Source organism: Plectropomus leopardus, chromosome 14 (genome assembly GCF_008729295.1).
Source record: "Plectropomus leopardus isolate mb chromosome 14, YSFRI_Pleo_2.0, whole genome shotgun sequence".
In the NCBI taxonomy this organism is placed as follows: Eukaryota; Metazoa; Chordata; class Actinopteri; order Perciformes; family Serranidae; genus Plectropomus; species Plectropomus leopardus.
In genome coordinates this window covers 18839650-18983828 of record NC_056476.1, presented here as the reverse complement: position 1 = coordinate 18983828, position 144179 = coordinate 18839650, and the positions used below count along the sequence as shown (strand labels likewise).

General features: G+C 41.6%; 3 protein-coding genes across 5 annotated transcripts in view; all 3 read right to left on the bottom strand.

The window, feature by feature from the left end:
- Window positions 1-12238, bottom strand: part of lin52 (lin-52 DREAM MuvB core complex component) — a 15650-nt gene extending 3412 nt beyond the window's left edge. The window contains exons 1-5 of the mRNA XM_042501106.1: window positions 12199-12238; window positions 9396-9470; window positions 9262-9299; window positions 9062-9128; window positions 8619-8702 (exon numbers count right to left, since the gene is read on the bottom strand). Coding sequence (XP_042357040.1) covers window positions 8619-8702; window positions 9062-9128; window positions 9262-9299; window positions 9396-9470; window positions 12199-12217 — 283 coding nt within the window. The 5' untranslated portion in view covers window positions 12218-12238. The remainder of the gene's footprint in view (window positions 1-8618; window positions 8703-9061; window positions 9129-9261; window positions 9300-9395; window positions 9471-12198) is intronic.
- Window positions 12239-12994: 756 nt separating this feature from the next.
- Window positions 12995-22159, bottom strand: pomt2 (protein-O-mannosyltransferase 2). 2 transcript variants are annotated; one of them, XM_042500684.1, is made up of 22 exons: window positions 21999-22159; window positions 21380-21714; window positions 20381-20465; window positions 20188-20292; window positions 19930-20038; window positions 19493-19601; window positions 19197-19356; window positions 19003-19109; window positions 18806-18888; window positions 17757-17866; window positions 17596-17662; window positions 17421-17481; window positions 17204-17282; window positions 15811-15962; window positions 15629-15720; window positions 15462-15538; window positions 15301-15372; window positions 15153-15212; window positions 14958-15063; window positions 14742-14882; window positions 14192-14303; window positions 12995-13728 (listed from the first exon to the last, which is right to left on the bottom strand). In XM_042500684.1, exons 2-22 carry the CDS (start codon window positions 21676-21678, stop codon window positions 13623-13625), a joined length of 2292 nt encoding a protein of 763 aa, XP_042356618.1. In that variant the 5' UTR covers window positions 21679-21714; window positions 21999-22159; the 3' UTR covers window positions 12995-13622. The 2 variants fall into 2 exon arrangements, with proteins under 2 accessions (XP_042356618.1, XP_042356619.1); XM_042500685.1 differs by having other exon boundaries at window positions 22099-22114.
- A 2401-nt stretch (window positions 22160-24560) lies between these two features.
- Window positions 24561-128660, bottom strand: LOC121953319 (latent-transforming growth factor beta-binding protein 2-like). 2 transcript variants are annotated; one of them, XM_042500339.1, is made up of 41 exons: window positions 127867-128660; window positions 125137-125210; window positions 111531-111792; window positions 93491-93753; window positions 92356-92544; window positions 89278-89484; window positions 85533-85816; window positions 83233-83335; window positions 70839-70913; window positions 65549-65671; window positions 64286-64450; window positions 62501-62830; window positions 60672-60691; window positions 60386-60422; window positions 57953-58027; window positions 56982-57107; window positions 55777-55905; window positions 55468-55587; window positions 55051-55170; window positions 50337-50456; window positions 50026-50148; window positions 49787-49912; window positions 49547-49672; window positions 49226-49351; window positions 48176-48301; window positions 47530-47655; window positions 46468-46593; window positions 46115-46234; window positions 45408-45533; window positions 43387-43509; window positions 41393-41521; window positions 34261-34389; window positions 32433-32567; window positions 30349-30555; window positions 30135-30227; window positions 29771-29899; window positions 29135-29275; window positions 28681-28854; window positions 28313-28585; window positions 27531-27680; window positions 24561-25698 (listed from the first exon to the last, which is right to left on the bottom strand). In XM_042500339.1, exons 1-41 carry the CDS (start codon window positions 128292-128294, stop codon window positions 25529-25531), a joined length of 6228 nt encoding a protein of 2075 aa, XP_042356273.1. In that variant the 5' UTR covers window positions 128295-128660; the 3' UTR covers window positions 24561-25528. The 2 variants fall into 2 exon arrangements, with proteins under 2 accessions (XP_042356273.1, XP_042356274.1); XM_042500340.1 differs by having other exon boundaries at window positions 30349-30552; window positions 127867-128659.
- Window positions 128661-144179: the final 15519 nt, after the last annotated feature.

The window sequence follows — 144179 nt, the reverse complement described above, 5'->3', positions numbered from 1 at the left end:
CTTATAAAAAGGAATTAGGGGAAAAGTGTTCAGCAAGTTATTACAGAATATGAAAGGTGGGGAAGAATACAACACAAGATACACCGGGATCACAATAAGAAAAGCACAGGTGTTACTTATAGCACCAACTACGGCTCTGTTCTACTCAAGTGTCTCAGTAAGCCAATTTTAGGTTTCCACCTATTCTTATCATACTTTTTTCAATTTGGACTTTAAAAAAAAAAAAGTGAAAATGGCAAAAATTCAAAAGTTAAAATGTCACAAAAAAATCTACATTTAGCTGAGATGAGAAATTTATCAATAAGAACTAGATGCAACAGAGTTAAACGGAAACAGATTTAGCATATGAATCATAACGTTCATGAACCATGTGACTGAAATCTCCACTGAAACTTTCACGTCACTGAAGACACGAAAAATGCGACATTCAAAAACATCAGATCTGTGTGGAGTGACAAGAGACTGTCACCTTTCTCAGATAAATATATGAAACAAACATCATGTTTCCCACATTCTCTGAGGTAAGAATCAGAATGTTAACTGGCCAACAACAGAAAACAAATTATATCTAAAATTCACTTAATGCATAACTAGGCTTCACTTTGCCTATTAAACCATTAAATTAATAAATTTAAATAATTTAATAATTTAAGTTACCATGAGAAAAAACAGAAAACTCTCTTTTGCTGCCATCACCACTGACAGACCAGCTCCAGAATCCAGAGACGCTTTCCTCCCAGTCAGTTTATCACCTGCCTGGTTAGCACAAGTCATCTGACACTGTGCCATTTACAAACCCAAACAAACTCACACAGACACCAAACAGCTTAACTCTGCCCAGTTAATAACCAGGTGATGTTAGCCTGGTGATGCTAACAGCCCTGTCACTCTGTGTGTGTGTGTGTGTGTGTGTGTGTGTGTGCACGCTGTGTGTGCAAACTGTCCCTGCTGTGGAGCTCACACTCCCACAGCAGTTGTCTAACAAACAAAGAGAGAGTGACAGAGGACAAGGAGGTGCTGTAGGAGGTCACATTTTAGTTAAAAAAAAAAAAAAAAAAAAAAAAAAAAAAAAAAAGTCATGTGCACATGTGGGAAGTTGGTTGGCGAAAACACTTTACATTGAACAAGTACTCCAAAAGGGTACTGGAGTACTCATACTTATCCCCAGATAGTACCATGAATTCATTCTACCTTGCTGATCCTCTGGATTATTGTTACTGATTATTCATTATAATTTGTGCTTGATTTGAATGGAAACTTGACAAATGTGACAGTGAGTCAGCATGCACCATCAGTACCCTGAGACCCAAGCAGCTAAACGTAATTCAGCATGTCAGAATGTCTGTCCTGAAACAGCCCGACATTAACAGGTAGTAAAAAATGTCCAAATGGGGTTTTCTTGGAAATTTCTGTGTACAAAACATAATACAATAGTTCATCTGAATTAAAATTTCAACTTTGCTGCACTCGCATTTAAAAAAAACCCCAACTTTCTACAAGTTATTTTACTAAATTATTTATAAAGAAGTTATTTTTTTTTTACCACAGTTGACAAAATTATTTAAAAGTTGGAAAGCCAACACCAACCCACATCCTTACACAGTCACCTACACACACACACACACACACACACACACACACACACACACACACACACACACACACACACACACACACATACACACACAGGTTTTGTCATACAACAGGGTAGATCAATACTGATTAGTGGGACTTAGAGATTTGTTTAGTTGATTAGAAAGGTCAATTACTAATTTTGCACTAAGTTAATCAGCATCTTGTTACTGCTGCCATCCATACTAAATGACACCTTATGGATCCTGCAGGCCATCTCCCTGCCCTGTTGATTTGTTGCTATATAATTATCATTCAGCCCGAACAGGTCCGAGATTCCATCAGAGTCGACCATGATAGTTTAGTAAACACAACCACATTATACTGTACAGTTCACACACCTTCTAAAACATCAACTACAAGGACATTTCAAGGATTTTTAGGCCCTATCAAATTAAACGAGCCAACACAGCACAGCTTGAGATACAGATCGAGGTTATTTATTGTTACAACACTGATCATTTTCATAATTAGAACTAGCATGCTTTTGAGAAACTCACAGACAAAACTAAAAAGAGCCCATTCACTGACATTAGGTTAAAACTAGAGCCCATCTTGTGGTGGGATCCCTCCAGCCACAATAAAGCAATTCACAATTTCAAGCAAATCTTGCCCAGCGGCACAGATCCCTTCCCTAATTTCTGTCCCCCTACTTCCAGTCCTCTTACCCAAACCACGCCGCCTTGAACTTGGCCTTCACTTGAACTACCTGTAAAATTTTGTGACTATCTTGCATGGTTGTGATGTTATTGCCCCGACAAAATCTGTCAACGGACAGACTGACAGTTATATTAACACCTTTCAAAATACTAAAAACAGCTTCAGTGGTAATTTCCTCTACGATAGGTGTCACCAGGTTCACATTTCGCCATGATGACACACACATAGATTCACCAGATGAAAAAAAAAATACCAGCCCTTGCAACATTATCGTGTCTGGTAAAAATATCGAAGGAACTTCAAATTCTTATGAAACAATCAATGAAGCACTTTCAATGACCCAAGTCTATTTACGTCTGTTTTAAAAAAAAACTTACATGACCTTGATTTTTCCAAGGATTTCAGAAACTGTGGGTAGACTGTGTACAAAATATTAGACACACCCATAAATTTTAAAATTATTAAAATAATTTTAAATTTGTAGGTAATTGATAAAGTCACATTACCTACAAATTTAAAATTATTTTCATCCATAAATAGACACAATATGTAAACAAACAGAGCCAGGTTATCTTCACAATGAGGACTGAGGACATGTTGGTGGAGAGGCCTGTATGGACGCTCTTGTACCCCCCCCCCCCCCCCCCCCCCCCCCCCCCCCCCCCCCCCCACCCCCCCCCCCCCCCCAGCTACCACATCAGCCCAGTAATCCTCTGGCCTGCTTTGGGCCTGATTAAAGCTGCTAAAGCACATTGCAACAATGGAGATTAACCCATATCTGCAAACAGCTAAATATGGCCTGAGGCTATTTAAAATGTTGCCCTTTTCTCAAAATCAAACAGCAAAGTCCACACTGTAGGACGTTCTGCGGTGCAACCCAAATGTTTCTGCAATTTTCTGATCTGCACTGGCAAATCATTTCCAATGGGCGAGTCCCAGGTGGCTCAAATGTAAATGCAAAAGGAAACGCGGTGGTGTAACATCTTACTTTCCCCTCGTTTACGGTGAGTGATCTGGGTGTCATTGTCACAGCCCACTCCCAGCCCCCACCACGACTCCCCTGTGTATAAAATGAGAGTAATCATCGCTGCGCCCCCCCGTAACCCCCACCCCTGGCTGCCTCTCTCGATGGCACGCTCCCGGTGAGCCGCTGGACCCCTGTTAGCTCCAAAGACAGATGACCACCTGGGTTAACTGGAGTCCTGGACCCCGGCCCTGACTGCCCCAATTCACTTTCATTAAGAGTTAAGAGGACTTATCTGACCCTCACTGCCCATCTCCGAGTGCTGCTCAGCTATTACGGCCTGTAAGCTTTATTTAATGGATTTAACATCCTCTTTCACCACCCTCCTCCCCGGGGGACGAGGGAGACACAGAGGAGATGACACACACAAACACACGAGCAAAGAAACACTTGGAGGCGCACACATTCAACCGACACCCCCCCCCCCCCCCCCCCCCCAAGCACCCCCCCGTCTCGCAACACATACACCTGACGCTCATGTTTGTGTTCAAAATTCAATTACCCACTTATTGATACTTCACAGGGATATTTAAGATGCAGACACGAGCTGTGATTTCCCAGGGGAGCCACTGGTTCCTCTTTATGTCCCAACCGAGAGGGCCCACCCCTCCTCTCCTCCTCCTTCTCCAATGCATTTTCGCCTGGCTGACACACACACACACACACACACACTCACACACACCAAAACAAACACATCTGCACCTCCCAACCCCTGCCCCAGCCTATGCCTGTTCAAGAGGTGTCCTTATTAATAGGCAATCAGTCAAAAATCATTCATTAAAAAGCCTAAAAGGTTTTACACCCTCACTATGATTAGCTGGGAAAGAAAATCCAATGAATTCCTAATGCCTTTATGGAAATGAGGTGTCATTTCCGATCTGCTCAGGGAGGCGGCAGGCAGGCAGAACTGAGGAGCGGTGTGTGTGAGTGTGTGTGTTAAGCTCTGCCTGCCTCTGCTTTCACACAGCTCCGACACTGATCCTGCCTGAGATATGGACAGGCTCTATCAGATACAGCTGCAACCTGCTACACAGAGGAAAGAGATATTTGTGTCATCCTGTTGCAAAATGTGTGTGAAGTGCGAAAGATTTTTCAACAATGGGCCATCGCTACTAGCAGCACTACTACGAAACAGCACGCCCAATAATTAAAAAGGTATTTCTATGGGAGCCAATTTGAGAGAGGTAACTACACAAGGAACACGGTAACTGAATATGAAGACGATAAAAACAGAGTCTCGATGCCTCTTTCGCTTTCCTTACAGCGAAGGTGTCACCTTCAAAGAGACGCATCACAATGCTGCCATTCAGCGCAACTATGAGCCCACGCGCGCACACAACATAGAGGTTTAGGGACGAGCACAGCAGTGAAGTGGAGGTGAGGAGGAGGAAGAAGGGTAGTGGCGGCGGGGAGGCATCCCCTGTTCCTCATTCAGCGGCTGTCAGCTCAGGCACTTCATAACCGCCCGCCCCGCGGTCAGCCCGCCTTGATGGATTGATGGAGGCACATTAGCACCAGTGGGGCCCAGTGAATGCAATCATATTCAGCAGCGGCATGCTCCTAATAGGCCGGAGATTGATCCTGAGGGTGAGGAGGAGGAGGCGGTGGTGAATGTGGGCCCATTAGGAGCTGTCAGGGCAGGGCGACCTTCAGCCTCACCTTCACACACGCAGACGCAACAGGGGTCAGCCTGGGTCTACGCAGGGCGGCGTCACGGCAGAGAGGTGCTATATGAGACAACAGGTGGTCCTACGTCCAGAATACACTGACTGACGCTGTTTTTACCTGAATATCAAAGTTTTCGGTCGCTGCGATATGGTGATAACACCTGCGTGTTGTCTTTTCCTGGCCTGAGAAGTTAATTAACACATTTTTTGTCTCTGCCAAGGAGGTAATGCTTCCAGTTTAGTTTGTCTGTTAGTCAGCAGGATTACAGAAATATCATTGGCCTGATTTTCATAAAACTCAGTGGAAGGGTGTAGCGTGGGCCAAGGACCAAGAACCCATTAAATTTTGGAGTGGATCCGAATCACACGGCGGATAAATTAATTATTTTTCAACATTGCGAGATGGGGCATTTGGCCTTGGTGGCGGCCTGAGCTCTCTGAGTGCCCCTGTAGTTTCTACTGTGTTTGATTTTTTATATCTGAGTGAAAAAAAACTACAAAGATCTATATTTTAGTCCATGGTCCAGACAAGATTTAAAGAATTTGATTTTAGGTTTAACTATTCTGTTTTTCTCTCTAAAGTGTTTGTTTTCATTTTAAAGGGTACATTTTCAGCTTTTATTTAACCCCTGCTGTTAGTCTGTCAAAAGGCATTAGACCAATCAGTTCTGGGGACTCCCTGATAGCCCTTTTACAGCAACATGGAACCAGCACCTGCACCTTGTTCTGAACCACTGAGAGCATTTTGACCTAAAAAAAATTAAAATCATGTTGTATTTCCCTATTAGTAAAGCCTGGACTTCACTGTCATTCCATTTGTCCGTATTCTTTTTTTTCTCGTTATATCTCTTGTATTCGTTCTATGTCGCCTGTTATTTACACAGCTAACAGTTTGCTTTTTTCAATTATTTTTTCCCAGTGCTGCTTTTGCTCATGTGTTTAACCAATCGCTGTCCTCTAATGTCACTCATGAGTACCTTCTCTGAAATAAGAGTGAAAAAAGTCGCTCAAAACGGCTTTCTAAGATCTAAGATTGTTCCTAGTTCTTGCTGTGTACACAAAATAAAAAGGAGGATTTTTAGAACTTCCTCCGTCCAAAAACAGCTAAAGACACAGTTCACTTGAACTCTCATGAATCTCAGTGTCACACTTTTCTACAATTTCTACAAAGTGCCATTATGGGAGTCGGCCCATGGACTATGTGAAACTATCTCCTATAAGCAAATCACATTGTCAGAGTTGAGGTATTCACTCAAAAATGTTACTCAGCTTGTTGCTTGTCGGTCAAATTTTGAAAAGTTTCTGCAAGTGGTTCTAATTTGGTTTCGGCAAGAGGAAAATCTAAACTAAGGAGCAGAGTCTACAGTGGAAACGTGTCCAAATTAACAGCACATCCTAGATGGATAAGTGTTAAATAGTACTTAGCAGCCTTGAGCCCACAAGTGTGATAGAGCACCATCACCAACTCCAGCAGAGCAGTTTGGTGCGCAGCAGCACAGGTCCTCCAGTGCATCCCAAAGGAGCACTCAGCTTTCAATTACCTCCAATAACAGCACTTATCAGAGTCCTCAGCTTTCCCCAGAGACTTGGGGTTTGATGCTCGCGCTCAGCGGCTCACGACAGGGGCATTCATCACGGGGTGGAGTAACAGCTGCGGCCTGGGGAAGAGGCACGCGTCTACCCCTTTGGGATCAGACTGGGCCAGCGTCACGCAGCCATTGTTGGGGGTGCTGGTGGCGGATTAAGGGTGTGCTACATCCCCCCTTCACACCCATGTTAATACACATGTACAAACATGAGTTTACAACAGTGTGTGCACATGTACAAATGGCAAGAAACCAGCACTAGTCCTGCTTAGGTGTATTCTAGGCACAGGGGGGAGTGATGCTCTTGTAATAATGTTTGGTCCAGGTCTCCTCTCTCACTGCAGCGGGGAATTTTCACTGCTTGATTGTGCTCTGCCCATTAACCAGCTTCCTCTTTAATGGTCCACATGTTGAAGGGGGAGGGGCAGTAAATCCTGTCCCCCCTGCCCTCGCTCCGCCGCGCCTCTGCGGAGTCTCGTTTACGGGTACTGAAGAGTGCACAAACATGATGAAAAAGTAGCTGAGATTTACAAGGCCTCCCCTGACAGCCGGGAAAAGGAGAAAATTAAACCAGAGAGCATTAAACAGGCACCCATTACAGGGCTGCTCCGACACCAATAATAACCATCATTGTGTCCCGTCATCCCGAGGTACATGACATGATTGCAAAGTCTGCAGGCCTGCACCTGTGACAGCTAACATCTTTATACCAGCCAGATTACATGCCTCTGGAGTTTGGGGTTGTCGGGGAGATTAGACACTTTTACAACTAAATGACGTCTTGTGGTCTATGTAGATACGAGCCATGCTACACAATCTAAAGCCTGTTCATATGAAGCTGTTCTTTGTGCTCCCTGCAGTATGTCTATTTGGATATTTGTGCATTATTAAAAGTTTGTAAAAGCACGCACATCCAGAAGATAAAAAAAAGCTGGTGCTACGCAAGACGGAAAAACAGAGTCCGCACACTAAACTAGGCTCCCATAATTATCTAATTAAATGACTACAAGTTGACGTATTGAGCTTCACGCTCTTCATTAGACACAACACAATGCAGAGACACACCTTTAAACACCTACTCCACCAGGTCCAGATATTTGTGCTTTATGCCATTGCCGAAAACATCTCAGTCAGTCTGGAGTCAACTCAATGTGATGATCTCTTTAGATAATTAAAGAGTTTCACCTTTTGCATCTCTAAAATTTCATTTAAGGTTTATTCAAATTATTTTTGGCATGATTGGACTTATAAGTGGAGGCTGTCTTTATGGATTTTTAGAAAGCAGTGCTCTCATCGCAAGCCATTACATGAACGCTGCAGTGACAGAACTGTCAACATCACATCACTTTGGCCCTACGTACATCACGCATGTTGGCTGAATGTAACCAACTTGGAAAAAACAAACAAAAAACAACAATGTACATTTATTTAGATTTTCCATCCCATTAAAAGGGGAGGGGGCTATAACACTCTTCACTGCTTGTGTGCTTTTTCACTAGAAAAATAAATACCCATTTTTCTCCTGCAGCACTTAGCTACATCTCTCTAATCCACACGGATTATAACAATGGAGGCAGCAGTGAATGGATTAAAAACTAGATTTTGCATCAATCAAATGCTTGAGCACTTGTTGTATGGGCTCTTGTGGGCATGCCCTCGTTTCTTACCTTTTCCAATTTAACAAGATTGACCTGAATCCAATACTTTAAGACCTCAAAGTCACTTTATGTCCGCTGTTTGACACGAAGGGAGAGTTGATTCTAAACGGTGAAGTCCTAATTTCAGCATTATCCATTCTGTATTTGGATAAAAATCACACCAGTCGATGGGAACTCAACCTGTTTGGGGTTTGAAAGTGAAAGTACAAAAGGATGCTGTGCACTGGTTAAGATACTGAAAGGCTATGAGCGCCATCTGGTGGTAACATGTGAGTAGCCTGAAGCTGTTATCTGTGCATTTGCATACTTGTCACTTTGTTTTTTAATCATAAAAGGTATCAAATAAATAATAAAGGCAATTTTTAAATGTTTGTGTTGTTCATGTACTTACACTCCTCTAATCCCAGCTGGTAAGCGAGGTTCTGAAGTCCTTTGACCTTCTCCATCAGGTTGGCTGTGGTCAGACTTCCCAGTTCTACAGAAGGACCCATAATGAAGGTGTTACTATATTTCGACAAAATTTTATCCCATTAGTTGTCGTGGTAACTTATTTTGGTCCTTGTTAACAATTTTCTGAAAGGCATTCACTTAATGAAGAATAAATAATGCCAAGGCATGAAATTAAAAGGAAAAACAAAAATATAGTATAAAAAGGTGTAGGCTGAAATTCAAGTTTATTATAGCTTCCCTTTTACTTCACATATTCTCATGAGTAACTCATTTACTACTAAACTTAAGTTATGCAATGGAAAAAATGACGAGAGTATGCGTTAAAACTACTTATACCCACGAAATGTTACAAAACAATGACATTTCTACAGTTTTGCACATTACCTTTCAACATTTCAATGTCCTCACTCTCTAGTTCAGCCATCCATTTGGGGGGCGAATTAGTGATGGGCTGTGATATAAGACACAACAAAGGTCTCAGCCAACGACAAGATTTACACATAAGGCCTATATATCATAATATGTCAGGCCTATTTAATTATCTAGTTTGTAAATCAAAGCGAGCCACTGTGAATCTAACTCACATTTTTACAAGATGCAGCAAATTCTGCAACTCCGGGTACTGTGTGAGAGATTACAGGATAATCAAGATTATAGCAACATAAAACATAATTCCATAGTGACCCATTACACCAGATCAGGGAAAATGTAAACTTACACTGCTCTGGCCACAGGTCCGGTGACGCTCTGTCCAACTTCTCCAAACTCAGCAAAGAGCTCTCAAAATCGTCACCTGTCACAATAAAAAATGTACTTACTTAAAAACATACAAATAAACAAAAAAAAAATCCATGGAAAATACATACAATGCATATGTGGAAATAATAAAAAGGCAGAGTTTCAGGAAGTTCCTAAAGTGTCTTGTAGTAGTGTGGTAGTATGCACATTTGTTGCACATAAGCATTTTAACAAAACTTGAAGAATTGAGATAAAATGTAAATTAATGTCATTAGGGTTAAGCCAATATTGCAAATAGGACCATCTTTGTCATTACAATGTTTGTGTGAAATAAATTTCATGAATACTGCATACAAAATGAAATTCTAAACATACTTTGTTGTGGATTTTTGTATGCTTAAATGTTTTTAATGTAGTCTCGAAGATAAGCTATAAGAGATCCAAACAAAACTTACATCAATTCGATACATAATACATGTTTTGCATTACTGTAAGTTACAAAACAAAACATAAAAGTAAATATTGGCCCATTTCAGGTTCACATATTTCTGGATTATAATTAACAGTTCATTAATGTGTTCACCATTTTTAATGTTGTAGCTGGCAAAGGTGAGGATGACTATAATTTCTATACTGCTGGGTCTCTTAATCTATAACAATGCAATATAAAATATTAGTGAATTAATTTTTTTTTATCAAAGTCTGCAGAGTAACAAGTAACTAAAGCTATCAAATAAATGTAAATTAGTTGAGTAAAATGTATAATTACTGCTTCCAAAATGTCATAATTCAGAGTAGCAAGCAGCATTAAATGGACATACTCAAGTAAAGTGAAGGTACCTCAATTTTGTACTACAGAATCAGAAGCTGAAATACTTTGTTCATCTCCAAGGGGAAATTTTGGTTTGTTACTGTTGCTCTAATGTAAAGTGTAGAAAATTATAAAAGTATGAATAAGAAGTAAGTAAAAATAAGTCGTGCAATATGCCACAATGTTAACACAAGCATGTTAAATGTTTAACAGCATAAATATGTATAATGTGCTGAGTATAGAAAGTGTGTAAAAATGCAAAAATAAGCACCTTATACTACAATGCAATATATAAACTAGCATGTTAAGTTAGAAATATGAAAATATGTGTATAATGCTACAATGTACAACACAATATATATATAAGTAGTAGGAGTGGGGGAAAATACTAATACCTTATGGTATCAGGTTATTTTGCGTAGCAATATTGTATCAATACTTGGATGCCAAGTATTGTTGTTTTTAAAATATGAATTATTTATACTGCACAAAAATCAAACTTTTGGTAGACTACAAGTAATATAATCAGTTGCTTTTTCTGTCCACTAGATACATTTTGCTGAAATAAAATAATTGAAATGAATGAACTAAATAATGTTATCTAGTAGATAAAACTGATGTTAAAAGACGTTCTCCTTTGTGGACACAATTTGCAGTGGGAAAAGGTAATGTATCACAATATATCTACATTTTTTTGCAATACTAACCACACTGCAAAGTGTTTAGTATGCAAAAATACTGCATCCAGACGGAAGTATCATGATAATATCATATCGTGGGACCTCTCGTGATAAGTAGACATAAGAATTGGAAATATAAGGAACATATGTTAAACAGACATTCAAGAGCAGGAGGAATATGAGTCATTGCACCAATAAGTTTACAGTTAAGACAGGGTTATAAAGAATTATTGTACCTTTAAGTCACAATTACCCTATTAATATATAATAAATGGAATAAGTGTACTTAATTATTTTGCACTACAAGATTAGGGTTTGACACATTATCAGCCTCGCAAATTACTGGCAAAGATATTCGGCATTTTGCTGATTACCTGTATCAGCCTTTCATTATAATGACCGATAAAATGTACTAATTAAAAAGTGCAAAGAGAAAGATTCAGCATGGGAGGAACCTTTACTGTGTAAAACCTCAGAGAGCTGTTTTTATTTATTCATTTTTTAAATTTAAATTTCCACTTGACTTTACAAAAGTTGTTGCTGGGAGCTCGCTGAATATGACGTTGAATGTTTCGGTTTTGATTAAACAAAGCAATTAAACTAAGTTTTGTGTTGTAGTTTGTTATATTCTACATATTGACAGAAGGACTTTTTATGTAAATGCATATCGGTTCCAAACATCAGTTATCGGTAATCACAAATAATCGGTATCAGCCCTGAAAAACTACTATCCCTCGACCCCTACTACTAACGACACATACACAATGAGTGCACTGTAAACTATAAGAGTGTTTTTCCGTAGAAACGTACAAAAAGATGTAGCAGGGATGTAACGTAAAGTGTGCTGTAACAACAACAACGTTAAGAGCAAGAGAAAACGTAAAAAATCGAAACGTTATCGCGAGTAAAACCCACAAGTCACGATAGTGTTAAACAACAAAACAATGTTTTACCCACGGAGGTGATTTAGCCCGATTGTGTCAAAGCAGCAAACTTCTGAGGCTAGCTATGTTTACAGCTAACAGCAGCCACAGTTTAATGTCTGTGGGTCAAACTGGCCGTTGGGCTGAAGCTGACTGTGTGCTGGTCAGACACAACACAGGGCTAGTGAAGGCTTTAGCCAGCCGAAGAAAACACCCACAAACAGTACAAATACAGCGCTAACATGTGTGCTCTGTCGTCTCCGGGTGTTCGTGTAAGACGGCATAGGAGTCGCTAACGATTTAATGTCCGTAAACGCGTCAAATTTACATTTTATACACAGCATAGCAGGGTAAGGAATTAGAATTTACCTCCATTTGGAGACGCCATCTTCAGAATAAACACGTGATCAACGACAGCCAATCACAGCAGCCGTTTACAGAGTTGACGCGTACCGGTGAACTTCACCAACACGCCACCAGGCGGCACACTGTTTTATTACCACAGTGCACAATCCAGCATCAACGTGAAGAAAAAGCTATGAAAAGAATTTGTATTTTAGTGAGTTTTTTCTTTTTTTTTTTTTTTTTATAGCTGGGATCAGTTCCAACAACATTCACAGCATTACTGCCTCTTGAATATATGTATAAGTTAATACGACTGCACGTGTTTTTATTTATTAGTAGTAGTATATTTGCAGTCTATGTGGCTGCATGTCATGCTATCTATTGCAATTTAATTTCTCTACTTTCCTGTTTAAAACTATAAAATTAATTGTTTTCTATGGTGAATACATAAATTCACTATTTAAAAAAATGAAAATAGAGTTAGAGTTTTAGAAATATTTAGCAGGAAATTCACACTTCTTGTCGGTTTTATTGAAAATGACATAAAGTAGGCTAGTGTGTTCACACAATTGTTGCCTAACTCTATCATATCTGTTCTACAGCTACTTTCTAACTTTTTTCTGTATATTTTTCTTGTGTTAAATAAAATTAAAAAAACCCCCAAACAATTAAATGATAATGTGTTCATCTTTTGTGTCTCTGTGCCTCCAGCTTTAGTAGAGAACAGTACCATAAATAACAAATAATTCACATGCAAATAAACAATAATTAAATAAATAAAGATGAAATATTGACAATGTGAACATAAATAAGCACAGACTACAAGAATATTACCATTTATTGATCATGCTGATATGTACGTATGACACAGAGAGTCAGTAGTAGTTGTACACAGTACTTAACAGCATTAATGGCTAAATATAATACAAAAATACTGGGCACTAAGATCAAGACAACTGCAAACAAAAATACAGTCTCTGATAGCCTAAAACTATGTAACAAAAAGTGTTACCTTTAAAACTGAGATGCAGCATTTGAATTTTACTTTCACATGCTCCTTTCAGGCACTTCAGCTTACAGTACGCAAGTATCCATGTGTAAGTCCAGGATGTAAGATGTGTTGTGAGTTAAGGCAGCTTGGTGACGATTATTGTGTTTATCTTTATTCTTAAATACTCCACAACAGTCTGGCATTCATATTACACAGATTTAAGTCTGCCTCACAGAGCATTCTTCAGACATTAAAGACTACAATACTTGGAAATGTTGAGACACATAAATACATTGACGGGTAGAGATTCTTTAGAAGTGTGTACAGTCAGTACCTTATGAGAATTATCCTTTTATGTAAACAAAAACCATACGTCTGTGAGACACATGACTGATTTAAGTCCTTCGCATTCAGATCAGTTATACATCATGATATTGTCTTATTCGGGCAAAGTTGACTAGAACTCCCAGGAGTCCATCCACTTGAGACCAGCCATGGCGCTGCCCGGCTCGTGTGCCAGAGGACCCGTCATGCCGTAGGAGAGAGGATGGAACAGGTAGAAACTGACAGACAGAGACTGAGTTAGTGTGATTTATACAAAAAAAAACATGCTTTTTAACTTAAAAATGTGTTTTGAAGTGATCTAAAACCAGGCTTGCTGTTTCACCCTGCTTTAAGTCTTTGTGCTAAGCTAAGCTAAATGTCTGCTGACAACAGCTTCAACTTTTACAGACAAATACAAGAGAGGTATCGCTGCTCTCATCTGTCTCTTTGCTAAGAAAGCAAATAATTGTATTTCCAAAAATGTCAACCTATTACTTTGACATCACTAAAATTCTGTCAAAATGTTTTTGGAGCATTTGAGAGGTATTTTGTAAGTCGAGTGGAGAAAGTCATGTAAAAAAACAAACAACAACAAAAAAAAAATTGATCTATAATTACAAGAAACCTCATTAAATGCAGCAGATTTCACAGACTGATGATATAAACTCGCCTTCACAGTAGATGCTCTGCTAGTTATCTCACCTGTAAAGGACACTAAACAGGAGTACCGTCTGCCCGAGTCTCTGCAGCCATTCACAATAAGGTGGGCGGAGTAGCAAGTCAGTGTTTTTCAACAAAACGTCCAACGTAATTCCTGTAAAAAACAAAACAGAATTCTTTCATTAGAACTTTGTCTGGATCATTTTTCAGTGTCACACTGTGAGCAACAATCAACAACTGCGCCCCCGAACACCCAACTACTCTAATACCCACTCCCAAAAAATTGTGCAAGTTGAAAAAAGTTAATATTAATTGATTTTGTCATTCTAATTATTATTCTTTGCCTTGCTCTGATTTAAAAAAAAGTTTAAAAATCGCAATCCAAGATTTGATACATTATACAGGAACTATAATGTTGCCACTGAGTCACTGAACTGTGAGCTATGACTTGTTTCTTTTTTGACTGTACATTTGTTTACATTTTTGGCAAATTGGTGCCATTAAAAGTATGCTGAATTGACTATTAGCAGGTCATGATATAGACCTCTGGTCTATATCATGAAATTAGCAAAAATGCATTGGGACTCGGTACCTGTTAGCATGCTGCTGAACAGCATTGCAGGGAAGTAGTGGTGGTAGTAGAGCACGCGGCCCATTGTATAGAAAGGTGCATAGTGCAGCAGCCAGCCGAGGAGGAGCAGTCCTCCTTCTCTCTGAAGCACCAGAGAATGTTCTGAAACAGCAGAGAGCAGAACATTTATTTCATGTTCATGTCATTAGTTTACTGCTGCTGCGATGATGATCATACCTATTCTTTTTTGACTCAGTGAGAAACCTCTGTGGAGGGCTACAGATGCCGCGGCCACCATGATAGGATACAATCCTAAACTGGCCAAGTTAATCCACCAGACCACCTGCAAATGAGTATTATATCATGAGTAACCTGCTCAAGTCAGACAAGTGCAACAAAAGGAAGAATTAAGCAAGCTGAAGACAGACTCACAGGGTTCCCAAGCAGGTAAACACGATACTCTGTGTCATTCACTCCAGAAAACCTCAATCCCTTTACAGAAAAAATATGCAGTTACACGTGGTTATGCATTTACTTTGAATTCTACAATAAGCTTTATACTGTATATCATGTAATGCACCTGATAGTTGATGGGCCAGTGCCAGGGTTTTGAGTTCATTTCATTGTCTTTGGGTTTCAAGCCACTGTTACCCTAAAAAGGCACATTTTATGTCAATAAATGATTTCTGATAAAACCACATTCTTAAAGCACGCATGGATTTTTAAAACAATGTTTCTTACTCTTATCATAACGATGTGAGACTCCAGTAAGATCTCCAGAAAATGGGGCTTCAGCACAGACAGACTAATGTTGGGCACTGCCAGAACATGCAGGAGATAAAGGAACATGTTGGTAAGTGTTTGACATGAACAGTAGACAAAAAAACGTAGGAATGTGTTTATCTTACATTTGGGGTTGATATGATCTTCAATGTTCCACTGAGAGCTTGGAGTTTCCTTCAAATAGGGACTACAGGTGACCTCCACCTGTTCCCAGCCCCTGAACAGACACACAACATGCACTTCGGTTTTCTGCACACATAATGAAGCTTGAACAGGTGAAAGTCAGAGCAGAGGAGACTCGTTTTACCACTTTGGGAGTGTCTTGCCAGACGAGTAAAGCACACAACCGCTAGCTCGGTGTAGAAAGCGGACTTTGCTACGCAGCACCTTCACCAGGTCACCCTTCCGGCCTCCACACACCTCCACCTGCCACAGGTCGTTGGTGTCACCTGTGCCATTCTAAAAATAGGCCAAATGTGAAGATGTGTTTCAACTTGGGGGCAGACAAATGCTATGTTCAGACTGCAGGCAAATCAGATCTGTTTCTTAAATCAGATCTTTTAGACAGACTGTCTGCATCACCAGCCTATCTGCATGGACGGCTGTGCAACAACACAGACTTCAGCAGCTGTGTAGCTGGTGATGTGGCTTTCCAAAGCGGAAGCATAAGATTTTGGGTCCATCATTTCCCCTGCAAACAATTGCGCTGTCAAAACACGGTGCAGAACTGCTTCAGACACACTCAGCGACAGAGATGTGGTGACTTGAGAGCTATGCAAAGTGGCCAGAGCGTCCGGGCTGAGCTGCTGTAGAAATCCAACTGGAAGAGCTTTTCACACCGCCTCTAAATGTGCAACTGATTTGCAAAAATCACATTTTATGAAATTCACGTGGTCATTTGCTGTCCAGACTTTCTCATATCAATCTGGATATGCCAAAAAATGGATTAGGGCTAGCAATCTGATCAATGCCATAATGACATGCAATCAGAATCTAAGGCTTTCTTCGGACTGCCAATTTTGTAAACTGGATCCAAACGACATTTGGAATGTGGTTTAAAATGCAATGCCAATCAGATTTCTTCAGTCCGGCAGCTCAAATCAGATTTAAAAGTGTCTTTTGCATGACTTTCAACATATCACATCTCTTGTTGCACTGGGAAGCCGGTCGTGACTGTAGCACGAAGCATCACAATGTATACCAGCCTCCTCTGTCGCAGAGTTTGTCTTGGTGCGACGGAGGAGTTCTGCACCACGACTTGACAGCTCGATTGTTCGGAGGGGCTTATGATGGACCTCCATTCTCAAACTTCTGCACTGGAAAGCAGAATCACGGGTATAGCTACCGATGCTGACGTCATTACTTCAGTAACCCGTGCAGATAGGCTGATGATATCTGGACACACAAAGCCGATCTGATCACTTGCAAGTAACAGTGCAGACAGTCTACCTTAAAGATCTGATTGGAGAGATCCGATATGCCTGCAGTCTGAGTGCAGCCTAATGTATTTTTTCATGCTGAATAAGGCAATTGATGATGTGGCATGTCAAAAATGCAGTAAAAAGTTACTTAGGTAGAAAACAAACTTCACCCAGAAGTCTTGTAACATGTCATCACTCAATAGAAAAGAGCAGTGAAGTAAAAAAAAAAAAAAAAAAAAAACCTTTACAAGCGCAGCTTTGTATTACGGGTCTACTCACAATGCCATAGCCTGTAACCTGGAAGTGTTTCTTGGTCAGAGGGGCTTCATGGAGGTGAGCGTGAAGGTTACGAGTTGTTCTAAAAGGACAAGGAAATATTACACCATTGCAAAAACATGCACATAATTTGAATTGGAGAGAAACTGAATCGTTTAATATCTGCGGATATTAAATAATGTGTTTGTCATTTCACTGCTGCGTCTGTCATGATACGTACTCTTTGTGCTCCAGTCGAATGATGTCACCATGTCGAACCAGATCAGGTGTCCCAGGTTGGGCTTAACAGAAATAAACAATAGCGATTAACAATAGGAAGCTCACACATTATTTCCTCATGACTTCAATTGATGCTATTAGTGTCTTTGAACAGAAAATCAACCCCATCTGCTCACATCCATTATCATCCTGTCTGTGAACGAGCCACAAGTTGTTGTAGTCCTTATGGAGATACGCTGTCACCTGTAAGGAAACGGCAGAGAAAACTGTTTATTTTGAATAAATTATCAAAGATAATAGCATATTTAATTATGTATGTGTCACATTGTGGCCTGACCTGCTGCTGCTTTGCTCCCACTCCTTCTGGGTATAAGTGCCAATGAGAGTGCAAATAGCCTCCAGCAATACGGAGGTTTTTCACTGTGATGGTGGATCCATACGCCAGGTCTGTGTGACAAGACGAAAATGTTGCATCACATCATTTCAAGACACAAGGAACAGTTGCATTTAATGGAAAACTACTTTTTAAATGTCATATAGAGCAGCAAGGAGCCACTGTGGTAGGCAATGTGAGGTCTTTCAAAATAATCTTTACAAAATCATGCATAGATTACAGTTTATCCTGAAAGATCTAACAAGGGCATAAGGATAAGACCAAAGAACTCTAGTCTTTCGAAATATTTGTATTATTCATTAAAAACTGAAGGCAACTCTTTCCTTTCAAAATAATACAGCACTGTTCTGAGTGTTCTAAATAACCTGATCAATCAAGCTAAATAAAAGTGTCGTGCCCCATTTAAGCATAATATTCAGTACTCTCACACACACAGTTTGTCAGGCAAGGACTTCTTTACAACCAGAAAAAGAAAGTGAGTTCAGTGATTTGAGGGAAACTACGATGATTGGTCAAATTTGTGCAAAAGTTGCTGTGAATGTACAAAATTGCAAGGTCACCCAGAATTCACTGACACTGGTTACAGACACATGTTTTACATTGCAACATCCTGAAGGGTCTTTTAAGTTAACAAACTGTATTTGTATGTGTGCACGTATGTGTTTTTATTTGTATGTATACATAAATGTATGTTTGTTAGCTAATTTTGTTTTTATGTGAAGCATTCTGAACTTTTTTTTAAAGATATGGCGCTATACAAATGAATTGAAATTAAATTATGGAACTAAAACAAAAGAACAGTTAGCCTTCATAGAAAAACCCTGATATGTTACTTTGAGAGGGCAGTAAAATGGAATCAAACGCTTCAGCTGGTCTGGCTGTAATTAACACTACATTTCTTTTTGCCCTCCTCCTCTATTTTCTTATTAGTGTTTTAGTAAACACAGCTGCAGCATCATGTGGTTTTATTCACACATGTGTTTGGGACTCACACTCAGGCATGGATGCATTGTGAAGATTGTTGCCGATTAGACGGGACTGAAAGGCTGAGCTGAAGAAACCATCTCCCGGTCCACTGGTGAGAGAAAACAATCCTGATGACCAAGACAGTGTAGATATCCACACAATATCGAGGGGGAAATGAGGAGTAATAATCATACTGTATCTATGATACAACAATGGCACGCACCTTTTGTTCAACACCACAAAGTGTACTGCAAATATTGTAACATAGAGGAAGAGCGGAAGCAGGATGAGTCCAACAACCCGAGCCAGGAAGTGCTTTGCAATTTCCACCTGGAGCCAGAAAATAAGGTGAGAGGAGCAGAACAGTCAAACTTCACTGTCTGGTACCAGTACCATTCAAAATATGCTGCTGTTTACCAGTGAAAGGCTCAGGTCTCCCAAGAGTCTCCACAGGTCCCAGACTGTGTTCAGTCCCACCAGCAGGATGACAAACAGACCCACAAACTTCACCCCCAGTGCCCCTGCCAGGTTTACACCAGTCAGTACCAGCCAGAGCCACCAGGAGGCAGTAAAAGGCCTGAAAACAACAGCAACTGACTGTGAACTTACGGTTACTGTTCCCAAATGATTCACTCATCCACTAATAACTTCAGCACTACACTGCATGGGATTAGACAGACAGAAACGAAACAGAAGACATAGTGGTGTCCTACCTGTATCTCTGCTGGTTGAACTTGACCATGCTCAGCACTGCGGCCATGATGAAGAACATTAGTATGGGGTCCAACAGGATGTACTGGGAAATGGTGATACAGCCAGTGTCTGTCAGGAGGAGGACATTTAACTGTAAGCACAAATTCATGATGATTTGACATTTAAATAGTCTCAAAGTAGAAGATTCGCTTCATATTTTTCAAATTTGCTGTTACTGAGATCAGCAAAAGAGATGTAAATTGAGGTGAAAACAATGGCAAATATGGGAAATGACTTGAAAGTCACTACTGTTTCTAAAACGTGTGTGTGTGTGTGTGTGCGCACAATCAATCCAAAAATTACATAATGTTATGTTTTTTGATTTTTTTCAAGAAAATAAAACAAGCATATGGAAGGCTCAGTGGTTGGTGTATTGCAACTTCAACATGTTACTCACCAAATATGAGCAGGGTGGCAGTGATGAGAGCAGCAGTGTGAGACTGAGACAACTCCAGCACAATGAGGTAGGCAAAGACTGGGAGACAGGAGCCCAACACAGCACAAAACTGTCGAGCAAGAAGAAGGACAGACACATCAGCAGCCTTGATGTTTCATCCATTGTATAGTTATGACAAGAACATATATACATATATATATGAATTGCATTTTTTATCAAGTTGTAAATAGCATGTTTTCTTGTGTGGAAGCAGCTTACCCCTCTCATCCCCCAGTAGTTGTGGTGTTCATATTTATCTCCTGGCTTTATGAATGGAAAGGTGCCATCATAACCGCTCATGTAGCCTGCCAGACCTATCAGCATCTGCAACGGATTAATGGAGCTCAGTAATCATGCTGGAGATGTTTCCCTGACAACACCAAAACAAAAAGGATGATCTGTGATCTCTCACTTTTCCAAGAGGAGGGTGGACATCGAAAAAGAAGGTCCTGTTAATGTAGTAGCTTCCCATTTTTCCAAAGTGCGTCTCATCCCAGCTGAAACACCAAAACGAGACATCATGTAAACCACTGATTTTAAAAGGTAAACAAATATACAGCAGCCCTATATCTCTCAGCATTTAATTGATTTCTGAGAGAAACACTACATGAAAATGTTATATTATGCAAAATATAATTGTGAAATAAATCTCACAAGATATATTCAGTCCCTGCTAAACAGCCTTGTTCTGCATTATAAAAATACACAGTTAAAAAACAAAGAGCTAACTGAACAATGGCCGAGAGTCAAGGGGAAGAAAACTGATTTTTTTCAGAAAAGGAGGAAAATGTGAATCACTGTTAAAAAACAACAACAACAACAACAACAAAGATTTGTTTTAAAAATGACAAAAAATAACAGGAAAAGTGACTTCTTCTCATTCCTTTTTGAATATGTAAAGTAATCATGTGTTTGACCATTTCTTTTGCTTTATGTTTTTCGTTGTCTGTAAATAGTACTTGTCTGTCTGCTTTTGTATAATAATCAATAACCATAAAATCATTAGAAAAGTAGTGCTGGCATTGTTATTTCATAGCATATGAAAGCAAGTGGATTTTGTGCACCTCCGTCCTGTCTTGGAAACTCATCTTTTACTAGAAAAATATAACTTTGTATACTTTCTATATAACAATTCTTTCTTGAAAGCAATATTGCTTGTTGTTGCATGTTTTGTGTCTAAAAGACGTACAAATATTAATGTTAACGTTAGAAGATTCAGGACAGTGTTGTCCTCCCTACACTAAAAAGTTATTATTATTATCATTATTTATTCAAGTTAAGGTCACCGAATTTGTGATTGAAGTCTGGCACACCTCTGGTAATAATAGAAAAGTTGACTGATGTTAAAAAAAAAAAGCAAGAATAAGGTGCATAAAATGGACATATGTAGATTCAGAGGTCTTCTACTCACCACACATGAGGGGGCTCTGTTATTTTGTAGAGGCGTGTAGAGAAAGACAGCCCCAACACCAACATCAGCAGCACTCTGCTTGGAGGCTCCTTACTGATGTTTTCTCTGACTGAAAACTGAGCAGATGTCCCATTTGAAGACTGGGTGTCATCTTCTGACAAGTGTCCAGCAGTTGGACTGCTTTTGTCCTTTGATAAAGGGGTCTGGAGGGTCTTTACTGAAGTGGAATGGACTTTTCTGTTTCGTAGTGTTGAAGTGTCCCCCGTTTTGTTCCATTCCTTGCATTCTTCCTTTGCCATTAGGGAATAAAACCTATAATAAACTGACCAGGACCCCTTCCAAAGCAGGTAGTATTTTAGAAAAATACAAAACAAACAAAAAAGCTGGTTAATGGGTGATATCTAGATAATGTGTGACGGTGCAGTCTGGGAGAAATAACCACATTTAGCATAGATATTAGCAAGCTTTAACACGGTCTGGAGCACCAGGTACCAGTTCTCAACATCGTCTGTGGAGGCAGGAGACACTGACAGTGGACCTTTCCCGGTCAACAAATGATCACACACAATATTAGTTACATTGCCGCCGAGCTATTTAGACATTTTCGTCGACAACATACTTATCCTATCTCGCGTACAGAGTGTCCACTCGTCAAACGTCGGCATTACTCTCAATACTGACTGACAAACTGCTAACGGTCACTAACGTCACCAACTAACCGTTTTATTATTCCAACATTTACATTAGCATCAGGAGAGAGCACGAGAGGGTTCAGTTCGAGTCAACGAAACACGTTTGACGCGAGGTGGTTTCTGGGAGGTGTATTTCACTTTAATGCTTATGTGGGCATGGTGGTGACAGGTAAACACACAATTTCCCAGAATCCTTCTGGAATATCAGGTTAACCAATGGGAAAAGCTTATGGAAAAGATATAAAAGTAGTGATGTTACAGTACTATCTTGCCACTAGAGGGCGATATATTATCAGAAATTATTTTTGTACTAATTTATTCTTTTGCCTTTTTTTATTAAAAAAAAAAATAAAAAAAAATAAATAAATAAATAAATAAATAAATAAATAAATAAATAAATAAATAATTGAAGTCTAAATTGTCTTAATTTTAAATACCCTCAGAAATCCAAAATATACAAGTGGGTTTGACAAGTATGTTCCACATTCTGTTCAAGCACACTGACAGCGTGATGATGCAGTTTTAAAGAAATTAGCTGTTTGTTTTGTTAATAACTAACACTACTAATGTGTTTGCTTATTGGCTCCATACACAGCAGTGAATATACAAAAATATGGTCATTTATGTAGGAGGGAGGATCATGCATTCCCCCCTTTATTATCATTGATAGTTGTAGTTTACTACATACTACAACTATCACACTTGCTTTATTACAGATAACCTTCCAACGGCAGCAAATAACAATGTGTATCTACATACACACAGTAAAAGAGGTGTTATGGGTGGCATTTTTCAAAATAAATTTTCAAAGAGACTGATATTTTTTATGTTTTTATTTTGATGACTGATAGTGATTACAGTCAAGAGGTAAACAAAATGAATGATATATCCAATGACCACAGCTTCACAACAAGACATTTATCTCAAGTTATTTGTGGTATTGAAAGACTTTAATATTCCAACTTTGACTTAAATGTTGGACCTCTGGTCTGGTTCAGCTGATGATTTGAACCATCGCGGTTAAGTGAAGTGGACATCAGGCGGAAACATTTGTACAACTGTAAGTTTATAGGTTATGGATGCATGTTAAGGGCAAAAGCTATCAATGTTAGAATTAGACTTTATTGTTTCTGCGCTGCTGGATTTCATGAGAGAAGTTCAGTCCATTAGACAAATAATGCCATTATTCTCTAAAACCTGAATATAATAGTCAAAAAAGTATAAGTGGGAGTTTAGAAACCAGATGAGTAGGCTGATACTGTTTATGATACATTCATGATCCGACAGAGACTAAAAGAAATAATGTTCACAATTACTAATATTTAGCCGCAAAGTTGTGACGCACAGAAGTTGGTGCTTGCATTTCATTGTCTTTGTAATGAACTCAAAGAGACAAAAAGTCTGCGATTAGAACAGTGCTGCCACTTCCAAAAAATATATTTCATTGTCTGCTCCACAGGGCAGGGTATACACACAGTTCCTCTGGTACAGTGTCAGCCACTCTCCTCATACATAAAAAGATATGCTTTAAAAAACATTTTTACAGACATGTATAAATCTACAAAGCTATAATGCCAGATTTTTCTTACATTTTTATGTTTTATGTCAAACAAAATATTGGTTGTGCTATAATGCATTAAGAGAATATGTAACAAAAATAATACATAGTACTAGATCTGTACAAAATATACCAAACCTCTCCAACGAAGCCTGTGTCTTTACATGCATTCAGAGATGCACACGTGAATGTTCTGATGTGACGTCTGGGATCCTGTTGCCTGTGTGGCGCTGGAATATAACACCGATCTTTATATTTGAGATGTGATATTTGTGGATGATTCGACTAACTTACCTTCCCGTGGCTGCAGAAGTTAGGCTAGAATGTGGCCTAGAATCAAATGAGTTGTGGTGTATGTGGTTTTTACAGAGAACACATTAATACTGTTAAAAAGAAAAATTGGGAGAAGTTACTGAATCTATGCTTTCCTACATCATTGCTGTTTAACCCTTAAAAACCTGGAGCCACATCAGTTTTCTTGTGCTGCTTTCAGATGCTTTTCACAAGTATTTAAAACTGAATATTTAGCTGTGATTTCTTTAAAAAAAACATTGAGAAAAAGGCAATGAGCAACTTGGCAATAAATATTCCACACACTGCAAGAAATAACTAGATTCAGAGAATAATTATTTAGAAGCTATAGAAAAATGTCAAGGGAAAAATATCTCGGGAAACAAGAATAAAAAGCAACTAAAAAAATGATATTTATAATTAGCAAAATAACATCTAAAATGCTATTACACAATTCATATAATTTTTAAAGAACTTTTTAAAAGTCTTGTTCACCTTGTCTTGTTTTTTTAAACTTACTGTTTTTTAAACTTTTAAACTTTTTTCTGTTTTTGTCTTTGCTAATTTTGGGTAATTTTTTGATTTTTTTTTTTTAAATCAATTTCTTGAAATTGTTTGGGTCACTTCTTCTTTTGTTGCTCATTACCTTCTTCCTATGCTTTTGAAATAAATGAAGAAAATTTGCTCAGGTTTCAAAGGGTTAAACTGTAAAAATGGTGTCAAACAGAGGCAGGCAGGTCATAACTATTGCATCTTTTTTCCAAAGCATTACAAAGATGATCATATACATCTACAGTCTTTCCACGTCCACGAAATGCTCAAGCTTTTATTGGCTATGTTGACTCCTCGGTTCTTTGTTTCCTCAACTTCAGCTCGCAGTTAATCTTGCAAAATGAAAAAAGCAGTTGTGGGGAAAGTTCTTTCTTTCTTTGAATTTCGGATGTTTATCAAATCCGGCATCCATTTAGTCCAAGGTCAATGCTATAATTACTATGACGGAGTGAGTAAATTGGTGAGAGGTTTGACAGTGAGGCACGAGCTGATTTATGAGTGGCTGATTTCTTATGACATTCCTTCTTTTACAAAAGGCATTTATTATCTCCCCGCGCTGTCTCTGAGGTCAATTGGCGAGACGAATAAAACAAGAGGAATCAAGTGTGCCCTCTGAAATAGGTCGCTTTCTTAGTTTGCAGAGGCCCGTCATGTAAATGAAATAAATAACACAAAAAAAAGAAGAAAAAAAAGAGAAATGACTGAGAAAATAATGTGGAAAATATATCTGCATATCAAATTGCCTGGGGTTACTGAATAAAAAAGATCAGTCCACGAAATCCCTTTAAGGCAAATGGATATCTGGTGAATACTTAATCCCATGTAATACATTCACTGCACAGTTTCCTGGTCCTCTTCAATGTGTGTGACGGGGATTTGATTGTGTTCTGTGTTGGATGCGATTGTGTGTGCTTTTTTATGTCTGTATGTGCATGTAGGGAAACGAGTTTGGACGTCTCAGCGTTACTGTTGGAGGTTTAGTGCCGGGCCCTCGGGGTGAAGGGCAGAGGGGTGTCGGGTGATCTTTGAGGAAGCAGGAAAAGCCAGCAGTCTGTCTCAGTTTCCTCTCTCCACAGACTCTGGGATCTCTGGGATGCATTTGTGTGGCTCTGAGGACGCCACAAAGCCCGGCGAACAGGTGCACTTGTACGAGCCCTCTGTGTTGGTGCACTGCCCGTTTTGACACAAGGGCACCTTGTCACTGATGTCCTCGCACTCGTTTATGTCTGTGTGAAGAAGAGACATGACGAGTTAGTCAGCTGGGAGATTTCACAGCTGAAACAGCTGCCTGCGCCACATCTGCTGCCGAGTGGCCTTATGGGTTTATGGGGATACTGGAATGATAAAATCATTCATACTTTTGAGTTCACCTTTTCTCTTCTTTATTTCTATATCGTCTTTAGTTCTTACTTTATTTCTGTCTTTCTTTCCGTCTTTCGTCCTTTCTCTCAGTCTTTTTTCTGTCATTCAGTCTTTGTTTCTTTTTTCTTTCTTTCGTCCCTTCTTTCTGACTGCCTTTTTTCATCCTTTCTGTCTGTCTGTTTTTTTCTTGCATCCTTAGTTTCTGTCTATTTTGCTATTTTGTCCTTTCTTTCATCCATCTTTCTCTCTCTTTATTTGTTTTTTCCATTCTCTGTTTTTCTTCTTTTAAAGTCAGCAAAATAAACTTTGCAACCCACATGTTACGCTAACATAACAGAAAAGTCCTTAGTTTAGAAGAAAAATGTAAATTTGAACATTATTATCCTAGAGCTGCAATGATATGAAATACGATGATTTGCTGCCTGTCTGCTTCTTACGTCACAGTAAATGGTATATTTTGGAGAACTGGACTGTTAGTTTAACAAAAAAAGATGTGATTTGATGAGACAGTTAACCTCGAAATAACCCAGCAGATTCATTGTTAATGTAAATAAATGTTAGTGCCCCCCCCTATACAATTCCATGAAAAGCAGGCAAACTCCATGTGCTGATGAAGATCATGTGATCAAAAGCTTCACAACAGCCACTAAATGGACCTGGAGCTGAGACTGAACGTTATGCAATCTTGTTGAGCAACAAACAAAACTGTTCAGATCCAACAGATCTGTCCAGATCTTAGATCTTCAAGGTTTTCATTCAACACCAATGCTATGTTGCATAATATATCAGCTTGTATATCTTTAATCAAACATGCCATCATGTTGCGTGACGGCTGGATGGGATCTGAACTTGGAATTCCCAGCAATCTCGAGCACTGAACTGTTCAGAACGATGGTAAAATTAACAACGCACTGGATTATGTTTCCCTTTGGCCTTCGAGTGATTTTTCTTTCCCCCATTTTCAGCACTGGAGGTCTGATTGTCATTTCACTGCAGGTCATCTCAAATGACCCTCCTTCTGTTTATGTCATGTTCAGCTGGGGAAATGCTAGCGGTGATATTTATAAAAGGAGGCATGGCACGAGTTGCACAGCTCCCACGTGTTTCCACAGGGTTGGAATTCGATCACTCTTCTTGGGAAAACGTCTGGCCTTGGAGCTGATAAGCTTGTACGTGGACAGAATATTGTAATCATAGCATTTCATTACAACAAGACAGTCTCACTTTCTTACAAAGCAAACAAAGTACACTTAAAAGATATAATATCTCGTGTAATACACAGAATGGCTGAGATTCAAGGCCGCCTACTCTTGGCAGTGTGTGACTGGGGAATTTCCGACCAAAGGGTAACATACGGTGGTTTTGAGAAGTACACTGCTTTCATTAGTTTCCCATAAAACATAACTTAATGCAAGGTTGTTAAATTTAAAGCTTCTCCTTGAGCTTGATGATATACCGCATGAAGGGTTACCTCACTGAAATGAGTCCAAGATCTGGCTCCAGAAGGCTTAAACCTGTAGGGAGGACTCGCTGCGGTTTGATTTGGAGATTCAACACCACATTTTGAAACGAGATTAAAAGTGATTGATTCCCTATTGATTCTAGGACGTCCCTGAACATTTTCACTTGGCACACAGAGTGTTATTGTGGGTGGTCTGTTGAGAGAGACATCAAAGACGCTGAGGAAAGAACCCACCTATACAGGCCATCTTGCTTAGGTCAAGTTCGTAACCGTCGAAGCAGTCGCAGGTGTAACCCTCTCGCACACGAACGCAGCGGCCGTTTTCACACCCGTTTAGGATTCCACACTCCTCCGCTCTGAGACCCTCAAAGCCATCGTAGCGCTCTAAATAGACACAGAAATATGGAAGAAAACATGTAAAATGCTACAATATGTTCCCTAGCTAAGAGCTAACTTTGTCTGCTGTTTGCTGCTAGTAGATAGCAGGTAGTGTATAGTGAGATTTTAGAGCTTTTTCAGTAAAAAACAGCTTCTGCTGAAAATTAACCAAAACATTAAAGTTGCGGGCCGGACAACTAAACGTTAACTAAATCAAAGCTCAGTAAAGCAGATATGGGAGATACATCTCTGAAAGTTCAATTGCTATAGAGGATGAAAAAATAACTGTGTAAATAAATACAGGAATAAATAAATAAATGTATAAATCAGTACAGGAAAAAATAAATCAATATGTAATTGATATTTCATCCTCTATACATCTCCTCAAATGACCCCTTTAACATTGTTCTCACATTATCATTTCATATGTTGTTATTATAAAAATACTTAAGTGTAGCCACTTAAAGTTCGACATAAAATACATAGTCTTGCTTAAATAAACATTTGAATGCAACATTGTACTTTAAATTTTGGAATTTTTACCATTGCATTCCAGCATATAGAATACTGTATATTACACACAATGCTCCAACCTACAAACAAACTGAGGGTTTAAACCTCAGCATGCATATACACACCAGCATAGGGATCCACTGGTCGTGGCTGCTGTTCCTGTGGTCGTGAAATGGGAACACGGGAAGGTGGCTGTGGAATGCTGTAATCACTGAAGAGAGGGATGCTTTCAGGAATGTCAAAGGCTCCTGCAGGGTTGCCATAATTGTCCCAGTACGGGGGAACAAAAGGCTCCACGGTATCCTCTGGCCCCTCAAGACCGTACTCATATCCCGGCCGCTCTCGCAGACTGTCTGTTCCTCCTCTCCGAGGCAGGTTGCACATCAATGCGTAGTCATCTGAAGAGTTATATATCGGGTGATAATATGAGTGATGTGTTGATATAAAGACATTATGTATTAAACAGTGTAAATATGTGCATCCTGTTTCTCACTAGAGTCTCTCCGGGGGCAGAGGGCACACTGTCCACTCCAGGCCATGCCGTACAGGCAGCAGCATTCAGTGTATGTGGTTCTGCGTCCCTGCAGGGGTTCTGAACACATGTTGTCCCCCTCCAGACGCTGCCAGCAAATATCCATGTGCATATCGTGCTCAGTCTCTAGAGTTTCTGGGACAAAGAATGAGGAAGGAGAACAAATATCAAAATACAGCTTTTAATATCACCTAAATTGCATAATGGGGAAGTGAAAAGATATGGTGTAATAGGGTGACCATCCACAGTGAAACACTTGAACAGGCTGACAGATACAAATAAGTTATTATAGACAATAAACTCAGCTTTGCATTGATCACTTGATTGATCAACCTTTTAGCCATAATGGATTTTTAAGTTCTGCTCTTTGCTAGGCACTACCTGATGACATTTAAGCTGAAAAATGTTGTCACACCTTCTGTGGTGTTGACGCCAATGCAGCGCCGCCGGGAGCTGTCCAGGACTAATGGAGGACTGCAGAAACAGTTGAAAGACCCGGCCGTGTTCACACACACTCCGTTCTCACAGGCGGTTCCAAATCCACATTCATCATAATCTAAAAACACATAAACAAATAGATAGAAAGTAAAACATAAAGAATGTATCACTCAAAAAGTGGTTGAATTTATTAAGGTGCAACAGACAGCATTTTTATCATTGATGAAAATTCATAAAATTGTAATACATTTGCTATTAATATGGTTGTTATTATTCTGCAGCCTTTGAAGATCTTTACAATATATTTTTGATAATATTCCACTGGATAAGATTTCCTTTATACAATGGTGAATTGCTGGAGTTGTACACTGTTGAAGGATGCTGTATGGATGGAGTGCAAAATCAGAATATTGGCTGAAAATAAAGAGGCTAATGGGAAATGTGCTTTTTTATTAGAGCAGTCAAACCACTGGTATAAGATGTAGATGACTAACTACCTTGGATATGGTTTCATTGTATAAAATACCTATGACATCCTCATTTATCTGTTCTCATTATATGGATGTTTTCAAATGTTAAAAAAAAAAAGAAAATAAAAGATGCCATTTCTTACCCACACACTCAAGCCGGATGTTGTCATAGTAGAAGCCAGATCGACAATAGCAGGTATAGGTAGAGAAGAGATTTGAACACTGTCCGTTTTTACAAATGTCTGATCCAAACATCTCGCACTCATTTGCATCTGAGGGGAGAGAGATATTCACACCTTGGTGTTACATAAGAGAGGAAAGTAACCACAGCCTCGTAAATGTGGCAAGGGATTATGTCTGTCCCTCTGCCTTTAAAAGTTTATGCAGGTGAAAGTATAATGGGCTACGGGTATTGCACCTCTCTGCACCAGCGTTTTGTGTGAAGGGGAGCTATAAAAGCTCAGGGATATCAATAAAATAATTTAGTGTTTATGTGAGAGAGAGTACCTATGTATGGACGCTGTTCTCCCAGATTTTGTGAAGAGGAAACAGCCAGAGGTAATAATCCACTGCCATGAGGACACAACTGGTTATAGTCATCTGGAAGATACAAATTGGATTCATTAGTGAAAGAGAAGATGACAAACATAACATGCACTGAATAATCTAACTCCACTTTCTTCTAATAGTGTCAAAGCAGATTATTCGCCTGTTGTTGTACCTCTTCCGGGGACGGGACAGGCGTGGATCTCGCAGTTGTCCCCCCAGCCGGCCCCCACCGTGCAGCAGCACTCCTGCTTGGTGGTGTTACGAGACAGGACGTTGTCGCAGAAGTTGGCGTCGTTCAGGTTATAGTAACACTCCTTCCTCTCAACAGCGGAGGGAGTGGATGGAGGGACTCGAGGAGCAGGTGTGGGGTTAATATCTGCTGGAGATGAAGAAAGGAAGCATTTAATTAGGACAGGGAGGTTAGAGGTCATAGTTTGCTACATCAAAGCACCTGTAAGGGTGGCGGAGAGTTTTGTAAATAAGAAGAGCAAACTGATACAAAAGCTTGAACAAAAATCTCCTTATTGAGGTTGAATCTCCCAGTGCATAAAGGCCCTATCTACACCTGGTATTAAAATGCATCCTCAGTAATCAGATCGCAAGTGAACACCTCTAAGTACAGGTATTAATGCATCAATCGCCTCCTCAACAGGTCTTGAGATCCAGTAACTGAGACCACATTTGGAGATGGTTTGGGTCACATATGGCCACATTCTTTCAGCAGTGTGTATGCTCATGTGTCCTTGGCCACACTAAGGACCACCTACTCAGCTGATGTCCTTAATTTTCTGACGCCTCACCAGATAAGATGTGAATGGAAAGACTTAGAAACTTCCACTTGTAACCAGATAAAATTTGCTAGCATTTCAACACCTTTGGTTCCCTCGTCTCAGTGTCGATGAGTTTTTTGAATGAGCTTTTGGTTAGAAGCCTGAAATAATGTCTATGTTTAACACAAGCTTTAGAGACTTTCACATTTTGTTCTACAACATAAAATATGTCAGGAAATACCCCACTTGAAAACTTAAAAGCTTTTATGTGTCTTAAAAAAGGTGGTTGCTAACAAGAGACTAAATGAGACTACAGAACGTCATCATGCTGAACCGCGCTCACGTTAGCTTTTTTTTGGCATTGCATTTTGTCTTAAAAAATCCTTAAAGTGGTGTATATTTTTGAGGATTATCTTGCTGAACAAAACGTGTTAGTATCATAAACGTTTGTTTACCACAGAGTTTATTTTCTGCAATGATCCAAAATCCAATGGAATAATCCCATAGGCTTTTTGACAAGAGAACCAGGGCAATGTTAGCTTCAATTGGCCTACAGAAAAACATCATCCCTGGAGCACAGGTGTAAAAGGGTCAAATCTACAGTAGACTGTAATTTCAGAGGTACATCATCACACAGTAACAGTGTCAAGTGGCCTCCGCTCCCCATCCGTCAGAGTGTGTCCATATGCCTCCAGCAGGTAGTGCATTACCCTCGCCTGCCACTGCTGAGCCTGCTCATTTGTCCAAAGGCATGGGCTCAGGCATCTCACCCTTAAGCTGCAGGCTTAGCCAAATGGAAACACTGGCATGTGAGTCAACACACCATTCACTCTCACATGATTGATTAACACACGTCAAAAGCAAACAGCGGAATGTGGCAAAAAGGTACACAAAGGCATAGCTGGGGTTTAGTGCCCAGGCAGAAGAAAAAACATCCCCGCTCAGGGCGCGCCGCTTAATAATGTAAATACGCCCAATTTGTGTACACATACGCCTATCAAGCAGGAGATGTGATGGTGTTTCCATGACTCAAAAGCCTTTTTCTGTTATCCTAAAATGGCATTAAGTTGCATATCTGTAACCTCTGCACCTCAGATTATTTTAGCACGGAAGAGAGCAATATGTCTTTAGCACTAATTGCCAACAGCTACACCTTATCCCTGTTTGTCTTGGTGAGGAAATGGGTTTACAGTGCCTAGGCCCTTAGGGTATTTACTTGGCTCTACTGAAGGAGTTACTTCATCATTCGTTCGAGGGATTAGGCTAAAACAAATTTTCGAAGGCAATCCACCCAACCATAACCCTAGCCTGTAAAACAAATGGAAACAGCCAGGTCAAGAGATGCTGAGTAAGTCATGTCCACCTCGTCACCCTTGTTTGGATAATGAGAGACGGCTCATTAAATCAGGGAAAACTCCGTCTCCCAATGATGGGATGGAGAATTAAGTCCCGTGGGTCAGTGTGAGTGCTAGTCCTGCTCCATTACCCAGGGAGCGGCACTGGCTGGTGATGGGATCAAATTCCTCATTGTCGTTGGGGCAGATGCACAGGAAGCTGCCATCGAAGTTCTCACACAGGACCTCCCCGCACAGCGCCAAGCTCATCTCGCACTCGTTCACGTCTGAGAAAGACAGGAGAGGAGGGCGTGAGGTCAGTAAAGGATCGGGCACGTACGCACAGGCATATGGTCAACAAGGTTGTGGCGAGGTCACATGAAAAAATCTTTATCATTTTGTTATTGGGAGAGTAATTCATATCAGACAGCAAATAATTCACTGAGCTGCATTACAGATACAAACATTTCCGTAGTGATTGATTCTTGAGCTTCTTCTTTTGACACTCTATATTTGTGCACTGAATCATACTCCACGAAAAGGACACATTGTTTAGTTCATCGAAAATCAGTTCATGTCTCTATAGAGACAGAGTGCTATTCTTTGTACTCTGAAAACCATGCCCACCAGAAGGGAAAACATTTGGAGCCAAAATATGTAAACAAGAGCTGAAATGCTAAAAGAATGTCTGTAACTATCCTAAAATATTAGATTTCAGCATGTCAAAGGATTATCTTAGCATCCTTTTTCTACCAGATAGAGAAAGTTACATATGCTGAGTCTATCACAGTGTCCCCGCTTCTAACCTCGCGTATCTTGGCAAAATGGTCCAGCTGAACGGGCAGAAGTAAAATACTTTACAACTGCTATCACATCACCAAGTAAAATCATGATTTAATCTAACAAAGATCAAAACCAGACCTTGCATAGTTTAATTAACTTCAAACTCTACAGTTTTAATGGACAAATAAACCAAATGCCTACTGCATGTTGTCAGAATCCCACAGTTTTCTTATTCTTCCTCCCGATGCCTCGCTTCTGTATCCACTATTTTCCTCTTAAAAGCTCAGTTTTCTGGCTTGCACCTTATAAACCTTAGTTCTTAGCTCTTTACCCTGTTCGTAGTGCATCCCATCACACAGCTGCTTTAAGGCATTTTTTTCTGTTGTTTGCTAGCAGATGGAAATGATAAGGAGGCACCTTAAATACAAAGTTAGGAAAGGAATGAATTGTTTTCCCCTCTGGTGTGGGTGGGACTTAATTGTGCTCTGTGTCTTTATACCAAATGCTGAAAGTCGTTTAATAAAAGTGAACAAACAGTATTTGCAGTCGCACACAATAATTAAAAGATAAGCCTGGTGTTATTTTCTGCACCTTCAATAAATCCCACGAGAAGACCAAAACAAACAATGTGTTAGTCCACTTCTCAGTCCTTTTCCAACCCCCCTAATCTACCAGCTGCTCTCAGCCATAAGCCTTTTGGTTCCATATAAAGATGTAAAAATTTTAAAATGACATACATGACAAGAAAAGTAATGCCTGCACACTTACTCCATGCCACACAAGTTTAAGTGTGAGTAAGTGTGCAGGTGGTACTTTTCTCCTCATGTACTCTGTTTTTTGATAGCACCCACGTGATGTGTGAAAACTACCCTCTATCTATTTTTAAAAATGGGTAAAAATATATACTTTCATTTTTAAACATTTTAATTTCCTCAAACAGCTGTAGTTTTTAGTAAGTGCTGGGTACTATTTTCAGTCGTGTGTTTAGACACATTTGGTGCTCAAGTGCAATGCAGCTCTATGGCACAGAGGAAAGAGTTACATCAGGTTTTGGCCACACAGGCAATACTTCTTCATATGATTAATTCATTGTTGATTTTGGTATTTTCATAGGATTGTTAAAAAGATAAAGTATCCCAACACTTATCATTTCAGCAGTAACATATGATTAATATTTGTTAAGGAGAAGTTACAGACCGACACATTTGCTCATGTCTCCTGGCGGGTTGGTGTAGCCTTGGTCACACTGGCAGCGGAAGGAGCCGTCTGTGTTCTCGCAGTAGCCGTGGTTCCCACAGATGGTTTCATTGACACACTCATCAATATCTGCAAGGCCAGCGAGCATGGAAGAGGTGAGCACAACATTAATATTTACAACGTCACTCCTCGCAATAGACTGTCAAACTGCCTCTGTAAACACTGCGCCGCTTTTCCAAAACAAACATCACTACCATTGTTGTGACCTTACAATAACAACAGAAATCCCTGCCATAATAACATGCCAGAAACGCTGCACAGATTAGACAATTCATTAAAAGGGCTTTCAAACTTTGATGTTTGTAAATCAGTTTAGGTAGACTCCCTCTCTGCACCAACACAGTGAAATTGAGTGGATCTGGAAAACTGCAAGCGAATGTGCTCTGGTTGTTAATAGAGTGAGAAGTGACACTTAGGCCACTGGGATGTTGGCAAAGTGTAACAGACGGAGGAGTTTACAGCATAAAACTCTGCACTCCCTTTCTGATTTACAGCCTTCAGGTTAATTTTGTAGCTAAATATAATTTGTAGCTTCTTTAAAAAAGAGTGAGGATAGTGAGATACTGGCTACAGTTGCATCTCTGGTAAGCTGGTGACAAAACAGTGAAAAATACGACTGAGCTTCCAATGGACAATATTCAACATAAAAATCAATGCTGCAGGAAGCGAACGTGCCGTCGACTTGACCAGCTGATTTTGCTACAAGGCGACTGACTGTTAAAACAGGTGACCTGCCTTAAGTTCTAAAACCAGCTGCTGGTGATTTAACAAGCTGAGTTGCAGATGACACCATCAGCCGGCCTGAGTCAAGCTCGGACCGTACAGTTCACACTGCTGCAACCTTTCTCTGCAATGTTTTAAAGCGGTTTAGTCTCGTCCCAAATCTTTGGTCTGAACTGGGCTTGTTTTATTAAGAACCCTGTATGGATCAAACATTTATTTTTAAGAGCGCAGGACTGGATTTAATGCCAAACATGTAAGTTAGGAATTGAATATGACAGATGGACGGTAGTTTGTTGTTGCATGGCAGTTAATAATACAACAAGTTGAGTAAATGCGGTTGGAGAGACTACATGCTATGTGTCAGTGTGTGAGAGACAGAGACGTGGACATTGAAGCTGTTAACACTGGACAGTGTTACAGCGTTGATGATTCCCTACGACTCGCTGTGCAAAAGCAACATTTGTTAGCAATTTCTTATTTCTTGGCGTCTTGGGTATAGCAGAGAGGCCAAAGACTGATACTGCCGGAGGGCAAGTCTGATTGTAATTGTTTAAGAAAACAATCAGAGAGTTAAATGATCACACTTTCGCTTGTTCTCTGGTCAGTACGGTTTGCCACTGGTCAATGTTAACCTCATAAATCTGTTTCGGGGTCACATAACCACCATTTATCAGTTTTTCTGACATAATGAACTGTTGGTTTGAATGAGTGTTTACTTGTTCGGAGCACAAATGCCAAAACAAAATGTCCTATTCATCTGTTTCAGTCTTTGGTCTGTAATAGCATCTTTTGACCATAAATTTGTTATCAATTAGTTACACAACTCATGTTAGAACCAACATCTTGTTCTTTTCAGCCAAGAAATAAAAAACAAAGGCGAAACTATTCAGTCAGAGACGAAATTGAGTCACTGCTTGTATAGTTTCTGAAAGTCGTTAAATCGGGAACATTACATTTGACAGTTGATATGAACTGCACTAATGAAATTAGAGGACACACCACTGCGTTTTATCATGAGCATGATTGAATTTTTTTGTAGTCTTAACAATAACAACCCTCCATGACCATTCCATTCAGAGTTTCCATGACTAATAGTAACTCCTCTGGAGCGATCACAAGTTTTAGAAAAACAGGGGGGAAAAATGCAGACAATAAAATCACAACAAATTGAATACTCGTATTACATTTTGATCAGTTCCACTAAACAGTCTCATACTTGTAAAGCTCATTTTGGATAAGGCTGTTCCAAATATCAGTTCGGACAAAAAGTCAAGTCCAGTGGCAGCGTTTAAAACGAGCTGCTTTATGGAGTGCAAAGCGCAGCCATTCACATATTGTCTAAACCCGTTTTATTTAGCCTCCGAACACTCGTAAAGGCTGTATCAACTGAGCAAAGGAAGAAAGTAGGCCAGAAAAACCACAAGCTATTTGATTTGAACAGCGGCTTGGCCAGAGTGCTCTTCCCCTCCAACACAGACAACTACTCTGTCGGGCTTGCTGGGGGACAAGTCCTCTGTCAGTGTTCCTGTCCTGACTTGGCAACTTCTCTAACATGCCTCCAGGGTCAGAGACAGGGGCTCCCACAAGCTAATAAAACTGCAGAGACAAAATTGCCTTTGTCGTTCTGTAAAACCTTCAACAGGAAATGCTGAAAAGGATTGCTAGAATAGACTTGTGGGCTTAAATGGCTGCGAGACGATAGAGGGAGAATGCATGGACACATACTGAAAACCGCCAACCCACTGGATTTGCATTTTTGCAGCTGAGGAGTGAGATGCCAAACTGGTGTAGATGTGGCGAAGCTTTCTGGACACTACAACATATTACAAGTAATTGAAAAATACATTTTGGGGAAGAATGTTCCCACAGTTTAATCAAGAGTATTCTCAGCATAAGGTGAAAAGTATTATATATCAGAGTTTGAGGAACATTTCCTCAAGTGTGAAGAGCTTAAGTGGAGTTTGGAATGTTGGAATGACAGCGGCGGCCAGCTGGGAGGTCTGGGAGGAGGGCGATGAAAGCTCTCCGCTAATATATAAAATAATCAGTGTCTGCAGGCAGATTTTCATTCATGTGTAACATGGAACAAAATCTGTTGCAAACCACATGTTGCGATGATGAGATGCAATCAAAGAATCGTCCGGGGGAGTAATGAGAGCATCGAGACCAAAACAATTTTAATGGCCTTTGTTTTTCTGTGTATCTGACTTGAGCGGCATTACTTGACCAGTAACGTAGATCCAAGCAGAGAGTCTGCTTGCTGATCACTAATGGTTTGTGGGAACAAATGAATAATGCAAAATGAGATAACTCCACCAAGAGCTAGTCTCACACCAGCAGGACGTGGGGTTGCCTTTCTTAGTCTTTCCATGTAATAATCGGTTACGTCAGGACACATGCAGAGCTGTAAATTGCCTGGTGGGAAGATCTGTAGCAGGGGCGAGGGTGAGGAGTTCAGCTGAGGTGGGTGGAGCTGAGGTTAAGAGCGACCCAGCCCAATAGGCACCTATCTTAATGGTCTGACCCCACAGGACCTGCTTCCTGGATCCGGTTGATGCTGCGGTTGGGGGTTAATGGTATGGGTCTCTGTGCCATGTGTTAATCTGGAGCACATGGGGGCAGGCAACAAGAATATAGAAATCAGTGACTGTTGGCTCACCCTCTGCAGCCCACACTTCTCCCATATTCTCTGGGCAACCCCTTGTCTGATTGGACCCACATGCAGAGGTTATTTCACACGCGACTGGGCAAGGATGAGGTGAGGTATTTGTTTTCGGGGAAGCGTGTTTGTGTGCTTTATCTGACGTAACATCTACAACCTGTCTTGGGTTAACTACAGTGACGGTCAAACTGTTGTATCATGTGTGTTCTTCTGAGAAAAAACATCATAGCCCAGCAGCATGATCACACACACATGGTAAAGTCTTTAGATTTCTATAGGTTTAAAGAGGTGGGAGTGTGACCACAGACAATTTCCGCCCATGGGAAAGCCTTATTAAAGACATAAAGGGCATAGCTTGGGGGAATTTATGAGCATGATGGTGAATTAAAGCCTAAAAAACAATGACCTGCGACTCCACACTGCCTTTTTCACATGCCCAAAGGAGCCCTGTGTACTGTGCAGCATCGCGGTAAAACGACAGCCCTCACAGTTACAGCTGACGCTCCGCTGTGGAAAAACCCCTGTTTTCCCCTTTTGTATTATGGCCTCTAAATCTAAATGAGTGCTGCGAGCAGAGCCAAAGACAACCGCTGCCCCTTCGAAGGCCGGTGAGTAAAAATAAAACAACGCCCCTCTCAGAAACGGCAAATTACAGTGTCTGGCCTCTTCTTAAATATTTGATGATTTTTACAAGCAGACAAAAATGCCCCGGAGTAATTGAGCTCCCTCCCTGGACTTTTATTGGGGTGACGGCTGCATCTCCCACAACTTGCAACTGTAAGGTGAAACAAGCCACTATTGTGTGCAGCGCCGGGCTTCTGAGGGCGAGAGGGCTTGGTTCTCAAAGTGGAGCTGTGAGTCAATGCTGAGCTGTGCGAGTGTTTGTTGCGGAGTCGAGTGAAAACACGAAACAGCTCGCGTCACAACATAGCAACGAGGGGAAAGATGGTCGGACTCTGTCACAATTGAGCAACAGTGTTTGGGAAGGTTACTTCCAAACGTAATAGGTTACAGATTACTCGTCACCCAGTAAAAATGTAAAAGGTAATTTAATAACTTCATCAAACTAATGCAACCTATCACTTTTTATTACTTTTCTAGCAGATGTTTTAAAGAGGGCAATAAACTTTAAAAGTCCTAACGACATCCATGATGTCGATGTTGACAGCATTTGCACTATTGGTAAACAAGTTTTTTTTTAACTGATGTGTCACATTCTGTGTCACAGACAGGTGCTTCCCCCCTGCCTAAACCTGAGCTAAACACGTAGCCCTTACCCTACCCACAAGCAGCAGGCAGCGGTGCTCGCATTTACAAGGAGGGAAACATAATTTGACAGAAGAACGCATTTGGATAAAACACTGGAAAACAGGTCAGCAAACAGGGGAAAGCTGATGGAGGCCATTGAAAATGTTACAGTGGTTACTTCTTTTTTTCAGTGCTGACTCATCTGGAATGACGTTCAAGTGCTGTTTAGATGGAAGCGGACGGTATTTAGTGGTGACCCGTTAATGCATTGTGCCAGCAAAGGGGCTGAAATTAGCGCATTCACGTGACTGCTGTAGTTCGATCACTGCAGATAATAGCCGATTGGCGCTATAAAGCGGATAAATACCTGTGACTACAGCAGAGGCATATGATGCGGGTGTAAATGCAGATAATAACTTTTCCCATTAAATGAAAAATCCGGATCTTAGCAGGTGTTAGTGCGGGGGGTTGTGCACTGGGGACTTTAGAGCCCTTTTCTGATTTAAGAAGGATAATATGTTTTAAACTTCTAGCACTGATAGCACTGAAGCATTCATGTCTGACAACATTGCACGGCACACTCATAGTGCAGAGCGCACTGATTTGTTTGGCAGATGAGAGGTGGGGCAAATTCAATGTTTAAAATTTGTCTGTACACTGCAAAATGAATGTAGCCTATCTGGACATAGACACAAAAACATTCTTGCAAGGTGAACAGAATTAATGTTTTATTCTACATATTAGCTTTTACCTAAACAAATATATTTAGATGTACCACCCTTGTAATCACCAGCATTTTGATAGGTAACTTCAAGTTAATTACATATATTTTTTTTTTCCCCAGTGACTGTAACTGATTACAATTACATTTTGTAATTTAATTACACTCCCCTCTTAGCAGCCATACAGAAGAAGTGAACTGGTATTTTTCTGGCACCACAGGGGACAATGTGAAGCTTTTTCAATCGGGGCCCATCTAAAGATTCCACAATGTCTGCAGGACATGTCAGGTAAGAAAATGTGTAACTCATAGCACATAACATGGCACTGATTCAAACCCATATGAGCTGCTTAGCAGCGTTTCACTCTGACACTGAAGCAGTGGAGGTCAGCAGCTGGTTTCAATCTGCCCTTATCACACTGCAGGCCCCAGCACTCTTCAGTTGGTGCCAGACAGGCAACACCATAAAGTGCAGCAAGGAGGCAGCCACACGTAGCCAGGATCAGGGTGATGGAGGGGGCGGAGGTCTGATCTGTCACTGATCAGCATATTCTCCCCTGATCTCCATCTGTTGATAGCCCAATAAAAACTCAGGGTCATGAGAATATTTGACGCTGCACTGTACTCGGAGTGCATCTCCACAACGGATTCTGGTTCTCCTTCTCTAACACAAACACACAAGCTGGGATGCAGAAACCCACAGCTAACCACATGCACACACACACTCGCACTCACATACGCACACAATCACCCGCAAACACCCACAGCTTCCATCTGCAGTCCAACACATCATTCCATTCAGATGCTCTCAGACTGCTTTCCCCTCCTCGCCTGTCACTCTCTCCGGTGACTGTTTGGATTCTGTCTTAATATGAGGAAAATATTTGGCCTTTTGTTTTGGTCTCTTGTATTCCTCATACACCAGACTTGTTGTTTTTTGGTGCTATGAGAGCAACAAAGACAAGCAACGTTGCAAAATAAAGAGAGATAGACTCAAATCGTTGTGCAACAAACCACATTAATATCTCAAGCCCAAGGTGTCTAATCTTGCCAGTAAACACAGAAAGCTTCATGTATTCTGGTGGTCATGGAAATGTCTCTGTTGTTGTTGTTGGACAGCTGTGGGCCCAGATGTAGCGTAAGTGCAAATTTTCTCAGTCAACCCAGGTGACTGGGCTCCTCCATAGGGGAGGAAAAGAGGTAAGGCCCAGATAATCGTGTCCCCTCTAAAAAGAAGAGCAACAGTGATCAGGTTCCACTAGTGTCTTTGCCAGAGCCACTCCATTAGCTCTGTTGTCCGGAGGATGAGACCATTATCAGCTGGCCTCACACACCGCCTCCAATAACAGTGCACTCCTCTTTCTAAAGTGCCCCAATTTCAGGGGCCACTTCTCCCCCATGGCCTCCTGTGCAGGGAGACCTCGAGTACCTGATAGCTTTTTGATTCACATCAGCCTCTTTGTGTCTGGATGCCAAACAGATATCATTATCTACACACAGAGGGAGAGTCCTGAAGAGTATGCAGAGTTGATCTGAGGCTACACTCCCATCTATCTTTAACTACAGCCCAAATTATGAATGGTACAAAAATAGGTTGCTGCATACAATGCATACATTTTTTGTTTCACTCTAAAGTCAGTTAGCCTCAAAATGGGCCTGTTTTTCTTAACATAATTGTGTGTGCTAGTCTCTTAACTACACGCGGTTTAACCACTCACCACAGTCTGTGGCGTCCTCTCCCTCGAGGCCGGGCTGGCAGCCCATGAAACAGCGGTAGGAGCCGATGGTGTTTTCGCAGCGCCAGGTACCACACACTGAGCTTCCAAACTCTTTGCACTCATTCTGGTCTGCACAGTGAGAGAAAAAGAGACAGATGTTGGTTAGTAACTGACAAACAGAGGCACAAATGCAAACACATGTGCAATCAGACACTAACACGGACGCATGCAACCCCCGCACACACTCGTGCTCCCTCCACTGCTCTTCTGCTTCCAGTGTAATGGCTGTACAGCAGGAGTCGGCCAGGAGGCCTGCGGTGTGGCTGTCCTCAGTAAACGCAGCAGGCAACAGGAATGGCCAAGAACAATATTATCACAGCAACCGAAGAACTTGTGAAGGAGCTAAAGGGAGACGTTCCAGAGGGAGAAACACCTCCTGCTCACAATGGGGTCATTCATACTTCCCTCAGGGGAGAGGGAGCTCAGGGCTCCAGCCATGTAATCCAGGCACCCCTCGCTCCTGAGGCCGAGGAGGAAAGCTTCTAAGCCAGGCTTGGACACTTTCACTGGAGCCCCGTCCCCACTGCCTATAGATAATCAATCATAGCCAACTGTTCTATACCGGGTATGCTCAAGTCTAAATGTAGCGTGACGATCAAACGGTTAATGCTGACATGTTGGTTTACTCAGAGAGTAGAAACCTCAGGGCAGAATAAGAGGTCAACAATCACTATGAAATACATAAGGGAGTTTTCGGACCTGTCCGCATGTTTACAGATTGTTTTGAAAATTGATATTTTCCTCTATGTTTGGGCCTCTATGAGGTCACTAAAATGCCTTCCAAGGCGCAGATTTTTCAAAACTCCAGTTGCTCTGTATCTGTGCAGACATGTTGCACGGAGTGTTTGGGAAACAATCGATTTCATCTCCTTGATTTGCCCGTGCCAATTGTTGCAAACCAGCAGACCACCCGTCTGATTACGTTTTGTAATCACTGCTTGATCTATCTACTGCTTTTACGTGAACTTCGTATTGCTGCACCACTTTACAGGGGAAGTGATGCTCCCAGTGTTGTTTGGTTCTCCTTAGCGTCCGTGGTTTATTGTTCGCAAGAAGCTACAGTTCTGGACCGTAGCCTGGTCGAACCAGCAGATGGTGGGACTCTTTCCTGGGGGGGGATTATTGTTGATGAGGATCAGAGGGAAAATTTTCTTATGTCCAGAGCACTCTTATCTTTGAGAACTTCCTTATCCTTATATTGAAGAGGAATCAATGGTTATGAGATCTCCAGTAGGTGTTTTTAAAAAGGTAACGCTACTTTTGTGAGGAGACTATAGAAGACAGTTCACACAGGCGAGAGTTTGCAGTAGTTTTTGCATGTGAGCGTGGACGGAGATTGTGTGGACAGGTTTTCCATTTAAAGGAACAGTGTTTAAGATTCAGGGGGATTTAGTGGCATCTAGCAGTAAGACATGCCAGTTAGAATGCCTACAGTATTTATTGTTTAAGAGGTTTTTAATAGGAGCAGAATTATGTGCACAGATCTCTTACTCTCCAAAACAAACAGACCAGGGGATTTAAGCCGGTAAAAACACCGAACAAAGAAGATTTACATTAAAAAATCTCTGCGTTTCCAATGCTTTGGGGCTGCTAACTACAGTGGCTGACACAAAAAGACAAATTGCCGTATTTAAAGCCAGTGTTTGGTTTGTCCATTCTGGGTTACTGTAGAAACACAGCGGTGCAGCATGGTGATCTCAGTTGTCAAGGACCCAATCCATTTAGATATAAATGGCACATTCTAAGGTGACAAAAATACAACCATTTCTATTTTCAGGTGAATATACACAAATGAAAACATACTTAATATATTCAATTTATTGTTGACAATATATCCCCCTAAATCCTAAACACTGCACCTTTAAAATTGAGGAGGAAATTATTTATTGAAAAAATATCTGTCTGCGTGTAGACAGGGCCTTATCCCCTCTTACCTTCACAGTCAGCTGTGTCATCGCTGAATTTGAAGCCAGCTTCACATAAGCACATGAACGAGCCGTCAGTGTTGAGACACTTGCCGCGGATGCAAACATTGTCTTTACTGCATTCATCCACATCTGAGGCAGAGAGAGGGAGGGAGGAGAAAGGCAGACAAATTAAGAGATAATTGGAGAAAGGGTGGGTCAAGATTTGATACATATTGATTATCCCTAAATATCCCTATATATCCTCTGTCTTTATTAAGTCCACAGGGAACACCACTCCTTTTCATAAGAATGTGTAATCAAGCACTTGTCTGAGCACCAGATTCATTGGCCATTTGGAGCATTTAACAGTACGCTGGCAAACAGGAAACAAAGGAGGAAAAAAAAGTCTACCTCAGCTTTTCAGGCTGAGAACATTTCCCCCCAACTCATAAAAATTAATAACGAACGCGACATGCTTGATTAGCTGTAGATTTGTGGATAATTGCGGCATTACAGCATGACTGTAAGGCACTTGGAGCTGCGGTAAAAGATGGGGAAAGCAGGGGAAAATTCATCGCTGGGGAAAAGCCTGTCCTCCTTTCCCAACCTTTGATAATCAGATGAATCTTTCAGAGACGACAAGGCAAACACCAGTTTGCAAAGATAGGGAGAAAAAAAACAATAGCCCAGACTATAAGTAAACACATAAATATGCTGACTGGATAGTTTTGGAGTTAATTCAACAACTTCAAAGCTTTTATTGAAAGGCACAGCAAGGCCATGGCACAACCTGTTGATTTGTATTAAATTTAGATGTGTTTCAGTCTGCTGTCATTCCTTTATTACGTATGGTCTGTTTTCGCTGAAAGACCAGCCTGGTCACGGCCAAGCATCATTTTGGCCTCACCTGACTAAACCCATCTTTCATCCCTATAAACTCACATACCCTCATCCTCCCTACTCCTTCCTCTGCAGGCTCATGTCAGAGGGGTCTGGCTTTCATTGTGTCAGCACTGTACACACAATGGCAGGCTGCAAGAAAATATACGACAACTGCTGATTTATAGGATAATTAGAGCCCTGTATTTGTTGTGGCGGGCAGCCAAAGTACCTGATGCGGGCTGAGCAGTTTGCTCAGAGTCTGTGTACGATGTCTAAGGCGCACCGAGGCCAAAGCCTCAGCAGAGGAATGTCCCTGTTCAAGGACTGAACCGAGTCCTCTACTGTAAGTCAACCTTGCCCTTTCAAGGACCGTGCCAGCGGCTTGCAAAGACCTAGACCCATTGATTCAAACCTACCTGCTTCACATCACGACGGCATGTATCACTGCCAGACGTCCTGCCGTTTACTTGATTTCACCTCTAACTGCACTTGCAAGACACACCAGAACAAACACTGATCCAATTCTGACATCCTGGCCAGAGTTATTTCATGTATTTTGACAGCAAATGCTCCAGTTTGTTGAAAAGAAAAGCCTTCCTTAGTTGATGATCAGGCTACATTTTTTTTTCCCCATCACTGTGACCAGTGGGTCACTGGGTGCGGCTGGAATAACATCAAACTGATGTCCAAACGGAGAGCGAGCTGAGACAGTTGATGAGGCCACGGCCCATTACACAGAGAGACTGGCCTGAGCACAGATGCCAAGGGTCCTAAGCTGGGCGTCTGCACCCAGGACAGTGAGGTGAGGAACTCTTATCTGAGCTGTTTATTTTATCAGTATCTTCCTTGATTTTTAGTTCTTGCCCTTTTTTTCATTTCATCATTTTATTCTCCTTGTGTTTTAAATGTGTTTGGTTTTATTGTAAGGCACTGTGTTTTTAAAAGTGCAATATAAATAAAGTATATTGTTATGATTATTGCCTGTCAGCCAGCCTGCACTGAATGAAAACCTTGACTTGAGCAATATGGGCTGAAATCATTAGAACATTATTACCAACTTTCTCTAATTACGACTTTGCCTCACCCAATTACACCAAGCCCATAAAATCATCTGAGAAATAATTTCCTATTGCTATTGCTGCTCTTGTGCCAGTGCGTTACTGTACCTTGGCAACCGGTCCTTCCATCGACGGTGGTATATCCATCAGGGCAGATGCACATGAAGGAGCCCTCAGTGTTCACACAGCTTCCTTCCCCGCAGATCCCCACGTCAGTTAAACACTCATTGATATCTGTCACAAGTATACACACACAGCTGTGTCAAGATGCCAACATGAGGTAAGGCACAAGAAGCAGTTAACCACTAATGGTGTGTTTTATCTTTCAGATGACCCAGAGTTTAGTAGCGTTCCAGCGTCACAACACTGGAATTTAAAACTCTGATTCAATACCTTAATGAAATATAGAAATGAAATATATAGGGAAAAAAAAAATTGACATTGAGTGCATAAAATTATAATTTTTATTTGAAGATGACTCTATTAAAACGCTGTAACATGATAACTTCAGCTTCACTTTTCTTGGTTAGTAGCAGAAAACAGCAGAATGACTGTTAGCATTAACAATAAGAGCAGGCTGTTCTCATGCACTGTTTGTATATTTTCCTACACAAAGTATGGCGCCAAAATCGGGAAATATTCAAGTAATCATCAGCCAGTAATTTGTGTTTAACCGACATATTTGGGAGGGCTATTGTATTTCTCCAATTGTATCTGTGATTTATTGTCTTTATATGACTTTAAATACTGATAAAAAGACCTTGAGAAAAAAAAATCATTTTTCTGACAACACTAGTGTGTGTGTGTGTATTTACCTCTGCAGAACGTCCTATCCACCAGCTCCATACCATCGGGGCAGGAGCAGCTGTCGGAACCGATGGTGTTGGTGCACCGGCCTGCCTCACGCAGGCTGGTGTCCTCACAGTCATTCCCATCTACATTGACAAACACACACACAGACAGACGTCATAAGTATGACACACTCACACCAGCTGTAAATGTTACTTCCAGACCACACTGAGTATGTCAGAAAAGTCATGCATCATCTACATTGGCAAGTAATGACTTATTCTTACTACACTAGGTCATACTGTGCTGGAACAGATGGCAAATGAAAATGATTGCACAGAAATATATTGACCACAGTGAGCCACCCACTGTGTCGTACCTTCACATGAGAGCCCGTTGGGTGCCACCGTGAGGCCGCGTTCATAGGCCATGCAGGAGAAGGAGCCCTCTGTGTTGGTGCAAACACCCGTGGGGCACACACCTGGGATCTGGCACTCGTCAATGTCTAAGATACAGAAGAAGAAGGAAAGGTTAGCCTAGTTTATCGTCTTAAGCAAAGGGAACCTCTAAAGAGTCCACTTTTTGATCGTTCACTGTCTTATCTATTATAAATGATGTGTGTGCGTGCCGAACATACAGTAAGCAAAGCCCCCTTTATTAGATCGCACTGACAGTGTTTTATTAAAAAGGGTGGAAAGATAAGTATGCAGGAGGGTCATCGAATCCAAAACAGCAAGCTATTACAGGTGGCACATAATTACTGTATCTACAAACAGTCACTGGCTCGCTGTTATGTGATCATTGGAAATTCCTCGAGCCGGTGCAGATTGTATTTCTTACGGAGAAAAATAGTGCAGGCCATTGTTAAGTGATTGAGATGGCTCAGTTTTGCCTTTGGGTGAACAGTTCAACGGGGCGAACTCGCTGCAATACGTGGAAGGCAGGGGAGTGGCTGACTTCATTTTAAATTAAGCCCTTAATATTTTCCATGGCATCAGAGGCATCCATTAAAATCCTATCAGAGGCCGACTTGGACTTGGGCTTGTTTTGTAAAACCTTTTCCCAGCACAAAGACACATATCGGCGGGGGATCTTCCTCCTGGGCTACATCCACGCTCCCATTCAAAAACACACCACAGTATATATGACTAACTGAGGCCATGTTTGAATCCATTTAAACAGCCATTCCTTTTCTGCTTCCCATGAAGTCATGACAGATCTAACCTCCCCGGATTCGTCAAAGCAGCCGTTTCACTGCATTGATCTCATAAATCATGTCATGACAAATTACTGAGCACTGTAAAGACTTTCTATAATCATGTTCTGGGTCTAATCCTTTTTTTTTTTTTTTACTGTGGTCTACTGTAACTTTGGTACAATGTTTACGATAGTGACAGCTCAAAGTTTTCTGAGAAGGTAGGTAATAGAAAGGTAGTTTTACCCTCACAGCCATAACCATCCTCAGACAGTTGCAGGCCGGCTTCGCAGCTCCTGCAGGTGTACGATCCTGGAGTGTTCAAGCACAGCTGGCGTGGGCACACGTTAGCCACCAAGCACTCGTTCACATCTGGACACAAATACATAGACACATCATAGCACAGATTACCATCTCTGGCTTCAAATAAATAAAGCCCGCCAGTTGTAATCAGTTAGATCGCCAGTCATTGGAACTAGAAATTACAAATGTCGACACTTCTATCTTTTTAGCTGACCTATCTGCAGAACATTAGCCTGACATCATCTTGTTCTATTTGAGGGCTGGTGTATCATTGTGTTGAGCAAGGATCAGATGAGCGGTGCCAGAGGCGGATGGGTCCAGGATCCAGCTATGATGTGATGTCTAGAAGGAGTATTTTGGGATTTTGGGCTCAGATGATGAGGCTTTGAGGTCCAAGCTGTCACACCTGATGCTGTTTATACACAGCCTGAACCAGCTAGGAAACATGTTCATCAGAGCTGGCACTTTCACCTTAACCGTAGCTTTGTTGGGTATTAGGGCAAGGTCTGGCATGTTTGAATAGACGCTACACACACACCTGTGCTCAAGTGTATAAGCATTCCTGCACAAGTACAGCCAAAAGCCTCACCATCACATTGTTGTCCATCCTCAGAGACTCTGAAACCAGGCTGACACGCGATACATGTGAAGGAACCTTCTGTGTTTGTACATGTTCCCAGGGGGCATGTAGTGGGCAGCGCACACTCATCGATATCTGAAAACAAAACAGACTGTTAGACATTCGCTGCAGGAAACAGGCATCTTTACAGCCAAGAAAAAAAGAACTAGAATTATCACCTAGTGGCTATACGTCACACTTATGGCTTACATTCATATTTGTGAAAACATTACTGCTTCACACATTTTCCCCTGACAGCACAGAGGATTGATACACGCACTACAGTTTTTAAAAAGGCCACCAATTCAGTATCTAACCGATGCTCTCTCCTTCTGTTACTGAATTATGGCATTAAATAATGGCAAGATGAGTGTTTCTGCAGAATCTTGATGCCATAATGAAGTTCACTTTGACCCTTTGGATAAACAATATCATCAAATTATATTGTTATCATTTATGTGGAATTTTAGTCATAATAAGCATATGAATTCTACCCAGCTCATTGCTGAGTCCAAGTTAATGTTTTCTCTTCACATTCATGTCTCATTCACAAGAATGTGACAGATGCAAGATCACAGTGACCTTGACCTTTGACCACCAAAATCCAATCAGTTCATTGTTGAGTCCAAGTGGACGTTTGTGCAAAATTTAAGAAATTCTGTAATGGTGCTCTTGACATTACATGTTCAAAAGAATGAGACAGAATAGGTCACAGTGACTATGACTTTTACCTATGACCACCAAATTCTTATTATATCATAGTTGAGTCTAAGTAGATGTTTGTGCCAAATTTGAAGAAATTCCCTCATTGTGTCTCTGAGATATCACATTCACAAGAATGGGATGGACCACCTGAATATATAATGCCTGCGGCTATGGCTGTCGACAGCGCAGAGGCATAAAAACAAATTTCTGATGAAAGGTAAGAACCACTAACCCCGCCAGTGTTAGTTCTGTCAGGCTGAATAATATACATACGGCATTATGCAGAAATTAATGTAACAGTGGTGTTAAACCAACCTTCGCAGAGCTCCCCGTCATATGATATTCTGTACCCTGTTGGGCAGTTCTCACAGGTGTAAGAGCCTTCCGAGTTAAGACAGATCCCGTTGGCACAGGTAGACAGGGACTGGCACTCATCAACATCTGGGTGAGACACGTGCACCAGCACAGACATGCATGGACACTGATCACTATAAAGACTGAATAATTTCACAGGGAACTCAGTTGCACGGGAGTTTGAATGGTGAGCTGACAAGCCACTGAGATGTGTTGAGTAAGTCTTCAACAGCTGTAACAGCACAAAAGGTTTTGACTGAATAAGCTGGAGATTGAGTTTACCTTCACACCTCTGTCGGTCTTGAGACACTTTATAGCCAGCCTTACATCTGGTGCAGGTGTAGGATCCCTCCGTGTTGGCGCACACGCCACCGAGACACAAGTCACCCTGGGCACACTCGTTCACGTCTGGAAACACAAATATCAAATTCTCCACAAGTGGGCAGACAAATCATCACCATCTACCAGCGATTCTCAGAAAACTGCAGCTCAGTGTAAATCATTAAACAGCCGATTTCATACCTTCACATCTCAGTCCATCAGCAGATGGTCCAAACCCGGGCCTGCAGTTCTGGCAAGTGTAGGAACCTGCAGTGTTGATGCAAATTCCCGCTGGGCACACATTACCAGTTGAGCACTCGTTGACATCTAACAAAAAGAAACAATTTGCAGACATTATACTGCTGTCGAGAGAGCTCCACAAGCTGAGAGGTATGCAGTGACGAGTTACGCCCAACAGCTCCAGATAATCCTTTGCAGACCTTCACAAGCTTTGCTGTCTGAGGTGACTTGGTAACCATGGTTACAGGTGCATTTGTGAGTGCCGTCCAGATTGACACAGCGGCCGTTGAGGCAGACTCCAGGGAGCACACATTCATCCACATCTGGAGTGAAGATACAGATGGGAAAAAAGGGGGGCCTCAGAAAATAAAGACAAACTCTTTTCTTTTTTTATAGAGCTTCAATGGTGCCGCGAGGCTTCTGTAGTAGCACTGTGGAGAACACTTCACAGAGCTGTTACTTCAATACGGGACGTTAATATTGTCTGACTGACCTTCTGACTGACAGTTACCTTGGCAAACATTATCTGGTGAGAGTCTGTATCCCTGGAAACAGTTGCACCTATAGGAGCCCTCAGTGTTGACACACCGACCATGGCCGCACACTGTTTGGTTCAAGCACTCATTTACATCTGAGGACAGAAGACATCAGGACAGGATGCAACATATATCAGAGCAAGTACACTGTGTGATTAAAGGATCAGTTTAACCAAATTTAAATTCTCACATACTCTACCTGTAATCGATCTAGACATGCTGATTTCTTTAAGGGGAATTACGTCCATTTTTTAAATTCATATGTTATTCCTATGTTCTAAGTCGACAGTCAAAAAATATTAGTAAATACTAACGACTTTCTCCCACATCTAAAAGTTCAAAGATAGAGAACCAAGATTAATATTTGTTATGTCATAGGATATAAAGTTTTGAGCTGTTTCATTGATAATGAAATGGAAGATATGTTATAGATCGGTGATTCCCAACTAGTCCAATCACAGGCTACTGATATCTCCTTCCTTAGTCATAAGTTTAAGGACCTCAAATTAGATAAATTCCCATATTTTCAGTTTAATTTCAAATATAAACAATACATTGGCTTAGAACTCGAAATAAACTATATTGCAAAAAAGAAAAAGAAAACACACTTAAAAATAAAAGTTCTGTGCTGAAAAAAATCACTGTACTTCAAAATAAAGTGTGGTTTCTTACAAAATTGACAAATTCATGAGTCACTTGCGGCCCATTCAGAATGGATCCACGACCCACTTTTGGACTGGGACCCACTAGCTGGGAATGACTAATCTAGATGAAACTGAGGGCACTCAGGAGAATGATACGAATATTTGGTTACATTTTCCTTTTCTGAGGCGTGAACACTTTAATAAAGTAAAGCTCATTTGGGTATAAAAAAGAAACAAATATTCTGTGGGTCCACAAAATCCGGCTCCCATTCATGGTCTATAGAGCAGCTCCAGACTTTATGCTTGAGGACATCGGAAATTTGAGACTTACTGCTCTGGATTCTGGCTTTGAGTAGCTCATACTCACAAATATTAATTGAACTTTTCCAAAGCCATGAAAATAACATATTGGAATTATTAATTTAGGTGGTGTTCAACCGTAAGGTTTTGAGATATCCACCTCTAGGATTTCTGCCTCCTCCCCATTACAATGAAGGTAAACAGAACTTCAGTTGTCGTGCCCACAGCATTTAAAAATGACATTAAAAGCCCACAGAGAAATCCCTGTCAGCTGTCTTCTTGGGGATTATTCTGTGGTTGAAAGTTTGAATGTACTGTTCATATGTGCACCTAAGAAAAATAATGCACTAAAATTTCAAACATGAGTTCACGTAAGGCGGCTGGATGGGGTTGTGGAAGGTTTCACAACACAGGAGTGCGGTTTTGGTAACCATGTGAGATCATGTCACCATGTTTCTTTTACATAAACCTTACATAAGTAACTACATTAAGCATGTAACTCTAACATGAGTATGTAACTTCACATTAAGTATGTAACTTTAAATTTAGTATATGCCATTGTTTTTGGGGTGCTTATTCATTACATATAATATGACCCATCTTATGAGGATATGTTGACCAATTAACTCTTCACAGCAAAAGAAACATTGTTGCTGAACTTTCTAAGTGTGATTTTTTTTAAAGATTATTTTTTGGTTTTTACCTTTAATTGATAAGACAGCTTTTAGAATGACATGGGGAGAGAGGATGACGTGCAGCAAAAGGCCACAGGCTGGAATTGAACTCGCTGAAAGCCGCTGCAGCAAAGACTAAGGCCTTACTACATGGGGTGCCTGCTCTACCAGGTGAGCCACTCAGCACCTCCTAATTGTAATTTTTAATTTCATAAAAGCCACAAAAAATTCCATTTGTTTATGCAGAAAGGCAGACAAGCTAAAAAAGATCCAAAACCTAGGCACATATAACCCAAATATCTGCATGCAAGGTACCATTAAACGACAGTAGGAAAATGTCTTACTTTTGTAATTTGGGTGTCCCAAGCCTTTAACATAAGATGAAATACGAGATGCAAAGGAAAAGTAGGCCATTGCAGCAAGAAACAACAAGATACGGAAAATAAAAACAAGGACGTGAATACAAAATAAGGGTTGTTTCAGTAAAGGGGAAACAATTACAGCATAATTAGTCCACAAAATGACTGTAAAACAGCAGTCATTAACCTACGTCAGTGCCCAAACCTCATTCATGAAGGCCTTTTTACTATTTGCAGCAGTAGTTGTCTTTTCCATTTTGTGAGTCAGAACAGTTGACCCAGAAATTATGTTTATGTAAAACCTCACACTGAAATAATGTTTTATAGTGGAATTTATCAAGTGTTTACAAGGGCAATTTTCAACTTAGGTAAAAGGTGTGGGAAGAGACAGTCTGATAATTTGAGCGTAAGAAACAGAGGAAGAGACAATAAAAGAGGGAGAGAAAGAGGGGGAGAGGAAGGAAAAGTATTTGTCTGCAAAGGAGGTGCAGAGAGGACGGGATAGAGATGCTGAAACAGAGAGCTCACACAGTGCAAACACTGCGAGAGAGTCACAGACTGGGTTTTGTTTGCCTAGCAGTGGGCACTGCCAGACGTCTGTCAGTGTGGCCCAGTGCTTTGTTTCTGCAATCATCCGGCATCTCACAGGCCTCCGCGATAAGCCCTGACAGGGGAATGGAGCTGTTTTTCCTATCACACCAGCAATTAGGCTTATCCACGATTCGGCCAATTGGGCCCAAACCACTGTGCTACCGTCAATTGACTAGAGCGAATACTGGAAACCCGGTGCTCATGTTGCCTGTTTTATGTGACTCTCACAGCGCCATACTGTAGGGCCTGTTAGCGCTGCCTGGGTGGATGTTCGGAGTAAAAATATTTACCTCCAATGTTATCCCTCGTTTACAGGGTTCCTCTCAGTTGCTATTTATACACCACGGATTTACACAGAAGGAATAACATTAGTGAGTTCACAAACAGAAGGTAGCTGAAGTGGTGTTTTCTTTGGAGGCAAGAGTATCATGAAACTTTAACGCTTTGAAACCTGGAGCAATGTCACTTTTTTGTGCTGCTTTCAGATGCCTTTCACAGCTATTTAAAACTTAGAACCTTAAGTAAATTGTCTTGAATAAAGAAAAAAGGCAAAAAGCAATGGCAAGAAATTGCAGGAAAATAGATTTTAAAAAGTATTCTAAAAAAAAGCTGGAGGAAAATGTCTAAGGAAAAAGAAAAGAAACTAGAGACAATCTACATTAATAATTATCAGAATTACAATTAGTTTTATAATTAAACTTAAACTTTGTCCATGTCATTACTACATGGTTACTTGGGTGTTTTTTTGTACTTTTTTTTTTCTTATCTTTAGCGTCTTCCCCTTTTACATTTATTAGTTTTTTGCCAATTTTCTAGTACTGTTTTTTTTTTTACAAATTTCTTGGTAATTTTTGAGTCATTTCTTCTTTCATTGCTCGTTGACTTCTTCAAATGTTTTTGAAAGAAATCAAGCCAATTTTCTCAGCTTTCAAAAGGGTTAAACAAGGACATCAGTCATCAGACTCACTGAGAAATCGATTAAAAAGAACCTCATTACAACTAAAGTTAATTTCCACATTTTCCATCCTGGTTTTGTCTTTCAGCTTTTCACATTTCTGGAATACTCACTCCAGGAGCTCAGGTTTCCAAACAAATTAGACGGGGTTCAAGGTCATGGTGAGGAGATGTGGTAAGTAACACCAGTCACGCTCTTACGTAACAGGGCCACTTTCAGGTTGGGAGCTGCCAGTGTGTTAGCTTAAACACACCAAATGTAGTTTACTGGCCGTTTGTGTATGAAAGTCTAATAATCCGCAGTATGAGTTTTACAGCAGACCACAGACAACACTATGGGTGACTGAGAGGATGTGTTTGCGTGTCAGGACCTCTTCACAGTGGGAATTGACCGTTTGACCTTCTCATACATCTCCTGTGACTTCCCGGTGCTATCACCCAGCCCAGCAGTGGTAATAATAAAGCCTCCGCTGGGCCTAACAGTACAGTGGCCAGAGTGCTCCAACAATAATACGCTGTTTGTTCAAGGCTGTGGCCAAGAGAAAATATTTGGACTCTCCCAAATTGAAGTATTATAAACAATCTTTTTACGGGGGCCAGTGATATCAAAAGATCAGCAATAACACGGTGAATGTGTTTAAATAATATTGGGGATATGCAGAGGCTGCTGGGTGGAGGAGTTGATATATCATACGTGGAAACACTGAATGGAGAGAGAGAGAGAGAGAGGGTGGAGGGCTGTGTTCGGCAATATAGCCATCATCATTGTGGTTTTGGGCTGTCGTGCGGGCTAAGTAGTGGTCCACACTTAACATAAAAACCCCAATAATTTTTTTTTTCAATCATCTTCGTGCACATCAGAGTGTCCCTTTGAGCAAAAAGCCGCAATTCAGCGAAAGTAATTCAGCTGGTGCTATTTGGTCAAATGTTCTGCATCATAAGCTGTCAGCAAGTAATTTACGGCATGACCCGTTGCCATGACGCCTTGGTTATTTTTGGTGATGCCAACTGGGAGCAGCAGCTTTCGTCTACGTAAATGTTACCTAATACAGGAAGCTTATACAGTGTAAGAGGGAAATCCAGCTTCTTTCCATGCAGCGGTCGGAAACACCCTTAGGAGATTGGGTGTGGGTGGAGCTGCTATGATGGGGCGTGGGTTTGACTTACCCACACATCTTTCTTCGATAGGCCTGAACCCAGGGCCACAGGCCTGGCACTGGAAGGAGCCGGGAGTGTTGACGCAGACACCGTTGGGACAGGAGCTGGGATCCCTGCACTCATCTACATCTGCTCGGGGAGAAGGTGGGACACGAAAATAATCATTTGAATTAGTTGTTATTGAAACAATGTGCACAAGCATGGAAGAAAAGGGGGTGTAAGGTCACAAATGCTAATATATACAAACACACAATCCCTCCATCACGAACAGTGCATAGTTTTCTTCCTGGCTTCCATTAGAGGAAAATGCATGTGTTTTGTTACCGGGCTACACATTAACTCATGGCAGCAAACAAATATGTCTGGCTACGACTGTGCTGTTATGTGAACATTTAATGTGCGTGGACGCTTGTGCATGCATGTCACCTTCGCATTGGCCTCTCCGAGACTTGGCGTAGCCGCTGTTGCATTCACAGGTGTAAGACCCTTCTGTGTTGACGCATTTGCCGTTCTGGCACTTGTTGGGCATGCTGCACTCATTAATGTCTGCCAGTTTGAATGAAAACCAAGGAGAATGGAAAAGAAAGTGACTATTGTGTTCCACAGCATTAATTAGTGCAGGATGCTCTTAAATGCACAGCGCTGACAGACAAGAACTTGCAGAAAGCAAACAGCTAATGGCTGGTATCCATTGGAAACATTATGTCTCCTGCTGTCGTTCGGCCTGCGACTCACCTTGACAGAACTTCCTGTTCTGGGTGATCACCTGGCTGTAGCCGCTGTGGCACTGACAGGTGTAGGAGCCATAGCTGTTTATGCAGCGGCCCTTCCCTTCACATGGGTCCTCATCACACTCGTTAACATCTGCAACGGGAGAAAGAAAATAAATGCAGAAGGTAAGTACAAGAGATCGAATGTGACATTACACTGCAGTTCCATTTCACCAGCAGAGACTGTACACTTTCCAAAGCCCTGACTTGGGAGCTCCTCTACTGTGCAGGCATTCCTCAGTGATGGGTCTGAGCCCAGCTGAGTAGAGCAGAGGCTGCGGCCAAGGCCTTCACCGTGAGGTAAGGGATCACAGCACCATGGCAGCTCCTTGGATGGGCTTTACGCTGTTGTCAGGCATCACGGAACAGGTCAACATAAACAAACGGCTCCTTTTCATTTTGGCTTGCCTCATTTCTCAAGGCTTCTGTGTCGTGTTGATGTCGAGGACCTGCTTGCACAGAGATGATGATGGGCGGAGCTGCTTGGCCTCTGGTGTCAGCATGTTTGCGTTTGTGTGTCCCTCCTTTTCTTTAAGTGTCCCACCGTAACTCCGTCTATCTATCTTCTCCTCTTTAGCCCCTTTTACACTGCCTGTTCAAGGCAGGAATATTGCATGCTGTTATGCTGCTTTGTCACTCTGAATAAATGGTATGATCTTGGAATGGGGAGTTGTCTGTGGACATGGGAGGTAGTAACAGGGCCAAAATGATGTCTGTGTAAACGGAAATACGGCAGGACAGGATCACAGGGACGATGGGTGTGACGTTCTGACAGCGTGTTATCTGTATGATCCACTGTGTGAGGTTTAAAAAGCAGGTAGTTGCAGTTAGATGCTACCTCAGTGAATAACAGCGGTCATAAATGTTTGCAGACTGGGAAAACAATGAGCGCCAGGAGCCCTTTACCCTTTGATCAGAGGACGAGATCAGTTGCCATATAACTTGGACGGTATGCCTAAATGATTGTTACTGACATGTCATGCCATTGTTATTGTTTAGAAAGCCCTGTCAATGTATATGTATTATGTCTAAAATCACACACTAAGCAGCATGATGCCGCTGTTGTTTGGTTCAGTGTAAAAATGCAAAGGCGGCACAAAGAGGGGACACAGTAGTGGCCCTAAGGCATGATTTCTGGCATGAGGGCTCCTCCCTCCCATCGTTACTTACCAATGCAGTTGGTCTGCAGTGCACTGAGCTTGAATCCTGGCTCACAGTGGCAGGTGTAGCCAGTCTGCACAGGGATACATTTCCCATGGCCACAGATGCCCGGGGTGGTGGCACACTTGTCAATACCTATGAAAAGCCACAGAGATGTGCACGGTCAGAAAGCAGGCAAGAATATTTTTGACCTTGGGTTATGTAACATTACAGAGACTGTAAAAAAAACGACATTCCACTAGCACATGTTGTTTTCCATGGGAACTCATCTTGCTGTTTTATAGGTGAGGTCTTGGATGAGAGGACAGGTTTTACAGCGCTGTAGTGTTCTAACAGGTGGAATGGAGCTCTTACAAAGGGGACGGCGAGAAGCAGGTCATGCACAGTAGAGCCTGACATTAGTGTTGTTCTTGTCTTTTTCTGCCCAAATGGACTGTGCTAAAACAGACAGTGAACTGAAGCTCTGTGTCTGGTTAAGGAGGGAAACCCTCACTACAGTATGTCTTTCTCTGTAGGATTACTGTAAATTCTCCTCCCTATCGCTCTTCCTCTCACTCTCTCTGTCACCCAAACACTTTTTGACTGTGCCGTCTGCTCGTTCTCCATTTTTCATAAATCTGGCCTCTGTCCACTTGGGATAGTTTCCCTTTCCAAGAGGCACACTCTTTCTTGGTTCCTCGCCCTCTCACCCTCTGTGCAGCACGGCATCTTCAAGCCAAATTGGCTCTGGGAAAAGGGGTCAAATAAAATCATAATACAGGCTCTCCACGGTTTAACTCTGGGTAAGCCTTGAAAAATGTCTTGTGAGATGTGCTGCTGTCTGCCAGCAGTTGACTGAGAGCATAAAATATGAAGAGTTAAGCTCCGTGCTGCTCTTGTAGCATGGTCGCCCTACAGTTCCATACCCACCTGTCATTTACTGGTGATTTTCGATCCAGTGTCCCCTGGGTTCAATACGTATATTCTAATGTATGTTGTACCTGTGGCTGTGGCTGTGTGGGTTGTGTCCTCTGAACCTGGTCTGCTGGTGTTGATGGAGGAGTCTGGAGAAGTTTCTGTGCAAATCGGGAGAGTGTGAACACAATGAACCACTAACACTGTGACACGTAGTAAATCCTCGTTCTCTACAAGCTAAACGAGACGCTGCTTGTTTTCCCAACCACTACTGCCTGAGCTGTCACTCACTGGGCAGCTATATAAAAATGATCTACTCTTTTCTTGAGCTAAAAACAGCAAAACGACCAAAATAAATCAAGCAGACTCATTGGAAGTAGTCAACCTTCAGACTTTAAAGTCAATGTTTTCGCTGGCAGAGCGGGATTGAGACTGCCACCGCTGTGCTGGAGAGAGCAATTTGTAGAAAACACATCATGTGTCTGTGCCTGATTAAATCTACCAGGGCTGAGTCAGATTACATTGAAGGGTAGTCAGTTACTGACTACAAATTACCTGGCAACTTTTGTAATTACTGATTCAATCCATTGGATTTTTAAAAAAGAGTAATCTAATCCAAGTACTTTTGGATTACATCAAAATCAAACATTAAAAATATGACACTTAATACTGTCTTGTGGCTGTATGCCTCAGCCAAACAGTCAAGCTGCAGTTGATCCATGTCTGTACGGACTCATATGAAGACATGACAGTTGACAAAGCTTACTGTGTGAATGTTGCTGTAAAAAAGATACACATTCTAAAATGTGGATGCTTCAGCACAGGAGATCAATGCCATCAGCAGCACACTTTCAAGGTGGGTACCGAAGATTAGTGTAACCAATTCAGTATCCTAAAAAAGGTCTCTCCTGTTTCTGAGATATAATGTTGAGTAATGGCCAGGAAAGTGTTTTTGCAGAACATTATGATGTCACAGTGAAGCTAACCTTTGACCTTTTGGATATAAAATCACTCACTTTGTCATTTTATTCTATTAGACATTTGTGTGACATTTTGTCATAATTAGGATATGAATTCTTGAAGTTACTGCCAAAAACATGTTTTGTGAGATCACAGGGTTGCCTGATATCAGACAACATGTCAGACAACTTGTTTCACTACGTTTCAGTTGACTCAAATTTTGTGGAATGGGCAGATTAGAAGGTCTGGACCCAGGCAAGTCACAAGGACCTTTGACCTTCCTTGATCCCAGGTGAACATTGATGATAAATTTGAGGAAATTCACTCCAATTAAGTCAGATTCAAATGTGTAACAGTTAAATGGAATTGCCTCCCCATTTTTCCAATTGATCTTACATCCAGAAAAACTGCCCAAATAAATGAATCAAATTGAGAAAAGTACTGAGAATGCTGGCTTCAATTTTACTCCAAGTGTTTCTGAGATATCCATTCACAAGAATGTGATAAACTGACATATAGTCAGAAATATGGTCAGATGTATGTATTGACGGACAACGCAAAAACATAATGCAAAATCATAATCCCTTTTCTCTTTAAACATCTTAAATACTTTACTGTAAATAAATTGTTCTTTTCATTTTTAATATTTACAGTTGGTCAGATCTAATTACTCTTGCAAATAACCGTCCCAAATTGAGCTCTTGTCTATGGGCCTGTGTCCACATTGCTTTTTTTTTTTTTTTTTTAAAGAGCGGCAGTGTCTTTTTTCAATTGTTGCGGCTGCATACGGCCACCTCGAGGAAATGTGTAGCGTCCGGCGCTCTGACTTTTTTGTGTGACTGCTCCGCTTGCTTCTAGTTGAAAATCTCTCCCTTACTTTTTATCCCAAGCTAAATGATATGACAGTTGACAGAAAAGCCATTTATGGGAGCGGATCGGCCGCACACTGAACATTGCTTGTGTGTGTGCGTTGTGCTTTTATTACGGTATGTGTTGTTAGCTGTGTAGTTAACCCTGTGTTATTTAGCATTGCATTCACTACCTAACATAAATTAAAATAAGCAAAGGAAGCACTGTTTTGATGAACAGCTGGGACGAAGCACTTTCCAGCCCCCTGCCACTGCTTTTCTGATGAAGAAAAACACTATTTGGACACACACCCTAAAAAACCCTGCATGTAAGATGCACTTTTCAGTAGTTAATAGAAAATTGGTTACCAAGAAATAAAGTTTCAGAATTTTAAAATTGCCATATTTTAAAGACGCAATCAAAAAAGTAATCTAGTAATAGTTGACAATGTAACATGTAACATGTAATGTAATTACACTTGTTTTTCAAATATAATTTAGGTTTATTATAGTTACTTGTTTTTTAAAATCTAATTACATTATACCGATGTAATGTATACACATGTAATCTGCTACCCAACCCTGGAAACTACTTTTGGGCCTTAAGCTTTGAGATGCTAAATAAAACCACAGGAAGAATTAAAGAGCAGTTGTTGAGGGTGAACAGGCAGTGTTGTGTGATCTGTATGAGTGAAGCCAAGAGGCAAATACCTGGATACTTCAGTGGTGAGTCAGTCACAACAGCTGGCTAGAAAACAAGCAAATACTTCATGTCAAAGATATTGGCTGCATTTCATCGCCACATTCATGTTCATACAGTGTGTCAGCTTTTGTCGTCGTTTTCAGAGCTAATTAGGTGTGTGCATCTACCGCAATGTGGTCTGAATAAGTTACATAATCATAACAAACCCTCCAGCTGAGATAGCTAGAGCATATCGTTCTAAGATAAACATTTCAAAAGTATGTGCCAAGAGGTTGACAGGGAGAGAGAACTCACCGGGATCAGAATTTCCACATCTGCCACAAGACATAAAGAAGAGGAAAAGTTTATCAGTAGCAAAAACTTGACATTCTGTTCGCATTAACAAGTGCCATTACTGACTGCACACAATGTACACAACAACCCATGTTCTCCTTAGGCACTTGACCCGTGGCTTTGGAGGTCTTTATTTCTAATAAAACAAAGCTTATGGCACATTTATCCTCTAAGCCAGACAGAGGAAGTTGTATCAGAAAAGTAGTGCAGTCTACCGGCCAAGCGAAAATGCAAAGAGAGACAAGGAAATAGATATCTCTGATAATGAAGACAAAAATCCCTAAATATTTACAGAATTGTCTCCTTATATAAATCAAAATGTCACAGCTTCGCCAATAAACTATCTCACGAGAATTAAATCGAGAAGATACATTTACAGTAAATCCTGAGGATTTAGATGTATGGCCGATGTGGATTACTGGTGTGCATTGCTGCGATGCTCAGAGGGGTTTCACTTTGATGGATGGGGGACATGAGTGCTGATCCAAATATGTTCAACATTGGATCATCTTAGCATTTATTTATAGTATGAAGACATCCTGTTGATGTTTGGACTCTCACAAAAAAAGCTAATCCATGTGCATCCTGTAGAAAATAAAATCCTTATTGTGTATCACTCAGCTGCGCTGCATTGTTTGTGCTGTGGGTTGTGGTAGAAGTGAATGCCGTGTTTGGATAATTCGATAGCCTGTGTGCATAACAGTGCACAACACTCAGCAGCAAATATTCATCTCTTTACTATTTAGAGTAAATATTTATCAACCTTAAATCTGGGTAAAGCAAAATCTGTGATTTTTCTTCTAAACACGTTATAAATATCAGAAAATACTTGTGGAAAAGGTGAAAAGACCTGGACCTGTGTTGTATTGTCTTGTGGATTTTGACTGTTTTTTTTACCATTTCTGTGTCCAGGATTTTTAAAAGCCATCCGTATCATAATCCCACCCCCCACTATATAAAACAAAGAACAAACTGCTGTGAAGCAACAGTAGGTGGATTTCCATTAACCCTCAAATTGCGCAAATTAAAATTGCGAATATGAAATACGCCTAATGGCAACACATAAATTTTGAAATTATCATTTTAATCATCTATCACAAAAATGTTTTTATGCTCGCATGAGGTGGTAATTTGGGTGATTTTAAAAAGCCATATTTCTCAAAGATGCAATGGAAACACTTCTTTTGCTTTTATATGTCACAAGATACTGTGGCTATATGCAGCAGGCGCTACAAGAGGTGTTAATGCATTGCTTAATTCTTGAGAGAGCCCAGTGTGATGACAGTCTCTCTTTCATTCGCTAATAGCAGCTAATGTTAGCACAAAGCACACACCTAAAGCAGCTGCTGGTGGGCCGGGTAGCCAATTCAACTGGAGGGTACGTTAGTGACCAATCTACTTGTTTTTATTTGATTTGAACAATTCATCAGACTTGCTTATCCATGTTTTTCATCATTACAAAAAGGTAAGAGGGCTTTTAGAGTGTAGTAAACTCGCTGCTCACACAGGAGGTGAATAGAACGACAGAAACCTATAGTATAACGCTACAAGCTCTAATGTAAGTAGTAACTGTAACATAGTTTGAACCCTTTAGCGGACATTACCCCCGTGTCTCAGAGCAGAGAATATTGCTAAATCACGATTTTTAAACCTAACTTTATATACTTTCCAGATTTTATTAATAGCTCAAATCTGGTGAGATGTGACTCATTGCAGGTGCATATTTTCCTTTACCCAGACTTTAAAGTCAGCTTGGCAGAGATTTAATGCACCAAAGATTTTATTTTCACCTTCTGGCTGTTTAGGCGTCTCTCTGTCTGGTTGAGAGGGATGGAGAGGCTGCTGCGGAGTCAGAGGGTACCGGGGTGCTTCAGGTGTCTCAGGGTACTCGGGATATTGGGGTACTTGTGGCGTCTGTGGGTAGCTGGGGTGATGTGGCCTGCTAGGCAGCGACAGTGCAGGATCAGAGGATGGAGGCTGAGGGTAAGTGGGGCTCTGCTCCTCCCATGACACTCCTGTGCTCTGTAGATCATCTTCCTCCAGCTGTCTGAGAGAAAACTGCACATCAGAGCGCGAGTAGGTATACCCGTGACCGGCTGGGCAGATCTCCTTGAAATGATCTGCAGGGCAGGAAACACACAGCAGCAGACAGTGAGCCAGAGTGTAATTGTGGCTCATATTTCTGTCTTGATATTCATATAGCAATAATATAAGCCATCCGTGTAATACTGTTATGTAGAGCATGCTGTGCTTTAAAGTGTGCTGTGAACGACAGGGTCAGGTTTCGACTGTTGCCTCAGAACTTGCTAGCTGGCAGGCCAGTGTCAGCTGTCACAGACGGCGACCAGTGGGGGGATTTCGGGGGATATCTGCACACTCAAACAGACACAGCCATGCCAGTGGGGGAAGTAGAGGATCATGTAATACCGTCTGACCTTTGAACTCTTTGCTGTAGAGGCGTGTGAGTGAGAGGCTAATAGAGGATTGGCTGGCTAGATAAAAGGAGGGAGACTGCACCTCTTTGTGTCGGAGCCCAACAAACCTCAGCGATGGTGAATCCATTACAAGTGAGAAGCGCCGTGTCCCCTACCTGACCTGAAACCAGCAACTCTACGCCAAAAGAGTCTGGAATAGAGATATGAGTAATGACAGATATGTGGTCGCTGTAAATGCTTGTGTAAATGCAGGAAACGTGGATATGATAGGCTACTGAATGATGAATTTAAAGTGGAGGGAAATGGGGCTGTATATGATCAGCAGCCACATCAGAGGAGCTGCAGTAAATATGGAATGATAGTCAGCGGGCTCCTGTTACCAAGTCACAAGAAATGGGCCTGGCTGCTTTGTTCAGAACATGGCTCGAACAGCTTGTCAGGCCATACAAAAGCCAGCGTCCGAAATAATCAGAGTCTGTGTGTCTGTGTACTGTGTCAGTCCTGGCTGAGCAGCACCATGGAGGTCTGTGTCTGTGATATCTGATCTATGACAATCCCCATGAATCACTGGCCCGTACAGACACTCCATAAAACCAGCCTGTTTCTCTCAGAGACTTTGAAGATTAGATCGGTATGGGAAAAAAAATAAAAAAAAGATGACAACTACTTCCCATGTTTCACTTGGCCAAGCTGTTTATTTCTGCTGTGAAGCTTTGCCGGTCTATTAGTGGGGTTTCTCTCTGAGGGTTGGAGTGATAACACAAGACTGACTCCCACTATTATGCAGCCTCCAAAATATGAAAACTGTTATGTTTTTGGTCCTTTTCCACTCCAAACACATTTGGTTATTTTGAAGTGCTCTACGAGCCTGGCAAAGAGCAGAATGGTGACTGAGTGGTAAATATCCTTTGCATGTGCTTTCAATACCATTGCTAGCTGTTGCATAAGATTACATGTGACATTTTATATCTGCAAAAGCATTTAACACAGCAAAGAGGTTTCCAGCAAGTACAGTAAAACCTGGAATGAAAGGATAAGCTTGCAGATGGATGAGGAGATAAGTCTTGAATTTTGAACAGTGTATGAGTAGTAGAGAAGTTGGGAGACATGTGACAGCAGGGTAACTTTCAGTGGCTGTACCTGATCCTGGCAAAGGACAGCGGTCACACCCCGGGCCCCAGGCCTTCCCCACGCGGCTGCAGCAGCAGATCTGCTTTGTAATGTGTTGAGCAAGTGGCAAGGAGCAAGTGCCTGCTGACACCGATCTGTAGCAGAGTGCCCTCTGGTCAGACACGGCCTTATCCGCTGGGGAGAGAAGTTGATAGGGCTATGTTATTATAGTGCAAATAGGGCTGGACAAGATATCAATATTACACTGATACTGTGATATGAGACTAGATTTTGGATATCATAATGACCTTATTGTTGTCTTTTCATTGTTTTTTTAAAGGCTACATTACAGTAGAGCGATATATTTTTCCAAAATTATCAGACTTTTCTAGCTGTTCTTTTATTTGCTTTTACCTACTTTTTCATTATATCCACATTACCAATGTTTATCAAAATTCTCATTGTCTAAATATTTTGCAAAATCACCAATAATCAAGCCTAAATATTGTCACATTGTCACAATATCGATACTGAGATATTATCCCCCAAATGCGATACAAAGAATGGCCATTTGTGAACTGTCACATATTTCAAAGGAAATTGAATATTTGACAAATTTTAAATTAAATCCTTTGCATTCATCGGACCTCTATAAAGTGGTTGGGTGGAGCTACAGCCAACTACTGGCTTAGAGCAAGCAAGTTGCCGTCAAGAGCAAACTTTAGTTTTTCTTCCTTTTAAATGTGTGTTCCCCTTTGTATTGTTATGTGTCCCCTCTCGAAATTGTGACTTCTTTGCAGGTCTGCGAACGTAGCACAGGCAGAGATCTTCATGAGTTCTTTTTTTTTCCTCAGCAGCAGTTTGTAACATGTGGGGGTGGGTAATTGATCTGCCGTACCATTTAGATCTAATCAGATCAGACTGATGATGGATGAGAGGAGCAGCTGCTGCGAGTGGAATGCAAATTTTTAGATCCAACAGAATGAAAAGTTAAGTCTCATTTTCAATGTACCTGATGCTCTCTGCTCCATCTGAGCCCAGAATGCACTCTGCGCTCCAAAAATGTGTTGCAATGAATAACCGAATGGTATATATTTCAATAGCTCTCCTAATGAACAGTCCAGCTAGAAAAATAAAAAAAAAATCGATCTGTGCCGCCAGATGTTTTAATCATGATGGCACAAATAAATCAATGTGCATAAGCAATGTGATCTAAAAGAGTCAAAGGGCATTTTCATATCATGTCGACTTAAAAACATATGTTATGATTCAAGAAAAAGTGGTGATACTTACAAACACAGTGGCTCCTGTCAGCATCCAACATGTAGCCGGGTTTACACGTGCACCTGTAGCTTCCTTTGGTGTTGAGACATTCAGCGTTTTTACAGAGCCCGGGCAACAGGCACTCATTGATGTCTGTGAAATATGCAGTACGTCAGTTATGGAGAATCTACTGCATTCTTATTATGAAAATGCCATGAAGTCATGTTTTTCCTTTTTTTTTGTGAACTCGCAATGAACCCTTCAACCAAACGTGGTACAATATCAGATGTGGCGTCCTGTATTTCATATTGAGTGCACTTCATGCTTGCAGAACAGCAGAGATGATGTAAGACTTTCGAAATCGCTTACACCTTCAAAGGTGACAAAATACTGCAATAGATCACGATGTCAAAACCAGCAGCTGCTGGGACGTGATGATATATGGAAACTAAAGGTTTCACAATTGTCTGACAGCCAGGAGGAGTGATGACATGAGGGAAACATATATAATACATTTGACCACTGTAAAGCAGGATACACTCATGCACCCTGCTGACTGCAAGAAATTGTAAACTCTCAGGGCTGTGGTAACGTTTCCTTTGAAATCTTTACAGTAGCAAAGAGCAAACAAAAGAATGTTTTACATCACTATCTTCCTGAGCATCTTTCCTTTACAGTGTCCAATAAGGTCACGGCGTCCTTGGCTTACGTCAATGAGTGAACATTTAAGAGGTTTTTCTCTCCGTCTGGCCTGCACCATGTGCTGGAGTGAGACAGTGGCCAGTGGAGTTTGCTTATTGCTCCAGCAGCTCCTGAGTCACTAAGCCAAATGGAGGCAAGCAAGCCGGTTAATGTGCCAGCCAGGAGCATAGGGGGACATATTTCAGGCGCTTAGTCATGCGATCACACTGGGACCAGGCAAAGTTTGTTGTTCTACCGTGTTAAACAAAGAGTACATCATTAGGTCTTTTCCCATTGCTTTGACGACTGCAACCCGACAGCCTGCCACCACAGATTTTCCCAATTCTAATTAATCTGCTCTTGTTTTGTTGTTTTGCTTCCTGCTGGAAAAAGTGAGTTTATAAGGGATTGAGGCTGATAAATTCTGTGGTCCGAAGCAAATCCAGCAAATGTCTCACTGTTCTTTTTCTATTTCTTCTTTTCTATCTCTATTGCCTTTGTGTTCCTCTTTCTCTTTTAATGTTTCTCTCTCAGAAGGTAAAGCTGACCTTATAATGCCAAAGCCTCCAGCCTCTATGTTATGACAATGTAAACAAGTCTCTTTTAGCAGGAGCAACCTGTTTGGATGAGCGAGGATGAGGGACATACTGTGGAGACAATAAAGCAGACCACAGATGTCATAGCATCCTGTGCTGATTAAAAGAGCAAAGAACAACAATATGCTGTACACAGGTACTGTGGGGGTACTGTTTGGTTTAGTTTAAGCAGCATGCTAACTGGTCAGAGTTCAGGTCAGCGTTGGGCTCAGCCTTCATCACATGGGGTCTTTAATCCATGGTTCGGTTGAGTCCCAGATTAGTGCTATTGTTACAGTCTGCTGGTGGGTTGATTGGGATTGAAACTGACTTCCATGACAACCTGTCATGAACAGCACTAATCTATTTTGAATCTAACAAACAGTCCTTGTGTGTGTCCATCGTCAGTTTCTATCGTGGTTGTTTTTGTTGTCTAATGCAGAGTTAGGCCACCTGCAGCTCCAGTGGCTCCCTGTGGCTTTAAAAAAAATACATAAATTATATGGAGATGAATAACAGTTATTTTTTAACACTTTAATTTTTATTTATCATTGTCGTGGGCCTACAGAAAAATGTCATCCCTGTGGCACTCTGTAGTGGCGACCAGTCTTGAATCTCTGTTGTTAGGCTGGCTATGGTTTTCAAATCCCAAAATGGAAAAGTTACAGAGGAAATTTGAGAATTAAATGGTGTGTGGACAGATTTGTTTGTTTATCACCAATGCTATACTTGAAGTGCCAAAAGAAATTATAAAGCAGGTAGTGGGGTAGCTGCCTTGTGGTAAAACATATTCATGATTGCTCATTTAGGTCTTTTAATGTTGATAGGCTTAAAACTAGAGTTGCTACAGTTGTTAACTTTTATAAAAAATATCTTTCTCTCATAATTGCTTATACTATCACTGTGTTCACACAGCACTAATGGGACATATTTTAGTGTACTGTTTAGCTGTAAAATGATTAAAGAGGTCTGGCTGTTGGGCGGTGCTTGTTACCCTAGCTTCATTGTATTCAACACAGCGGCCAGGGCTCAAACTTTTTCATTTTACAGCTAAACAGTTGACTGAAATAATAGGATTAATTTTGAAATTGTCAGTGCAGTTACAGAATCTGGAGTCATATTTGTTGAGCACTGCGTAGTTTGACAGTTTGACAGTTTGACCGCAGTTCAAGAGCAGTGACTGACATGATTAATAGCTGGGTTGGAGACTCCTTTGCTCTGATTAATTGTTTTCACTGCACTGCAGTAGATTATAGCAAATGCCATTAGAGGCAGGAGGAGGAAGAGAAAAGAGTTTGTTTTTGTTTTTTTTACAGCTAATCTGTCTCATGTCTTTTGAAATATAGTGACAGTTTAAGCAAAGTTATTTTTTTAAGTTACCAACTGTAGCTTTAAAAGTCTGTATTAACTTCATTATGAGGCTAAAACATGTTTTTGTATATACTGATGACTGAAATATATCCACATTCTGCATAAAGTGTACGGCAGTCTACAGTGACCTTACTTGACCTAGGCCATTCTTCACTTCTGGAAAACCCAATACTCACAGAAATATCAGCAGACTTATTTATGGGCACTGTAAGGGAAATTGGCAGCTTGATTCTCTCAATATGTATTGGCTGTTATTGTGAAAGGGAGTACCTTATGACTACTGTGGACATAAGTTATGGGGCCAGAAATGCATCCATTACGAAACTGTGAATGGAGGGAATGCACATTCACAAAATGCAGCCAAAGCAGCAATTATTGGGAAAAGTACATTTTCCCAGGCAAATTCCTGCTATACAACCCAATATATCCAGATGTTAACCTGTTGACCGAGGCAGTATTCAATATGATGAATGTCGAATGTCTGAGTTTTCAGATTGTTAGTAGCTTTTATTAAGTTGATCCAAAATGTCAAAAGAGTTATGTAAGACTTCCATCATTGCTTCTTTGAAGTGGTATATGAGTAATATGACCTGCTCCCGGCACTGGTTTACCACCCACAACAGACTCACTGCACACGCATCTATGTGTGTCTTTCATCTAACAAGCACAGTTGCAAACAGCCAATTCAGCTGACCTTGATTCTGAGGAGCTGCTTCTGAAGATAAGAGATCATCTCAGAAGTCAGACAGCAGCATGTGGCTCTGATGGGGCATCTTATCACATCGTTGATGTCACTGAAGGGTCACGGGACGGCAAGCAGTAAATCATGCCTATTACCGAATATGAGACAAGCTCTGCTCTGTTCCAATAAAATAGACGGCAAAAAACTCAGACTATGAGCCCCACTTTGACAAGCTGGCCACCATCTTGATAGTAATGACAAAATCCCAGAAAAAGCAGGTTTTTGCCTCTTTGGCAGTTGCAGCGAGACCTGAAATTAGAAATAATTTTTGGGAATGGAGCAGCAGCTGAATGGGACAGAGACTATGAAGCGCTCCAGTAAATATTGTGGGTAACTGTCAGCTTTGCTCTTTTGGAACTTAAGAAATGAGAAACTGAAAGGGAGGAACATCTTGAAACAATCACAAAAAGAAAAGCATGAATAATAGAAAGATAAATTTCCACATGTGTTGGCTAGTTGACACACTATTGGAAAATAAGTGTCCTTGTCCACAGGTCTTTGTTTTTATTGAAATATGTTTCCCAGCTCAATCATTACCTGAAAACATCAATGGGCCAATAGTACAGCGCTGTGCGGAACAGAAAACATGTTGAACCTGCTGAACCAGTGGATGAGGCCTTACACAGATGTAGTCAAAGCTGTTCATTGGACCGTTATGTTGTTGCACTCCATAGGCTTCAGTAAGCATTGCCCTTTGGATTATGACACCATTAATCAAGTCATTGACACAGCTTAAGAAGAGAGCGGCATTTTGTTATTGAAAGCGTCCTCATCAGCTGCATTGTTCACAGATTAAGCAGTGCATTTTTCTCATCTGAGGTTTATTTGTTCCTGCCGACTAATTCCGATGTTGTATACTAACATCAGCAACAAATATAAATAGTCTGAATTCTCTAGTGAAAGATTGTCCACAGAGTTGACACTGTGGGTGGTTTCAGCTTCATGAACCACCAGCCAGCTGACAACTGGACACCTCTGAGGTGCTGCAAATAGAGCAAAAAGCAGTGTATGCTCGGGAACACTTTGTTTTTATAGAAAAATGGCAGGGTGAGCTGGCAGTTTTACAGGTTTCCTTCTGCTGGCATAAATAGGGTGGCTGAGCAACAAACAGATCTGCGAGTAAAGCTCCCTTCCAAATACTCAGAGAGCCACATTTACCATAATCGCAGCTTGCCGTACCACTCTCCACTCAGAGCCCCAAAGGCCAATTAAAACAGCAGCCCCAGGTGCTTATTGGCTGCTGAACTCTGACCCTGGACCAAAGCTAATTGTAGTCTTGACCTGGTTCCCATAAGGGCCAAACGTACAGGAATACTTTTATAGCGGTCTCCAGGGGTCCATGTAAACATGGCAACATATGGGCGGTAAGTTTTTTATCACATTCATGCAATTAGATTTGATATAAGCCATGTTTTTGTAAGCTTTTTAAGTAAGCTTGTATGTTAACCCCTTGATTAAATTGGCTTAATTTTTTGTCAAAAAATGTAAAGGAGGCAATGACTAACAACTAGAAATTGCCCAAAATTAGTAAGAAACTATTAAAAAGTTACTGGAAAATTAGCAAAAGAGGAAAGAACGGAAAATGGTAAAAACAAAATAAGGAAATGACTTGGAAAATATGCTAAAAATGTAAATATAATTAACTAAAATTATTAATTTTTATCAATAATTTTCTCACTTTCTCTCTATTCTCTTTCCAGGACATTTTCTTGTATCCTTTTCTTATTTTTTGCAATTTACGGAACATTTCTTGCCAAAATGCACATTGCATTTTTAGCCATGTTTCCAGAAGAAATCATACCAATTTGCTCACGTTTCAAAGGTTTAAATTCCCGTGAAAAGCATCTGAATGTAGCAGAAGAAAACTAATGTCTGTCCAGGTTTCAAAGGGTTAATCTCATGACAATATTCAGAAAACAACACACATTCTTCAACATATTTTATATCTTACCTTGACAATGTGTGACATTCATCCTTTTAAAACCTTTAGGACATTCCACTTGTCCATTTGCAATCACTGCATATGCTGAAAGACAGAAAGAGAAATCACAGCTTTACAAGAGCAGAAATGATCTAACAGTGCCGAGCTTCTCTGTCACAAAGCATTGCATTCATCGCAGAGGAAGAAGAGGAGCTGGGCTTTAGGAGGGGACCATATAACTTACAGATGTGAGCGTCTTGGCGAGAGGAGAAATGAGGGGGACCCACAGCTGGGTCTCGTGGGACTCCAAAGTGAGTGTATGGAAATGGATCCCCATCAACTGCGTTTATAAGACAGCGCTGCCATCCAGCAGAATGTAAGGATAACACTCGACGTCATTTGTAATCATATTACCTATAACTCTCCTCAACCCCGGGGGACAGATGAAGGAAGTGCTTACATCATAAATATGTTGAGGAAGCCTACATGACAGCCCTGACCATTATCATCAACCACAGTGCGAATCTACTTAAACAAGAGACTAATACTTCAACTGTGCACGCTAGGAATGTCGATGAATGAACGGCTCACGGGAAGGTGATTGGCTAAGAACTTCTTTTTCCTTGTTTTGCCAGAGCAATAAAAATCACATGGTGTGTGTGCTTCAGGTGTGTACATTAGAAGTTCACAGCAGTGCTGCAGTAAATAACCCACTGTGGTCACGGTGACATTATGTCATTACTCATTCGGCACAAGCCCTAGCATGCTCCATTAAATGTACAGGGAGGCCAATGTGACTATCACATGGCTCTGTTTGTGTTTGAGTGTGTGTGTCTGAGTGTTTGACAGAGAGAAAGAGTCAGTGTTTATGTGGTTCTATAAGTTTCTAAACAGAGACAGCGGGATTATTGGTAGCAGATCTTTCCATGACATAAACTGAGATGAAGAATTTTGCTACATATCGTGCTGAAAGGAGATGATCCAACCTCTGGTTCTGGAGGGAAAATGTGTGTTTGGGTGAGGGAAGCTCTAAGAATAACGACGTGCTTATTAGCATGACGGAACTGTTTCTCACTGTTACAGTCTCTTTAGATTACAGTCACAAATCAGACAGTTTAAAGCAACGATGGTAGGACTTTATATTGCTTCCTAATCATGACAGCCATGATTCTGTTTTGCACTTTTAGCACATAAACACACTGGAAAAATGTTGTTTCTGCCAAGATTTCCCTAAAATATTTGGTGGCATGAGTACAAAAAAGTTTGTTATGTCTCCACTAAAGCAGGATTTTAAATTAATGAACATGAATTTGCATTTTACTTTTCCAAAATATGAAACAGTGCTTATTGTTTTAAAGGACCAGCGTGGATGATTTAGTGATCTATTGGCAGAAATACTCCAGCGGCAACACAGAGATCGGTGACTTCATACGAATGTGGGCCAGGGGTGTAAAGTAGGCCCCTAGGAAAGCCGCTCAGCCTTGCTTCCAATGTTTCCAAGTGGCCACTTACAGTATTGAAGCAACAGAATACCCTGCGGCCCAAAGAGCATTTTCCACATAGACTGCCACTGTAAAAGACACATCTGTAAAAAACAATTCAAATCTGTGATGTCATCTCAATGTAAAGTCTATAAGCCGAGAGGAAACTTGCGGGCGGGGCCAGTGGGAGAAAAACTACTGTGCATATTCAGTGGGCTGCATATTGTGGAAGTAAACCAGGAAGCTAGAAACTTTTTGGGTATATTCCAGGCAAGCAACTCAAATGAATAGCCACCATCTTGGCATCCAGTATCAAGTTGTTTTTACACATCTATGGCATCAAGTGGAGGGGCAATGGCCCCTTCCCTACTGCTTATCCTCATTTTCCCAGCCCCCTTGCACAGACCACACAAGTAAGACTAATGTGTGTTCACACTGATTGTGATTCAAGCGTTTTGCACAGTGAGTTTACATACAAAGTAAATGCAAAGATGCAAATAAATGCGAATTCATGTCAGGCGGCGTGATGGACACATTGAGTGCAATGCAAATTTATGTCTCCATATCCATTGCACAAGTTGAAATTTTTCAACTTGAGCAAGAAATTTGCCTGATGCTGACCCTATCAGTGTTGAGATCTAGTTGAGATTCTCCTGATGTTACTGAGATTCAGAAATAAAGGATAATGAAGGAGCAGGACTTCTCCCACAGCATCCACCATCTTGCACTGCCATGTTTCTACAGCAGCCAGAAACGGACAACAGTGGTTCAAGAGAGGGCCAATGTTTTTCCATCATCTGAAGGCCATCATAGGTTCTCTTTTTCCTTAGAAAGGGAGGAATTAGGAGAGGGGTATTCAGTTGGTTGCAATCTGCAATCTCACAGCTAGAAGTGTAAATCCATCACACTGCTCCTGTAAAATATATATGTATGATGTCGGGTACAACTTTGCAATGTATTTTACTTGCGTCATCATCCAATGAGGGCAAATGCAGAGAAAATCACGGTATCCAAACTTTCCCACTCACAGAAAACACGAACAAATGACAGTGATGACAATCTTTGGGTTTTCACCATGGCCAGAGAAAATAGGATTTTACCAAAGTTCAGCGCCGCTTTGAACTTGCTGCCACAGTGAAGGGTTGAGAACAGAGGTGACGCATGCAAGAAAGTACGGTCAAAGCCCTGCCAGCAAAGAAAACACATCTCTTCCCCTGGCAGAGTGCACTGGGAAAGACAGAAAAGTCGCTCTGAGTTTCTGACTAAAACTCCAGAAAACCAGAGTGTTGATATGTGGGACTGAAAGAGAGCGTCAGTGTGATGTAAATGGATATCTGGATCCCTGACTGCAGGGCAAGCAGGACCAGAAAAGATCACATCAACCATACAACACCAGACGTTAGATGCAATAGCTAACAACAAATCTTGTGTTACTGTTTTTTTTTTTACTATTTTTGTCTCCAGTGTTCTGTTTCAGACGGTCAGAATTTTTTAATTTGGTAAGTGGAGAAAAAAACAGATACTGTGTGGGTTGAGGTTCCAAACCCAGTGGCCAAAATCCTTGTTTTTTTAATTTGTTGTTTGTGAGCTTGTAGGCTAACTGGCAGTTGCTGACAGCGGTAGTGGGTGTAACTCTACCATGTTTGCTGTCAAAACTTTTAACTTTTAAAACCCGGGGGACTTTTTACCAGTGTGTCAAAGTCTGTTCCCCCGTCGATATGTGTTTCTAGCATTTTTTGGGGGGGTTATTAGTGAGTGCAGTACAAAAAACAAAGAAACAAGAAAAGATAGAATAAGTTACACTAGGGGTGGTTATTGAGGGTAATTATGTGCATAAATATAATAATAAATATGATAATAATACTACAAAAAAATACAAATAAATAAATAAAATCAAAATAAACAAGTAAACTGAAAAACAAACAAAAAGACTTTCAATCCATTCAGGATATCGACACAGCACTCTTGTAAACATCTACCATCAAAACACAACTCAGCAATCAGTCCTGAGTTTGTGTCATTTTCCCAGGGGTGACTGGGATGTTTGCCACACGGAGGCTTTGGGAACACAGTCCTGGAAGCTGAGTTATGTTTTGGTCCTGCTGTGACCCAGTGGACCAGGCAGGGTCAATGTACCTGAGGGTTGACAAAGCAGAAGTAGGTCATCAGCACGAAGAGGGCAGCAGGGAAAAGGGGGGAACTGTGTCAAAGCGACGCCCCTGTTCCCATCTGCCCACCTCCACTTCTTCCTCCGCACCCTCCTAATCCCCCTTTCAAAGTTTCTGAGTAATGAGCTGTTGTGGTAGGGCGGTGGGCATGCCCTCCTGCAGCGACGGGATCAGGGAAAGTCTGGCCTGAGTGACAGCAGGGCGCACATGCCAAGGGAAGCCCAGTGGGGGAGGTCCGGGTGTCTCAATAAAGCTTATTAGCAGGGAGGTGAGGACCTCGGCAGTTAGTTACAACTTCAACATGAATCTGAGAGACAGCTCATTTGAAAACTGTCTTAAAATGTTTTAGAGAAAAGATTGAGATGTTGTAAAACTCTTCAGCAGCTTTAAGACCTTATTGTGTAAAAAGCATTGCACAGATATTAAAAAGTGATGTTAAGTTGGCATATATCCACATATACCAGGAACATTTACAGTATAAGTTCATAAAACTTTATTTGCACATAGAAATCCTTTTTGGCAGATTGTACTCAACATTTCCTCTTTTGCATCCTGGACCTGAAAATGCTTGTGATGAGACTTCATGATCTTTATGTTCAACTGTGTCGGTTTGTTTGTGTTAAGGTTTAAAAACCAGCTGCTGAAACTCAGCACACTGTGGTCTTGTTAGACAGCTGGCAATTGATTTCTATTGTGGAGATATGTAATCGGCAAACTTGTTTATTCCTGTTGTCATTTCTAGCCATAACTATAACGCATAAAATCAAAAACTGTGGACTGATCTATCTGATGTTTCTGCTGTGCTTATTTTATGTACTGTGTTGCTTTGCTAGCCTCCTTCATTAACCAAAACTACCTTCTCGGAAACTAAGCAATGTACTGCTAAGGACAGGGGGCCCTACAATACATATTTGTAAAAAATATTTTTAAAAAGAAGTCCCATCTAAAAAATGTATATCAGTGAAATTGTACACTATATTTTTAATATTTTCACAGCTTTTCCTTAAATGTTCACCATTCAAGGCAGCAGTTGATCAGTAGCTCCCATGTTCTGCAAAGTATAATGACTGTTTTTGTCAAAAGGCATCTGTGGCTTAGGAGATAAAGCAGGTCATCCACTAACTGGAAGATCAGTGGTTTGAACCCCTGCTTTAATGTCAAAGTATCCCTGGTTGAGATAGTGAATCCCAAATTGTTTGTGAATGTCTGAAAACAGAAAAACTTAAACTGAGTAGCCTCAGCTGCCAGCGTGGGAATGGCTGAATGTGGCTTGTGATGTAAAAGCGATTTGAAAGGTCAGAAGGTGCTACACAAGTTAATTTACCAAAGGGTTGTGGTGGGTTTGAGAGAATGGCTTTAGTTTCCTGTCAAAATAGACCATCTGACAGCAAAGTAAAGCGTTAGGTGACCACAATACGACAGCAAGGTAAAGAGTCAAAAATATTCTAAATATAGGGAACACTTTTAAATGAAATTGATTGTTTTATTTGGGTCTCTTTAGGTGGCTGAAAATGAACCAGTTGAGGCAGCACTTGTTTAGCACCGTTTGATTTAATGCACCTGAAGTGGATGAATTTTACCTGGAAGTTATTGCAAACAAACATTGTGATTCTGTCAATTTTGGTTGCCTTTTGAAGAATGCATTTATTATAAGCAAGAAAGAGTCTTGGCTGTTTATTTATTTAATTAGCTTTGACAAATACGTTTTGTCTGAATTCTACTGTACCAGGAAATCAGAACCACGTCCTCTGAATATTCACCTCAAGATAGGTGATAAACATGACACTAAAAGTCAGTGACAACTTTGCCATGTCATCTTCATTACGGTATCCTCAGAGGACTTAATGATGTGTCCATTCTCATGCTTGTTTCTACACTCATTTGTATAGAAAATATGGAGTTACACAGGCAGTGGTTTGCAAGAGCGAGCTCAAGCTGCGCATCATTAGTGTCACCCTTTGGTACAAAGACTGTGGACCCGGACTGGTCTGTGTCCACTGAGAGCACAGACAGAAGCTTCCAATTGTTGTGTATCCATTAAGCCTTGTTCGACAAAAGACTTTGTCACCCCTTACTAATTTATTGTCTGTCTCCTTTCAGTTGTGTTGGGCATTCCACTGGCAACTGTTCAATAATATTTGCTCAACTTCCCTGACCTGAAAGTCTAATTCAAACTCCTTGGAGCTTCTTGACAGATGGTGCTGTCCTGTCTTCAATCTGAATAAATCCTTCTTCTAAACATGAAAGTAAAACTTGCTCCACACAGGGCACTGCTGAGGGTATTCAAATGAAAGGACAGCCTATGCAAAATGAGAAAGAAAGTAAAGAGAGACGACGCCAGGCGGCTGACAACAGAGAGAGTTTATAGTCAGATGAGTTCCTCAGCTGTACAGAAATCTTTAATTGCTAATTTAGTACAATCACTCTGCAGACCACCCGGCCCGGAGGCTGTTCTTTTAAGACGATTGAGAGGTCTGGTCCATCAATCACGGGGCTCGAAGCCCTTCACCAACTTCCCAAGAGACCCGCCTGGGAGGCAGCCTCAGTGTTGGGCTTCTTCTCTTAACTAACTGGAAAACCTGAGAGCGCGTGGGAGACGGAGGATGGAGGAGGGACTGATGCCATCCACAGGACCGCAACAGGAGAAAGTCTTCCTTTCCACTCCATTGGGGGCCACTCTATAGGAAAACAACGAACACCAAAGCCAAGTCCTCCTCAGGACCATTTCCAGCAATTTACTTTCTGACACACCGCCACGGGACAAACTGGTGCCGCAGAGAGAAAACCAGGAGCAAACAGAGCTCTTTAATCACCACTGAGGGTTTCAGGTCTTTTGAGTCTCTGAGATGGCAAAGCCATCTCTTCTTGGCCTTTGAGCCAATGCTTGATTGGAGCAAACAGCTTAAAGGGAAGTCATTTGCTTTCAAAGCAGAATGTCTCCTTGGCACACGCCGCATTTGCCATTCTGGCATGGTCCATATCACATGCCCTGTAAATAACGTGTCCCTGCTTGTGAAGCAAAGGCTAATCAGTCAGGACACATGGGACTAATATCAACAACCTCCCGCTGATACGGACATGGGCACAAAACCACTGTACAAGCTACAAGATATTTGCTCGATCATTAACAGCCTTAGCCGTGTATCTGTATCATATTGCTGTTACCATCCCATGGCGCATGTGAGGCAACACAAAGGCTTTGATTAGGGGATTATTTAATTTTTCTGCAACATTAAATCTTTACTCAAAACATACTTTTTATTGTTCCGATTCACGAAAGTATGCATTTTACATCTGTGTTTGTAGTTTGACAATTTTGCTTAACGCCCTTCTCCAGCATGCTGATGGCAATGGAAGCCGCATCAAACACACATTTAAAACAGACCCACATTCCTCTATAATCTCCGATTCACTGTGGAATATTAACCACCTGGGCTGGTTCCAAAAAAAGGCATGCCACGGTACATTCCCAATAAAAATGTGCTTAACTTTACTTGTATTCAATTAACAAATGCAACACAAATTTCATATCCAACCGCCTCAAACTGGGATTTATGTCTCGCAGTGGTTAGGAGTCCTCAGCACTGATTAGCCACACGGCTGCCCGGCTAATAGATTCCATCACTCTAGTCGTGAAGGGATAACACTAAGTCAACATCAATGAATCAAATGCTGTCAAAGATACGTGACGTCTCTATCTAATCACCACGAGAAGCTGCTGTGGAGTTGTTCCAATGCATCTGTTCTCTTGCTGCCTACTTCTGAGGCAAAGTCACTGCATCTCTGGTTTTTGTTGGTCATTAACAAGTATTCATGTTTGATCAGCGCTAATAAAAAGTAATAAGCATAGGCTTTGGCCCCTCGATGGATGTCAGATTTAATGCCTAGGGAATAGATGGGAAATTTTGGGGGGATGAGTTCATGTGGGAAGATCTGTGCAGCTCCGTTGGCCCCCTCCTTCTTTGCCTCATCTGACTTTACTGATCTAAACCTCATGAAGAACAGACAACTCCCAACAGACTGTCCTCCCCCCAAAAAATGGCCGTATAGGTCATCTGTGCAAGAAGCTTTTTACGACCCGTATTTACGTTTAGTGTAACGCAGCAACCTCTAGTGGCCGTATGCACTATGATGGGAGGAAAGGAGGAAGTCAGGCAAAGTAGTATAAAAAGTGACAAAGTCCAGGGGGAGGACAGGAAGGATGGATGGGTAAGACAAGCACAGAACTTTCACCCAGGAGACTGTTGTTCGGGTCCCGTGTGAAATCAAAAGTTGTTGTTTAATCTTAGATTACGTACATGGTTTCATGGTTCAGGCTGTTCTCATGCACTGTTTGGAAATTTTCCTTTGAAAAGTAAAGCTCCAAATCTTGTACACATTCCACATGATGATAAACCAGTAATTCGTCCATACGCAACGTGTTTTAAAGGGATGCGATCGTTTGAACAAAGTGTTGAGAGGAGTAAAGAAGGAAGCGGACCCGAGCGGTCAGGTCGGGGCAGTGGATAGGTCACAAAACACAGGGGACTGGTGTTGGAACTTGCCTAAACCTAACTAAACTGTGATTATTTCACAATGTTAACCACATGTTGAAAACTACGACATTTCACAACGCTAAATAGCTCCTGTCTCTGATGCTCTCCAGCACTCATATATCACTGCTGTCGGGCGAAAACCTCCTATCTCCAAAATTGTTATTTTTCAGGAATTAATAAAAATGCTGTGTTTTTAAAAGGATCCACTGGAGATAGGTTTACTCACAAATACATTTCATTGGTTGAGAAATGGTAAAACCCACTGATAGACATAGAGGGGGACCAGCAGAATTAATTTTATGAAAAAAAGATAGTGAAATGTGGAGATTTGAGGTTTGTACCCGACAAATATGTCGTTAATATGTCGTTGTCGGAGTTATTGGCAATGATCTATTCTCTCACTTTAACATGAAGACGTATCGACTCCCACAGATAGAGGTGTAGGAGAAGGTGAGGAAAAGAAGGGCACTAGAACAGTGTCGTCATGATGACCTTGATGACCCAGGGAGGTAGACGGTTAAGCCAAGGCTCCTGTGGGTGTGGTGGTTACTTTAGGCCCTGGGGATGCCTGATCTGGCTCCTTGGGAAGCCTCCCAGCCTCACAGACGGGGAGAGTCACAGAGAGGGAAGCTGCCCAGTAATGACAGATGGGGAGACAAACTGCTTGTGGAATTCCATTAGCTGTGAAACTCACAGTGAAGGAGGGGCTGCCAGCACAATTATACAGAGTCATGCCAGCACTACAGTATGGGTCAAACTCAGGCCACAGCAAATGGCCTTCAGTTGGCTTGTTGAGCTGCAGATTACTTTACTGATAGAAATATTTCCGTGAGTTGTCCTGAGAGTTGCACAGACAACACTATCCTGGATCTTTGCTTTTTTTTAAAGGATAAACCTCCCCTCAGTTTCTGCCCAAAGACTCGTCCTGCTGCACCCACTTCTTTTCAGTCTCACTGGCTGGCTCTCATATTAAAGGACAGCTTTGACCACCTCTATCAGATCTCATTAGATTCTCTATCAGAAATTCCAATCCTAGATTGAATCTGGTTTAAATTCAAACAAAAGTGCAGTGTGCAATATTTTTTTTTCATGCCACCTCATCATCAGAACCAGAGGGTTGGAGCTTACTGCAGCCTCCTCTGGTTGATCTGGATCTCATTATGACCCAGGAATCCTCAGCATGTGACTTTTAAAGGCTCTGGCTCCTGAAGGCTTCGGCTCCCACTGAGATGGGATGCACTGGCATTCATGCCTCTATAACGTCAGCCCTCCCTCACACAGACACACACATTACATGCACATAATGTCACCCGTTATGCCGCGGCAGTGACATAAAGTCCTTGGTGTATAATAATAAATAATGCCCAGCTATATAATGTCGTCAGTGGTGCTGAAATGCGTATACTTTCACAGAATTCACAAGGAGACACAACACACTGCAACAACAGCAATACATCATGAGGCTCTGACACACCGAGCTGATGGTCGGGCGTCAGTCAATGTTGGGCCCTCGATCAGCATCTGTTGCTCTAAACCCGTCAGTGAGGGAAATCACTCTCATTGGCAGTTCAGCTCAGTGGAAGAGAAATGAGGAAAGCAAACAAACAACTAAAGTCAAGAGGGCATGAAATCGTTACAAACTTAATATATGAGCAATGATACTCTACAACAGAGGAAACCTCAGTACAAGCTACGCCAGTGATAGGAAATGGTATTCACTTTCAGTCTCCTAAGTCGCCGTGGTCGTCTCTCCCCTGCATCCCCCCACCTCGTTTTGAAGTGTTGCACACATTTTTGGGTGGATGAAGTGTGGTTCAAAACAATACAACACTCTATAAAGCACAAATTTAATGTTTTTCCTCACTGCCAAAACTTGCAAGAGTATGTTGCAAAAACAGACATGTCTCGAACAAAGTTAATTTTCTCCTGATTTGTCTGTCTGAAAAAGCGCCATTTCAGCGTCAGTATGCTTGGAAGGTCCAGGGCCTGTGACAAATGGGTCCAATATTTACTTCAGTGACTATGGGACTGAGGGAATGGTCATACTATGTACTCTCTTTTACTTTTCCCATTGGAATGAATGAACTTAAGGCTGGCGCTAGTGTCCTAAAGGGGCGGGGCAGTGGTGAAACCCACATGACAAAGATACAGCAAATGAATCCAGATTGGGCCATCGCTGTTTATCAACAGTCTGATAAAAGGTAAGATTATGTTTTAGCCATTGAGCTCCTTAAAAGATTTTTTTGTCACTCTTCACAAACACAATAAATATCCTTTGATCTTTCACCAATGAGTTGTGTCTTTAATGGAATAACCTTAATTGAATAACCTGTTGGCATGGAGTTATTTCCTCTCACACTTGCACGGGATGTACGTACTTGTTGGCTGTGGGCTGTAGTCTTTGTGGTGTGTTCAAGAGCAACAGTCGGCCTTCACGGCAACCAGTTCTTTAATGTGGGTTTGGTGTGTCTGGGCTTTAAGGCATTGCTCTGATTATTAGTCAATACTGAATACTATCAAGTGAGAATGATGCAAATAAAAAAATATAGTAACAATGATGCAAAATGGGCCTAGAATAGGAAAATAGAGATCATTCAAGTTAATCCAGGAGGCAAGGACTTATTAAACAGAACTGTCTATGGCCATCATAGTGTAGTCATGTTGACATAATTTATAAAAGTAATAAAGAAAATGAAGTAGAAATGCTTCCTTGCAGTCAAAAGTGCATTTTGTAGCCAGCTATAAACTGACCAATGGTAGTGTTACACCCCTAAATACAAACTGGGCTTTCATGACATCATTATCACATAATCATCAAGAGACACAGGAGACTCTTTTAAAGCTATACGGCTTTTCCCCGCACTGCAAGCCGACAACTGACCCATTCACTATGAAATAAAACGGACAGCATCATTTTTCAGAGGCTGTTGTCTCCAGGTTATATATCATTCCTGTCTCAGAAAGCATACATCTCGGCCAGTAAGTGAGGAATGCAGCTGAAACATCTAGCCAAGTGTCTAAACTGAGAACAATAACACTCTGGAGGAATTCAAAGCATTTCTCTTATTAAAGCTCCCTCCAAGACTTCTGGGACTTACTACATGACTTCATTTTGACTTAATTTTTTCCTCTCTTTCATTCTCTCTATACCTCCTTCCCTGCCTGCGTGTGACCCGGGACCCCGTGCTCACAGTACACTGGCCCCCAAAACAACCGCAAAAATGAGCGAATGGGGTATTCACTCTGTCTCTCCCCAAAACTTCAAAGAAAGAAGCAGGGGAAAACATCTGGGAGCCAAAAGAGATCGTGCCGGGGACTCAGGAATCTGGCATGCTGAGGGAGATAGAGAGTGGGAGAGAAAAGAATGGATCGGCATCTATGATAGATGATGGAGACAGAGAGGGATGATGTCTGCTTCTGATTAAGGTCCAGTCAGACATTAAACAGGGTATGAGGACTTTGACAGCCAACTTATATCTGAGGGCATAGCTGAAATATGACTGTATGTGAGGGGAAGTGTCCCCATGTGCCACCAAAGCTCCTTCCCAGAAGGCCTTTGATAGCAAGTCCTACGTGAGCGCAAGGGACATAATCATGGTCTCCAAATAACACACAGAGTTGTCAGACTGAGTGAGACTCTCCATCTACAGTAAAGGGTGTCACCACCCACCCAGCCTGCCGGCATGCAACCACCCTGCTGCTGTTTCCCGAACCTACCACAGCTCTGGCTGGGAAGCAGCTGAACTGCGGCTGTTCATTTCCTCACTCTTTCAAGGCCACGTTGGCTCGATCTGCCCGTAGGCTGGGTGGCACTCCTGCCAGGCTCTCATCTTCATGTTAAATGTGTTTTCATTTGCCTTTTTTTTTATGCGAGCGAAAACAGCTTCATTTTTACAACCGGGTGCATGGCCGAGTCAAACAGCCACCTTTGAGGATTCGTATGAAGGCTGCTGTTTACTAATCCTCATCAGTCATCAGTATTGTTTAACAGCAGCTGCTAGGGAATATAACAGGCATCACTGACCAAACACCTCAATGTACAGCAGAGCCCAGCTGCGTCTTGTTGTTTTTAACCAATGTGAATAACAGCACAAGAAGAGATCAACATACCAAAGGCACAACAGAAAATAATACCAACAGAATTAGACCAGATTAGAAATAGATTAGATTTAAGTATGTAATGGAACAGAGCGGAACAAAAAATTGCTCAGATCTTATGGCTTTAGTCAGGAAGGCTTACCTGGTTTGGTCGGACACTTTTGGCACTTGTTGAGACCCCAGGAGGCGCCCACGCTTCCACAGCAATCATCCTGTTTGGTTAGGCCTGGCAGGGGCTTGCCACACTACAACAACACACATCTGCGTCAAATCTAAGGAACAAGTTCTGAGAAAGAGGGTTACACGTTTGTACATGTTTGTGTTCAAATGTGTATGTGTCTGTGTATGTGTGTGTGTTTGCAAGGGTCGGATTTGTAAGTGTGCGTGTATACCTATCTGCAAGGACAGAGTGAAGCAGACACATCTGAGACTGGTTAGTTGGAGGAGGACATAAGCGCTGAGTCTCAAGAACAAGTATGAACCTTCTGGCATGCCTTATTAAGGCACTTGGCTAATTGTGAGGAGAGATTCCTATCAGGCCTTACTTATTGGATTTTTGGGCAATAGAGAATTATGAAACTAAAGAGGCAACAGAGAGGACATTCTTCTGGAGAGCACCAAACTGGCATACTGGCAGGAGAAGAGGGAAAACTACCGGCTAAAGCTTGTGTACACTCCTTCTCTGGGGCAGTTCTTTTGGGAAAAATCAATGTGACTGGAGGGTTTAATTTCAAACTCTATGAAACCAGAGAAGAGAAAATGGGAGCTGCAGATCAGCACAAACAAACTTGTTCAAGGAATATTGCTGGCAAAAACAACTCTGCTGCTATGATTGTGTTGTTGCAGCTACAAAAGATAAACATTTAGAGTCAAACATGACACCTTATCAGAGCCAAGAAAACATGCTGTATTAAGCCGCAGATTAACCAAACTCACGCACTGCCACTTAACTACTTCCCTTTCCTAACTTCTTTTCCCCTTTGATGCATGTCTGTTGTGACATACATGCATTATCCCGACCATGCAAAGGACAGTAAATCTGCAGTGCGTGCCGTACTGTTTGCATGGTACTGTACACACTATGAAAGTCTTCCCATTAGGGGACCACATGAGTTGGATTTCTGAGCTTAACCTTTGTCCTCTGAATGCATCCTAACTCATAACATGCTTATGTTGAGGAACTGGTGGAACTTGAGATGACCAGTGTGGTCAGGGCTCATAAATCCTGGACGTGACATAGATCAGAGCCAAAGGCCTACTAGCTGTTTGAGACAGCAGCAATCAGAGAGGGTGGTGGGACGGGAACATAATAGCGTCTGTGGTGAAACAACACTTTCACTCACTGGTGTCAACACCTTTGACAGACTAGAATACACACGGTTTACATCAGCTAGCAGAGGAGGTGGCAGAGAGAGGGGCCTTCAGTCACATGACTTTACTTGAGTCAAACTCAAGTCAAAAACTTGACTGCTTGAGACTTGCTTGACTCACACTGATAACAGACTTGACTTTGACATGGTATTCATGCCTTAACACTTGACTTGCACCAGAGACACGACTCAAAAGGACTTGATTTTTTTCATTAAATAGTTGCATATTTCTAGATATTGAGAAGTTGCATTTTGTTTTTTAAACATGATTGGGTGTGCAAACTAGGCAGCAACCTCCAAGACAAAAAAAATGAAGCCAACATTTAAGAGCCAAAAACTGCAATTCTTTGAATGGACATGAGAAGCTTACTCACGACGTGAGTCATTGTCCATAGATCTCCATGTTAAAATTTGAGTGACAGGCTGTCTGCGGCTTCTCAGTGAGATCCACTCCTGCACAGACGATTGCTCGATCACAGCCCCTGCCTGTCGCCAAAATATGGTCACTTCTTTATCCAAAAAAACAAAAAACCCACCATGGTCCAAACCTGGCAACTCACTAGGATGCAGCAGACCAGCAGAGGCAGCTATCATGAAGAGGGCCAGTCAAAAAATAATGAAATTTAGATTCAAGGATTGTGTTGTTGATGATTGTAGTAAGAAGAGAACAGTGGTATGCAAGATCCGCAGCTCAAAATCAGTGACACATCACAAAAACATCCAACTCAATCCATCACTACAAAATCCAAAAACAAAAACACAAAAATGTCTTGTGAAAAACACAAGAATGTGTTTTTCTGATGATCTGGTCAAACATTCGTAAACGTTTGACCAGATCATCAGAATTTTATGTGACTTGACTATAACTTTTTTGACCTGAGCTTGAACTTGACTTGTCTTGCTTGACTTATAGCAGAGACTTGACTTGCTTAATTCTTACCACAGTGACTTGTGATTTGCCTGAGACTTGAATGTAAAGACTTGCTTGCCACTTGAACATGTGTGGTTTACTCTCAGCTCTGTCAGGACATGATGACAGTGTACATGGTGTTTTGAAGATTGAACACAATACCTGTCCATCGACTGTTTCCTGAAAGCATCTTCCAATATGTCCGTTCTGACGGCTGTGTGGTCTGGTCTGGCCGTTGCCGTTCCCACTAGTGTGTGCGTGGTTGCTGCTTTGCTCGTTGGTGGATTCATGTCCATTTCCAGGCTGAGAGCGCTGCTGGACAGAGTGAGCCCCTTCTGTGGTTGACGGTCTCTGCCCAGGCTGGACTCGAGCGACTTGGTGGATCTGGACTTCGGCATCTGGAGGGTGCTGAATGTGGACATTCACCAAGGATGGGTGGAGAGACACTGGAGAAGGAAAGAACCACAGTTTATACAATATAGTGGATAGTTTATAGTTTCAAATTTTGGATAGTGTAAGTGGAGGCATCCTCGGCCAAGGGATAAAAGCTGTATATACATAGTGCAGTTTGCAAGCTATCAGCTAACATCCTGCACAAACTTGTTCGACACACACTTAACTTGCTTCATCACCAAGTTATGAGCTCTATGGGGAATTCCCGGCAATGAAGACACTATTAAGATACGACTGAACAACAAAAACACAAAGAGTTTGGGATTCTCTGGTTTAAATCAAATCATTTTATAGAACGAAAACAGATTTTTTGAGGAGATGAGAAGATGTTGCAATGTGGAGAATGAGCTCTTTTGTCCTTCTGACAGAGGGGAAGCATCTATCTTCAGGGAGTGCCAGGGTTTTTTCCCAGAATCCTGAACCACTCTCATGAATCATAGTTGCACAGACAGGCGGCAGGGAGAGTCCAAAGCGAAGAAATAGAACTTATCCTGGACATAAAACTGAGTATATATACAGTACGTATAAAGCATACGAACAGGAAGGGTCATTTCTTTGTTGTGACATGATAATAGAGACATCTATGTCTCTATGTATCTATGTCATTCAATTATGATTATTTCATTCAATTCAAATTGGAGGATGGAAAAGTGGAATTTAAATTATTTAAGACAAAACTTCTGCTTTTACTTACTGTTAGACAGAGGGAGATGCTGAGCAAGGAGGATATTAAAAAAGGACGTCAGGAGAAACGGAAAGTGAGTAAATATTTTACATTCAATCTTATAACTTCATGATGTGGCCTTGCTCTGTTTTTAATAACCACTTCTGTCTGATAAAGGCAGCATTGTGCGAACAATATGAGGACTTCCACTGAGTCATCCGATACTTATTGTGCTCAAAATAGAGTCTGACCTCCACTGCTGGCCAGCAAAGGCAGCACTACGGGTGCTGAAACTCAAGGAGTAGTCTCGTGTGCAGTTTAAAAAAGACGAACTGTGATAATAAGGAGAAGTGGAGCAATTGGCAAAGCAAAAAGGCCCTCGTCACACCAGCATTTAAAAAAGTGGAATTTCCCAGTAAAATGTATTTCCTTGGAATTGACGCAATCAGTGGAATAAATCTTATGTGTGACTGACCAACAGCAAGCTGTCTTCTCAGTGCCGACTTTTGGAGAAAGGAAGAGCCAGATAATCCACAATGGAACAAGCTAGCTGTGTTGCACCATCCCTTTCCTAAACCTCCCCTGTTTGAGTATAAACTACACTACAAGCAGTGTTAATTTTGTTAACGAAATGTACATGGTGTAAAATATTTGTCAAAAGCCGTTTTTCCATGTTTAACACAGGACATTGACGGGCTAAAAATAGATCTTTGATAATGTAACGTGAGGGTTCATGGTGGCAGATTGACAACACTTCATATAGAGAAGCAGCACGATGAAGAGGGATAATTATTTAGCAGCACATCCTTTACTCACAACTTCAGTCCAGTCACAACCCCAACATAACACTTCCTTAATTTGGAAACATGTGACTGCATTAAGCAATCATAATCCCATAAAGTCTACAATCAGGTACATGCTTTAAACTCACAGAAGTAGATGTAACCGATTATACTGAGCCACTTTTAATATGTAAATAATGTAAATACTTAAAGATGTAAATATGTAAATAATAAGCAAATTTAAAATAATAATAAATGTAAAAAAAATGCCAAATGTACAAACAAATATGCAAGCATTTAATTCAAATATTGTAAATACATTCCACTGTGTAAATATTAACTGTTAGGTATGAAATAACTCAAAATATTAATTAATTTACTTCTGCTTCTTACATAGTAAGAACTATGACAAAATGTATGTTACTGTTTTTGATGAGACAGGACTAAAATGTGGGCAATCAGAAATTTGAAATGAATATTTTCCCCCAATGGTGTGTTTAGTCTGTCTGTCAATGTGTGCAGATTCACAATGATCCAGGTAATGACTTCCTAAAGCGACAGTGAGTTAAAGACAACAACGTGATGGCTTCAGAATGGATTTGGTTGGGGAAAAAAAAAATCTATGGACACACTTTATGATTGAAAGGAAAGAAAAACAAGAGGCACTGTACTAATAGTAACTGGAGAGATGCCCTGTGGCTGCAAATTATGTGGGAGGAATATGACCAGCCTCAAGGGACACTTGAGGGCATACCATCCGGCTGGACTAAAACTATGAAGGATAAAAATGACTAACACTCATTTCGGCCAAAAGACAGGGCTAAATCTAAAAAAGCAGCCAATTAACACTATTGCAGACATTTATGAGAAGGGAATTGAGCTGGGTTTGAGATGAAACAAGCGCGTTCGCTAACTGACAGTCTCTCTGAGCATTTCTGTCTCCCTCTTCAATATGAACACCCCCCCTCTAAACTTTGCAGCAGGGTTTAATCAGATACAAAAGATACTGAAACTGTCTAGCACTAGTATCTTCATGGCTGGTACACTAGTTACACTAATTATCCCTACCAGTTGTCACTGTGAATTTTGCCATTCCACTTTCTAGTATGAGCGGCCAAAGGCTCACATCCCATTATGGCTGGGTATCGGTACTAAAATGATTCTTTTAAACCGGTAATGGTGCCTTAACAGTGCCTGAACTGATATTTATAAAAAAAAAATAAAGCACAAAACGGTTAATGACACTAAAGAACGTTTTTTTTTAAATTGTAAAGGCAAATTTAAACTTGAAGTTGTTACAGTGTAGTTAACAGTTTTAAGTATACTTAAGTATTCAATATAAAAATGGATAAATACAAATCCATATTAAGAAATTCACCTTAGAAATAAAAACAAACCCAACTACAAAGATTTAACACTAAATAACAGTTATAGGACTACTAACAGCAAAATAGTTTTTTTTTATTTTGGATCTGTAATTGCCTCACTAACTCAGGAGAGACTAAGCAGTGAGGCATTACTCCCTTATCTGTTCCAGAGTCGCTGACACTGTCACTACAAAGCTGGTCCAACTTAACAGTCCACTTTAAGGGAGCCTGGGAGGATAACTTCACATGCTAACTTCAGTATTAACCCTTGTTTCTTTAATCAGCAGGTGACAAGCAAGACACAGGAGCTTGGCTTGGGTCCTCAAGAGTTGCAGCATTTATTTACTGACAAACAGCCTCAACTGTTCTCACACTGCACTGCTACGGTTAACTTCATACTCTCTGCTCCAGCTGCTGCAGCCTCATTTTCACAGGCACAAACAAGTTTGCTCGCTCTATCTTTCTCGCTCGCGCTCGCTCTCTGCCTCCCTATTAACACAGTTTGGCACAGAAATGAGGCACCGAAGTCTGTGTTATGATTCCATCCAGTTGATACCAGTTGTATAGGAACTGGTACCATGTTGGCACCAAGTTTCAGTACCCAACCCCACCTCCTATTGGTCACCGTGTTTTGGGATTACCTTGCTGATTGGACAGTGGCAAAGTGTACATGGAGTGGGAGGGAGATTTTGATCCCTGGTGGCTGGCATCCTTGTGGCTGTTAGGGGCTGGTCTGGCAGGGGACGGGGCTGGCAGGTGGCAAAACTTCCCTGTCGAGTTTGATGGACACCAGCACAGGTCCCTGCCGATGCATCGGCCTCCATTAAGACAGGGTATCTGACAGAAGACTGCAGAAGGGAAGAAGAGAGGAACACGGGGGTGGGGTGCATCAGAGGTGAAGAGAAAAATATGAAGAGTCTATTAGAAGTGAAAGATTCGTTAACATACACCACACGCCAAATTTAATTGAACAGATTTATGTATCCTCATGCACAAGGATCTGGTAATGAGAAACAGAAGGGTAGTCCTAATAGGAAGAGCATGTGCTGAGGCTTCATGTGGACAGGCGTTGTTTGCAAATGGTTAGCAATGGTCATGCTGTTCTCTACTTTGGCCCAACCAGACACCACTTTTAACTTTGTCCTGAAGGCCTTGTGCTGCACCTCTTTCTCTGGCATGTTTTGCCTCAAATCAGTAATTACATACTCCTGTGCATGGTGACGAGAGGTGATTCATCCTGTTATACAAGTGCATGGGTATCTGTATAGAGCACTTGCTTGGCTTGACAATGCAAATTTCCCAAACTATCAAATCTCGGACAAAATTTCAAAGGAGGACAACTGATTCTGAACCAAATCAGTAAATTAAATCACAAAACATGCTGAGTCTATAGTTTGATTTATAGTTTGCAATTTACCATGGGGAGAGAAAGACAGGAAAAGGCCAGCACTCACCAGATGGTGTTTGACAGTACTGCTTTCACAGCGCTTTCACTGGCCTTATCTCTTGGCGTACGGGATAGGTGCCAGCCCAGCACCCTACATACCTGGGCCTGCTCCCATCTACAGATTCACTCTGACCTGACCTCCCCTAACTCAAAACATCAAAGACTATCAAATGAAAAAAATCTATCCAACCGTGACGAATAAGAAAAGCACCATTCTGGGGAAGAAAATGGAGCACAGATTTCACCTTTCCGGCTCAGCAGCACCACCACACCGCAAATATGAGGACTACTTCACAAGACAGCTGGAGATACGGCCCACATGAAAGACGACGCTGGTGATGGAAACATGCCGTGAGCTGCATCCTCTCTGTCTCAATGTGACAGAAGAGTGACATACTAACAGGGTGCAAACAGGGAACAGAGTGACACTGAACACTCTCTATGGCATTTAGGGAATGAACTCCCTGTCACATGGCATAACCAAAAATGAGACAGGAGGAGGAAGAAAGGGAGGGATGAAATAAGAATAGAAGAGTAACAGACAGGGAATGAAAAAGATTAGGAGAGGAGAATGTGCTTAGATTGAAAACAGAAAAGAGACAGCGATAGAGAAAGAGAGAGAGAGAGAGAGAGAGAGAGAGAGAGAGAGAGAGAGAGAGAGAGAGGAAAAAAAGATGCAGACAGAGAGAGAGAGGTCCAGCGTTGATGTCCACACACACAGGAAGGCCTCCTGTGATTAGACATGCGGGCTAAATTATCAGCTCAAGGAGGCTATTAAATCCTCTCAATGTGGGATGCAGGTCTGCACTGGTCTGCGTCAGGCCAGTCCCAGCCCGGCATGGGGCAGGAACTATTCTTAGACAACAACCTACTGTCGTCTGCACACCACGCTCCCTGTCTGCCTATCTGTCCGTCCATTTAACAACCTCTAACAACCAAACACGCACACACACTTCTCACTCAATAAACAGACTCCAACTCAATCTAATATCAGGCTTTAAAGTAAGTGCTGTACACGGGGTGCGTATCAAGGGAGCCTGTTATAATTACCCAGCCAGATTTTACTGCACCGTGTAGGGAACATAACAACAGCATGAGATAACTGTTTGCTGTCCACTTGACATTCCTCGACAAACACGCACACCCCGAGCAATAACAGGATGCAAGCCTAAATGGAATCTCTTTTAAACGCACTCTTTAACACATGCTTTTGCATAATGAAGGGAGATTTCTAGAGAATGACAACGGGGCATAAAAACAAACCCTCTGCTCAGGAAGACGTGAAGGTGCCAGGAATGTAATCTTGGGGGGGAAGCCTCTGCCAGGACGCTGAAGTGTTTGGAGTATCTACGCCATGTTCCAAAACCCCATTAATGGGCACATAAATCTGCAACATCAACCTGTTTATATATTCATAAGTCAGCTAGGGTCCTCCCCAAAGAGCTTAGTGCACTTAAGTGAGGGTTGGTTGCATGTTTGTGTGCCTGAAGAGAACTTGTATTTGTATGTGTGTGGTATGTGCACCCTCTAATCCACAAGTAGTAATTAGCATTAGCTGGACCCTTAAAACTGATGAGAAAACTAAGAAACATGCCGGTGTACGACCCTACCCTTGGCATTGACTGCCCCTTCCCTTCCCATGGACACTCCTGTGTGAATTTGGAGCAAAGCCCCCTGGATAAATGGAAGGTTTAATGTAATCCCTATAAAATCCTGTTCATGCTGCTACTCTTTCTCCCTTTCTCCCTCTCCCCTCTCCTCTTTCATTTGCTCCTGCTCTCCCAGGGAGCACGTAAAATGGTAAACGGCGGGGCCAACCGCGAGGTGTAAACCGCAAAGAGATGGGGCTAAGTGTTGGGAGCGTGGGACCACCAGCTCCACGTGTGTGTGTGTGTGCGAGGGGGAGATTAGCCCCCTATTACAGAGCCCGCTTTTAATCTGGTCTACCCCCATCTCTCCCGCTTTTCCCTGTCTCTCTTTCTCTTTGACAGTGAGAGTTTTCAGCGTTGCTCTCAGCTTTAATCTCCAGCACTCTGCCTCCTCTTTGAGGTCGGTATTCAGAACAGACAGCATGCCACTGGGAACCCAATTTTGTCAAACTCACCCCATAAAAAAAGAATAAGAAAGTAGGATGGAGACACAGGAAAAAAGTGTGTGAGAATCAGAAGTAAACAAGAGAGGCAGTGAGAGAGAGGAGAGAAGAAGAAGGATGGCGAGCAGACAAGAAAGATAAGGGTTAATGATAATCAGAGGCCCCGGAGTTGACACTCACAGAGTCGGAAGCCCTGGTTCTTTGGCTGCTGCTGCTGCTGGTGCTGCTGCTGCGAGGTCTCGCTGTAGACCGTGGTGATGTCTCCCTTCTCACAGCTGTTGTAGCAGTGTCCGCCGCTGCACACCCTGCGGCACAGCATGGGTGTGAAGACGATCTTGATGCGGTCCAAGTTGGAGGTGAGGTTGGCCCCTGGAAAACACACACATACCTGGGTGAGAGGGAGCAGCAGCAAAGGCAGGCAGGAGACGAGCTGCATCCTTCCTCCTTCAGCCTCACTGTGACACACTCCCCGTCTGGGCAAAGGGAGGTTTATAAGTGTGCGAGGGTGTGTGCTGACGGCTTGGGCAGTGGCACGCTGCAGCTGAATGAGCGATGCGCCACAGGCCAGCAAATGGGGGAAAGAATACTATTAGGTATTGGGCTTGCCTCCAAGCCCTTTATCTTTGCGAGAAGGTGTTTTGGATGTGTGTATGTGTGAAGGAGACAAAAAAAAAAGAGAGCTTGAGTGCATGTTAGCATTGTGTAATGGTGGGAAGCGGTTCAACAGCCGTTGCTGTGGTACACGGCTAAAAAACAAGAGGAGCTCGAACAGCAGACAGCTGTGTATGCTGGATGGTGGATCAGAGGAAGATGAAGTAGTGAAGGGAGAATAAAAAATTAGGAAAGACAAGATCACTTTTCTTTTCTGTTGTGGGCAGAGGCGCCAGGGTTCAGTGCCTGTCATGTCGGAGAGGTGACGGGGCAGATCCCCAAAGATATCAAACACACACACTTCTTTCAAGCAGAGTACACACACACACACACACATGCTCATAGACTGTATGCAGCTTTCATATCAAACGTCTGTGTGTCTGGTGTGATGCAGACCACAGAGGGGGTGGGGTAGGCGGACAGTGGGAGAAGGGAAGTGCAGCCTGGGAAGCTGCCAATTTTCTTCCTTGTGGCTAATGTTCCATTCAACGATGACACCATACATCTGTATGTATGTCTATGAATTGAGCCATAATAGGTTGTGTTTGTTTTGACGTGGCTAAGGAGAGTGGAAATGTTAAGTATGCATGTAAAGTAAGAACAGATCCATGATATTTTATGATGTTCTTTTCACACTGTGTAAGAGATATGTTTTTGTTCTCACCTGCTGGTAATAATGCATTGTTGTACTGTCCGTGCAGCTGGCTGTTGCTGGTCGGCCTGTGAGTGTGATAGTGTGCGTTGTTGTGCCTGTTCCTGTGTCCATGCCAGTTCCTGTGCTCGCTGCTGTGGCCGTTAGCGTAGCCGTTGCCATTGGGTAGAGCATTGGAGGTTATAGGCCCAGAAGATGATGGATATCGTTTCACAGTGCGGGAGGTCCCAGTCTGCTGCGGGGAGGAGTCAGGGGGTCCCCTTCTCACTTGGGTCCTGTCACATCATCACAAGACCATAAACATATGACCTCAGCCAAATGTCCCACACACACTCACAAAGAAACACCCATCAGCAACGTTCGCGCATCACCGTGAAATCCATTTAAGCGTGGCCAGTGTGTTAAGCAGAAAATAATATTCCTACGAGACAAACATGCTGTCTTAGGTCACAGCTTTGCTTAATTGATTTTATAGATGAGACACAATGATTTGGAAATAATTTTGTTTTAATCATATTAATAATACCATATCATTCTTTAAGCACATTGGGTTTCTCAACTAACATCTGCTGTAGATGTGACCTTTGTTAATTAATGAAAAGATTCTGTTTGACATTAAAGACATTTCGCAATAGAAGATTTTTCATCACTGATTAGCAAAAAAATAAAGGAGAAGGCAAACCAAAGGGAATTGGACTTTGTGTGTGTGTCTGTGTGTGGCTCGCCTCAGAGAAAATTGTGTGATTAAACACATTAGATCTTTCCATCAGGACTACTAAACCTTTCCATCACCCATTGTGTCTGCTTGACTAGATTATGAACTCCCTGTTCCGTCTGACTGTGGCCAACCAGGGAGCAACATCCTGAGCATTGCACCAGGCTGGAGGAAGTATTAAAACTAGGGTCAAGAACAAAGCTCGTCCAGGGCTGCGTGGGGCACGTTTTTAACCGGTGAACATTTGATTTGGGTCAATTACTGAGCCTGTGTTGCACGACCTGGAAGCTGAGCTCATGTGAGTGACCTGGGGGAGGCGCGTGCCTCTCAGACAGACAGGCAGACGGTCCTACCTTGGCTCTGGGGGTGTAAGAAAAGCTTGCCGAGTGCTGGGATTCAGCCCTGCAAAAAAACATCTGGATCCCACTGATCAACCCCGACAGACGGTCAGCAGAGCAAGACAAAGATGAACCATGCCGAGTAGATCAGAGGAACAGCTCTACAAAGCACACCTGTGGCCCTGTAAGGTAATTGTGGCTGTAATCAAACCCCAAATGAGGATATAAACCATGCATTAACATTTATTACATGTGGTTTTTAGCCACACACCACGTATTTACACACTGAATCAGCTCTTTCTATCCACAGATGATAATCAAGCAAATAAACATGTGTGCACGCGGCACAAAAATGCATACGTGTACACACACACACACACACACACACACACACACACCCTGTCCCAGCTGTGTAGCACAAGCCTGTGCATGTCTCTTTATTGGCAAACCACATTCCCACTGCAAAGGGAACAGGACACTAAATGAAAAGGGAGACAAACATTCGATCGTGGTATCTGCGTCATCTTTATGAAAGACAACAGGCAGTACCTATAGAGAACAGCTGCTGACCCAGATCCTGAATCTACAGGGTGGGTCCCGGGGATAGGATGTGACACGGGGAAACAAGAGATGCTGGTGTCAAGGTGGTGAGGACTTACCGGAGGTGGCTAACCCCGGTACACACCGTCCACTCCAGATTATGATAGGGTTTTTCCATCGCTAACACTGACACCTGGCCTGCAAGCATCCTGCCTCACCTCCTAGGCTCAGCCAGATGTTGCTCTTTTTGTCTCTCTCACTTTCAATGGCAAAGCGACTTCCTCCCATCATGAGCTCACCGCTGCCCTCTCTGCCTGCAGATCAGGGGGCGGCCAAGGGCAATCACTCTGCACGTTTGATGTCATCATTAGGAACTTCAAGGCCCCGACATCCCAAGGAGGAACCATCCCCCTGTCTTTTTCTGGGTGACTTGAAAGCAATTTTGAAGACCTTTGCCAAGATTGCATGGATCATAGTTTGAACAGACAGATGGGAAAAATGTTTTGGGTATCAAATGATGGCCATACATATTTAATTAAAACACTGATGGTGCTGATAAGCATATGGTACAAAGACCGAAATGAGGCAAATAAAAATAAATGAATGGAAAAGTACATTGAATTTAGTCTGATTATTAAAAGTTTTTGTATTAAAAGTTGTGAGTTTAGCAGTCCTCAGTATTACAGCTGTTATTATCAACAGACTTCAGCAATATTAAATGAGTGTGCTGACCACAAAAGTAAAGCTCATCTTTGTGTGTAATATTGCAACTACACAACAGTTCCCAACAACATAAAATACATTATCAAAATGTATCAATGATGTGGGGCAGTGTGCTCTTAAAATAACACACTTTTTACAATTGTTATCTCCTTTTCCATGGAAATACATGGGGTCTGTATGGGGGCCTTAGGGGTCAAAACACAATGACATTTTTTTTTGACAACACACAACATTTCACACTAGGGTTTTGTTAAACCTTTGTCATGTTTTCTAAAAAAAATTTGAGAAATGCTGTTGTGTTTTATTGAAATGTTGTTTTTTTGACCCTCAGGGCCACCACAGGCTTGACTGGAAAACAATCAGTCATGTCAGTAGACTCATATTTAATGACAAAGTTTTCAGCAAGTAGTGTGATCTAGCAACAGAGATGAATCCTAGTCCTTGTGGAGTCAGCCAGCCAACTTGAGCTATCATAAATGCTTTGTGGAGATCATGGAATTTCCCAAACTGAACAAACACCACACATTTAAACAAAATATTGCCTTGCTAGCTCAATCTTTTTGTAACCATAATATCTGCTGAAAAAAAAATCTTTTCATGGAAAGACTTTGCGACGACATCCACAAATTTCTTTAGTAAAGAAGATGGTGTGCTGTAGTGCTGATTTGATTACGTTCTAAATTTCCAGCTGAACAATCAGTTTGACTATTCAGATCTACTTGTATAGTTTGCCAACGGCCAGAGTAAAAGTGTTATGACAGGCATGATGTTGAAATCACGAGGCCAAATCACTTAGACACTTTGATTACATTCACTTGTATACAGTGTGAGGCTTAACTGGGTCTATTACATGAACTATTTCATGTTCAGAACATTTCCTCAATAATTACATTTAAAGAGAAACAATCCGTTCTTATGCACTGATAAGTCTAAGTCCAAACACTTGATCAAAGCATCACTTTACATCTGATCGTAACAAAGGCCTCCAACTAAGACATGAAACCAGCTGTCCACTTGCACTCATCATCACTCATTTCACATGTATGAAAAGCAATTAGAACCAAACCTCATCATATTTGAGGAAATTACAAATCACGACGATGGCCAACAGTCGACGCTGTGCATGAAACAACTGTACAGCTTCCAGTGTGTTGCAAAAGTACTGTTTGGCACACAGTTTCTACATATCTTTGAACTCATAGCTGCATTACGACATGTGAGTATTAGCGCTCATGAAAGCATGACAGGCAGCATGAATGGCAGTTCCAGCCGCGCCTCTTGACCCAGATGAGCTGGAGAGGAAACAGCACACAGTCAAGCCAGGACCAAGAACTGGAGGACGGTCAAAAATGCTGCAAACCCTCTGATCTCTGAGCTTCTGCTGATGCTGTACATAAAAACCCAACGAATTACACTGCCAAGCAAAATGCTAGGTGTACTTTGAAGTTTTGATGAGAGTGCGTTTGGAGAGGGGGGGGGGGGGGGGGGTGTTACGTGAAGAAATTTAGTTAGGTGGCTTTGTTTAAGTGCCAGGAGCAGGAGCTTGGAAAACACCGCTTCCCATCATCCCAGTGGTGAGTGTGTTGTTTCTGTGAGGTGCCCACTGGGAAACAGGAGTCTCTTAGTAGAATTTCTGGATTCATCTGATGATCCTGTTCACCCAAAACATTCACACACACATACAGGCAGTGACCCAGATCTTCAGGAATTGTTTACATTTTAAACCATCTCCATAGCCCACTCTGCATGACGAGGCCAGAACAGTGTTTATGCGAAGCAATGCACAGTAACGTATGGCCCACAGCTGATTCATTCACTAACAGTTCAGTCTCAGAGCAGTTTTCCTTATCTTCTCTCTATAAATCTCAGAGTAAAATAGAGCATATTTGTCAGTTACAAGTAATGTATTTCAGACAGAGAACCTAGTTTTTCTGGGCTTAGGATGCCAAGTGGGTTGGAATGGATTGTGATATTAAATGGTTTTTTCACTGGCCCTCTCAGCACTAGAAGCTCAGCACAAGTCTACCTTGGCAAAGCTCATTTTTCATTTTGATTTGTTTGAGAATACCAAATTCCGAACCCACATCTAATGGCTCGGATTTTTGGCTAACAGCAGCTAATGCAGAAAATAGACTGATATGAGAAGCTAGTCTGGTTGTTGGATGGACCCATTTGGCTTTGAGCAGACTGTCTAAACAAGACAGTCTGACAGCAGGCAGAGGTGTCTGGCATGAGCTTCGCAGTCTGGGTCACAATTCGAAAGCTCCCAGCTTTGTCACTTTGTCCCGTCTCATTTCTCTTTGTGTTGGACTGGACTTGACCTTAACAGTGACGAGTGGCCAACCACTGGAGCCACTAGCAGGTTAACGACCAATCAACACAAGAGTCGCTCTATCCTGCTGAGGAAAATCAAGTCATTATTCTTTTTATTTAAACAAAATGTTTAATGGTTCCATTTACCTCTTTCCAACGCGGAGCGTCGGCCAAAAAAACCCTATTACATAAGAACTACACATAATTGGGGCAATTCGAAGGCTACTTGGTAAATGGGAAAGTAAAAAACGGTCATCAAAGACCAAGTGTAAATCACAGTTTACAGACATTCATCTCATTCAGCGAAAGCATTAAAGACCATTGTTCATTTCAAAGCTTGCGCTTGGACATGCAGATCATCAGTCTAACTGGAGGGAACAGCAGAAATCGAAAAAATTGTGCAAACAGCAGCCGAAACAATGAAAACGTTGTACTGCTCAACCACAGCAAACACTGTTGGCAACAAAGGAAAAGGAGATTTATGAGTGTATTGGGGACATGCACTTATAGCAGTCAAAGAGGGAGGCCTTAGAGTTATACAGAGCCCTGTGTGAGGGCACAAACAGTTTTTGGATGCAACAAAGCTGATTGGCCCAATTCCAAAGCTTTTAAGTGTTCCCTACCAAATGGCAAAGCAACAGTTAAGAGATTAAGAATAAACCATTCAGCTGAACAACTTTCCAAAAGGACTGTATTTTATATATTTATTTCAGAGGGGGCACTATAAAACTGGGAAACACCTTGAACTGGACAGATAATATATCTTTCAGCTCTTGATATTAAATTTGAGACTGTCAAGAGAGATGTTTTTCAGCAAGAAGTTCAACAACAGATGGTGCTCCACATTTCACAGACTTAAGCCTGCAGACAAGGAAGGAGAGTGCAGACTGTTGAAACTAGTCCCAGGAGGTGTTATTCAAGAGCATTAGCAAAGACATACACACTTGACTCTTGTTCATGTTTTGCTACTCAAAGCCCCAAAGTGTTATGAATCTCTGGGACGTCCGAGACATTAACTACGATGTAGCTAGGAAAAGGGAAAACATTCCAGATTAGCAGCAAAGATATTATCGTCGGTTGACTGGGATTCCTGTTCCAAGTATGACTGGTTTGCTTCAGAATTTGATTTGGCAAAAAGTCAGCTTCTATATCTGATATATGATAAGAAATTAATTACTAATTTGATATTTTAAGTCTATTTTGTTCTGACTCTTAGAGGACAGGACTGTTTTCCCATGTTTGATCTAAGTCTCAGGGCCCACAGGCAAAGAGGGGAAAAGTTTAATTCAGAATTTGGTCTGTCTTAACAGCCTTGCTGTATTTTAGGAGGTTAAAGAAGTCTATGCGGGCTGAGAAAGAATTAATCCTTTCTTACCCACCCAGCTAGTGCACCAAACCATCTGTACCACCAGTGGTCAAACCCTACTGTGGTCACGCATGTCATTCCTCAGGCTTTATGCAGAACGCCCTCGTCCATTCATCATTCGCCACTGAGGTCCCTGTGTGTTTCTTTCAATAAAACCCTGAGGTTTGAACCTTAGCATGCACCAATAAATATAATATCCAACAGCCCCAAGGGCATTTTCATTATGCTGTTGTTGTGTGTCCCTCATAGCAACAAGGTCCTGCAATGACATGGTGGTGAAGTTTGTGTTTGTTGGAAATTCAAAAATAACTTGACAGCAGCCTCTGTCACATTAAAGTCACCCACAATTACAGCTTTTTGCGTATGTTTAATCTCTGTAGTAAATGTTTTGACCTACTCTGGCTACTCTCACAACTTGTTTTGCAAGATAATCCTGAATCACATTGTTAAAGCTCACTGGAAAAACTCAGAGGTTGATGATGTTTTTAAAGAAATAGACATTTTGGGAAACACACTTTTTCTTTTTTGCGCAAAGAGTTGAATTACAGGATTGATATCAAGTAGATACCATGAGTGTGTTTTCCAAAAATGTGTGACTTGTTTGACTGATATGATGGTAAACAATGTGGTAGAAATGTGTCCACTGGTAGAGATTTGGCCATATCATTTCCGCTTCATTTCCATTCATTTGGGGCACAAATTTGGTTCTCAAAGCAACACAATACATAATATAGTTTGTTTTGTTGTCTCATGTGAGGTGGTTGGTTTTCTTGGTTTGTATGAAAGTTCCAAATAGAAGAAAATGATCAGATGTAATAAAGCAAGGCTATTTTAAACCATTTCTTAATTGAATTTACAGAACAACTTCGGTATGAGATATACCATTGCATGACATAAAATTACATGTACCATAATAAAAGATTTTGTCAATATAACCTACCCCTATGTTGATCTGTGTCTTTGATGAGCTTGCATTATATATATATTTGTTGATATATATACCTTACTGTAGGGACCTGCGTCCACATAGCATTCTTTTTGGGCGCTACACGTGGGCTTAGTTTCTTTTTTAGCCATGTGGCTAACATAAGGCTACGTTAACAGAAAGTTGACTGCACCGTTACAACAAGCTTACAAATCATAGGGTGATAAAAGACCAACACTACCCGGAGACATTGCGTGTTCAACAAATCTGTTCCCACAAATTGACTTTTTTGTTTTGTTGTTGTTTTTCCTTTAAATAGTATAGCTTGCAGTTTCAGACAGACACATTGAGATATTTTTAACTAGAAGTGCACGTTGGAAACAACAACACAAAAAACAAAAATGCAGATGCTCAGAAAAAAATGTAACGTGGACACAGCGCCCGAGGCACTGCAAAAGCAGCAATGAATAGTCAAAATCAAAGAAATATGTCTGTGCAAACAGAAAACAAACAACAGATTTTATTCTTGGATACATGGATAATGAATGAATTATTCATCTCCTAGTGCTCAGTGAATAGTGAGAATACACAAAAAAATGCTAAATGTGACATTTTGACTGAATGCTTCATGGAAATGTACTTTAACATTGCAAGTAGTGCCAGCAGTCCAATGTGTCCCGTACTGTAAACAAGGAATAACAGGAAAACACCTAGTCACAGAAACATGTGCAGCGCTTAAATGATAAGCTCCTTTCTCCCAAAACAAGGACATGTTCTTCTCATATATGTGGCTGCATAGGGCCAAACATCAGTGAGCAATTAAGACCCAGTCTCTCTTTGATAACATCTCTAGTCATTATGACTTGGATAATTGTGGGTCCTGGCAGAATATTCCCCCTTGTGAAAATCTGGGTGTGTCTGAGGGCTTATCGCACCAGCCACTGAGGCTGGATTAAATCATGTTCTCTCTGTCTGGACGGCCTTCCAGGAATCCCGCTAGTAGCAGCCAGAGCCTGGGTGAAATGAATTACAGTGGAGTTGGATTGACTCAAAAAGTTGTTTTTTTTCTCGCCCTGGGGGATGAAGCTTATATTAGAGCAACAACTGGGCCCGGCGCAGAACTGAAAGCAGCAAAGGGTCTTGAGAAATGTATTTAGCATAACACTATTACATGGATCCCTCACAATGCTTCACAGACAAATGAGGAGATGACGTTCCACTTAATTTTATAGGTATAACTTCCTTTACCGCCAGCATGAAAATACATTTTCTGTAAATTTGACCTCATTGAGGCTTTTCGGAACTATGTGATCAAAACATATGACTACTGCCGCCTACTCAATCACAGGCCAAAAACTGTGAAATAAACAGTTTTCTTTTCATCTCCAGGGGGCCGGCAGCAGTGCCAACCTGTCTGTTTTCACCTCAGCTTTTATAAAGTGGAGGTTTTCAAGCTCTAAGAAGTCCAGAAAGGCCTGATTCTGGATGGAAGTAAAGCAGTGTGGTTGTTGCGGTTCAGGGGCCAAAATCAAAATGCCTGGAGACATGGTGAGCTGAGAGGCTATTCAATACTCTCCAGTTTATTGTAGTTGCTCTGATCATTCACTTAGTAAAATGCCACAAGACAGGTCAGCAGGAAGAGCCATTACAAAGTGCTGACTGAGGCTATGCCTACGCTGGTCAGTGTCACATGTCAGACCGCTCTGACAAGAAGCCAAAGAGGGTTTCCAATGAGAGACGTGATTGAGGGAGCTTTTGAACAGATCTGCAACATTAGTTTGAAAAGCTTTTCCAGAGGTTCATGGAGAACACAAATGCAGATATAAAGAAGGCCAATACAAAGTTGAGTTTCAACGTCTGGTTATGAAAGACGAAATTCATGTGTGTGGGATGTGTATGTTTGACCCACAGGAACTCTACATCCTGACATCTGACTGGATTAAGTAGTTCCACGCACACCCATTCAGCTAATTTGTGCTTTCAACACCATGCCCCATATCTGGGAGATGAGCCTGATTGATGCTGTCTCCATCTGCCTTAGCTCCGGAGCTGGACGTTGGAGTGCATTCTGGGATAGGCGCCCCTCTTCCTATAACTGCCGTATAGTATTTGTCCCTCCGACAGCTGCATCTGCACAGGCCTGCTTGATGAGAAGGACTTGGCTGCAGACGCCGAGCTTGCTGGCACTGTGGCTCAGAGAGCGTATTTCGGATGGGGCTTTGGAGAGTTGGGATGGAGAGAGAGAAAGACATATCTGTCCCACGCTGAGTTCTCTATGGTCCTTTGTTCCCTCTGGCCTAGCAGGAAGCCAAACACTCATGGGACTCGTTTGGCTCTGTGTTTGTAGAAAGAAACAACTCTTCCTGGCCTGGCTTGCCCGATATCGTTGTGTGTTGAGCTTGCTCACATTCAAAAATCGACAGTAGACACACGTATTACAAAACATATGCTGAATCAATCTGGGTTCATTTGCTACCGTCATATGTTATGTAAAATTCAACACTTCCGCGCCTTTTGTGGCATGCAGAGAGTTCACCTGAGGACAATGTGGCCTCCACAGCTGAGTTTACACTTTGTTGACCCACAGTAGCACGGTGGTAAACAACGTTCCCCCTGAACGCCACCAAACTGTGGCAGAGGATGTCCAGGCATGCCCCGGAAAGCCTTATCCCATTCATATCACAAATGAAAATACACCAGGGAGTCAAGGTCAGGGCAAAGGTAGAGTTAGTAGCCCCGGCAGGGAACACAAACACGCCTCCACAAGCAGCAGCTGACCTGACCCCGTTCAAGTTCATTCCCACTCTACCCACGCAGGGACACAAATCACAGCTCTAGACACGCTGTCATATACCCGGTTTAGAAGTGAGATAGAGCTCTATTCAGGGGAGCGCAGCACATACAACCTGTGGGAATTGCACTTTACCCCTCTTCTGTACTTCAGCCCGACTCCCCATCTGCAGGCCTCCTCTGTTTTGGCAGCAGCCGAAAAGGGAGACAAGAGGATGATTCTGGACACGTCCTCTTTGAGTAGCAAAGCAGACCGCCAGGTGGTACAGTAGGAAAACTTTCCCAGGCTAAATGTTTAGAGATATATTTTAGCTTAAGAACACACATATTTGATCAAAGTTGGATGCATCAAGAGTATTACGAGATGGAAAGCTACTGTGGGATTTGCGCTACTCTTTTCATTTATAATCCTCTCGACTGAGTTATGAGCAACTTGTTGAGTGAATTTCCTCTTCCCCCTTTATGATCATTTTTTATTCAAGTTGTTACAATTGATACCTCAGTGATCACTACAACTAAGAACATTGGTGATGATAGTAGAACAATATTTCCCTACAGGTACTGAGGTCACCTAGAGGATCTGGACAGTGGCTCCCGTCAGCGCTGGTGGTGTGGTTTTAGTCTGGAGTGGGAGTGAAAGCAACCAGTGATCCATGATTAACATGGAGAACTCCCACAGTGACCACAGTTTCCTCTGAGAAACGGCTGTGTGGCTATGTGCAAAGCCTTGAGTCAACAAGCCACATAACCGCCAGCCCTATTAGTCACCGGGCAAACTGTGGGGCTGATATAAGCATAACAGTTAATGCGGAGAAAACCATATGCATCATCCTCTTAAGGGTCGTTCTGCTCCATGTCACTGGGTGTTTTTGTTTTTCTTCAACATCCCAATATGTTACTGGGTGTGACCACATTTGTAATCATCCCTAAAGATTATTGTAGAGACAATGATGCATTTAGATTAAATTAGAAACATTTTAAATAAAGAACTAGTGGTGACAAATAAAGATAAAATGACCCAACAGTCTCTTTCCAACTCAATACCAACTCTACCTACCTGATACCTCTTTTAATTCTAATGCTGTAAACCTCAGTGCGTGAAACTCATTGAAATCATTTTTATGTAAGTGGCAGGTAGGAAGAGCCATGCCCAAAATTTTTTCAACTCTGAGCCTTTTTGACTGGAGCGATCGTTCCGATACCGCTGCTATGGCAACACAGTGGCCTCATTGAAATGAATGAGTGTGAAGCCGTGAGAAATAACAACCTTTGGGCTTAAACTAATGTTATTTTTCGTCTGCTAATCTTGTGCTGTTTTCACAATACGAGTGACAATGCAACGTGGCCAGCTACATTACTGCTGAGCCGCCGCTGAAGTGTTGCTCAAGCTCTCGTTAACGTAGTTACGTCGGGTATTGCGTATCTGATACTGACCACAAAGCACCTCGACTGAACGTCATCCAGAGTTTGTATTTGGTCACAACATTATTTATGCTTCCGATCAATAACTGAGCCCCATTTCGACATAATATTTTGCCTACCATATGCATCCCCATGTGTACCGCAAATTACATAAGGCTAGCATAGCTTCAGCTAACTTAGCTAAATAACAGAGCACCACAGCTAGAAACAAAACCATACAATTGGCTGAAACTTCACCACATTATTGGAGTCCTAAAAAAGTTTTGGCCTGCTTAAGTTTGATTTGTAGCGTGTCACACCTGCACGCAGAGACAAGTGTAGGGCATCAGTTTGTAGTTTCATTTCACCAGCTTACATGAAAAATGACTTGCAGCCTGTTGCTATGTCACTCAAAATGTGAACACAGCATTCGTCTTAAGGGGGGCTTTCACATCAGGGCACACTTGACACAAAAGGACAGTTTGTGCTGTACCTTATCCACCTGTAAAGGTTCATGTGTGCTCCAGTAAGTTATGAAAGCAATTTAATGCAACTACAAGGACTTTTTAACTGGTTATGAAACAGGCTCAATTTAATTCTAATGCCTCTTTATCAGCCAGTAGTGCAGCCTGTCGTGGACAGACCCAGGACCCTCACTACTGCCTTCGACCTGCAGTCAGAACTCCAGCTTAAACCGTAGAGCTCCATGCCCAGCAGCAGCGGTTCTCCTCCTGCTGGGCGCAGTGTCTGTCTGTGTTGCTCATTTGTACAGCGTAGCACAACAAAAATGTCACATAGATAATGATGCAATTTATTCAGAAACAGAGCAGAATAAGTCATGTGGAAACTGTGCAGTGGGGGAAAGGAGAGGTGGGGTGGCGAAATCGTACTCAGAATCAATCAAATCAAATAGGAAAACACCCTTATTCATGGAAAAAAGGTTGTTGACGAACATATTTATTCATAGTTTTCAGTAATTAAATAAGCGCTCGCTTTATCAGACCTCACATGACAATTCTAACTGTAAACTGCACCCTAAAACTACGTAATTCCTTCTCTACATAATACATAGTCTTAAATATTTCATCATAATGGTAATATAGAACAATTTTGTATATCACCTAATTATCAAAAGCATGTTTAAATTCTAGAATAATAAAACTCTGACTACATGCAGTCTCACTGTACAGCTCTGTTATCCAGGTAGCTGCTGCCAGCTGTCCTTAGTCCGATTATGTAACAGAGACCAGAGAGAGAGATGACCTTTTGGAGGGACGACCCGCTTACTGCACACACATCCTGCTCTGCCCTGCTCTGTTTCCTGCACAGGACTGATGTCAGAGAGCGGTGGGGGTATGGCGTTGATATGAAGGACTCGTAGGAGGTGCTGAATACGACCTCTGTTCGTTATCACAGTTCCAGCTTAGCCAGGAGTGTTCACCACTGGCCCTGACCTTCATACTGGGAGCTGACAGACTAGCTGTGATCTACAGGATCTCGTGCTGACAGGGAAAAGCATTTCACTGCTGCTGAGCACAGCGCTCACAGGAAACGCTGGTTTACAGTGAAATGCATTTGGTCAGACGAGGAAACAGATATTTGTTTGCCAGCTGCATATATAGGATGTACCTATTTTAAATTTTACAGTTTTAATCCCACAGAGCAGGCAGCTGGGACATTTGGGACATGGTTGAAATGGTCAGAGGAGAGGTGGAGGAATACAAGAAGAGGTCTGGAGTTCTATTCCCCTGAATCCAACTGAAAAGAAGACTCCTCATATGTTTTGTCCATCCCAGCAAGACTTTTATTCTCGGCTGTCAGTCATAAATGTGCTGGATTCATTCAGTAGGACTCTTCAGGAAACACTTTATTCTCTAAAATAACATTTTAGGAGGCAGCTGTGCCCACACAGGACAGACAACATGGCAGTCGTCATCAGATTTTGACACAGAGAAATTCCACCCGAGTGTGGCAGGCAGCTTCATCGCCATAAAAATGGGCTTGCGTTCTGTCTGAACACACCTGAAGGTTTATTTTGAGAAAACTGCAAATGAGCATTGACACAAAGCAGTGGTTCCTAACCTGGGGATCTGGGCCCCCCACAAGGGGTCGCAAGACAAAGTCGCCAGCAGATTAAGAGGAAAGAAAAGCCGAGAAAACATGTTTTTGCTTCACCAGCTAAAGCTTAATTGTTCAGACTTTTTTCTAAACTTGACTTTTCCTTGTGAACTAGATGATTTAACCTAAAGGTTATTCAAATAAAAAACAGGAAAAAATCATTCTTTGTCTGCAAGAAGAATTTTCTTTGTTTTAAGGGGTTATAAGCCAAAGCCAAAAATGTTGGGAACTATGACTGAAAGTAAAGATGGACAAAGTGTCTCCTCTTCCTCCAACTGTACAAAAAGCTTAAGTATCTCAGATAGAGGCACTAGCATCTTGACATCATTTAGAGCCAGAGTCTGTTCAGTTGTTGTCTCTGCTATGTTCCTGAGCAGCACTATTGATCACGAGCACTCCGATTGGTACACATAACTATCACTCATGACATCAAATCCCTTTTTTATAGTACCACGTAACTCATTTTAACCAAATTTAGCAGAAAAACACTTGAACATAAATTTGCATGATAAGAACTGCATGAAATGACAGAAACTGTATTCGGAAAAAATATATTTTGGGGTTTACTTTGATCTTTTTTTTGATGTTTTAGTTTGGCCCATGTCCAACCTGTCAACATGGAGGGGAAGGAGTTTATGGCTTACACTGCAGCAAGCCACCAGGGGGTGATCCGTGTTTTTGCTTCACTTTTGGGGAACTGTTAAGTCGTCCATTTTTTAATATAAAGTCATAGCTAAGAGCCACTGCACAATGGACGCTGCTAACTTAGCTGCTAGGTTTTACCTTCAGAGCTTCTTAATATTTGACTCTGGGTTGACTTTGGGTAAGGTACTTTATATCCTAAAGAATTACTTAAAAAATATGACTACTTTGAGACCAGGGGAAACTATAATGATATGCTACACGAGAATGATGCTCAAATTGATCATTTCTGTAATGGCACAAGTTTAGAGAGAGAGCTACTTCAATTAAACATTAATGCACCAAGCCATTTGACAGTAACCATGGAAACAACATGTCAAAAATCCTCCTTCTTCGGTTACTGAGTGAATAGCTAGATAGTAAAAACAATCTAACAGAGTAACCAGACCAAGAAATATCTTCTGGTTGCTCAATGCCAAAAGTTTGTGTCTGGCCGCACAAGATCAAAGTGCTGGCCTGCTGAAAATTGAGTAAAGCATCATCTTCACTGAGATGTTGACAAACCTCTTAAAATCAACTACAGACACTACACCTTCGCTGTCTGCCGCCTGTTGACGTGTACACAGCGGGATCTCATAGCTGTGAACCACACCTGACTGGACAGTGAGGCCAAACAGCAGGTCTGAACAGGAGAAATTCAACTGATTCTCGACATCATCCTGGTCACTTTACTCAGCTGAACAGATGAGTTTTTCTCTCTCTAATTGATGTTTTCTCATATTATCATTGTTTTCATTCCCTCCCTTCTTGTCTGTCTCATTCCTTCCCCTCACTATTTCTTGTTCTTGGCGCCACTTGACAGGCTGGGTCAGTAACAGGGTGCCGCTGACATAACAAGGCAAGACCGCTCCAAGAAAGACATATATAGTGCCTCACACCTTCTCTAGTAGAGAAAAATAAAAGGACACTTGTAGGGTGCAGCGTGTATTGGGTGGCCTTTGCTCCGTCAGAATATTACTGGGGGCAAGACGTACATGATCTGTCTGTCTGTCCTCCTCGCTCCTCTTCTTACTCTTTAATTGAGCTTTGGCACTGGTGTTGTCTCTCTATCTGAACCTCACTCTCTATGACCTCACTGTGCTTGTGCTTTCCTGGCTTTGGAAACAGTGGAACCTCAGCCTGATATATGAAACCAAGGCTTGCATCCACCACTTCTCCAGGGGGAACACTGTTCCACCCCTTAAAGATCACACTGGGCCGAGAGAACGCTGAACATTTGAGGCAATTCACAAGCTTTAAATGTGAATTACACAAGTGCTCAAACAGCCTCCTGGAAGTGCCAATGAAAGAGTCAAGTATTCAAATAATCTTTGACTAATGTTTAAAGGAAGACTTTTACTATTTTGGCAGAAAGTTTTATTCTGTCCTACAAATTTACGAAAAATCTGCTTGTTGCAAGAACTGGTAATTAGATCAGTCTGAGCTGCATGCTTGGAAATTTTGCACTCCACCAGAGGGAAATGGCTCATCTTGACCTTCGCAGCACCTCTTAGTCAGCTTCAGCAGAAACATGAAAGATAGACAGTCATAGTAGGGGCATTTGTGACTCAGAAACACTGTCTGCTTCTTACAACATTGACCTGCAGCCTTGTCTATTTCCATTTGTGCCATATCTGTGACTCAGGACGCAAAAATGTCCTGTGAGTCAAGAACAAAGACAACATATGCATAGCAACTGTGCAGTCCTCAAAGGTCTTGTATTGATTAGAAGATTTACTACAACGCCGAAATAATCGTTTTGGGAAGGAGGATGTACAAAAACCCTTTTATGAACCATCTGCCAAAACATTTAGTAGAGTTTCATTGAGCTACCACAAACACATGGACAGCTCAGCCAGCGTAATTCCATAACACCAGCAAAAGCACAAAATGGCACAAGACCCTCACAATTAGCACAAGGAGCACCGTAAATGTCAGATGTAATTGAGAATGTTTAAGTGGTTTGGTGGAGAGAAATTACCCAGATGACAAACTGGCTAAAAAGTGAATGATGACCTCAGTGCCCAAACAAATTATGGCACTTTAAGCGGCTGAGAGTGGATTAGAAAAGCACCGGGCCTGGATCCAAAATGGAACATAATTTGACAAGATAAGTCTGAACCTGTGAGCAATAACGATCCATCAAAGTTCTTCCCGGAAATAATTACTCCCTTTCAACGTCCTTGATCAAAAATCTGGTTTTAGCCATGGTAAAGCCATTAATCAAACCAAAAAGTTACTTCCAACAAGATTGGAACTGAAACAGTCAGACCTTTCAAGCCAAGAAACTATTAGGCCTGTCTGATTAGCAGTCTTTGGAGATTTTGCTGAATGCACTGAAAGAGGCCTTCATCTGAGCAATTATTAGCTGGATACATAATAGTCACAGTTATTCCAATAAATCAAAGAACAAAGTGAAAGCATAAAGAAAATCTAATCTCCCAGCTCTATTTTCATAGCAAATAGCATGGGTTAATACTCCTGTCTGGTAAATCATGTTATATTTTCCTACATTTCACAGATTTACCTTAATACCTTTTCAAGCATGGCAGCAAATGACAGCAAATGCTTACTTGCTTTAGTATTTGTTTTACTTACAGTGTTTTAAAGATTTAACATATGAACCCCTTCATCTGGTTTGATTTATTGCAACGATAAACACAACCAGCGTCAGACGGGAGCGTAATGAACCACTGTTTGCTCAAGAGTGTTTTAATAATTTCTAATAGCGCAAGTGTGTCCATTTGTTTTCTGTGAGCTTTCCTGTGTGACAGTAATGGTAGCTATAACAAATATCTCTCAGTGAAAAGCCACAAAAATACCACGTTCTCCAAATTAAAAAAAAAAAAAAAAATCAGGAATGGCGAGTCATAGACCTCCATTATACATCGCATTTTCCAGATTCTTATCTAACCCAGATTATAGCTAGATATGATTTCCCCAGATTATATTTAAACCTGGTATTAACATGTGTCTCCAGTGTACATATCAGGATTCATGTGATTAAGCACTATTCGATTATAATCTGGCCACCAAAAGGGCATTTTATTGCAAGGTGTAAAGAGGGTCATGTGGTCTAAAATGTGTGGAGGTCTTGTAGCTGTTTGGCTATATTCAGTTTTATTTAAGTCACAGTTAGACTAGCAATAAAGGGTAACGGGAGAATAACTGCTCCACAAACAAGAATGGTTTGCAGACAATTATGAAACAAGAGTTGATGGTACCAATATGTCTTTTGAATAATTGTGAGAACTTTTGGTGAACAAGCAAACGGTCACGCTTACTGACAGTTAACGCTAGGCTAACAAGCTAGGGCCTCGCCCACACATACATGGGAGTCTTTTAAAATGTGAGATGTGGCCTTTCAACCGTACGTTAAGTGCATTTTAGGTCACTGAAAATGAACCTTTTGCGCAATTCCTCCCAGGTTTAAGATATTAAAAAAAATATTTTTTGTTGCCTTATAGTCAGGAAAAACAGAGTTTTGGGTGTGTGATGTGAGAGTGTGCACCATTATCTCTCATCACAAATGTTGCAACATTTTATGCATGGTAACCATGGAAACTGCATCTGTGCACTACTGTATCCCTGCCAGACCACTATGTTTTCTTTGTTGGATGTAGTAACATATCAAAATATATCAAAATATTGCAAGAAATTCCATAACTTAATAACATAATTACTAACTTTTGACAGTGCCTTCATTGTGTTTTGTGTCTGTTTTAAAACAGTGCTTGTGGGAACAGGATTTAAAAAAAAAAAAATACCCGTGTATGTGTGGACTAGGTTATGTTTAACAGTTTTTTTAAGCCTCTTTAACATGTCATTATTCAAATTAAACAACAAAACAAACAAACAAACAAAAACTAAATGCCAGAGGGAATTAAACAGCAAATTGTGTCTGACCAGCACTGGCATGTTCCTGGCTTGCTGGTGTGACAACTGTTAGCTTGTCAACTACAGCTGAGTCCTACAAGTAATAACTATGCCACCACTTTCTGGTGTAACCACGTCATAATTTAGGGATTGATTTAGAACTTCTCTTAAAATGTTATTTTTTGACCCATCCTTATTTGGCAAAGCTATGAGGCTCTTCCTGGCTATAATAAGAAGAGGTATAGAAGCACAGCTGCATCACTTACACAGGCTGTCTGGTGGTCGCAGGTCGCGGGGTCTGAACCTTGGTGGTATCGATGGCCTGCCTTTCCGACGGCCTTCTCTGTGGTTGGTCTTTCTGGAAAGGGTTGGTCCCGGGTTGAACGCGCCTCAGGGCACCTCCATCACGGATGTACACCTGCTCTGGAGCCACCTCCTCACAGCGGGGCCCCTGGAAGCCTGAGCGACACACACAGGTCTGTGGGCGGCTGCAGGAGCCACGGTTCTGGCAGGGGGGCTGGCAGTCAGCTGAAAAAAAGAGCACAGATGGGGATCAAGTTCTCAGCAGGTCATGTTAGAGCATGTGTCCCTCCTTGTATGAAGGAGCAGTAGCAGAAATGGCTTTTCCTGATCTCAACACCGGGGCTCAATTTAAATTGATTCAATCAAGGGCCCATTAGTTTCACTTCTCAACTCTCTCTGTCCTCCTCATTCAGCAGAGAGCCTGGAGGGGCTGTCATGTTCAATTTCTCTTGAGTCTTTAACTGCCCTGTTTAGTCTAAATGTATATGATCACTTACATTAAATCCTTATCCAATTTCTTGTTGAGGTAAAGCCTATACTCCAGGTTCATGGCTAAGGTTAGTGCCGCCGGCGTTCCATACAGAGCGATTTCCTAAAAATATCTTCCGTCACTGATCTAGAATCCAGTGTTTGCTTTCACTGTAACACAGGAAGCTTAAACACGGTTATAAAAGTAAGGGGTCATAAAAAAAATGAGCGAACAGGAAAAACTGGTTGCTGAAGGCCAACTGCATCAAAAAAATGGCCTGTATCTTTTATTTGAAAAACAAGCTAAATCTGAAGGGGCTTAATGTCCTTAAAAGATGAATGTGTGCATAATATTTATCAATAGTCCGCAGATACACAGTGCTGAGGTCATTTCGTGGTCATGGAAAAATAATCTGTGTCACTCTACCAGCCCACCCCCACATCGTTGCATCCAGATACTGTAAGGCCCGCGGCACGCAATTTAAAGTAAACAAGCTCTCGATCTTGTGACACAAATGTGTGTCGTAGACAGCACTTGAGGATTTATGACATTGTCCTCAAACAGTAAATCAGGCCGCCGGTCTGTGGTGGCTAAAGCAAACAGCAGCGCTCTGTCAACAGGGCTATGGAATGCTATTGACACAGATGCTGTGGACACTGACAGATCGCAGGCAGGAACGCTGCCACAGCTCTTGGCAGCGAGGAGTGCTGGCAGTCGAAAAGGGCCCCACTGGGTGCGAACAGCGCTCTACCTGCTGCACGCTTCCTGTTATTGCCGTGCTGCTCAGACTCTGGGGCCACTTTCTTTTGAGTGAAAGCACACTGGACCCTGAAAACACTGTTCCTGATGACACGACAATACTGTGTAACAACTATATTGTAAAACTTTCATTTCCACAGACACAGTCCCACATAACAAGCCAAATCAAGCTCTGTAATTTAGTTTTCTCAGATCACGAGGCATGCTCATTTAAAGACCACTGCATTACGCATCATCCAGCCTGTGGTATGGTGAGAAAACTAACAAATTGAGGATTAAATAACAGACAATCACCACTCTTTTCTGCTTTATGGTAAAGCAAATTTTATTTAGACCAACCAAGTCACTCAAGCATCTCATTTTAACTACTTTGAGGAAAATGTAGCCCCCCTTTTTTGATGAAGCGTACATATTTAGAGAAATGTGGTTGTGGATTTGTATAACTTGGTATGTGATCCGAATTTTCCATCATGGGATAAAATAGGAATTGCCTGAGTTCTGTTTGGCAAGGAGTTAAATCCATCAACTAACTAAAGTACGGGCTGGCTGGGTGCCACCGCCTTGTCCGGAGTCTGTTTAACCTCAAGTTTGGGGGATGAAGCGGCGGATCAAATAGGCCACAGATTCCAGTGACATTATGCTACAAGAGGGAGAACTCAGTAATGTGTGAAACTGCATTCTTCAAATAAACCATCTGAATTGAAATGAGAAATGGCGTGGGCCAGAAGAATAACCCAAAAAATGGAGGTTCACAGCTGGCTTACAATGTGTTCAATTGTGTGACGTGTGCTCCACTTTTCAGCTGCGGGGCACAGAAGTGACACCAGACAAACATGTCACCCGTGCTGATGATACAGTGGACAGGTCAGTGACACTGGGCCTGATATGTGCCCCACGTGAAGCGGGGGCATACACTGCCACTGCCTGTCTGTGTTGTCCCTTGGCCCTGCCTCTGGGCTGTTGAACACATTGTCACAGTAATTGCTGTCATGCAGATTTGTCTTGCACATCATTAAAACTAATTGCCTCACATTCCATCCATTTCAGAAATATGTGCAGCAATTATTACTTTGCGAGAGTAATAATAAAATGGGAATCCATCGGAAATAAAAGAGGAGAAATGGCAAACATTCCTGGCATTGCCACTTCAGCCTTAATTATGACTAAGACGTACTGGCCAAGTTTTGGGAGATTGTGTCCAAATCCAGTCATCTGAAAAGAGGAGGCTATTAGACTGCAGTTGGCAGCTTTGAACCGTCCAAACAAACAGGCTGATCCAGACCAATCAGTAATAAAACACATTATTAATATGGAAACAGCACTTTCTATGGGCTTAGCTAAAATATCTTTAACTTCACCTTTAAGTGAGTCTGAGCTCTGTGTATCTTTTCCAGTCCTGTCAAATTTGAAGAAGCATTTCACTGCTGAAAAGATGGTCTTTAAAAAAAAAAAATTAACTGGGCTGTACGCACTATACAGACACAAATATCTTTGAAATCAGAGCTACATGACCAGAGAAAACAGAGAAAAACTGCTGTGGCATTTACTTTTGCTCAAGAGGTAGAAAACCTACATCTACCAGAATGCCTTATGCCACACAGGACCAATAAAAGCTCCCACTGGGGGATGACATAATGCCAGTTTGCCCTCCGCAAAAAAATATGGCGGCTGGCCGGTAGCAAGGAAACTTGTATTACAGTTAAGAAGTAAGCTAAAATATTTCTCTGAAAACATCTGAGATGAGAAATAGGCACCGCAGCAACAGAATGTTGGCTCACTTTTTTTTTTTTTTTTACGTTTTTCAGCCTCCAATTACATAATACAGGAAACAGTTAACAAACTCTTGTAATGCAGTTAAGCAGGGCACTAAGACATATTTCTGAAAATATTTTAGGTGAGAAATTGGCAACACAGTTACAGGATCTTGGTTTATATGTAATCAGCACTGCCTAGTTTAACAGTTTGATCTAAGTATGTTCCGAGTTTGAGAAATAGCGTGAAAGGGACGTCTCTCTCCATCTGCACCTCTACTCTTTGAGTACTAATGCAGAAGTACAACCTGTAGTTAGAGCAACAGCCCTTGAGCCAGAGGGAATGAGCTGGGAGATGAGCAGGAGATCTAGGCACTGGCAAGATGGAGAGAAGTTTACAAAGGGAAGTTTTTATGGAAAGTATTCCTTTAAGCTACATAGGGATAATTTAAGGGGGTCTTGAGTTACACCTGGCCGCTGTGTTTAATTCAAGTATCCATCCTTTAAAAGGCACTGACTTGGGGGTTAAACAGTAACTTTTATAGTAAAATAAAGTTATTAATTTCGTCAAAATTCTGGGGTGGACTTGACGTAAGCACAGAGTAATTCTGTATATATATTAAAATAACCCTGGGACCCAGGTTGAGGTAAGTATTGTTTGTAATTTCTCTGGTGGGTTACAGTTACCTGCTATAAGCTTAGGTTTGCATGTGTGTGTGCATAACTCGGGGAAAATTGCCATTCTTGTCCCCCCTCGTCTGGACTCTCATTTCCAACTTAGTGCTGGTTTCCAATCCATTACAATCCACCAGAGATTCACCTTCCCCTCGCTATGACTCACAATAACACAACCCATCAAATCTTTATAGTCCTCTCATTCAGCAAGGGGCAATTTGAAACCAATATCTGACATAACTCAAACATGTAGAGAAATTTCCCCACTTTATGCAGGTCAACGGTGCTACCAGAGGTAACTTGACGTTTTTGAAAATAATATTGATAGTGAAAGCATAATCGCAATAATCTTGGGGGAGGACTCTCTGAGGGTTGAGCGCATTATGAGCCATTATGAGATTTAGAGGCTGGGAGCTGCTCCGGAGATTAGAATGTAGTAAAATATGACAAAAGGCTTGACTAAAGGCCCTTTCAACGTTGAAACTAAGGGACAGGAAGCTGGGAAATGAGAATGAAAGATAAAATCACGTTAGGAATTATGGTTGCAGCAGCTTACCTGTAATTGGGTGTTGCAGTGTGGCCATTTCTGAATTTATTCTAGCATAGTCTCCCTCGATATTTAGAACATGTGAATTTGTCCCCTCTAGAAAAAACATGAAAGTAGCGGAAGGCTTTATTTTTGATGAAATTGATGCATAAAAATGCGACATAATGCAGGAAATAAGGTGTTTGATGCTCAAAATTTCCTGGGGGAGGACCCTAACCCCCAAACCCCCACCCCCCCAAGTTGAAACGAAATCTATGTCCTTGTATTATAGTAGTCTACAACTAGTGCTGTAGGTAGAATTTGTGTATATTCGTGTGGATGCAATGCTTGCCATAAGGCCAAAGCCTTTACTTTTTAAAAGAGATTCTAAAAAACTGCTGCAACTTTTCACAAAACTGTACACAGCCAAATGTAAAGCTATCCAAACTGAATACGAAGTCTGGTAAACCTCCTGTGATGACAGCAGGAGCCACTTTTTGGGAGTCACCACAGAACCTGACAGATCTCATGAAATAGGTCAAGTGTTTAAGATTGTGGGAGGCAGCGCAGAGAGACAAGCTTAAAAATTTCACCTCTCATCCAGACTCGCTCTCTCCACTGAAGAAGTAAGAATTGGTCTATTGAGCAGTTAATACAATTGCCTCTCAATGCTAATCATTTCAAGTGAGTGTTAATCTCTTTACAACATGTGATTTCCACATGGTTGCCAGTGCAAGTGTTATCATTTCAGTCTTGCCAAGAGCTAACTTTGCTGTCTACAACCAAACTGCTGTTACTGTAACTGAAATGTTGAGAATCAAACTTCTCTATTGTTCTAATCAGAACCAGAAGGGAAGGGAGGGCGCTTGACACTCTTTGACTGATCCTTTATTTTCTCTTTGTGGTAAATCTTACAAGAGTAATATTTCAGCAGATTAAGGTGCCTCTGTCATAGATGCACATTTTTCAATCAGTGCGGGCTTTTCAGTTCCAATACAGTAGTTGGAGCTTTTACTCTCCTCACCCACCTCAGCTCTGTGGGGGGATTTTGTTAACCTACGGCTGACCCATGACACTGTGTACATTACTTTTAGCCACGCTATATCGTGCCTCCCCACATTCAGCTTCTAATGAGCCACATGCTGGGGCGCTCTGTGGAGGATATCTGGATCTGGGGGCTGTGCGCCCGCAACTTGTAAAGCTGACTCTGTGAGACGTGGTGTTCACCAAAAAGCCACAAACCCCATCCTCCTGAGGGATCACATCCCAACAACTTCCATATGGTCTTTAAGCAGGAGGGTGCCATGATATATGGTTGGCTATGGGTTGCCCTAACAACACTGTGGCCTCAGCGAGCACGTGTGACTGAAGGAGACGGGCGCTGGTTGTTAATGTTGCTTTGTAAGTGTCAATCAAGCTCAGTTTTGTTTTTTAGGCTTGCTGCTTACAGAGCCGCGCAAATATGCAGAGGTGGGACCAAGTCACTGTTTCGCAAGTCATGAGTAAGTCTCAAGTCTTTGTCCTTAAGTCCCAAGTCAAATCCCAAGTCAGGATCCACAAGTCCCAAGACCTTCATTTTGAATTCCGAGTTCTGTAAAAGTGTTAATGCGCTCTTCACCAAATGTAATGCCATTTTTGGACGTTTTTATGTCTTTGCCTGTAAGTTTTGACCCACTTAGCATACTGCAATTCATGTTTTGTTGACCGTCACATACTATAACTTTTATCCGCACATGAAATTATCTTTCAGAAGCGTAACTTCTTTGATGCTTTCTCCTGCAACTTGATTGGCTGCTGTCAGATTGGTTCAAACAAAGTGGATCATTTGAGGAATTAAGTGTTGACTTGCTGTGAATGAATAGCATTAACGATAGATGAGTCATGGCACACTTTTTAAACAACATATCTCTTAATCTTTGGGCTTAGGGGTAAGATATCAAGTATATTCAAGTAAAAAGTCCATGCGAAGCCATGAGTCATTGGCATTAAAGTTTGAGTTGAGCTGCAAGTCTTCTTGAATTTTGTAAAGTCGGGTGTCAAGTCAATGAATTTGTGACTCAAGTCCAAGTCATGTGGCTTGAGTCCACACCTTTGCAACTATGGCTACTTTTTTGCATCTTGACAGCATGCAAAAAGAGAAGCAAGCATGTGTTATAAAGATTACTTTTCAGCTTTATGTGGCCAAGTTTTTGCTATTTTTGTCTTCATCATTTCTGTATTATAACAGCTCATGAACAAAGACGTACAAATAAACAAAAAAGAAATTCTACAGGAAGACGTCTGGGTCCAGACGCTGAGTAGTGCATCATTTTTACCACACTTTCATCTATGGTAGCAATTAGAAAAACATGTGGTGCAGGAGGCCAAAACAGGACCCAATTGCAACCTACAAACAGACACACCAGCTGGAGTGAAGAAAGCAGCACTGCCGGTTTGGGGAGAGAGACTGAGAGCGAGCTGTCCAGCCTCTATGTTAATGATGGGTTTTGGGCCGATGGGGTGTGTATTGATTACAGGATCTGTCTAATGGGCCATAACTCTGCAGGGCTGCCAAGGGAGTGTTATGTCCCTGAACTGTGAACTGTGTAACCCCCACAAATCCACACACGACATATAAAGCTGAGGAGGGCTCTGCGGCTGTCTGTGCGGTAGTAATTTCAACCCCGGCTCAGTAAAGTCACCAGAAAGACCAGCATTTTAAAAACCTCCTCCTGTTCTTGTAAAACAGAGGACGCTGCTCAGCAAACTTGGTTCTCATCGGTGTTAGATCTCCTTTTTTCAAACTCTGGGAAATTGGAATAATGGAAAATGTATGATTTACTTAGTGAGATATTACTCTTGCTCATCATAAATTCAACATATAAATTGTTGTAGATATAAATGTTGTAGATTGGAAGCTGCACATTTTCCGTAGGATATTCGACTCGTTCATATCTACAGTAACTCTGATGTTGTAGTACATTTAGCAGTGCTGTGGGTGACCTGGTGACTTAGTGGGTCGTGGGGCACACTCATGTGCTTGACTCTCACTCATGATCCCTTGCAGGGTGTCAAAAGCTATCCTATGAAGTGTTTATGCCATAAAACCTAAACAGCACCATTCATTCATTGGTTATGCACAATAAATCTCTAGTCTATCATTAAAAACAAATACATGTGACTAGTTTTGAAAAGAGCAAATATCATAGTGTGACGCGACTGCCTTTGAGACAACTTATGAAAGTTCAGCATGAGTTTTTATTTGAATGAAGACAGCAAATCTTACTGCAAGATCAGAGCCAATATATGTGGATATTCTGTCATGTGTTGGGGAGGTTAACACAAAGCAAGCTGAGACGGCTTGTATCTATTAGGTGAAGAGGGTGAACCTACATTTTTGGGTACTGCTTTGGAGGTCAGAAAACGTTCGCACGTGTATGTCCTTGATACTTTACCAGATGCTTCACACATGGTGTAAAAAAAAAGAAGAGCTTTAAATGTGTTTCACACACAAGATTGGGTTAATATCTAAAGAGAAACTCTAATAGATGTTCAACAAATAATGTAAAAAGGTGTATTTTATGATTTGTGGTCACTTCCATACCTATGAAAATGGTGAACTGTGAGTTGATATGTTGAAATGATTTATGTGGCTCTCTCAACACTGGAAGGCTTCAATCCTACTCAAGCTACACTGGAGACATGATGGGATCGGGGAAACATGCCACATGCTATAGTTTTGTTTTAAAAGAAAGGGAAATTTACCTTGTGATGGGAGAGGTAAGCACGAGAGAGAGACTTTCTGCATGAGGAGTTATTTTAGGGTTGGGATGGGGCCCTGAGCGGCACAGCAGGCCAAAGAAAGCTGGAAGGCAATCAAAAAGAAACTCCTCTCTACCGCGTTTCACTCTGTCAATCACCAACTGCTTAAGAGACTGAAAACAACTTTATTCCTCCATTTGAATGATGCACCTTTCATCTGCACTCTCTAAGACAGCAAGGGGTTTAAATCAAAGGCCATCTGTGTGCTTTTTTTAGCGGGTCTTGCTCTCACTGTTGGCTACACTTGCAGCAAGTTGCCATGTGTATATCGCGTGCCTTCGCCAAAATATTGTGATGTATAGTGTGGTGAAATGAATTCTGCCGCAGAATCTAAAAGCACTTTGGGGAGCACAATGAGCTCAGGTTAGATGTAAAGCCAGTTCCTGTCTGTCCTGCGGGAGTCTGACGTTCCCCGTCTGAAGTATTCTATATTGTCCCGTGCACTCACTCTGTGTGTGGTAGACCATGCCATTAATCCGATTACTAAAACAGCCATGTCAACTAGAGAAGCCAGAGCAACACAACATAACTCTGATTCAAAGTGACCCTGCCAGTGTGAGCTAAGCCAACACCTAGCATTCCTTCTTAGCCATGCTAGCGTCATGTGGTTTTTTACTGACATATTTATTGAATGGATTTCCATGAAGTTTGATAAAGACATTCATGTCCTCCTCAGGATGAATTTCAATTTATTCAAAAATTTGTTTATGACAAAATACCTGCAAAACAAATGGCACTCGGTCTCAACTGTGCTTTGTGCTTATTACTAAGAAGCAAATGTAAGCATGCTCACCACCTAAACTTGCACTGCCCACTGTTCCGACAACTCATAATTTCAAAGCCCCAATATTCCAAAAAGTGTACAATAAGACCAAAAGCCCATTTGTCCAACAGCACAGTATCACAAAAACAAATGCACTAAGACGGGAGCAACTCATTGTTTTGCAAATAACAAAGACATTTCAAGTCTTTGCACTCAAGTCCCACATCAAGACAGGCCCTCATCCTAAATATTAAGTTTTGAGTCCCAAACTTAGACTTTATATAAAGATGGATGAGATGAACCCACTTACCCCTGCTGTGCTGAAGTGAGGCTAAAATATCCCAGATACAGGCGTTGCCATCTTGCAAGGGTGGTGCCACTGAGAGCCTGCATCTGCGCGGTAGCATATCCGCGGTGGGGGAGTTCCTGCCTAAACACCTGTCCGACCAATCGTGAGCAGCTCCCATTGAATGTGAGGTGACAGATTGGCTGTTACAGCGGTTAGTCATGGCTGTCAGTCATGGCGGGAAAGCCCCCTTTTGTACAATTTAATATTTAGTTAATATTATATTTAATATTTAAATTAGTTTGGCCTATGTCCATTTATTAACATGGAGGGACGGGCCTTAGGACATGAAGCAAACAGACACCAGGGGGCAATCGAGTTTCACTTTGGGGGAGCTGTCATGTCATCCATCTTTACATACAGTCTATGGTCCCAAACAAGTCATGATATGCTCTTTAAATTAAAAAAATCATGAATGACTTTTTAAATTTGCATTATTTTTTAAAACAAGCCTAGCAATCGTTGATTTTTGTACAAATTTGAATGTCAATCTAAATTAGAAGTCGTCTTTGTCGTTATTTTGCAACCAACACATGTTGCATACTGCAATTTGTTTTTTGTTGACCACCACATAGTTTATGTACTTCAACTACATATCTTTGGTATCATTTTTTTTTCCAACTGGCGCTTGGTGATGTAATGTTAGTTCTTCATGGGTTAGGGTGTCATGGTAAGCCAATCAGAGGAGAGTCGGTTGGTCACCCTGCATGATAATTAGCCATGCACTTCTGTTTGGGAGCATGTCTGGCGTATTTTCTGAGATACCTGAATGTCCTAAATTACCTTTAAATGGCCTTCCAGTCCAATGGGCCTACTGGGGCTTCTGAATTATGTACTGTGGGAATCATGGCGCGGCATTCACTTAACTTATATGGTAAACATTATATCGAATAAACACTGGCATGCTAACATTGCCATTGTGAGGTGGTTGGTATGCAGACACTGACATTTTGCTCAAAGCGCTGCAGTGGCTACAGTGAATACAGCCTCACAGAGTTGCTGCACAGCTGCAGGCTCCTGATGTAAAACTAGAGGGTATCTACACTACAGCTCTGACTTGCCAAAGAGCTCCATTAGCTCAGACAGTCTGTGTGCCTCCTGGTATCCCATCCAAGAATGCATTTACAGCTCGGTTTGAGTGAGAGTCACATTCAAAGGTGCAAAGATAAGAAGCTTGAAGCCTCTGAAAGCAGATACAAAGGAGAGCAGATAAAATTCAGATCTTTTTTCCAGTAACACTGCTTTTAAAAGATCTTACTTTAATTGTTTTTTTTCCAAGAAATGTTGTAAACCAAAACTTCAAAACAGTAATTCTACAGTGATGTACAAGACATGTAATTGAGGGTTTTTGTATTTACCCTAAAACCTGCCTGCAATTCAAATTTTTAATCCTAATTCCACAGCTAAATAGCTTACTATTTTGTAAACAGATTTCTGTAGATTTCCCAACACAAAGGGATATACAATACAAATTTAACTGAAACAACTTGCTGTTTTTATCTTTTTTTGATAACTGTAATGAGTGCAAGATTCCCACGGCTAACTACCACTGGCATACTTTATGGACAATGTTGTTGATTCCATGAAAATCCGTATAAGACTTTCTATAGAGATCATCAGTGTTCAGCACAAAGTATTCATCAGTCAGGACAGTGTTAACAGTTACAGTAATGCAGCTGACAGACAGTCCTGTAAGTCTAAGACAAGGCTACTGGTGGGCTGAGGGGAGCGGCAACAACATGGCTTTTCTCTGCTCTTCATCTCAGCAACAATACTTTTTGATGAACAGATGTGAATCTCAGCACAGCGGGGAATAAGAATAAGTGCTGACCCCAAAAACAAGATGCTCCATTCATCTCGACGGGAGCCACAATCCTGCTTACAACTAAACAGATGGAAGTGCAGCGAGGCTTACACCTGGCCTCACTTTACCAGCGCAACACAACACACACCTTTGGTTCTCGGCCATCATTAATAAAATCAATATTGGTCGGGGTAAACCTCAGTCATATAAACCAGGGGAGTTTTATCTTTACATAGAGTGGCTTATTTAACTAGAAAAATAATAAACCACAGCAGGGAAAATGAAATGTTCTGTTCTTAATGGATCAAAGCTTTCTATCACACGACGCTGGCTATTTTCAGCACTTGGAATTAACTTTAATACATAAACAAGTCTGCTAACCATCCATCCTGAAGCTGAAAACAGAGACAGTCAGCTCCAAACCTGCCAGGACACGGGCAGGACGGAGGCTTCAGAGAGCCAGACAACAACCTCCAACAGGACCCACAGAGACTCAGACCTAAACACATTTCTAAAGGCATGTAGGCGCACTCCCTGGACAATTAGCGATCCAATTCCTGTCATATATTTGCTCTGAGCTCAACGCAATTTAACAAGGAGGTATTGTTAGGAAGCCATAACTGTAGACACCAAATCCAGCCTCGCGGGTGAAGCCTGCAGCTGACATCTTTAATATTAGACAACACTTTAAATCCCTTCAGCGAGAATTTCAGCTCAGCCGCGATATGTTTTTACTTATGCTCACAGTCGACAGGTTTGCTCCTTTTCTTTCCCCTGCTGTGAACATGTTTTCTCATGCTGCCATCTCCTAAAAAAGCAGCCTAGGTCTCAGGCGGGGACGGAATAAGGATAGCCTGAGCCTGTTTTCCTCCACGGAGGTCTGCTACGTGGGGGCTTCCAGTCCCAGCTCCAGTCTGGGGCCTTTGTGTTGGCACCTTGCCGGCCGTGGGGCTTCACTCAGCTGATGATAGCATAGCCTCCAGTCAGACCTGGGTGAGGGCCAAGCAGTAAGAGGGTCCAGATGGTTGGACAGACCCCTGGCCTGCTCAGATGCCTTGTTTAACACAAGCGCGTTAGACTGGACCTGTTACTTTCTGGCAGATTAAAAGTATTTACCCTTTTAATTTGAGTAACTGCAGCTCAATGTTAGATGTAATTTACACCTTGGTAAGTGTGCCTTTAGCTGGGACTTGAGAAAAAACTGGAAGAAGGCTTTGCACTGGGCAGGAGGGAAGGAGATCTAATTAGGAGGCTGCTGGGGCCAATCAGCTTGTTGTGTAATCGACTGGCTGAAATGTGTGTTGACGGTGTGTGCATGTGTGTGTGTGAGAAATAATTAGCAGAGAGGAACAGAGAAAACGGTAAACAAGTCAAGAAGAGCTCGCTTGCTGCTAGATAGACAGATAGATGCCAGCTAGCTGCCGTGTAGGTTTCACTTCACTCATAAAATTTAAAGATAACTCCCTCTCAAAAAGCTCTAGTTTCAGCCTGCTATTTCAGGCTGCAGCAAACAATGACAGTCGTAAATGTGAAATTGAAACATGACATGCAAAGAGCAAATCTGGTGTCCAACGCAGCCATTTCTGTATTGAATTGGGGCCCCTTGTAAGAATACATAAATGATAAGAATGACAGTTTCTTTTAACAGTCTGCATATAAATCAAAGACAACAATATCAACATTGTAACAATTTCACATAAAGAACTGGTTGATTATTCATTCCCAGTCACTGTCTTCCATTCCACTTTTAATTATCTAGCAGTTAGGATATCCAATACTGCTGTGGTCAAATAAAAGAAGAAGCAGTTCCACCCATAATTAAGGGCTTGTGTCAAAAAGAGAGCCAAGTGCTAAGTGATGGTAATTTCCACGCGAGGATCTTACATGAAAAAGAAAAGGCATGGGGGCAATAACACCCTTGGAAAACTTTCATTGGGCAATTCCACATGACAAGACAGTCATTAGTAGCCATTTACTGTGTTATTTTTCGGTCTATGTGCTTCGGATTGTAAAGCCTCTCTGTCCGCAAAGTTCTAATATACATAAAGCGTGTCAGTGTGCTTGTGTGCCCCTTCAAGACTTCACAAATGTATGACCTCAGATTGCAAAGAATACAGTTTTCTTTCTAGTTGAATGACAGAGTGTTCAGGCCATAGACTGTATAAATAATGGATGGCGCTACCGTGACGTCACATTGGTTTGTGGACTGCTGTTGTCAAGCCTCCAGTTTGGCATTTTGACCGTGGAATTTTTGTTTTTTGAAGCCAGAAGTGAATGTATATCTGACTGGAGGCCGAGGACACTATCAGCAGACAGCCTTTCACTGAAGTGGCTACGTTCGTTTGTGTAACTTAAGCCTCAATAAAATGCAAACAGGTGGGTTATAGAAAAAAAATCAACCCCACATACAGTTGTCATGAATGTTGAAATTAGCGATAGAGAGCAAAACTTTGTATCAGGCCTTCAACATGTTGATTTCTGCTGTAAATCTGCATATTAACATGGGTGTTTTTGGATATTTACAGTTTTTTTAAGTCAGCCTGAAGGGGCCTTTTGATAAACTGCAGTTTTTGGCACTTCTGCATCAGCTTCATTTTTCAGCTTCAGAGGCTGCGTGTTTCTGACAAATTACATACATTTTAATTTCCACAGGACATTAAAGTGTTTTTACTTACGTTTAATGCAGCGATTGGTTCCTGGTGCCAAAGCCCAGCCTGAGCAGCAGTGCTGACCTCCACAGACATTCGGCCTGAAAGGAAGACATAAACAAACCACTCTGAGATAGGACACAGTCATTAATATAGAGGGCCTTTTCATAATCCATAAAGCAATAACAGTGAGTGTGGAGGGCCTTTGCATGACAAACTGATCTGATTGCGAAGCCGCTCATTCTGATGTGGCTGGCCTATTGATATGAACACTTTAGAGATTACGCTATAATTGCATTTTATTTGATAAAAATTTCAGGGCAAGTCACGAAACTCTATCTGAATGTGGAGCCACAAGTCCCACTTTCTGTTATGCGAGAGTCCAGAGTTAAAATAAATACAGAGTTATCTGAGCCTTGAAGGGATTATGCGAGACACACGGGACAAGAAAAGCACCCTGCATCTTCTATAAATCACTGAGCAAATGAGAGATGACAAGTTTTAAACAGCTATAACTGGATTCTTTGCACTCTTTAATCCGCAACTTGCAGCGCGGGCCAATTTCTGCAGTGAGATAGATGAAAAGGCACCAGACCGCAAGAGCAACTTCAGGGCAACAGTCAACGCACTGGCATGGATCTGTGCCCCATCATCTTTTCACAAGATATTACAGTAAGTGGATGTCTGACTCATGGTGATTTGAAGAGATAACAGGAGTTGACTCATTGACCTCAGTCGGATTGGACTCATTAGATACTGCAAGTGTTACTGAGGCGTCACAGGGATAACATGCAGTTGTTTGGGCCCTCTGGCAGGCTTAGCTTTGTCATAAATCAAACACATCAGGCCAGGCTCGTGCCAAAGACATCAGTCATCACATTCAAATTCCATCAAGGGATATATGTATGTAATGGAGAACGTTATACACCATAATTAGAATCATGCCCCAGGTCAAAATTTAGATAATACCATATTCACACCTAGTTATATTTTGATTTAAAACTTGAACATAACACCGTGGAGTATTATTTCACTACTGAACTATCTGGATTAGTCTGACAGGTGCACTGAAAACAGAAGGGGAGTCATACTGAGTCAACATGAATGTAAATACGAGAGTTAAGTGAACCCAGCGCTGCCAGTGCCTCTGGGCACAGTAAATGAGTAAGCAAAGTGGGAATTCCAAGAGGAAATGTGTCATGAAAACACTTTCTCTAACAAGCGGTGGATGATTCATCTCAAGCTAATGAATCAAAGTGTTGAAATTGCCGTGCAGACTACTATAAGGTAATGTGCCTGCAGAGTTATGTTAACGCCACCTTTATGCTTCTTTAAAAGTCAAAGAACTCCATTCATTCAACACTGGAATATGTTTTTTTGGCAATGTCACGCGAGGCAATAAAGCATGTTGGATCTAATTCTACAGCTATTTTCTTTATGCACTGCTTTAAATAGACAGCACCTCAATTCAACCATGCATGAGTGCAAATGTCTGGCAGACAGATGCGTTGAGAAATGTTGTTTTTAAAGTGCATTGGGGCATATTGATGGTGCCCAGATTTATTTCTTGGACAGAGTCTGTAAAAAAATGCAGATACAAGTATTGGACAACATCCCTGTCCATCATATCTCCAGGGTGTTATCATGGCGTATGCTTAAGGCAGGTAAGTGCATGTTATATGTTATATGTATGCCTACAGATGGCGAACCAATTGGCTGAATCCTCCCATTGCTTGTAAAGTGTTCTTCATAAATTGGCCATATAAATAATCCATTTCCTAAAGGCAAGAGCCTCTTCTATGACACACATAAGAGATATTTCATTTATATTTCAGTGTCTGCGACCCAAGGTGAGCCATTCAAAGCCCCCTCTGATTATTATGTAAACACTCTCCCCTCCTGTGTGTATCATGCTTTGTCCCTATGGAACAAACAGGACTGGATGCACGAGGGTTCATTTAACAAGAAGAAAAGGGCTCTAATATGGAAATAACCCATCGTCCTGTTTGGAGTTTAAAAGAGACAAAAAAAATAGGGATTTGCAGCGCTGAGAGGAGGCCATCGGAGAAACAGGTGTTTCTGATCACTAAGCAAATTTGCAAAATGTTCACCAGCCAGGGCTCTGGTTGAACCACTACAATACATGGCCACAGGCAAGAGCACAAAACTGGGGCACACACATTGAAGCAGTCTGCAGCCATTCTCCTACTACGATTTAAATATACAGTAATGTGTAGTAATGGGAGGAAATGGTGATAATGTAGTGTTGCATTACTCTGAAAACAGTTCAAAGACAGCTCACCCATTCATATGCATTTGCTGCTCATTATATGCCTCCACTATCAGCCCATTAATCAGCACAGTGTTTAACCTCAGCTATTAATCCATGTCCTGCCATGACCCCGGTGACAAAAGACATATATCACAGTAATTCATCATATAGAGCTCTTTCACCTACTGAATGGCAGTTTTGTGCACACAGCTTTGTGTTAATATGGAACAACACATTGTTGGCATTTTCTGTGGGTAGTTATGTTACATCATTACTTGGTTTGCCTTACAGGAAGAGAGATGCTGGTTTAAGTGGGCCACCACCACTTTTCAGTAAACCACATGGACTCATGTACAGTAAAATAGGTCACACAAATTCCTTGAAAAGTACTGCTCATACAGAGAGTTTGACTGGCTTGAACAGCTTGATAAAGTAAAGCAAAACATTTTTATAGTAGATGTAGAGCACTTGGCTGTCATTCTTACCCAACAAGTCTCCTTGCGCTGGCAGAGCTGGGTTTGCTGCTCTGCCTGCGGTTCACTCTGGTTCTGTGCTGCTGGCTGGCTGTGTGTCTGGCGGTGCGCAGCGCACCATCCCGCGGCGCAGACACGTCTTCCCCGGAGGCGCCTGCAGCATGAGCCGGTCCTGCTTTGGATTTGTGCCTAGCATCCCCTTGGGCTGATGCTCTGAGGCGGATCAGAGTCCTAGACTGGCTTGTCCCTGGAGACGTTTCACCGGAGGATGCACCGTCCCCTGGTCCCCTTGGCGAGTGACCTTGACTCTTCAGCCAGGACTGCTGTTGGACAACTGCTGCACCCTCTGTCCTCCCACCTGTTGTGTCCCTATGACTGTCACCAATTCGCACAAGTGCAACAGTCAAAACCATCAAAACAACAAATCCTGCACGGTCCATTTTGAGCGTGCAAAGTTTTGAAAGTACCGCGTAAAAGGAAAGATCGCGTTATGGAGAGCCACTAAAATATAAGCAAATAAAAACAAAAGTCCGCAATTGCGCTACGCGAGTTCAGCTAGACTGCATCCTCTCCCATGAATGAAAAAAGCCTGGATACCTCCTCATAATGCCCAGGTAAGACTTTGCGCAAAACGTCTTCAGGTTGTCAAATCAGCACCTAACTACAGCCCAAAGTGAGAAACTCTGAGCTTTTTCTCCTTCCAGCGCTGAAAAACTGTTATTTTAAGCAAACATTATTCCATCTGTTTTAGTTTATGTTAAACAAGAAAAAGGCGCAAAGAGAGCAGCGCGCTGGCTCTAGGGCTGCTGAAGCTGTACTCCAAGTGAGAGAGTTTGAATCGTGCTCCCATGAATATCACCACCTCCTTGGATCTGAAGTCACCGGGAATTTTTGTAGGGATTGCATGCGCTTTGCAAGAAGAAACTCCCCCTTGTCGGCTGTATTGTTGCTTCACTCACGGCACCGCTCGGTCCATGTGCCCACACGCACTTTCTCTGCCAAGTTACATCATGTTACTGTGTGTCTTTTTCTGGGATCCCTTTGAACAGGACTATTTGAATTATCATGAATGCAGCTGCGTTAATCGTCACCTTTGCATATGAATTGGCAGGCTACTGCAACATCATAAAACTTAAGAAACCAGATGTTTTTCCTTTAAGAGTCTACTTCACTGATTGCTGGATTATTTGAGTTAATGCAGTCTATTTTACATTGATTTTAATTAACCGAGTGTAGACTAATCATTTCATCTCACAGTGAGAAGCACTTTGAGTTCACTTTACAATGCAGCAGTTTAAGTTTTACAGATAACAGCATGTAATACTTAATTTACAGCCTGCAGCCAAATCTGGTCCAAAATACGGTGCTGGGTGGTCCCCAAACATTTTCTAATTCATAATAAAAATGAAGTGATACACACTGGGAAACATTTTTTGTGCTTTTAGTTTATATAAGTTGCCAGAGTGCATAAAACAGCATCAAAAAAGAGCTTGTTTATAAAAAAAAAAAATGCCAGCGGAGGATCCCCTGCACCCCCAGCGGAGGTCCTGACTAAGCCCTTAATGTCATAAAATCCTAGAAACCTCCTAAAATTTAAGAAATGTCCTGAAATCCTAGAAACACCCTAAAATCCCAGAAATGTCCTAAAATCTAAGAAATGATCTAAAATCCTATAAATGTCCCAAAACCTGAGAAACTTCCTAAAATCCCAGCGATGTCCTAAAATCCTAAAGACATGTTCAAATCCTAGAAACATCCTATATTCCTAGAAACATGTACGGGGCTTCTGCAACTGGCCCCTGGCATTCTGTCATTTTGCAAAAGTGGCCCTCAAGCAAAGCAAGCTGAGTATCCCTGACGCAAAATGTGCATCCTGGCAATTTGCAGGCTTACAGACATGCTTTGATCTCCCAGTAAAAGTTATGGGAAGCTCACAGTTCAAACTCAATCTGAAACCTTGGAAAACAGGTTATGTAACAGATCCCATTCATCTCCCCTTCTCATCCATGCTGCATCATCACTTTCCCTCTGACTGTCTGGAAACAACACATTTCTCTTCTCCCATAAGATCTTAAACAACCCAAAGAGAGCTGGCTCCCTCCTCTCATTCAACCCACAAAGATGCACGCCTGTCTCTCTCATGAGTGGTCTCAAAGCACCATCACCACTCACAGGACTGCCATCCAAAACACACAGCAGAGAGGAAGACTAGTAGTCTGCCCATTCATTCTCCCCTCCACCACAGCTGAGATATACAAACCTCTCAACAGGGAATTTTTACCAGGGAAACTTTTAAAAAGGTTACTGAATGGACACTAAAAAGAGAAAAAAAGGTGTCGTCTTTCCTGTCAGATCTCCACGGAAACATCATGTCTGTGTGGAGACTTGGGCTGCGCGCCACAGCTGATTACAGCTCATCTTGCAACCCATGAGAAATCTAATTAGAGAAGGAGGCTGCATTTGTCTTATGACTGTCCAACAGTCTCACTCCACCCCCAGGCATGTTGCTGGTGTCGATGGCCCCGGTGAAAAGATCACGGCCAGTTAACCCCGACACAGACAAATCCATGCAGTGCTGTCTGCTCGGCGACCTGTGTGAGTGAGCAGCTGGCTGCAACTCAACTGTCGCTGTACTAAAGCCTCAGTCCGGTGTCTTGATCTGTTTCTGTATCGTATTATCAGCCTTGTGCTGTAAGTTTGTAGAGCTATGGTTTTAAATATATATTAATCGATGTACTCTTGTAGCCCTGCCAGATAAACGTAACTATATCTGCATCAATACCACCTGTCATGTCCAAAAGTGTTCATTTCTGCTGATTTTAACGATGTTTTTAGCACTATTAATTACACAGAAGTGGATATTGTTGCAAGAGTTTATAATTATTTTGTCATTGTGGTCAAGTACCACACGAAGTTGCCAGTTTATTTGCTACGCCTAGCTGCTCAATGGCTCTGCAGAAAAGCTGTGCAGAGCTTCCTCAGAGCCGCAGAGACATGCCACATACCTCCTGAGAAACCTGTCAATCCACTGTAAGCATATTTTAAATGCTGACTCATTAATATCACATTTAGCAAGCTGACTATTTCAAATGTTTATCCATTACTTTTACCTAGCATTAGCTGACATCATATTATTTCATGTGTTTCACTATATTAATTTTCCTTTACTTTTGGCTAGCTGACCATTTCGAGTTTCCTATTACCTTCCTTGAGCACATGTTGGCTGACTACTTAAGTGTTCATCCATTACTTTTGGCTAGCATTAGCTACTTCAGGTAGTTATCCACAACTAGCTTAGCTCTATTTAAGCCATCTATCAAATTATGTTCATCAGATTCAAATACTGATCCACTTATGTCAGCTGGCAATAATTGTTTTCACTCTTTAGTACTTTCAGCTAAGTATAACTGTTTATTCATGACTTTTACAAACTATTAAGACCTTTCTGCTCACTTGTTAACTAGTTTTCACACAAACACAGCACAGCATGTGTGTTACAACTACAGGTATATATTTCAACTCAAACTGTAATTGTCTTAATGAGTTGAGCTACTCAGCAACATTTAACATAACCCCACTGGCAACTGCAGAAGTATCCCCTGGAGCACAAGTAGCCAACTCCTGGTCGGGAGTCACTGAAGGTCTGTGGAGCAGCTATTCGTGTTATGAAAGTGGGCCTTAACATGGCCCAATTTGATACAATTTGCAGCATCTGGAGGAACTCTAGAATAAATACCAGGAGGATGTCTCTGGCTATGACCGATGCTTCCACACAAAGAGTTCTTTGAAAACTCTGGCATGACAACCAAGCCACTCCTATCATCTTTCAAATGCAGAGCAGAAATATAACTGCATTACACTGCACAGTTTCATACAAAGCACAGGGTCATAGTAACAATAACAATAGCCAAGTCTTGTAATTACATTGACGCAAACAGCTTGCATGCGTGTGCGTGTTTAATGAAAAAAGCTCATGGTGGATTTGAGTCGTCTCCAGACACTTAGTGCTTTTAATTGCTTCGTTTCCTAGATGGTTTTCAGGGTATAACTGCAAGGGAAATGTTTTGAAGCTACTGAACACACACTTGAACACAATCTTCTTGCTTTCTTTGACATACTGTTGTTTTTTCTTTCATTTTTATTTTTTGTTTTTTATTCATTAACTTAATTTGTATTTATTTTACTTTTTTTTTTTGCTGTACCAGTCAATTTCAATTCTGCACGGTATGTACCAGTGGTGGTGGTGGTGGGGGTCAGTTCAATAATAATAACCATTTATTGAATGAATGATAGTAACTGGAGCTTTTGTAATTATTTTTAGTTAAAAAAAAAAGAAGCTACTGAACACAGGCTTGACAGCTTCTAATGAATTCCATCCAATGTTTACCTGTCAGAGAACATCCCATGAGAGACGCATTTGCATCCATTTAGTTGAAATTGACTGCCCCGTCACCGTTGAGCGAGCGGAGGGTCAGAGTTCAAGTGTACCCATTAGAAAGCCAAACAGTATCATTACACCCAGAATGTAGGGCTCTCATTATTAGCAAGTATCAACAGAGTATTCTCAGCCTCGCCTCCAGAATTTTAAGTGATCTATGTGAATCGGTCTCTGTGATGACTTTCAATGGCAAGCACCAACAAGGAACGTCAATCTCTTTGTTAGCTACCTTTTGCCATTTGTATCAAAGCCCTCAGCTCTCCTTCTTCTTTGCCCAGCAGCTAACATAATACTGACATTGTTCAGACTGGGCAGCAGTGAGGACCTGGGGGAAAACCTGGAAAAGGGAGGTGCATTTGGCTGAGAACCACTATATAAAAGCTGAAATTATGTGCTCTATTAATGTAGTTTTTTTTCATTGAACATGACAGCTTTTCCTTAGAAGGAATATTACAGAAGACCTCCATCGCGCCTCACAGCAGATTGAGCATCGTACATAAAAAAGGCTTTCATACAACAAGAGGAAACAGTTGAAGATAGAGCAGGATAAATGTAATGTGCTTAGGCCAAGGACTACAGGGTCTTTCCCAGCATGTATGAATGAGGTGCTGTCAGCTGGGTAATAGAAGTAGGTCACACGGGCGTTATTTAAGAAAGGCACTTCCACTTTCATGATATTCATACTTATACATATATACACACAAAGAGAAAATATATCAACTCTCTGAAATACTGAAGCGATCAAGAAACTTGTTACAGTCAGACAGAGTTTAGCTACATTGGCTGTCTTTCTGATGAATGTCATAGAACTGGCAATACATCCACCCTGCATTACTTCACGGCTAAATGATGGGCTCATTCATTTATGGGTGTGAGTTAACAAAGGCTTTAAGCTGCCTGGGATGTCAGTGGTAAGAGAAATCAGCATGGAAACTGTAACAAAGATTGATTGATTAAGCACTTCCCTTTTACAAATTATGCCTTTGCAACCTCTGAAAGGCCTCACCAGAAGACAAGCAGCTTTGGCTTTTGTTCATAATTTTACATCACATATGATAGCACTGTCTGTGATATAGGTGGACTCCTGGCAGTAGGAACCTGGTGCCAAATGCATCAAATGAAGTCAAGCCTTGAGTCAGAGGTCATCCAGAAGGAACATAAAAAAAACTAAATTTATCTTCCTGTGTTTTAGGTTTTGCTGATTTACTGAAAGAGTCTGTGGCATCATCAGCAGGTTTCTGTAACATTTAAAGTCCCACTGTGTAAGATTTAGGGGGATTTAGTGGTGTCTAGTGGTAAGGTTTTCTAGTTTTCAACTAGCTGAAACTTCTCCTGGTTAGAATTACCTTCAGTGTTGTTCAGGAGGTTTCTACCGGGAGCCAAATTATCCACAGAGGTCTCTATCTTCCAGAACAAACTAACTAGTTGATTAAAAGTGGTAAATTCATTCAGTACAGTTGTTTTGTCATACAGTCAGCCTTCTTGCCCAGCACCGACAAATGTGTGCTCACCTTATGTCTGATTCAGATGTTCAGGAGGTTTTTACTGGAAGCCAAATTATCTGAACAGGTCTCAAAACAAACAGAAACAAACACTAAATAAAACCATTTCAAATTAGTGTTTCTCTGACGCGTTTTGGCATTTCACAAATAGGCCGCAAGCCTTGAACCTACTAATGTGTGCTCACCTCTTTTCTCTGATAACTTAAGATCCAGATGTTCAGGTGGTTTCTAGTGGGAACCGAATTATCCGCAGAGGTTTCTTCCTCTCCAAAACAAACGGACCTGGTGAATCAAACCAGTAAAACAATGAATGAAGCAGCTTCAAGTTACAAATCAGTGTTTCTCCAACACTATTTGGCATGTCTTAGACAGGCTGATAGCCCACACCAGCCGATGTGTGCTCATCTTTCTCTGATTACTTAAGGATCCCAACTTTGGGAGGTTTTTTACTAGAAGCTGAATTATCCATAGAGGTCTCTTGTGCTCCAAACTAAACTGATTCTGGTGATTTAAACCAGTAAAAACACTGAATATCACATGAAAAAAATCATTTTTTGTAACGCTCCTGTTGCAGAAAGGCTGCTAACCTCAGTGGCTGACTTGAAAATGCAAAAAGCCCTATATCGAGCCAGCGTTTGGTTTGTCTGTTCTGGGGAACTGTAGAAAAATTGCAGTGCAACATGGAAATGTCTGTGGATGACCTTCTCTCTATGTAGTATATATATATATATATATATATATATATATATATTTATTCAAAAGTAACAAAAAGACAGTTAATATTTTCAGATTATACTTCAAAGAAAACTTATTTATCACTTTATATTCCATTTCTGCCAAAATATCCTCCTAAATCCTACACACTGGACCTTTAAGATGAAGTTGAAAGGATAGTTTTATGCCTGACTTTATGGGGGCTTATTGTTTTATTGTAGAGCTCAGAAGATTCCTTGTCTTGTTCCTGATGTTGGAGTCGGAGGACAGTTTTGTGTGTTTACTGCTTGTGTAATAAACTGCGTAGTGAACACTGGCACATGAACCCCTGTGGAGCTGGTGCCCTGAATAGCTCTGCTCCCTGAATATTTGAGTGGGTGCTGGCTCCTGAGACAGGAATTCAGGGAATATAGACAGAAAGGCAGATGCTGCCCTCCTGCCTCCATCTAGGGGCTAGATATGCAAAAAGTAAACCATCTCTGTTATTTGAAATGTGATCCAGAAAGCTGCATCACATTATAACCGAGACCTGATCACGACTGTTGATTTCTCTCCCAAGTTAACTGAGGGTGAAATTTGTTGGACCAAGGAAGTTGGAGGAGAGAGAAATGCAGAAAGAGAACGATTCCTGTGGATTTATTACAGTTTATCAGATCTAAACTGTTTTATCGATTGCAGCCTTGGTGGGCTGTTACATTTTTTTAAACTCTGGTCAGTGAGAAAATCTACGGCTGAATCCTGTAAATGTTTTCTAAAAACCACCACTTCAGCTTCGAATCCTGTGGTTTAATCCTTCTGTCTCTTGAAGTATGATTTAAAAGTGTCTCCTATGAACAATACACAGAATGATGTCACACTACTGCATGATAAATGCCACTGGAGCAGATTCAAAGGGTGGATCACGCTGGCAGCCAATTAGGTCAAATAAAAACTTGCCATAACTTTGCAACATACATTTTCCGTAGATGTGGGGGCCCTTCTATTCATTAGCCAGACGTAGCTTAAAACATTCAAAATCACATGAAATCAATCACAACATAAATCAGTACTGGCAGTAATGTCTAAATAAGTGTGGGACAGAGATTGTGCCCTTTGCGACATGCATGCTTGTACATTATGCAGTCGTCATGTTTTCTTTGGCTCTTAAAAGAATTGAAAAAAAAAGAATATGGCAGAGGGAGGGGTTAATGTGTGCGATAGATCATCCTGGCTTTTCACCCAGAGCTTTCTTCCTCCTTCTTCCCATTTTTCTCCTCCCTCCCTTTCAATTTTCCTGGCCTCTCACCCTCGTGTCAGCCTCTATAGCCCTTGGCCCGGGGCCCCATGGGTTTTCCTCCTTCTGGTCCTGGCTGTGACCTGGCCACAAGGCCCGCTCAGCTACTATACGTCTTAAAGGGGTGATAGATGGCGGCGCACCGCGCAGCTTCAGTTCCCGTTCACGGTGTCTCCACCAGTCGACCATGGAAAATCAAGGTCGAGCAGTTTCCACATTAGCAGCTTTAGCAGGAGGATAGAAATGGATATCTGCTCCAATTACCCGACTCCCCAGCCCCCACCACAGGAGAAAACCGGCTCCACACACTTATCTCCCAAAAACTGATGGCTCTATTCAACACAGTTTCATAACAGACAACATGAATAATGCAGAGGCCATATTAGATGGGATATTTTAGAAATTGGGGCAAAGGTGAGACAGGCACCTCTGAGTTCATGCCAACTGTCTGGCACCAAACTGCCAATGACTTTCCGGTAGTTAACCGTAGAAATCTGGTGTGTGCGATTTGCAGACATGCAACTGGTGCAGTAAAGAGTGAGAGGATTTAAGCCTCTCTGGTCATATTAAAAACAAATTCCTTTTTTCAGTTAAGAGACTATTTCCTTCTTTTATGCCTAAATTTACGAGTGTCATGCAGATCTTATTAAAGTTCTTTTATTTTTGAACCAGGGCCTTTAAAAATACTGTTCACACTAACACGGAGCACTTTATATTCTGCTCATTTTACTCCTTAGTTGCCTCCAGGGGTCACCCCTCTTTCAAAACATTTTCAGACAAGTAATCAATGAAAAAAAGCCTGTAATAGTAATCATGTTGAAAAAAAATGCCCCAAACATTTGCACTGAAATATTATTGAACATTGCTACATAAACTGTATTTGCAACACTGTCTTCCAGTGGTGTAATACAGCAAAGTAATTATACTTTGTTACAATACTTAAGTATTTTTTGGAAGTATCTATAGTTTACTTGAGTTTTTATATTTCTGGCAAATTTTACTTTGTACTGAAGCAGGATTCAAAGGATTCGAAAAATACAGCAGGCAAAGTCCTTCTAAAATTACCTCTTGCCTGGTTGACTTAATGTCCTATTTTTGTGTCATCTCATATATCACACGCTATAACACGGCATAACACGGCATAACGCACCATAACACGACACGGTCAGATTTCTCATTGTCTTCAAGCACTACGTCATCACAATCCCGTGATGCGCACTAAGCTGCCTTACGGCACCATACCTGTCACAAATAACTTTTGCTTGTAGTTTAACAGAAATAAAATTATGAATAAATAAATTACAAACCTTCGCATAGTCCACTACCATACCATACACCATTCAGAACATACAGAAATTGTTGTGTAAACCTAAATAATATCCAAACATTTTTACAAAATATAAAATCTGTGATCAAGTGGCTCTTACAGGAGGGTTTTGCGGGTCAGTGGTCCTGGTTTGCAAGTTAGATCATCAGTTAATCACATAAGGGCAAATGTAAACAACAGCTCTCAAAGCTGCTTCTGACAGCTTGCTTTTTTATTACAAGCATTTACTTGTACTTTTACTTTCAATTCTGAAGTACTATATTTAATAGAACAGAAATATCTTTTTATAGTTAAATACAGATATTATCAAGCACTTTAACTTCTTACTCAACTTTTACTCAAGTAATATTATAATAGATGACCTTAACATAAGTCATTTTCTAGTAAGATATCTGTCCATTTACAGAAGTGTGGCTTTCGGGTACTTCTTCACCACTGCTGTCTTCTATAAATCACTCCTGGAAGTTGCATTAAAGTGGAAGTTTTGAATCTCCTTGCGTGTTTACTCAAATCACAAAATTATATAAGGGCTCTTAGAACAAACAGAAACTGACTGCCTGAATGAAAAACTTTCTTTTTTAAATTTCACCTCTAAGCCGCCCACTCAACAATCCAACCGCACGCAGGATAAAGATTTACCCAAATTGTCAGTTGTTTTGGTATTAGACCGCAGCCTGTTGAGTAATACAGGTTATGGTCTGTTTACCTTTGCTGCTGGGAACAGATGATGCATAAACCCCATTTGCTGGTTGACTCACTGATGACACGCGCCTTCCCGCCTCCAACACGACAGCACATCAATTTGGTATGGTGCCGCAGTTTGGGAAAACTAATTACAGCTGCACGCACTCTTCCCTATGTAGCACTGAGCTTCATGCAATGTTCATGTTCTATGGCTGCTGGCCGGGCCTTATGCTTGGTTAACTGTGAGCAGAGAATCATGTGCTCTCTTCAGCAACAGTTAGGTGAATGAAAAATCTTCTTCACTGCCCCCAATTAACAGTGAAGGTCGAGCGCCAGAAAGTTATGATGCGATTTAACCCCCCGCATGAGGTCAATTTGACCTGAATAGCTTCCTATTAAGCATGATAAATTTGTTATTTTTCAATCCATTAAACCTTTTCCCCATAGTCCATTTAGTCAGAACAAACCATTGGCCTGCCGTAACCTACGTTCTGTTGAGCTTCAAGGAAAAAGGGGATGACACAACAATTAGCTGAGATGACTTCAAAGTGTTTTCTGCCACAGGCTTTCGCTAATTATCAGTCGCTGGTGTTGGGTGGGGATCCCTCCAGCGCGAGGGTCAATAGGGTAACACCAACAGCAGCATATAACAAAGACTAAACTTCAGTCCAGCCGGTACGATGGCCATCAATGAAACTCTGTTATGACCATGGGATCCATGGGACAGGACTGAGGGGAAGAAAAGGCGTGTGAGGCTCAGGGAGGAAGCCTCTCTGACTGCACTGACCTGTCTTCAAGCGCCCCCCAGGCAGACGGAGACCGAGGCCTCCAACAGATGTTTGGGGAAAAGTGCCCCATTCATCACGGCACTTTTGTGGAATCTCTTCTGGAATCTCTTTGAACTGGTTTTTTTTTTTTTTTTAAATTTTGTGTCGAACTTGTCTTAGCCAGCACCACCACGATAGATAGATAGATGGATGGATAGATGTACAACAAGACAGGCAAAACCTGAGTCAACTTCCAAATCTTACATTTTCAGTTTTGACACTAAATTAGTGTCAAGTCTGAGCAATCAAGACTGAGTCAAGTCCTGAATCAAATCCCAAGTCTTAAACTTTTTAAAAGTCTTAAGCTCTTTACCAAATGTAATGCCATTTTTACATCATATATTTACAAAAATAATGAGCTCATTTGGAAATTTGCACTTTTTTGTCAAAACAAGTTTGTTATAAAGTTACTTCGCTGTTATAGTAACTTTACTTAAACATTATCTTGCTAACTATCTTAATATTACCCTCAACTTGCCCTTTTTTGTTCAACTTCAGGTGTCATAAGAAGTTGAAAGTTGTTGCATCTCCTGTAATAATGGGACCACTTATTTTACAGCATTTCTTTCTTTTTCTGATCTTTGCATAGGCTTTGTATGCAAAATTATCTTTGGTATATTTTTTCCTGCTGGTGCTCAGTAACAGTGTAGCCCCATTACACACAACCAATTCACCTAAACTGGCATCCAGCCTGCTCTGCTGGTCGCTCTTGTGGCTGCCATTTGATTGGCTGTCTTGATTTGAGCACCATTTAAATTTTTCAAATCGTCATGCCCTCTTTTTGTGCCGCCAGCTTGGCCGGCATGGCAGGTATTCCAGCATACTTTGTGCAGTGAATTAAATGCTTCCAATACACAATGAATGGGAGCAAATTTCTGGTCGCGTAAAAGTGGCATGCTCATTAACGTAGCACTATTTCTTCATGGTTCTCTGCAGCTTCACTGAATGCTGTCAGACTGATTCGAACAAAGTGGATCATCTTAGGAATTAAATTTGTGGGGAATTAATAGTGTAAACATTAGCTGATTGAGGAAATGAAGGGAAATTAACTGATTTGTGGCATACTTTTTGAATAACATATTAATCATTTGGGCATGGGGGAAGGTATTGAGTATTTTCAAGTTAAAAGGCTCAAGTCCAAGTCATGAGTCATTAGTGTTAAAGTCCAAATTCCAGTTGCAAGTCTTTTTTGATTTTGTCAAGTCTAAAGTCAACAAAGTGGTGACTTGAGTCTGACTGGAATCCAAGTCATGTGACTCTAGCCCACACCTCAGATAGATGGATAGATGGATAGATGGATAGATACATAGACAATTTAAAATCAGATATCCATGTCTGATAAGAAGGCCTTAGTTCCTGGATGTCTACCGTCACTGCCCGGCTTGTAAATCACACCCCTGAGGGAGCTGTTGGGGTGGATGTGTTGTTGTGCAACACTGTCTACAAGCCTACACCACAGTTAATTCTGTCCAGTGCTCACACACGCTCACACATGCACACACACAGAAACTGGCGTGTTCACAATGGTGTGTGAAGTCATGGCATGGTTGCGGGGTCTTAGTAAGCCCATGTGGAACTGCCTTTTCCTCCCACACTCCCATGCCGCAGCAGTGGGGTTTGAATCACCCAAGGCAAAGATGACAACGACAAAATCATAAACAAAAAACAGTCGCGGAGCCAGTAAAACTGCTCTCCTCATCAGCTAGCAAAATTAATTTCCGCAAAAATTAAACACAGAGGAAGAAGAACTTATTCTGCGGACTGTCTTTTGTTAACATTCCAGTTCACTGTAATGTAAAAGTGTTTATATGACTTTACCCCAGCCTGCCGGTACAGCTGAGTTTTATACTCGAGCGCTCCGTAGGGAGCAGGAAGAGAGGCCCCGTGTGTCCAGAGCCCCGTCTCCTGAGCAGCACTAAGCACTCAGCAGGCTTCAAGGGCGAATGTTCATTAGGGAGCCAAGTTTTAATAAGCCCGCAGACAGACATGCTGCTAAACAGCCTCAAGTGCCAGAAGAGGTGAGTTTACTTATCCTGCTGATCCTCGTGATTTCACATGGCATCATGAGCAACGCATCCACGTACATGACCCAACGGTCACCCACTGCACATCATTTATCATCAGGTCGGGAGTGAAAAATGTGAAAAGCACTGAGGTCGGATAGATGCAATTGAACTGGTACTGATGGGTCAAGCAATGTATATCATATTTCAATCTTTATTTATCCAGTGGAAGTTGAACATGTGCAGCATGCCCTTCACACTCACGCAGGTTTTCACATGCATATCAGCTCACTGCAACCAGAATTTGGGTTAGGGCTAAATGCCTTTCCCAAGGGCATCTAAGAGTGGAAAGGTGTCACTTGCCCAAAGGGTAAGGGTGTTATGTGCCAGACTTATTCTTGGCTAGTTGGCCGTAGCTTCCTTTTAACAGACAGACATGAGAGCAGCAGCATCTCCCAATTGAACTCTAAGCAAGGAAACAAATGAGCATATCTCCCAAAATGTTGAACTATTCCTTTAATCTGCAAAGTGGCCGTCAGCTAATGCTGTCTGCAAATGTACAAAGAAGTGCAATATTTCCAAGTATAAGTACCATAAAATGGAAGTACTGAAATAACATGCAACCATTCTGCTTTAGGCTGGGTTTGGCAGAAATTTGGAAAAGGCTAAAAAAGTGCAGAATTTGAAAATACAACCTCCTCCAGCAGCTCCTTTCCTACCTTATAAGCCCCTCCCACCACCACGACCACGGGCATATTATGCACACACTTCATAGAGTTACCCACTATACACAAATAAGACAGGAATTAGCAAGCTAACATTAACTACCTCACCGTCCCTTCGCCTCACGCCGCACCACTGTGGGCAGGGCCGCAGCCTGGGAGATAAACATTGGGCCAGCTAATTGAGCAGTTCAAATTTGGCCAGCACAAACCCCCCAAACGCTGGGTGTCACAGCAGGCTGGTGGCCAGCAGCAGCAGCAGATCTAACTTGTTTGGCTCCAGTTTGCAGGAGTCTACACTATTGGCAACATTTTCTCTCCATTTCTAAAACACTTTACTGATATTAACACACGTTTTATTTCATATATTGTCAGACTATCTTTTGGACTCTATCTTTTTAAGTCTATCTTCCCTTTTTGGGTTGCTTTGCAGTGTTGGCAGTTGCTGCCTCCTCATTTCGTCCGGGCTAAATAAATTAATTGGACAGACTTGTTTCTTTCTCTAAACCTAACCGTCTGATTTTGTTGCCTAGATGTAACCACAGACTTTGTTGCTTAAACACAAGGAAGTAAATCTAAGTGTTTTGCCTAAGTTGTGAGTTTATTTTAAATAAGACTATGTTTATAACGAGTCAAAACTCTATATTAACTATCAAAATGGATGTGTATTTTGAAAAGATGCACTACACGTAATGAGCATAAATTGGAAAGCTGTCACTGAATGTCCAAAACCAATTTGCGGCATTTGACAAAGCTAGGATAAGAATGTTTTGGATAGCCACAGATACTGTTTTTAATTTACTTTATGTTGTGATGAGGATGTAAAGAGAATCTCAACAAATATAACAACAATTGCTTCCAAAACAAGATGCTTTTTTAAATCTTAAATAATACAATCCAAAGTTAAGAACTGGATTTCCACAGTGGGAGCTTTAGTTTGTCCTCTGTGACAAATGTTGAGATGCACGACACCAGTAATTTATGATGTAATGAAACATGAAAACACAAGAGCACATCAAGGTTGTACTTTCTCACTCTGTCATTACAGAGGGAATTGAGTATGATAACTGATCCGGTGTTGTTTCTGTAATCTCAAAGCGCTCTCTGATGCAAAATGAGTACCCAGCCTCCATTCTTCACGGACAGTCTTGGCACAGTTCAGCGCAGTGTTTATCCAAGGAAGAGGTACATGACTAAATGAATAAAAACAGTATGACAGCCGAGTAGAAAATACATGATGACAGACGTGACAATTATCAAGAGCTGTTAACAAAACGATAACGTCATAAATTTGTCCTTCAACTGTTTCTACTTTACCGCGTTGGCCCTGAGATAAGATAACCTGGTGGAATCAATCACGGCGCTTGTATATTAAGACTTGCATGAAAGACCTTAATGTAAGTCCATCCTGCGTGGGATGTTTAGATAGATTTCAGAGCAAATTCTGGCTTAAAATCTTGCACATTTTGTTCTGCACCAGGTTTTGTGTTTGGAAATTGTCTAAGGCTGCAAGGGATTTCATAATGGGCAAATGGAGACTGGAATGGAAGGGTTGATACTCATAAACAACGCAGTCTCTGTTTGTTGTTTGTAGATTGATCCAGCATATTTTAAGACTCCCTCTGAAAATAAACATATTCTGTGGCGCTCGAACAAAACAACAAAGACAGATGCAGTCAGCGATATTATCCACAAAAAAGGGCCTGGCTAATATTAGAGGCTGTGATGGTCGAATTCCTGTCTGTCCTACTACTGTTTCCCACCACCTTATTGTTTTCATCTCACCAGTTGATACTGTGCGATGAGAAGTTTGGTAATCATTGGCTGTGATTGCTTGCAGACGGCCCAACCATCTGTCCACCATTTAACATAAAGAATGATTTCCATGTTTGCAGCGAGGAGTCGGATCTACTTATTAGATCACTGCATCATCCATTATGATGATGGATAGTGTCGTGTAGGGTCACTCTTTTATTGGTGAGTTGATCAAAAAATTTACTCAGCGAGTGTCTGCGGCCAAGCAACATCTGGAGGCAACCTGGGGGCTGTTAATCACAAACCTAAACAGAAAATAGCTCAATCTCCTTGTCGCAAACACCCAGGAACTCCTTTGGTTACATAACAGCCTTTTTGTGTCATATTCATGCTTAGCATAAGACAGAAAATGGAAGGTTTTTATATTTATGTGGTAATAAATACAGGGTGTCTGTGAATTTTTGACTGGAAACTCGAGTATTACATACTGTATTTACTTGGAAGTTTATTTCCATGCAAAACCTCCTTGGAGAGGTCTTTCTGGGCAAATTCTTTGCTGATGTAATGTTTACGTTGCCACAAGAATCTCGCTGTTGCATTCTCTGATGACTGCAACAAGATCACATATTAATTCAGTGGATGGAAACTATCTGAACTGCAGTCCATGGACAATACTGGGTTTCTGACGAAATCATGTGTATGTCCTTGTGGAGCAGTTGGCCCGTTATACAAACGGATACAGCCTTTGAAAGGATGACGGCGGTCTGGAATGGACAGCTTCAAAAAGTTAGGGGATTCCATCAGATGCGTGAAATATGTTGGCAGGAGTAATGCTGGGAAAGAAACAAAGAGCGAGATGTGTGGGGGGGATGCAACATCTTAACAGCCAATCTGATTGATTATGATGACAGTGTAATGGCAGACGATGCAATGAATATCGGGGTTTGCTGTGTGTGTTCCTACACTTCTTCGCCGTTCTACAGATTTGTCCAAATGAAGCAAACAAATCAAAGGCATGTCAGCATGTCTCTCCTCCAGCCCCAGCAGGAATATGTATTTTCTTTCACTGACCTCATGCAG

What these genes read in the sequence shown, in the direction of transcription:
- pomt2 (XM_042500684.1), bottom strand. Translation starts at nt 21,678, where the DNA reads ATGGCAAAGGAAGAATGCAAGGAATGGAACAAAACGGGGGACACTTCA. An exon ending in CAATGCATCCATGCCTGAGT is followed by an intron (nt 17,867 to 18,805) that starts GTGAGTCCCAAA and finishes CTTGTCACACAG; the next exon opens with ACCTGGCGTATGGATCCACC. An exon ending in CTGTTTAGTGTCCTTTACAG is followed by an intron (nt 13,729 to 14,191) that starts GTGAGATAACTA and finishes TCTGTCTGTCAG; the next exon opens with TTTCTACCTGTTCCATCCTC.
- LOC121953319 (XM_042500339.1), bottom strand. Translation starts at nt 128,294, where the DNA reads ATGGACCGTGCAGGATTTGTTGTTTTGATGGTTTTGACTGTTGCACTT. An exon ending in TGACACAGCTGACTGTGAAG is followed by an intron (nt 41,522 to 43,386) that starts GTAAGAGGGGAT and finishes CTCACTGTGCAG; the next exon opens with ACCAGAATGAGTGCAAAGAG. An exon ending in CATCCGGCTTGAGTGTGTGG is followed by an intron (nt 29,276 to 29,770) that starts GTAAGAAATGGC and finishes ATGTGTTTTTAG; the next exon opens with ATTATGATGAATGTGGATTT.